The 144,179-nt window shown below is 42.4% G+C and overlaps 1 protein-coding gene across 2 annotated transcripts; it reads right to left on the reverse strand.

The window, feature by feature from the left end:
• Nucleotides 1-9,341: 9,341 nt before the first annotated feature.
• LOC126191513 (cytochrome P450 6k1-like) lies at nt 9,342-69,255 on the reverse strand. Of its 2 annotated transcripts, none has more exons than XM_049932410.1 (8): nt 69,209-69,255; nt 53,663-53,892; nt 49,022-49,260; nt 42,073-42,335; nt 36,279-36,466; nt 30,236-30,457; nt 15,327-15,578; nt 9,342-9,610 (listed from the first exon to the last, which is right to left on the reverse strand). In XM_049932410.1, the coding sequence occupies exons 2-8, from the start codon at nt 53,880-53,882 to the stop codon at nt 9,438-9,440; spliced, it is 1,557 nt and encodes a 518-aa protein (XP_049788367.1). In that variant the 5' UTR covers nt 53,883-53,892; nt 69,209-69,255; the 3' UTR covers nt 9,342-9,437. The 2 variants fall into 2 exon arrangements, with proteins under 2 accessions (XP_049788367.1, XP_049788366.1); XM_049932409.1 differs by lacking the exon at nt 69,209-69,255 and adding an exon at nt 68,725-68,863.
• Nucleotides 69,256-144,179: the final 74,924 nt, after the last annotated feature.

The following is a 144,179-nucleotide window of genomic DNA, read 5'->3' on the forward strand; positions in this document are numbered from 1 at the left end:
AGGAAGATTAATTAAGCGGGAATCCTGGTTTTGCTTTAGATTGTTATCTATTCTGTCTATTTATCGCAAGTGTTGCAAAGTGCTGTTGAACTGGTAACTGCGATACTGGATTCCCTATGCCTTTCATCTCGACTCCCACTAATCTTCTATCACGTCATCAAACAGTTGCCCTCCTGCATAAAGGCCTTCAGCGTGCTCGTTCCACCTATCCGCTTATTCCTCTGCGTTTAAGGGTGGAATTACTCTTGCACTCATAATGCTGACGTATATAAAGTACCCCACCCCCACCCGCTTGGTAATGTTCGTTAAGTGGAAGATGCCTTGATCTTGCTAGGGGGAATGTCCACTTTTATCGTGAAATCTCTTGTTTCTTTCTATACTGTGTTTATTAATTTAAAACAGTGAAAATGGATTATTGCAACAAAAATGACAATTGTTCAAAAACATTTATTTGATTTGTTAAGTAAATTTTTTTGAAGTAACTTAATTTCAAACTAAAATAAACTAGGCCTACTTTTAAATATTTAGAGGTGACTGCTGCTAGTTTTTATTTTCACATATAATATTAAGCTTAATGAAAGAAAGTTTCGTGCTCATGACATGTTTGGCATCAGGTCTGGTGCGGAATTTGTTTTCTGTTGGGGAAAAAATAATAAACCAACGTAGGAACCGTACAAGGGACAGATGAACAGTGTTGTTAACGCGTTTAACAATAATCCTTAAAAACTACTTCAGCACTTTAAAAACTCAATTACTGGTGTACTCTCAGTTAAGTAGCTGCTTCTAAAAGTATATCCTATGTAACAACAATTTACAGTAGCTAAAAAAGGTAATGCAGCTGTTATGGAAATTGTTGATAAGATACAAACAGCTTTGGAAAATATGACTTGGTTTCACTTTCATTATGTAATCATGATATATGACAGTGCAACTACAATGTTTCATAGAAAATGAATGACTTAAAAATAAACTTACGAAAATAACGCAGTAGTTACGAAACAGTGAAACAATTTCATAAAACTTGTTCATTTATACTTGAAGAGAATGTGGTAAGCTATTGCCATCTTGCCAAGCACATTAGCCACTTCTTCCTAATCTTTGAGGAGTCGGTGGAAACGGAAACAAAACTCAGTGAGCCATCTCATACTTTCATTGTCATGACTCGTAACAGAGGTCAGATTTCCATTCGATTCATTAGCGAACTGGGTACACCCTTCCAAAGTGTGGTACACCGATTTCGAATGCCACGTGCATCGCAAATGCGTACACCAGACGAGGAAACTATGCGTCAAAAGGGTAGTGCACAACACAGAGGTGGGTTATCAAGACTTCGCTCTGCTTACGAGTGAGTTGCTGGAAGGAACAAAGTCGCGCCTTTGTAGTTGACTACCTAGTGCATGTCTACATTTACGCTCCACGAGCCACTGTGGGGTGCGTGGCGAACGGTACCTAGCCATTTCCTTTACTGTTACATTTGCAAATAGAGCGAAGGAAAAACGACTGTCCATATGCTTCTGCATGAGCCCAAATTTTTCGTATCTTCATGGTCCTTTCGCTAAATATATGTTAGTGGCAATAGAATCGTTTGGCAGTCAGCATCAAATGCCGATTCTCAAATTATCTCAACAGTGTTCCTTGAAAAGAACGTTGTCTTACTTTTAGGGAGTCCCATTTGAGTTTCCGAAACATGAGTGTTGTTCTTACCTGACGGTAACAGGTTTAGCAGCCCGCTTCTGAACTGCTTCGATGTCTTCCTTCAATCCGATCTAGTGTGGATTCAAAACACAGGTCGCAGTAGCTTCCTGTAAGCGGTCTCTTTTATACACCACACATTCCTAAAATTCACCCAATAAACCGAAGTCGACCATTGGTCTTCCCCACCAAAGTCCTCACGCTGTCGTGCCATTTCATATCGCTTCGAAACGTTATGCCCAGATATTTAAACGACGCGACCGTGTCAGGCAGGACATTACTAATGCTGTATCTGGAATATTATGATTTTATCTTTCCTATTCATCTGCATTAACTTACATTTTTCTACATTTAAAGCGAGCTGCCATTCATCACACCAACTAGAAATTTTGTCTTAGTCACCTTGTATCCTCCTACAGTTACTCAACTTCGACACCATCCAGTACAACCCAGCATCATAAGCAAACAACCACAGATTGCTTCCCATCCTGTCCGCCAGATAATCTCTGCACGTAGAAAATAATAGCGATCCTAACACACTTCACAGGGGCACTCCTGACGAACGCTTACTATCGAGGACAACATAGTGAGTTCTGTTACTTAAGAAGTCTTTCAGCGACTCACATACTATTCCGTATGCTCGTACTTTCGTTTGCAGTCTGCAGTGGGGCGCCGTGTCAAATTTTCGGAAATCTAAAAAATATGGAATCTACCTGTTGCCCCTCATCCACAGTTCACAGTACATCATGTGAGACAAGCGCAAACTGAACTTCGCAAGAGCGGTGGTTTCTAAAGCCGCCCTGATTCGTGGACATAAACTTATCGGATTTAAGGAAATTTATTGTATTCGTACTGACAATATGCTCAAGGATTCTGCAGCAAACCGATGATAAGGATATTGGTCTGTTATTTTGCAGGTCTGTTCTTTTACTCGAGTTGTTTTTCCAGTCGCTTGGGACTTACCGCTGGGCGACAGATTTCAGGTAAATGCAGGCTAAGTAAGGGGCCAATGCCATAGAGTACATTTTGTGAAACCAAACTGGGATTCATCTGGACCTAGAGACGTATTTGTTTTCAACTCCTACAGTTGTTTCTTTACGACAGGGATACTTGTTACTATGAAGTCCGTACGGGAGTCTGTTTGATGGTCAAACGACGAAATATTTGTACGATTCGCGTGCGTGAATGATTTCTTAAATGCAAAATAAAACTTTGGCTTTCGTTTTGCTATCTTAGTTTTGCCACAATAGACTGATCAGTGAGTGACTAGATGGAAGCCTTAGCCCCACTTTCCGATTTTGCATAGGACCAAAATTTTCTTGGAATCTCGACCAGATCTTTTGCTAAGGTATTACGGTGATGGTTGTATCGCTCGCACGTAGATCTTTTCACAGACCTACGAATCTTTACTAACCTTTGCCTTTGTCTTCCTTAACATTTTCGGAATTTCGTTATTAAATCGTGGTCAGTCTTTTCATTTGTTAAACCGCTTCCAGCCACTCCTTTTTCCAATGAAACATCGCATAGTGTCTGAGCTTTGAAGTGAATGAAAATAAGCTTTACATTTGGCTGCTGAGGATATTGTACATAGTTCCTTTGTTGCCTCGAATTTCGTAAGCTCTGGTACCTAGCAGAAAACACCTCCTTTATGTATCCTTTAGGTGCCTGTGATCCAGTTCATGATGGATAGCATGTATGATCTTTAGATGCAAGGGTCTTGTTGACCCAGATACATGGCACCTATGTTCGTGTCAGGACCCCAAGGAAACCCTAAAAATCTAAAACTGGTGCAGATCCACTCTGTGTACTCCATACAACCTGTGGCTACAGCTGGGTTCACGCCCTCGAGTGGTGTCACAGAAGTTGCATGTTGAAACACTGAAATTCGGGTGAGTCATTCCAGTGATGGCACTTTTGCCATGCCATCGAAAGTTACAGTCGTTTTTACATTGTGATGCCAGTAACCCACCTCCATCACCTACTAGCTATAGTTAGGTAAGGTATGGCCATCCTTTTCCTCTCCTCTTGCCCTGGTCCGCAGTTTGATTGGCTGAAGTCGCGTCACGTGACGTTTTCGGCCATGTTGTGCACTCTCGTTGCGCCTGTGGCATAGGAATAGTTAAGTATTTTTGTAAGTTTCGAGTCAAAGCGCTGTGCTTTGGGCTTCACTTTTCGATCTCAGAAGGGAGACAAACTTTTTAAGATCCCTGCTGAAGGCGTAGACGGTTGCCTAAACACTCACGGATAGATCGTGTACAACCAAACAGACACAAAATGATTCTCGTTTCGTAGTTAATATCAAATTTTTGAAGGCTGCTGTAAGCTTTCCTTATTCGTTTACTTGTATTTAGAGTATCACTACAGCAAACAAATAAATTAAAGAATAAAAAATGTACAGATGTAATTGGAGTAGTACAGTCGATTTTTTTTACCACACTAAGCAATTTCAGGTACACCTAGTAGGTCCAGTATTGGCGTCAACCAGTCTTCACAGTTACATACGAAACTTGACGTTCAGGTAGGTGCGCTTTTTTTTGTGAACAGTACGTGTTTTCAAACGTTGTGAAATGTAAAGGTCACGTCCAGTAAACATTATTAGTTATTGGAATCGTAATTGCTGTTTTTATGTCCGGTCATGATCTGACAGTTTGTGTTGCTCTAGAGGCTAGAAACAAGGAACTTAATATCACCTTGTAATGCGTGATATATACATTTTTGTCACTAATTTCATTCCCATTTTCGGATTTAGTATGTGAGTAGCAATATTTTTGGCAGAAAGTTCAGAACCTAAATACGATCATTTATGCATGACATCAATTATACAGTAGTTTAGAATTCACGTGTGGGCCGTTGGATTTTAAGCAAGGACATTGTGAATGCTCCATGCTTGGTGACATACCTGTTTGAAGGATGCTGTTGATTGCAGGTCCATTATCCGTTTGGAATTCAAGTTTTGCACAGCACTTCGCTTCAGTAAAAATTCCTTGACGAAACTACAACAGTATTACAATAAAATACTGTGGTTCTATCTGTGTAATAAATGATAGCTTATGAAAGCAGCGTACTAAAAAACCTTGCAGGAAAAAGGTTTTAATCTAATTTGTTAAATAGCCCTTGCTTGCAGGGGAGCGTGGTTTGTGCACAGGTAAATAGCTTGTTTTAGCCACTTCCTTTTAAACTAAGTCTACGAAAACTGCTCCAGTATTCGGCTGTGTAACCTGCAGATTTGATTTTTCCTTGAAACAGAGAAGTTTTCCGACTCAGTGCTGATTATCTTTTTCTGCAGCTGATGCTGAGGATTCGAGATTACCAGTTTAAAATTGCTTATGACAGCACTAGTTATTTGAGCTAGATAGCGTAGCAGGAACCGCGAAATCTATTTCTTTCGTTGTTAACAAATCACAGCAGCACGAAAACTAAGAATTTAGCCTCATCGCAAAACATACCGTCGGCACATTTTACCTGCTGAGGAATAAAGACATTCACTTCGGAGCTACGAGTGCGTGGTGAAAAGTAAAGCTTCCGAATTTTTTATGTGAAAACTCTTCATGTTTTTTAAATAACGCAAACGTTATTAATATTCTACATCTTTATTCTTGATTTAATAAGCGAAGGGTCAGGTGTTTGTTTTTTGTGTGTGCTGTTCGAGATTTGAATAATAGATTATTGTGAAGGTGGTTCGATGAACCCTCTGCCAGGAACTCAAGTGTGATTTGCGGAGTATCCATGTAGGTATATATATATATATATATATATATATATATATATATATATATAAATTTCAACGGACTGGGAACGTGACGGATGAACGTGCTGGAAAGGTAGGGCGACCGCGTACGGCAACCACAGAGGGCAACGCGCAGCTAGTGCAGCAGGTGATCCAACAGCGGCCTCGGGTTTCCGTTCGCCGTGTTGCAGCTGCGGTCCAAATGACGCCAACGTCCACGTATCGTCTCATGCGCCAGAGTTTACACCTCTATCCATACAAAATTCAAACGCGGCAACCCCTCAGCGCCGCTACCATTGCTGCACGAGAGACATTCGCTAACGATATAGTGCACAGGATTGATGACGGCGATATGCATGTGGGCAGAAGCTTATTTTTACCTGGACGGCTTCGTCAATAAACAGAACTGGCGCATATGGGGAACCGAAAAGCCCCATGTTGCAGTCCCATCGTCCCTGCATCCTCAAAAAGTACTGGTCTGGGCCGCCATTTCTTCCAAAGGAATCATTGGCCCATTTTTCAGATCCGAAACGATTACTGCATCACGCTATCTGGACATTCTTCGTGAATTTGTGGCGGTACAAACTGCCTTAGACAACACTGCGAACACCTCGTGGTTTATGCAAGATGGTGCCCGGCCACATCGCACGGCCGACGTCTTTAATTTTCTGAATGAATATTTCGATGATCGTGTGATTGCTTTGGGCTATCCGAAACATACAGGAGGCGGCGTGGATTGGCCTCCCTATTCGCCAGACATGAACCCCTGTGACTTCTTTCTGTCGGGACACTTGAAAGACCAGGTGTACCGCCAGAATCCAGAAACAATTGAACAGCTGAAGCAGTACATCTCATCTGCATGTGAAGCCATTCCGCCAGACACGTTGTCAAAGGTTTCGGGTAATTTCATTCAGAGACTACGCCATATTATTGCTACGCATGGTGGATATGTGGAAAATATCGTACTATAGAGTTTCCCAGACCGCAGCGCCATCTGTTGTTGAAAATTGTAACTACTGTAATTTCGAAAGTTTGTCTGCCTGAAAATGTATTGTTGTCCCAAGCATATTGCAACAAACGGTGTATTTCTATCGCTGCTCGTTTAGTTTTTATTGCCGTTTCAAATATACCGGTCATTTTTGAAACACCCTGTATATATATATATATATATATATATATATATATATATATATATATATATATCACCCTGCCGACGAATACGTTTCTCCCAGCGAGAGACTAGTTTGATAAAGCCGTCACTGTAGGATGTTGCGAAGCCACAACCTCACCTCTGCATGTACCTCTTCATCACTATCAAAGTGAAGTCCTTGGAGATGTTCTTTAAGTTTTGGAAACAGATGAAGCCGGGTGGGGCCAAGTTGGGGCTGTATTGAGGATGATTGTTGACAGTTAAACAGAAGAGCCCCAAGGAGTCGGACTGTTGCAGATATCGCAGCGCTCGTACGTGCTCTGGCGTTGTTATGGTGAAGTAGAGGGTGCCCCATCTGTGGACGAACTCTTCGAATTCGAATTTCGATCACAGCACGCTGTTTCTTACTCACCGTCATAGTTACATTATACTCTCCAATGTTACACACAAGAATTCGGAGCCCTCTAGCGACAGAGGGTTGCAGATATGTAGAGATGAAAAAGAAAGATGTAGAATGTTAATAACGTTTGCTTCATTTAAAAAGCTTTAAGAGTTTTCCCATAAAAATCGGAGGCATTACTTTCCGGCACATCCTCGTAACACTGTATCTTAGCAGTACATCAGGTACAATGGGACTTCAAAAAGCGCGTTACACATATTATGACAGGCAAAGTAACTTTTATTGAATACTTCACTACACTTCGAAGTGACACAGATGCAGTCACTGTCTCTCAACGTAGTCACCAAGTTTCTGCAAACACCGGTTGGAATTTCCTACCAATTGTTCAACTGCTCGACGCCAGAAGTTTACTCGTTGGTCACGGAGCCATTCGACAATCGCTGCATGAACGTCTTCATCGTTGGAAAATCTCTTTCTCCCCAGTTGGTCACTCAGCTTGCCGAAAAGATGGAATTCACATGGTGCAAGATCTGGACTTCCCAATCAGCGCACTCACGTCTGTGCGGTCTTGGTCAAAAAGTTGGCTCCATTTTGCTACCGCTGGACGCGGCATTTCATTCCGTCCCTATATTGCTAGATTTTCACAGTGCACAAAGATTTTCACATTAGCTAGAGGTCCAACACAGACATAAAGAAATGTTATTCGCTTCAGCCATGGGCCAAATGACAAGATAGAAGTGCTGTTTTGGTGTCACTTGTCACGTCGATACCTTTTTATAGTCGACAGCTGAATGTATTTCACGTTGTGACGCTACGTGGTAATACATGGTACACGCATTCTCAAAAAAAAAAAAAAAAAAAACCATGTTGGTCGCCAGAGGATTGGACACTGTGTCTGTGTGATGACTCGCGAGGATTAGCACTGTTTGACTGCAACTTGGCGCCTGTATTTCAAAACACTATCGTTCTGTTTATATTTTTCTCGGATACCACAACAAACACGCGACAAAATAATTTATTGAGCAGATCAGAATATTCAGGTTGAAGCTGTATGCTTTCCACAGTTGTATGCAGAATAGATCATACTTTCGGCAAAGTTTTTGTCATGATCTTTCTCTTCCGTGCATTAGAAGGTCATTGCGGTACAAGTGAGACAATTTGTGTGTGTTGGATAAAGATTTAATACATCTAACCCATGGCCAAAGATTTCGTGGTTTCATTATATTTCTTGACACTATACTCATTACCATTAAATAACTATATGGGCATGTTATGTTAAAACATTCCAGTAATCGCAACGACAATGTAATAATTCATTTGTTAACAGTGTAACGTGTATTAATAGTTTATCATGAACGAAAATTTCTAACTGTTAGTGACTTACATTATCTAACCGTAAGGTAATTAATGTCTATATGAGGAAAAGTATCTAGGTTCGATAATAACAGAAGATAACTGGACAACAGTGAAAATTCATGGAGGGGTAGCAAGTACAACACGGTGCTATTATTCCTTGCATAATATATTCAAGTCCAGAAATGTTAGTGGGAATATAAAAATCAAAACATATTTCATTATATTTAGATCTATAGGAATGTAAGGATCCAAAGGCTGGTTGATGACTACAAAGGAAGAACGATGGTTTGTGAGGTTGGAAAAGATGTTGAGAAAGTTATTTGGGGCGTTGAGAGAGGAAGAAGGGGGGAGACTAAGGACAAACGGAGATCTACAGACACTTTTCGCCATATGAGGATTGTAGTACCAATCAAGCAAGGAAAAATAATATGAGCTCGTTGTGTACAGAGTACACCATCAGCTCGGAGTATTAAGAAAGTGTTATAAGGAAGCCCGAGGGAAGAAGGAGAAGAAGAAGACACAGGAAAAGGTCACTAGAAGATACGGAAGAGATCTTCAAGAAAATGGAAATCAGGAACTGGAGAAGGAAAGCAATGGACAAAAACCAACGGAATATGGTTACAAAGGAGGCCAAGATTCTTCTAGGACTGTAGTGCAGAATAGCAAGTAAGTAAGTAAGTGTAAAGACGAATAGAATTTACACGTCTTCAAGTGTTGAACATATGGTCTTAAAAATATGGTACATAAATAACTGGCAGCAGTGTTTTATTTTATTCAAATTTAGGTATAATTATAAATAGCCGCAGCTCATATTGTCTGTTCGTTGCATTGTTTCAAAGCATAAGGCAGCTGAATTTCTATATAAATTATCAATATAATACATATTTCTAGTGCCATACAGGCACATTAGGCTGCGAAAGTTATGGCAAGTGGGATCCGTCCATTGATTTATGTAACTTACGGAAGAAATTTCCAGAATTTGTTTGTTGTTAATACGATCAATGTAGAAAGACGCATTGAACCAGATAAATTGTCTTTATTACACATAGTACAATTACGATAATTTTTAAGTATTGTCTTTTCATAAAACATCCAATAATGCGTAACAAGCACTACACTTTGATTCTCTTCCTAAGCCTCAGCTGGATACCGCTTTTCGATTTGAGGATGCCTGATCTGGGTTCGAAGGACAAATGGCGAACGGTCTTCTCGCACGGTTCTACCTTGTAGTTTGAGAGAATGTTTGTAAGGCCGACTTTGGTCTGTAGCAGTCCAAATCGCATACCTGAAACAATAATAAAATATTAATGTAGAAGGATGACTCCTGAAACTTTTTGAAAAGAATCACAGATTGTTTCGAGAAACGGGTCGTCATACAACTTCCTGGCAGAGCAAAGCTGTGTATCGGATCGGGATCTGAACCCAGATCCTTACCATTAATAGGCAATGCTGTTACCCACTGAACTATACAGAAAGTAGGAGAATGGTGCTGGCAGAAGATAAACTATGATGGATAGTCGAGAGTCGTACCTAGATAGCTTATTTAGTAAGAGCATTGCCTATAAATGGCAAGGTTCTGGGTTCGAGTTCCGATCCGACCCACGGCTTTAATCTGCCAGGAAGTTTCAAAACGGAGCACTTTCCGGTGCACATTGAAAGATTAATTCTGGAGTAATCATTGTCTGTGGAGGTTTAATGTCGATCTTCTGTCAAATGGTACTAGCGGAGAGTATCTTGCGTTGTTGATGCCCAATAAAATTCCACAGGAGGACTGAAGGTCGTAGTGCAACAGCCATGGACAGTTTGATTTTAGATCCAACAACTTGCAATGATTTAGCTGTACAACATATGGTCAATGGTTTATCTGACCGTGATGGTCAAATTCTAACAATAAAAGACGCTGACCAGTTAGCCACAGATAACAGGAGGAAAGTATTGCATTCTATCGCACAACTACAAAAAGATTCCATTGTTCTGTTTAGAGAGAAATTACACAAAGAACACTGGTAAAACTCTATAAAACAGACCATGAATGTGAAAAATGTCATTCTTTTTTAAACATGTTCCTCCAAAACTTTGTTTCCCACCAAAAACAAACCAAGCTAAAATTGAACAGAAGTTAGGATAGTGAATGGATAGCTCATGGTTTTAAAGTATCTTGTGCTAGGAAGAAAGAGCTCTACTTAATTCAGAGAACAAGCTACCGTCAAGAACTGAAACTCCATTCTATAAAATCTTCCACGCGGTTATGAAAACAAAAGGAAACATATGAGGCATTTACAAAAAATGAGACACTACACGAATAAATCAAAACTATTTAGAATAATACTGAGCAAGAAACAAACTAAAACAAAGGCCTAAATGGAACTGTCACCCTAGAAAATATCTCTGTCAGAAATAATTGCACTTTCAAGTAACTGGTCACCACATTCAATGAATATTTCCTCACAGTGGTACCAAACCTTGGACCCATTAATAAATAACTAAATACAGGTGCATTAGATTTACTTGTGCACACACTATATGCACCAGCAACAAACATTAGTTTCAAAAACACAAGTCCTAAGGAGATTACTAAATTCCTCAGGCACTAAAATGTAATAATACTTCTGGCAATGTTGATGGTTCTAGAAGAATATTAAAATCTTCTGTTAACTTGGTAGGATTACTGCTAAGCTATCTTTTTAATCAGCTAGTGACCCAGGACATATTTCCTGATAGACTTATATGTCTTATGTAACAACCATCCATAAAACTGAAGATAATCAAACCATCTCCAATCACAGATTGGAGTATCAGTCAGTATTATCAAAAGTGTTTCAGGAAGTGATCTACAGTAGAATATCGATACACTTAGCTGAACAGAATTTGTTAAGGGCTCCACACTTTGATTTGTGTAAAGAAAGAGAAAGGAATATAAGACCTCATAAATGGAAGAACTAAACAAGAAAAGTCATCCTGTTGGTGTATTTTGTAACTTAGCCAATGTCTTTGTGTTACGCCATTAATAGCATCCCTGTGACATCGATAGGTTTACCTTCATAATAAAAAGCAGAGACTCATATTAACAGACTGCGTCACAAGCATGAAGCGTCTCAGAACGTAACATCTAGGGTCTCACAAGGATCAGTACTCCGCCCACTCCTCCTCGGATACTACATAAATGACTTTCCAGTGACTTTAAATCTCTGTTCAAAACTGTACATTGACACACGTATACTAGTTAACAGTCCAAACACAGCGTAACCAGATTCAGCTCAAATGATAGCTGAAAAGACCTACCGATGGTCCACAGATAACAGTGTAAGTTTTAAACTCACAAAGACACATATTATTTGATTTCAAACAAGCAAAAATAACCTACTACCACCAGAAGTAGACACAATGGCCATGCTCTAAATCGAACATCCTGTGCAAAAGTACAGTTGGATGGTAAATTAAAAGGAGTCAACAGATACACTAACCAATAAGCTCAGGTCAGCATGTTTTGACCATAGAAGCGCCTCTCGTTGTACTGAACTACAAACAAGAGTACTGGGTTGTCTTGCACCGTTTCACGCCTTGTTTTCGTGTGGAGTTATCTTCTGCGGTAGTGAATTTCAAGTAAATAAAGTGTTTTTTTTTTTCAGTAGAAAAGAGTCAGTTTCAGTTGATCTGCTACCTACACAATGCGAATGCAGGACACAAAACTAATATTCATGTAGACATTGTCTCCTCGTCTACAGTTCAGTGCAGTGATCTACATTCTGGGACTGATAAGTTCTGTTAGCTCCATGACAAGTAGCAGTATTCATTGTGAAGTTTCGTGCCAAGTTGTAATGTACTGTTATAGAACTAAATATTTAAAGATGTAGGCAATCTATCTTTTTCTAAATGTCCATATAATCAGCAAAATATTAAGCTGTAAATAGGAGGTAAACAGTATCTATTTAATGTAACTCAGGAGGTTGTAACTGCTTTCTTCAAGTAGAGACTTCGTTTTTAATTTGCTTAATTGAATTCAGTACCATAAGCATTAAGCGGCGCGTTGCCTGTTTGCTATTATACAGCATATGGATTAAGCTTCTGTGAGATTCGTGTCTCTTGTTGACATTCAATCGTTCAACATCCCTGAACAGATGCCTGGATAGCCCTGCGTGCCAAACCGCCTTTTCTGGGATGTGGAGGTGCACCAGCCCTGTATAGAATCCGTCCGATGGATTAATGGCGAGGCTTGCTGTATCGGTAAGGCTGGATGTAGTCTTTAGGCGGTTTCCAACATCCGACTAGATGAATACTGGGCTTAAATTATTCGCAAGCATATTGACAACTTTCGCTCAGTTTAACGTGGATAACAATAAATGAAAAAGAACAGACTCATGACTACCAACACGACTATCAAACATTTTATAATGTCTTTCTCGTTACACTTTGTAAGTGATTAAAACAGATGAAATACGGTGATATGACAAAAATCATGGGATACCTCATAACATCGTGTCGGACATCCTTTTGGACAGTAGAGTGACGCATCTCGATGTGGCATGGACTCAACAAGTTGTTGGTTGTCCCTTGCAGAAATATTGAGCCATGCTGCCTCTATAGCCGTCCATAGTTGCGAAAATGTTCCCAGAGCAGGATTTTGTACACAAAATGACCTGTTGATTGTGTCCCACAAATGTTCAATGGGACTCATGTCGGGCGATCTGGATGGTCAAATCATTCGCTCGAACTGTCCAGAATGTTCTTTGAACCAATCTTGAACATTGTGGCCCTGTGACATGTTCGGGAAAATAAGTCCATGAATGGCTGCAAATAGTCTCCAAGTAGTAGCCGAACGTAACCATTTCCAGTCAATGATCGGTTCCGTTGCACCAGAGGATCACAGCCCACACGATTATAGAGCCACCATCAGCTTGCACATTGCCTCGGTGACACCTTGGGTCCATGGCTCCATGGGATCTGTGCCGTACTCGAACCCTACCATCAGCTCTTATCAACTGGAATCGGTACTCATATGACCAGGCCACGGTTTTCCAGTTGGCTATGGTCCAACCGGTATGGTATGGCCCAGAAGTGCTGCGGACGATGTCGTGCTGTTTGCACACTCGCGTCGGTCGTCTCCTGCCATTAGCCACTGACGCCAAATATCGCAGCACTGTGCTAACGGATACGTTCGTCGTACGTCCCACATTGATTTATGCAATTACTTCACGCAGTGTTGCTTGTCTGTTAGCACTGACAACTCTACGCAAAGGCCGCTGGTCTCGGTCCTTAAGTGAAGGCCATCAGCCATCGCGTTGTCTGTAGTGAGAGATAATGCCTGAAATTAGGTGTTCTCCGTATACTCTTGACATTGTGGATCTCAGAATATTGAAATACATAACAGTTCCTGAAATCGAATGTCCCATGCCTCTAGCTCCAACTATCATTCCGCGTTCAAACTCCCGTTGTGCAGCCATAATGACCCGGGACACTTTTTCACGTGAATCAACTGACTACAGAACTCCGCCAATGCACTGCCCTTTTATACGTTGTGTACGTGATACTACCCCTACCTGTATATAATGTGCCTATCGCTATCCCATGACTTTCGTTTCCTCAGTGCAGATTACTGAAACGGTATGAGATTCAATTTTCAGAGGAAATAATAATAATTGCAGTCAGAGGTAACCCATTATAGAAATGCTGTATTCAGTTTTTAAGGTATCGAAACGGTTGTAATGAAAGTTTGAGTGATTACGCAGAGCGTTGATTCAAGGCAATGGAAAGCACCATGTGGTTAATACATCATCAGACCTGATATGGACAAATATAATGAATACGAGAAAGGCAGTTGCTCTAAATACATACACTTTTAGCTCTGTCCGTGACTGCGATGTCTTCATAAGTGACATCGGCATGGTGAAGTGATGAAGAAAAGGTGATAAAATTTATCATAGAGTAAGATACAAAGGGCATGTACAGCAAAAACGGAATGGGGAGACCAGAATAATATCTAAAAAGAAAAAAAGAAACATTTTTGAATAAGAAGAGGGAATAATTTTACTGTAGAATGGGAATGGAAAGGCTGGCCGCTGTGGCCGAGCGGTTCTAGGCGCTTCAGTCCGGAACCACGCGGCTGCTACTGTCGCAGGTTCGAATCCTGCCTCAGGCATGGATGTGTGTGATGTTAGTTAGGTTTACGTAGTTGTACGTTTAGGGGACCGATGACCTCAGATGTTAAGTCCCATAGTGCTCAGAGCCATTTGAACCATTTTGCAAATTGAAAGCCTATGATTTATTCGGACTTGCGTCGAAAGAAATCTGGCTTGGGAGGAAATTATCAAATCTGCTGTAGCACCGTAAGCACATGCAACTAGGATCTTTGTTGTAATCTCGAGAAAAAACTAAATAGAAAATTGCATATGAAGGTAATAACGTCTTGAGAGCGCTTCGTCAGTGTTCCAAATACAAATTACCGGTTACATAAAACAGAAGAATGAGCACATCATTAAGTAAAACCTCAAATTAACCATTGACTACGAACTGGACCTGCATAAGAGGTGGTCGAGACTATCTCAGACAGACTATTCTGGGTCTGTAAAAATAGCCAGAGACCATCTTGACCTATTCGGAGATGGATCTGATATGCGAGTTCTGCAGCTACTGTATAGAAAGCTGGTATAGTGAATACAGTAGTCGCACCCACTCCTATTTCCTAGTGTATACCGTTTTTACTTTGCACCTACATTCACTGAAACTCCTCTAATCAGCAGGTTTGGCGCTCTTGAACGCACTCCCGTCCATTGATCCTTGGATATTTGCTCTACTACAGGCCAAGTGAACGCAAAAAGGGAACGAAAACGCCTAACGTTGGTCCCGTCGATGCAAGACGCTATTCTCCCTCTCGCACATACTCCGACGCAAGCGACAAGCGAACCACTTGGGTGACGCGTATCCCGGGTTTGTGGGTGGTGTTAATGAGATGGTATCAGCGCACTATAGTCAAGCTACAGATCGCATTCTGTTACAAGACTGACCTATGCAGCTGCGTGGCCCCTCTCCGAACGGCAGGTAGACGTAGGAGTGCCTCTGGGACTTCTGCTCTTCAGAGAACCTCTCTGGGTCGAAGCGCTCGGGGTCTGGGTAAAACTCTGGGTCGTGGTGCAATCCGTACACAGGTATCATAATAGAGGTTCCTTCGTCCAGGACTACGTCGCTGTCAGGAATCTTGTACTCAGCATTACATTCTCTGTTCAGTATCGGGACTGGCGGATATTTCCTCAGAGTCTCTGGAACAGAAACAACAGAGTAAATTAGCTTGCTGTTAATTATAAGCCATTGTTATAAGTATTATTGACACGAAGAAACAAAGTTCTGCATCTTACATCCCTGGACTGCTGAGACAGGATGCCGCTCATTGACCAAATTATCTAGGATTTGTCAACCTTCCATTAACTACCGCTTATAACATAGTAACGATATTGTTATGACGCTAGAGGATTAGATTAGATTAGATTAGTACTTGTTCCATAGATCATGAATACGACACTTCGTAATGATGTGGTACGTGTCAGGTTAATAAAAGGTGTCTATACAAGATATTACATGACACTTAGTTTGTTTTTTTTTTCTTTTTTTGGGGGGGGGGGGTTGGGGAAATTACCCACTAACTATGTCCAAAAATTCATCTAATGAGTAGAAGGAGTTGCCATTAAGAAATTCTTTTAATTTCCTTTTAAATGCTATATGGCCACCTGTCACACTTTTGATGCTATTAGGTAAGTGACCAAAGACTTTTGTGGCAGCATAATTTACCCCCTTCTGAGCCAAAGTTATATTTAACCTTGAGTAGTGAAGATCATCTTTTCTCCTAGTGTTGTAGCCATCTACACTGCTATTACTTCTGAATTCGTTCGGATTGTTAATAACAAATTTCATAAGTGAATATATATATATATATATATATATATATATATATATATATATATATTGAGGCTACAGTGAAGATTCTTAAGTGTCTGCAGGATGATCTTGGATGAGCTCCAGCAATTATTTTGATTACACGCTTTTGTGCAATGAACACTCTTTTACTCAGTGATGAGTTACCCCAGAATATGATGCCATACGAAAGCAGAGAATGAAAATAGGCGTGGTAAGCTAATTTACTGAGATGTATATCCCCAAAATTTGCAATGACCCTAACAGCATAAGTAGCTGAGCTGAAACGTTTCAGCAGATCCTCAGTGTGTCTTTTCCAGTTCAACCCCTCATCAATGCATACAACTAGAAGTTTTGAATATTCTAACTTAGCTACCGATTTATGATCGAAGTCTATATTTATTCATGGTATCATTCCATTTACTGTGTGGAACTGTATGTACTGTGTTCTGTCAAAGTTTAATGCGAGCCCATTTGCAGAGAACCACTTAATGATTTTCTGAAAAACATCGTTTAGAATTTCACCAGTTAATTCTTGTCTGTTGGGTGTGATAGCTATACTTGCATCATCGGCAGGTCTGAAAAGGGATGTCTAGCACTCTGTCATCATCATATTATAGTTCCTGGGTCCTTCTAAATGACAGGAGTACGGGTACATGCAGATAGAAGTCTCCGCTCAGCTGTATGGGGTATTTCAGGAGGAATAGTTAACTTTTTAGGCGATGGTAGCGCAGACTAATTCGAGTAAACCATTCAGTAAAACATATTTTCAGTTTTTACTGATTACAGAGATAAATCAGTTAGTATTTAAATCAAACAAATATTTACAGAATATGTTAAGCAAAGGTAAATCATTAAGTTGAAAGTTGATTTTGTTAAATTCCACCACCAGCTTTATTATACAGGATGTACCAGAATGAATATTAGGATATAAAAGGACAGAACGTGGGAAAAAATGATAAGTTTATTGAAACACAAATTGAAAACAAAGAAAAATAATTGCCATTGCACATCATATACAGTGTGAAGAAAAAATGCCGAACTTGGAGGTCGACATGCGATTCTTCATCCAGTTTCAAGACAAAAGTTTATCTAACAAATCCGGATTGGGTGCACATGTATGAAAGCAAGCAGCTGGCAATAGTGTAACACGGTGCAGCGCATCGGAATATACAGAGCAACGTGTAGCACCTCACACTGTCATACCAGCCGTCGCAGCTCACTGAGCAGACTGCTGGGACATCACACCCATATCCACATGGAATCCTCGTCTGGTTCCTTTTTTGGTGTTTAGACGACCGTTCCCTAGTTCTCGTCGTTCATAAGCAGGACATCATTTTGTCATAAGACAATAGACCATCATACAACAATGGGATCTATCAAACTGCACGTTTTTGTCTACTAACCAAGCAGTCCACAATTATAACTGGTCAAGTTCATGTAGGATGGTAGGGCGGCTTCCCTGTGCAGCACACAAACAATGACTACGTCGATATGCTTTTGGTGCAGGGTGCATCCGAAAAACAAGTTAGTGCTTTTGCTCGTGCGTATCCTGTAGGTACTTTCAAAGAAATCCGGTAAGAATGTTTTTCGTCTCCTGTAGCATTGCCTTCGGCAAACTGCATCCACAAGTAATCGGTAGAGGTCGCCCAAGGGCAGAAACAGAGGACGCGATTTTTGAAACCGTTCACCAGTCACTTCGGCGAAGTATCCGTGGCATTGCAAGGTAGTTCCAGATATCTCAAAGACTGGCTGTTGAAGTGTTGCACTATGAAAAACTACAACCGTATCTTATACATTAAACGCAACACCAGTGGCCAGAAGACCGTATTTGACGAGTACAGTTTTGTGAAATGCTTTTACACCAAATGGAAGATAACGAACATTTAATAAATATCGTGATATGGACTGACGAATCTAGCTTCACTCGTGTAGATATTTTAAACCTCCTCAACAGCCATTATTTGTCGAACAGAAGCCATATGTCACCCATGAACGTGACTAAGGCAGCCGGCCAGTGTGGCCGAGCGGTTCTAGGCGCTACAGTGTGGAACAGCGCTGCCGCTACGGTCGCAGGTTCGAATCCTGCTTCGGGCATGGATGTGTGTGATGTCCTTAGGTTAGTTAGGTTTAAGTAGTTCTAAGTTCTAGGGGACTGATGACCTCAGCAGTTAAGTCCCATAGTGCTCAGAGCCATTTGAACCATTTTTGACTAAGGCATGATTTAGTGTAAACGTGTGAGTTCGAAATCATGGGAGGAGTGCTTTTGGGCCCTTACCTATTACCAGACAAGTTGAATGCACCCCTGTATCGCACGTTTCTTTGCAATACTTTGTCTGACGCATTAGAAAACGTTCCACATGGTGTTCGGCGACAGCTATGGTGTCAGCATGATAGTGCACCACCACACATTGGAATGAATTGTTCCCAGCGGAATGGATTGGTCGGGAGGCCCAATGTTCTGGCGCCCACATTCCCCGGACCTTAAACCACTAGATTTTTATTTGTGGAGACACTTGAAAGAACAAGTTTATAGTACTCCACTCATGGATATATACGACCTAATAGCGTGAATGCTGCTTCAACAGTGGTGGATAGAGGTGTGTTGCATAGGATCCACCAAAGTGTGATCCAGTAAGTGGTGAAGTGTTTGTAAATGCAACGTCGTCAGTTTGAACAACTTCTCTAAAGTGAACACTCCTTGTACGTGCTGTGAAGAGTCTGGAAGTCAAATGAACAGAATAGAATTATTGTGCGTAGAATAATGTGCAATATAGTGTAGCTTAACTATTGATTTTTTGTACCTCATTAGATACAGACGATGTTACTGTATCCATTATTACTTTTTATTGGATTTATTTGTGTATGGACGAAACAGAGTGGTCGTTTACGTCTGCACGACATTCATGTCATGTCTTAATGTTTCAGTAAAGATAACAGTAACGGATGGCTCTGAGCACTATGGGACTTAACACCTCTGGTCATCAGTCCCCTAGAACTTAGAACTACTTAAACCTAACTAACCTAAGGACAGCACACAACACCCAGCCATCACGAGGCAGAGAAAATCCCTGACCCCGCCGGGAATCGAACCCGGGAACCCGGGCGTGGGAAGCGAGAACGCTACCGCACGACCACGAGATGCGGGCACAGTAACGGAAACAAATACACAAGATACGGTGTAGTGAAGTTGTTCATTGGATGCAATTGTTTGCTTTAACTGAAACTGTTTGGCGCGAACGCGACTCGAACATCGGCGAGTTTGTGTGTCCGTTTCCTGCGCATTTCCTTGTCTCACTGAGCTAATAGCACATTTCCGCCATAGTGCAGAGTTCATGTTCCTGTTCATGGTCATGTTGCACGCTATTACAGCATTGCCAGAGTCTCGTTTTTTCAATCGTATTTCTATTAAACCTATTGGTGGGACTAGTTTTTGCTAGATACAGCTTTGTCTTGAACAAGGATGACATATCGCATGCCAACCGCCAAGTGCGGCATTATTTCTTCACTTTGTATGCCCTATACGTGGTTTTCAATATAACGCAATATACCGGGTGATCAAAAAGTCAGTGTAAATTTGAAAACTGAATAAATCACGGAATAATGAAGATAGAGAGGTACAAATTGACACACATGCTTGGAATGACATGGGGTTTTATTAGAACAAAAAAAAATACAAAAGTTCAAAAAATGTCCGACAGATGGCGCTTCATCTGATCAGAATAGCAATAATTAGCATAACAACGTAAGACAAAGCAAAGCTGATGTTCTTTACAGGAAATGCTCAATATGTCCACCATCATTACTCAACAATAGCTGTAGTCGAGGAATAATGTTATGAACAGCACTGTAAAGCATGTCCGGAGTTATGGTGAGGCTTTGGCGTCGGATGTTGCCTTTCAGCATCCCTAGAGATGTCGGTCGATCACGATGCACTTGCGACTTCAGGTAACCCCAAAGCCAATAATCGCACCGACTGAGGTCTGGGGACCTGGGAGGCCAAGCATGACGAAAGTGGCGTCTGAGCACAGGATCATCCCCAAACGACGCGCGCAAGAGATCTTTCACGCGTCTAGCAATAGGGGGTGGAGCGCCATCCTGCATAAACATCGTACGTTCCAGCAGGTGTTTATCATCCAGGCTGGGGATGATGCGATTCTGTAACATATCGGCGTACCTCTCACCCGTCACGGTAGCAGTTACAAAACCAGAATCACGCATTTTCTCGAAGAAAAAAGGCCCGATAACGGTAGATGTGGTAAATCCAACCCATACCGTGACTTTCTCGTCGTGCAATGGAGTTTCCACGACAGTTCTAGGATTTTCGGTAGCCCAAATCCTGCAGTTGTGGGCGTTGACAGACCTTCTGAGCGTAAAATGAGCTTCGTCGGTCCACAACACGTTACTCAACCAATAGTCATCTTCCGCCATCTTTTGAAACGCCCACACCGCAAATGCCCTCCGCTTCACTAAATCGCCAGGTAACAGTTCATGATGCCGATGGATTTTGTACGGATAACATCGGAGGGTACGCCTAAGTGCCAACCAAACAGTAGTGTATGGAATGCCGGTGCGACGTGCAACTGCACGAGCGCTGACTTCCCCGTGCATAGACGAACCCGCTACAGTCTCCATTTCTTCCTGAGCTGTCTCAGCAGCATTACGCCTTGTGCTCTGTCGGCCACTACGGGATCTATCGTCTAAACAACCCGTGGCTTCGAACTTCGAAATCATTCTCGCCACAGCTGCATTTGTCAACGGACCTTTACCCGTTCGAATCCCCTTCCTATGGCGATAGGATCGTAACGCTGAACCAGCACATTCCCCATTCTGATAATACAGCTTCACCAAAAGCGCCTTTTCAGGTAACGTCAACATGCTGTGACTGCTGGCGCATCTGATACTCTCTCTCATTACAGCTCCTTTTATACACGATTGTGATGCGCAGTCACTGACGTTTTGCTGTCCAGCGCCATCTGTCGGACATTTTGTGAACTTGGGTTTTTTTGGTTCTAATAAAACCCCATGTCATTCCAAGCATGTGTGTCAATTTTTACCTCTCTGTCTATGTTATTCCGTGGTTTATTAAGTTTTCAAATTTATACTGACTTTTTGATCGCCCGGTAGATGGTCGCCATTCCATTCCGTGCATTCTTCGAGACGGTGAACGAAACTTTCCGTCACACATTTCAGCATATTCAGTGGGATCTCCTCCAGAGCTGTAAGTACACTATTCTTGAGTTCTGCCATAGTACGAGGAAGTGTAGCGTACATTTGACTCTTCAAGTATCCCCAGAAAAAGAAGTCAGGTGCAGTCAAATCGCGTCAGCTTGCTAGCCAATGATTGTTTCAAAATGTGGAAACCAGTCGACCAGGAAAATTACTCCACAAGATATTCATGGACTGGCGGGACGTATGAACTGTTGCCGCATCCTAATCGAACCATATGTCGTTGTCCTATCTTGGACGGAGGAAGTCTAACATTTGGACAAAGCGATTGCTTGTAACCTTTACTGCACGTTCGCAGTGCAGTGGTGTATCATGTAACAGACGAGGATTAGCTTTTTTATGTGGCGTCCAGTATCTGTAATTCTGTTTATTTACACCACGGTCTACAGGAAAATGGCATCATCGAATACCATTACGTTGTGTCGCATCTACGGTTCGGCTGCTGAAAGTGCCCGGGAGCGCAAGGCGAAGGTTCATCAGACAACTTCGTATTGTTCGTTTAGTTTCTATATGAAATGCAGTTTGTGTGGGCGGAAGTGCAGGTTATCACGGAAGATGAGCTGCTGGGAATTATGTGACGTCATTAGCACCAAGGCGAGTCTGACGGCAGAATGGTGAGGATTTCGGATGAGTGCGGGACGCGCTTCGTCCGCACGCACCACGGTCCACTGTGTTCTTCCTCGCCTTGGACTTTTCTTCTTTGCGCAGTATGTAGTAGTCCTGAATTATTGCATTTAAACTCGAAATGGCGACGAAAGAGTCACTGAACTGTAAGGGAAGCCTCGTTATTTTCGAAATACGCTTCGGGGGCAAGTGCTCAACACTCTGAACTTCAAAAGCCCATATATACAGATGGCCGTCCTTCCTCAATGTAGCGCCTGCATACTTATTTTGTGCAAGCGCAACAGCGACCCCGTACTGCGTGACTCAGATTCTACTATTCACTCTGCTGCACTCTGTACCTTCTAAGTCCCTTGACAACACCACGTGTAGCTGAAGTCGTCTTAGGGCTGCTTTATACTGACGTCACTGTTCATTATCTGAACAATCGATTAGCCTCATATGGTAACCGAAGAAAACATCACAAGCCACGTTCGCTAAAAAAGCATTTTTAAATTTTTTTACGACCGGTTTCGATAAAGCTGTAATGTTTTCATCGGATCGGCAAGATGATGAACAACGTTTGACAGGAAAATATTTTACAATCATGATTTTACCACCTGATAAACTTGCGTGCTGCATAATCTGTGGAAATATAACATACATTATGCTTCTGAATTTTTACATGTCCTTCAGTGTTACAAGTCGCTTCACGTTGCGTATGGTCACCCCACTAACATGAAGAACACATCAGATCGGCATGTCAAATGTAAAAGTATTACGTAGAAACATAGACATAACTATATTGCGCCGATTGCAAGTGGTCAAGCTCATTTCGAGTGAGCAACTGACAGAAATGGTGTAATCACAACGACCTCCATGTGCATCCACGAGGTGGTTCTGTGGCGGTTGGCTGGATTATCATCTTGTATATAGCATAAAACAAAGATACATAATTCCATAAATTCGGTAATATATTACTAAGGACTATTTTTATTTACATTATTACACGGTCCAAGTCAGAGAAATATAGGAATATTTACATCTAATTAATTCATGTACCTTTGATAATTCTGTAGGGTAAAATATGTATGACATACGTTAGGGAGCAAGAATTAGACTCGTAACATGCTAAAGGTAGATAAAAATTTAGAAAGATATTCTTCAGGCAGGGTGTCCATTCTGCTGTACTCTTCGTGGTGTTCTCCATAGTTAAGTTTAGAATTTTTCATCATAAAGGCTAGACATTACATTTTTTATTTTATAAAAAACAGTGCTATACTCTATTATAAACAGATCACCGTTGAAAGTATAAAGGCAGCCTTACGTTATTTTAACGATGGAAACACAATGTTCATTTATGTCGCGTACGCCATCCTGTCAACTGTTATCCTTCCTCTAGCAGATCAAATGAGGACAGAATACCACTGTCGAAAACGGTCATAAAAAAATGCTTTTTTAGCTATCTTGGCTTGTGTAGTTTTCTTCGGTTACCATCACTGGAGATCGTCCTTAGACTGACTTTGTCAGGAATACTTAATTCGTCTCTTGTATTTATTTTTTTCTGTAGACTTCGACTTTCAGCCATTCCTACATATAAAAATTTGAAATGCCCCTGCTGGCACAAGAAGCGCGATCGTTTAAGCCGGTCCGTCTATCGTGCAATGTTAAGTGTAGATTATGTGTCGCCTGATTATTAGAACTGCAGAGGCCCCGTCATACTGGAAAATACTCCGTTCCTTGTAGCTAAACGACCCTGTGTGGTGTCGCTGTGCTATCCGAAGCAGTACAACAGAACCCCTCATTACGTGCTGTAAGCGGTTTCAAGATCTCAGCAGACAGAAGCGGGATAGTCTCGCAAAAGCTAAAATGCGCAAGGCTGAAGCTAGAATTCTGGGCTGATAAGAACACGGCTGGAAACCAAGGAGGTTCTGGAGGTGCTTCAAGCGAATAACTATGTTTGATATTACAAATTTTAATATGCCAAACATTGATTACATTATTTAAATGGTTCAAACGGCTCTGAGCACTATGGGACTTATCTTCTAAGGTCACCAGAACTACTTAAACCTAACTAACCTAAGGACATCACACACATCCATGCCCGAGGCAGAATTCGAACCAGCGATCGTAGCGGTCGCATGGTTCCGGACTGAAGCACCTAGAACCGCTCGGCCACAGCGGCCGGCAGTACCTGGATTCCATGAATTCGTTTTCGCAATGTTTCCCTCTAATACTTGACTACAATCCACTTCTGTGGGTAGGATCAGTTTTATGCGAGATGATGCTGCTCCGCACATTGCACAGTCAGTGAAGCGGCTCCTGCAGAGGCATCTCAGAACTGCTAGAATTATCAGCCGCCATTTCCCTACAGCCTGGCTGTCCAGCTAACTTGATATAGTCTGTGTGACTTCTGGCTATGGGGTTATCTGAAAGATGTTGTGTACAGTACTCCAGTTACGAACGTAGATGAAATGGAAGCACGCGTTGTGCAACGCATTGTGAACGTGACCCCTGAGACACTCCGATCAGTTGTGGAATATGCTGTTTCCCGTTTCCATCTTGCAGAGAACGGTGGACAGCATGCTGAACGTATCTTGCGCCAGTCTCACGACAGTTACAAACCGTCGTCATTTTGCTTTTTATGTGCTTTTTGGTTCCAGGACAATTAAAAAGCGTTGCCGTTTTGGTTTTTATCGGAGTTTTGGCTTCAGGAGAATTAAAACCAATTTTCCCCTCTGATGTGGTACGACCTTGCTGTGGTGGACGCGCTTACCTAACAGTGCCGCAACTGTTGACTGCCGAACTTGTGCAGTGATGCACACTGAACACTGCGAATGGTGTGTTGTGTAACTCAAACCATATCTGTCGTATTGTAGTTAATCTGACATTTGTAGCCTAGCCCATTTACAATAAGACTCCTACAGCGCCATCTGTTGGTAAAACTTTAATTATTTTTGTTGTACGACATTTCCCCCTGTGTCAATAATATGCTGTTCAAATGTGAGATCATTCTGAGCAATGGTTCCCTTTCTACAGCATTTTGAAACTCGAACTGGACACCCTTTCAAAGGGGAAAGGCCGTTACTTCTCCTGGGTAAGTGATACAGGAATGTGGCGTTGTTCAGGTACTATTGCACCAGGAATCGTCGGTAATTCGAGTCAGTGTACTGTTCGACAACACTGCCCAAAGAGCCACCCCCAGTTGATTCAGTTTGAACCAGCGGATATTAAATTACACGCGTTGGTGTTCTAGCTCTCAAACAGGTGGCACTATTAATCAGCAAGACACATTAGTTACTCTGCTTAGTTTGTACAATGCACATACTTAATTGGTAACGTTCTTTTGTTTGGAACGAAAATTTAATTTTTCACTGTGGTGAGTAGTTTTAAGGTTCTTACAAATCGTTTTATTTGTTATGATTACGTCTAGCTGTCACCCAACGATATAGATAGTGTCACGTGACTGTTCACTGCCCGGTCTTGTTGTGGCTGTACATGCTCGTGACCACCTCTGTACTATAGCAGAAGGAAAATACAGCTTCTCGTAGCCCTATTAGACGGCCTCGTTCAAGCTCAGTGAGGTGCTGATAATGCCTTAACTGCTTTCTTGACCAAAGTGAACTCACCACGTTCACTCTCAAAGATAACTAACGCCCACGACCGTTAGATGATTCAAATGGCTCTGAGCTCTATGGGACTTAACTTCTGAGGTCATCAGTCCCCTAGAACTTAGAACTACTTAAACATAACTAACCTAAGGGCATCACACATATCCATGCCCGAGGCAGGATTCGAACCTGCGACCGTAGCGGTCGCGCGGTTCCAGACTGTAGCGCCTAGAACCGCTCGGCCACGCCACTTCGGCAGGCATGACCGTTAGAGTATGTATCTAAAACAAACGTGATTTGCATCCTAATAGCGGTGGTACTAGCGCCGCTCTTACGCTGTTCTTGTTGTTGTTGTGGTCTTCAGTCCTGAGACTGGTTTGATGCAGCTCTCCATGCTACTCTATCCTGTGCAAGCTTCTTCATCTCCCAGTACCTACTGCAGCCTACATCCTTCTGAATCTGCTTAGTGTATTCATCTCTTCGTCTCCCTCTACGATTTTTACCGTCCACTCTGCCCTCCAGTACCAAATTGATGATCCCTTGATGCCTCAGAACATGTCCTACCAACCGACCCCTTCTTCTAGTCAAGTTGTGCCACAAACTCCTCTTCTCCCCAGTTCTATTCAATACCTCCTCATTAGTTATGTGATCTACCCATCTAATCTTCAGCATTCTTCTGTAGCACCACATTTCGAAAGCTTCTATTCTTGTCTAAACTATTTATCGTCCATGTTTCACTTCCATACATGGCTACACTCTATACAAATACTTTGAGAAACGACTTCCTGACACTTAAATCAATATTCGATGTTAACAAATTTCTCTTCTTCAGAAACGCTTTCCTCGCCATTGCCTCTCTATTTCGACCATCATCAGTTATTTTGCTCCCCAAATAGCAAAACTCATTTACTACTTTAAGTGTCTCATTTCCTAGTCTAATTCCCTCAGCATCACCCGATTTAATTCGACTACATTCCATCATCCTCGTTTTGCTTTTGTTGATGTTCATCTTATACCCTCCTTTCAAGACACTGTCCATTCCGTTCAACTGCTCTTCCAACTCCTTTGCTGTCTCTGACAGTATTACAATGTCATCGGCGAATCTCAAAGTTTTTATTTCTTCTCCATGGATTTTAATACCTACTCCGAACTTTTCTTTTGTTTCCTTTACTGCTTGCTCAATATACAGATTGAATAACATCGGGGAGAGGCTACAACCCTGTCTCACTCGCTTCCCAACCACTACTTCCCTTTCATGTCCCTCGACTCTTATAACTGCCATCTGGTTTCTGTACAAATTGTAAATAGCCTTTCGCTCCCTGTATTTTACCCCTGCCACCTTCAGAATTTGAAAAAGTATTCCAGTCAACATTGTCAAAAGCTTTCTCTAAGTCTCCAAATGCTAGAAACGTAGGTTTGCCTTTCCTTAATCTTTCTTCCAAGATAACTCGTAGGGTCAGTATTGCTTCACGTGTTCCAACATTTCTACGGAATCCAAACTGATCTTCCCCAAGGTCAGTTTCTACCAGTTTTTCCATTCGTCTGTAAAGAATTCGCGTTAGTATTTTGCAGCTGTGACTTATTAAACTGATAGTTCGGTAATTTTCACATCTGTCAACACCTGCTTTCTTTGGGATTGGAATTACTATATTCTTCTTGAAGTCTGAGGGAATTTCCCCTGTCTCATACATCTTGCTCACCAGATGGTAGAGTTTTCTCAAGGCTGGCACTCCGAAGACTGTCAGTAGTACTAATGGAATGTTATCTATTCCCGGGGCCTTGTTTCGACTTAGGTCTTTCTGTGTCCTGTCAAACTCTTTCATTTCCATAATATTGTCCTCAAGTACATCGCCCTTGTATAGACCCTCTATATACTCCTTCCGCCTTTCTCCTTTCTCTTCTTTGCTTAGAACTGGATTTCCATCTGAGCTCTTGATATTCATACAAGTGGCACTCTTTTCTCCAAAGGTCTCTTTAATTTTCCTGTAGGCAGTATCTATCTTACCCCTCGTGAGATAAGCCTCTATATCCTTACATTTGTCCTCTAGCCATCCCTGCTTAGCCATTTTGCACTTCCTGTCGATCTCATTTTTGAGACGTTTGTATTCCTTTTTGCCTGCTTCATTAACTGCATTTTTATATTTTCCCCTTTCACCAATTAAATTCAGTATCTCTTCTATTACCCAAGCATTTCTACTAGCCCTCGTTTTTTTACCTACTTGATCCTCTGCTCTCTTCACTACTTCATCCCTCAGAGCTACACATTCTTCTTCTACTGTACTTCTTTCCCCCATTCCTGTCAATTGTTCCCTTATGCTCTCCCTGAAACTCTGTACAACCTCTGGTTTAGTCAGTTTATCCAGGTCGCATCTTCTTAAATTCCCACCTTTTTGCAGTTTCTTCAGTTTTACTGTACAGTTCATAACCAATACATTGTGGTCAGAGTCCACATCTGCCCCTGGAAATGTCTTACAATTTGCCGGCTGGTGTGGCCGTGCGGTTCTAAGCGCTTCAGTTTGGAACCGCGTGTCCGCTACGGTCGCAGGTTCGAATCCTGCCTCGGGCATGGATGTGTGTGATGTTCTTAGGTTAGTTAGGTTTAAGTAGTTCTAAGTTCTAGGGGACTGATGATCTCAGAAGTTAAATCCCATAGTGCTCAGAGCCATTTTTTTGTCTTACAATTTAAAACCTGGTTCCTAAATCTCTGTCTTACCATTATATAATCTATCTTATACCTTCTAGTATCTCCAGGATTTCATCTATTTCTTCATCATCTGCAGAGCTAGTTGGCATAAAAACTTGTACTACTGTAGTAGGCGTGGGCTTCGTGTCTATCTTGACCACTATAATGCGTTCACTATGCTGTTTGTAGTAGCTTATCCGCACTCCTATTTTTTTTTTATTCATTATTAAACCTACCCCTGCATTACCCCTATTTGACTTTGTATTTATAACCCTGTATTCACCTGACCAAAAGTCTTGTTCCTCCTGCCACCGAACTTCACTAATTCCCACTATATCAAACTTTAACCTATCCATTTCCCTTTTTAAATTTTCAAACCTACCTGCCCGATTAAGGGATCTGACATTCCACGCTCCGATCCGTAGAACGCCAGTTTTCTTTCTCTTGATAACGACGTCCTCCTGAGTAGTCCCCGCCCGGAGATCCGAATGGGGGACTATTTTACCTCCGGAATATTTTACCCAAGAGGACGCCATCATCATTTAATCATACAGTAAAGCTGCATGCCCTCGGGAAAAATTACGGCTGTAGTTTCCCGTTGCTTTCAGCCGTTTGCAGTACCACAACAGCTTGGCCGTTTTGGTTAGTGTTACAGGGCCAGATCAGTCAATCATCCAGACCGTTGCCCCTGCAACTACTGAAAAGGCTGCTGCCCCTCTTGAAGAACCACACGTTTGTCTGGCCTCTCAACAGATACCCCTCCGTTGTGGTTGCACCTACCGTACGGCTATCTGTATCGTTGAGGCACGAAAGCCTCCCCACCAACGGCAAGGTCCATGGTTCATGGGGGGAGGGCTCTTACTCTACTGGTGCGAAATTTGAATACACATCATCTTTCAGATGTAGAAATTTATATCGCACGATTTTTTTCCCATCAGTGTACTTATAAGGGAAATACACCCAATAAAGTATGATAATAAAGTATGATTAATGACATTAAAATATACATACAACATGTCACATAGCCTACTTCATAAAATTTGTTATATAGTTCGTTAGCCGGCCGCAGTAGCTGTTCTAGGCGCTTCAGTCTGGAACCGCGCGACCGCTACGGTCGCAGGTTCGAATTCTGCCTCGGGCATGACTGTGTGTGATTTCCTTAGGGTAGTTAGGTTTAAATAGTTCTAAGTTCTAGGGGGCTGATGACCTCAGCTGTTAAGTCCCATAGTGCTCAGAGCCATTTGAACCTTAGTTCGTTAGAGGGCAGACAGCGTGATCGCAGGAAAACGATTTTTATTTACTCAGTTATGACATCAGTAGCCTCTAAAATAACAATTATACAAGAGTACATAATTACAGCTACCCTGAACGTAAGCAACGAGAGTGATCAGTGTTTCGTATTCTTTTATTTTCAACCAGCATAATAGCTTCATATTCGTACTAGTTAGCTTTCAATGAATTCTATTGCTTGTGCTTATTCAATCTGTTCCCGTCTGATGAAAGCATTTAGCTCATACACAACTTCTTTCTCAATTCCCCATTTCGACATTTGAATGCTTCGGTAATTTTCGATCAATCATTAGCGGTATGGATTTTTTGGATCCCCTAAGCATTTGTGATATCTGTATTCTTCTACCACCAACATCACATTACATCAGCATGGCCACTGACTGCCCACGCCCACGAAATTCCGCGGAACAAACTACAAACTAATTAGAGCGTTGATTTCGTAACTATTAGTTCACGATGATCGTGCCTGAAGTATGAAAATAATACGCAGCGCTACTTTTCTACCCAACAGAAAAAACGGGCATTTTACGCAGCTGTGCAGCTTATTTAACTTGTGACGAAGTTTTGAGAGAACATATTACACACTCATACATACCTGCGACTACTTTGTCGAGATAGGGCATACTGCTTATAGAATCATAGGTGATTTGTCCTTCGTGCTGCTTGAGGACTGAATCAATCTCCTCCTGCAGACGCGCTTGGATGTCTGGGTGGTGAGCCAGCTCGTGAAGGGCGAAGCTCATGGTGGTTGACGAGGTCTCGAAACCCGCGGCGAAAAACACGAACGCCTGGGCTGCGACTTCGTCGATCGATAACTCTGAAAGAGATCGGCAATTTTTACATTTCTCTCCCTATTTATAAACGTTTGCAGAACCAAACTACGAATGTAGTATTCTTGCTCTGTTCGAAGAAGTGGGATCATAAGCTGCTAAACTGTTCAGGCCGGAAAGTAAATACTGTTTGATACGTTTTACATTTCCATGTCCAGTATATCTATATTTAATGTTCTCCACTTCAATCGTAATCGAATTAGAATCCATAAGGCTTGACGTTCGGGCATATAATCCAGGAATCGAAATCATCATACCTGTTGATAGTTCGCTGAGCTGCATCATGTCCACATGGTTTACTTGAAGCTGTGCTATGCGTCGATTCCCTATTTACCACCTGAAGAAAAAGCCTTGTGCCTTTGAAACTAACTGCGATTAAAGAGGTAAGTAATAGACACAGTTGTTAGGACACAGAAATATAAATGGGGATAAGTTCTATCTTTTCCCGCTGTGAAAAGAAGTGATTTTATGTGCAGTATCGGAGTGTGTTCCATCATAGAAGATCGACGAATGCAAGAATTGTTATCTAATAATGACTTATGCTTTTAAAAATTGTGCATGTACAAGCATCACGACTTTAGTCTGATTAATCTTCTTCGGTATTTTTCCTCGACCAGCAGTGCCTACTGGGTTTCGGATCAACTGCTGCCGCAATTCGCTTCTGCGAGTCTATAGAGGAATCCTGCCATTGGCTGTTTGTCGACACACGTGGTAAACTGTCATGTCTGAACTATACAAACACGAGTCTTGTACTGTAATACATTTCTCGACAATTGCGGAAAGCTGTAAAAGCTATGTATTTGCTATAACAGTGAACACCGCTGTTACCAGTATTCGTGTGTTTTCTAGTGTTACTTTCTTTTCCGGGTAATATTCGAACATTTGAATGTTCCCACCACAATAAGATGATATATCTCATATGAAAATACTACTGACTTTATAAAATTGCAAGAAAGAAATAAAATAAGGGTCTGAAACCTTGTCGACATATTCGTTACAAGTCGAACACGGCTAATCTGGTCTCGGGTGGGGAAGGATATAAGAGCTAACAACAGTTGCCTCTGCCATACTGGCTCTCAAAGACGTGACATATTTCTCTAACAATAAATTGAAAAATCTTATATATTATTTCTCAAGGCGACATCCCTTATTCTCAAAAATGGCCCTGAGCACTATGGGACTTAACATCTGTGGTCATCAGTCCCCCAGAACTTAGAGCTACTTATACCTAACTAACCTAAGGACATCACACACATCCATGCCCGAAGCAGGATTCGAACCTGCGACCGTAGCGGTCACGCGGTTCCAGACTGAAGCGCCTAGAACCGCACGGCCACACCGGCCGGCCCTTATTCTCAACACATACCAATCGTACTAGGATTAATTAGGTATAGTTGAACTTTTTTAACCGGCTTCTGACATTGCATATCGATTTAGCACCAAAACTTATTTTTTGTGAAAAATTGTAAAATGAAAGAGATTTTCAAGTAACATAGGCTTCATGTCTATTTTACGAAGCTAACGTATTAATCACAAGTAAGAGACTCCTTTTTTCATATTATCTTATTCCAAATACCTTTTTTATTTTAAAGTACTTATTAATTGGATAATTTGTATAGAGCATTGTCATAGATAATAACCGTGACCACTGCGGTAGTCCATCATCTCTGCTCGTCGTATAAGTTATTCTAACCGAATATACTTTTCGAAACGACAAACACATTTGTAATTGTCGCCTAGATTGTGATTTATCTATTGTTACTAGCGCACGACGTTCTTACAAAAAGTACTAAGTGAAATTAAAATCTCTAAAACAGTTAAGGTTATTGTGGCCTTGATGATATGCAAGGTAAGAAGCGAACATCGTGCTCTAACCCATACATTCCTATTTATGTACTTTTTGTATTTTATGTTCTAATTTCCCATTAAACTTCTTTTAAAGAACAAGTAAATGGTAAAACTTACGGTCGGTACTTAGAAATTATAAGCACTGACAGCAGAAAAATATTTTCGTGAGTAGTAAATTAAATTTCTTTTTTTTTAATTTTGTGTTTGTATTTGCTCATGAATTATTAACTTTGTCAACGCAGTGCGCTGTAAATACTTCTGTCGTAAACAACAAATGACAAGTTTATGATGCCAAGGAAAAGTGTTGTGGATTGGCAAGAGAGCCAACCCTGTATGAGAGGAAGCCGAAAGGCACGCGTTTTAGCTCACGCAGGCTGGCGTGAGGTCTGGAACAGGTCAAGGAAATTAGACTAGCAAAAAAGGACGCAGCTGTGGAATACTTAACTTTAATCCATAAATGGTGAACATCGCTCTTGACGGTACATGTTTTACAGCATCAATAGTAACTGGTAATGGCGCCTTGCTAGGTCGTAGCAAATGACGTAGCTGACGGCTATGCTAACTATCGTCTCGGCAAATGAGAGCGTATTTTGTCAGTGGACCATCGCTAGCAACGTCGGTTGTACAACTGGGGCGAGTGCTAGGAAGTCTCTCCCTAGACCTGCCGTGTGGCGGCGCTCGGTCTGCAATCACTGATAGTGGCGACACGCGGGTCCGACGTATACTAACGGACCGCGGCCGATTTAAAGGCTACCACCTAGCAAGTGTGGTGTCTGGCGGTGACACCACAAAAAGAACAGCAGAAGCTGTCAGAGGCGTCTCTTCAAAGGGGTGGGTGCAGGTCAAACGCCTCCTCGGAGAGAAAGGCGGCATTCCTGCAACTACCCTTATCCCAATAAGTACACGTGTTCCAAATATTGTCCTTATTTAAAAGTGCGAAAGTTTCGCACAGGTCCCTGGTTTACGATGGACACGCAGTTTGCACATTGACGATGTATGTCCCAAGTACGATTGCGAGTTCTGTTTCATTTATAGTGACGGATGTAATGTATCTGGGTGACATAAGGACAAGTTTAGTAGTCCTATTCCTATTTGCGCAATTACCAAGTATGTTGTACACTGATCTCGTAATGTAGGAAGAAGCTCCTGATAGCAAGATTTAATGTTGTTAGAGAAATACTCCGTCGCAGACTGGCTTAGCCGCACGAAAAAGATTTGTTAACGCAATGTACGTATTGACTGTGTATCCGAAGTGTTAATGTATCAAACAGACCTTTCTGACAGATACATTTGTATGGCCGGTCGCGCTGCCTGCTGGTATCACCGTACTTGCGAGGAGTAATCATTAAGCTTTAATTGTCACATCGAAAAAATAAAATTACATAATTAGTTTCTTTTGTTTTCTTGCTGTTAGATGTCTGCAATCATGGAACACAATGAAATGTCCCGCCACGGTACCGAAGATTGCCGCTTGAGGAGCCGTAACACATCGACGCAGCACATAGATGTAGTGGAATATCGTGCCGTAATGTGTTTTCTGCACTTAGATGGGGAGAACGCCGCAACAATCCATGCTACTTCGTGGTAGTGCACGGAAGCAACAAATCGTCATATGACACTGTGGTTAAATGGCACAGTCGCTTCCACTGTGGTCAAAGTCTGAATGACCACGAAGGAAGCGGTTGATCGTCTCTCTACCAAGAACCGTGAAATGCGAGACAAGTATAAGCTCTCGTGTTCGAAGGCCGGCATATCACAGCAGTGTCGATAGTGGTAAAAGTGTAAATTAGTCACGGTTCAGTTTTCATCTTCTTGTACAACATGCAACATTTTGAACACGCAAAGATCGCATGCAAATATCACTGTCTGTTGGGTTCCGTGACTGCTCACACATATAAAAAATGACGCTGAACCGAAGTATCAGCAGAAATATAGCATTGCAGACACGAACTATGTCTGCTTTGTCGGACAGTTTGCTGTTTGATCAGAAAGTTTCAATGTGGATGCACAAACAATGTCCGAACTCCTACGGAAATAAGAAATCTGCGAGTAGGGGGTTAATGGACGGGGGTCGTTGCGGTGTGCCGAGTGGGAAACTGGGAATTTGGGTCAGACGGAAAGCATGTACGGATGGTCGAAGCAGTTACGGCAACCGTTCGAGAAAAGCAGAGCATCCAGGTTCGAGCTCTTGTGCGGCACAAATTTCCAAATCTCGCCACTGCATTTGAACTACCCAATACCAGTTGAACCACCTTTACTATTTGCTAAAGCTAGACTACTAAACATACAATACAGAAAAAAATCGAAGTATTCAATTAACGTATCACAGATTCACAGAAGTTTCCATTCACATCAGAAACATTTAGATTATGGTCATAGAGATTATTGGTGATACAATTCACTCTGGGAGTATTCACCATAGGGGAGGAGGGGGGGGGGAGGAGTATAGCGAAGATTTTGTCAGAGTAGCAAGTTAACCATTCTTTTAAGAAGATAACCTCTAATTGCCAATTGTAAGCCGAGTCTGAGTTAAACAAATAGTTAGATTCAAAGCAAACATTTTCAAAATCTCAGAAACAGACTTTACCAAATTCCAGTAAAAACAGAAAAGCTGTGAACAGACAGAGCTCTCGCCAGATGTAAAGGAGGCAGCGTTAGTAGTGTGGAGACCCAGGGAACTGTGCTCTCTAAGTGTACAGGGTGCAAAGCTCGCCTATCTGTTTCTCACCCCATTTCCTTTCCGTTCCTTTCTCCCGATTTGTTCGCGTACGAAAATGTATCAGCTGTACCACAGCTGTACCACCTAACCTCCATGGACGAGTACTACGTGTATCGCTCTAGCCCCAATACAAAGTAGTAAAGCAAGCAGTGGAAACATTGAGATTCACCTCTGCGGTAACTGAATAATCCTCAGGCAATATTGTGCTGACTGTGTTTTGGGACTCTCATGGTGTGCTGCTAACAGATTATGTTCACAATAGGCAAACGGGCACAGAAGCGCAGTACCGAAATGTCCTGACTAGGTAAGGGCACCCATACTCGGGGCCCCAACCCGCCCTCTCCCTATCTCTCGGGTAAACGTGTAGTCGCGTGTTTTACTTTCACTAAAATGATTTAAAAGACGGTAGTACGCAGGTTTTTAACAGGTTCGTAACTAGAACTGTTTTATTGCTAATTACAAGTCTCCACTCGTCTTCCAAAATATTAAAAATTCCCCATACCCCCAAGTCCAGCCTTCACCCCCACCCTACAAACTACGTCATGGGCATTCATGAGATCAGGTTATGGGAGGCTACGAAGGCGAAGCATTGCAGAATGTTATCCAAGGGGCTGTTTTTTCTTGTAACGTCGCACCTCGTTCTGCATAGGAGACAGATACACATGATACCTTTTTGTGGTGTGAAAATTTGCCTTTATATATCTCTTCAGTGAAAGGCCTTGCCGCAGTGGTAACACCGCTTCTCGTCAGATCACCGCAGTTAAGCTTTGTCGGGCTTGGCTTGCAGTTCATGTCTACCGAGCGTTGTTGGCAAGCGGGGTGCAGTCAGCCCTTGTGAGGCCAATTGAGGAGTTGCTTGACTGAGAAATAGCGGCTCGCGTCACGAAAACTGACAACGGCCGGGAGAACGGTGTGCTGACCACATGTCCCTTCATATCCGCAACCAGTGACACGTATCGACTGAGGATGACACGGCGGTCGGTCGGTACCGATGTGCCTTTTGAGGCCTGTTCTGATATAGTATTTATGTCTTCTTTTCCCATGTGCTTTGCACTGAGTAGTTACGAAAGCAGAATCGAGAGACGCGCTGTATGAGAGTGAATGTAAACACTGGACAAATTTCGCAGGTGAATGTGAAAGTAGAGCTCCTACGTCAAGCAGATGCCCCTATTTTTGTTTACATTGTGGTACGTAAAGCAAAGAGGTGTTAAACAAATGAAGAACCTGAGGACGTCACTTACTCCAGGCATCTGCTTCTGTCTCCTTATGTTCTCCGCCCTTGTGGTTGTCGACGCTTCCCTCGTTCTTGAGCTGGATCATCAGCTGCATGAAGTCGTTCCTCGTTATGTTGTTCTCCTCCCTGTACTTCACTGTCTCCCTCACCATGCCGCGGAAGTACTCCGAGATGACTGATATATTACTTTGTATCCTGCGAGAAAAGGAACAAATTGTAATTAATGATTTGCTCGTCGTATTATACAGCTACTATAATCTACCTTGCTAATGTGTTCATGAGATCAACACATATCAACAGCAATGATCTAACATACATTGGTTTCACTGTTGAGATGTGGTGTGTGTGTGTGTGTGTGAGGGAGAGAGAGAGAGAGAGAGCGAAAGGGTAGCGGGAAGGAGATATTTGTTTCCGCGTGGCGGCAGAGAGTGGAGAAACGCCTTTCATGTTACCAAGCCTTAAAAACTATTACTGCAGGCAGCAATGAACGAAACTGCGTCGCCAGGGGACAGTCACCTCGCTGTCTGGGGAGAGCATTTCCCGTCCACCACGAGAAAATGTCCCAAAAAATGCTACCTCTCACTGGTTGTAGGTGGTTAGTACAGTGGGAAGCGCAGGTTGGTTGAAATCAGGGAAGCCTTGCAACGTGAGGGACATTATAGTCCTAACACTAGACCCTTTTAGTTCTACATCTACATGATTACTCTGCAATTCACATTTAAGTGCTTGGCAGAGGGTTCATCGAACCACAATCATACTATGTCTCTACCATTCCACTCCCAAACAGCGCTCGGGAAAAGCCAACACCTAAACCTTTCTGTTCGAGCTCTGGATTCTCTTATTTTATTTTGATGATCATTCCTAGTTATGTAGGTTGGGCTCAACAAAATATTTTCGCATTCGGAAGAGAAAGTTGGTGACTGAAATTTCGTAAACAGATCTCGCCGCGACGAAAAACGTCTTTGCTTTGATGACTTCCACCCCAACTCGCGTATCATATCTGCCACACTCTCTCCCCTATTACGTGATAATACAAAACGAGCTGCCCTTTTTTGCACCCTTTCGATGTCCTCCGTCAATCCCACCTGGTAAGGATCCCACACCGCGCAGCAATATTCTAACAGAGGACGAAAGAGTGTAGTGTAACCTGTCTCTTTAGTGGACTTGTTGCATCTTCTAAGTGTCCTGCCAATGAAATGCAACCTTTGGCTCGCCTTCTCCCAATATTATCTGTATGGTCTTTCCAACTGAAGTTGTTCGTAATTTTAACACCCAGGTACTTAGTTGAATTGACAGCCTGGAGAATTGTACTATTTATCGAGTAATCGAATTCCAACGGACTTCTTTTGGAACTCATGTGGATCACCTCACACTTTTCGTTATTTAGCGTCAACTGCCACCTGCCACACCATACAGCCATCTTTTCTAAATCGCTTTGCAACTGATACTGATCTTCGGATGACCTTACTAGACGGTAAATTACAGCATCATCTGCGAACAACCTAAGAGAACTGCTCAGATTGTCACCCAGGTCATTTATATAAATCAGGAACAGCAGAGGTACCAGGACGCTTCCCTGGGGAACACCTGATATCACTTCAGTTTTACTCAATGATTTGCCGTCTATTACTACGAACTGTGACCTTCCTGACAGGAAATCACGAATCCAGTCGCACAACTGAGACGATACCTCATAGGCCCGCAGCTTGATTAGAAGTCGCTTGTGAGGAACGGTGTCAAAAGCTTTCCGAAAATCTAGAAATACGGAATCAACTTGAGATCCCCTGTCGATAGCGGCCACTACTTCGTACGAATAAAGAGCTAGCTGTGTTGCACAAGAACGATGTTTTCTGAAACCATGCTGATTACGTATCAATAGATCGTTCCCTTCGAGGTGATCCATAATGTTTGAATGCAGTATATGCTCCAAAACCCTACTGCAAACCGACGTGAATGATATAGGTCTGTAGTTCGATGGATTAGTCCTACTACCCTTCTTAAACACTGGTGCGACCTGCGCAATTTTCCAATCTGTAGGTACAGATCTATCGGTGAGCGAGCGGTTGTATATGATTGCTAAGTTTTAGCAATGTAAACGAAATGTAAATACTACTCCACGCTATTTCTAAACGTCTTCGCAGATTATAGCTGTGTGTCACACCAGCACTCGAACCCGGAACCTTTAATTTTGCAGGCATCGCTCTTTCTGACTGAGCTACCCAGACACGACTCAGGACCCGCCCTCTGGGTTCCACTTACGGCAGTGCTCTCCTACTTTCGAAACTTCACAGACTCTCTCCTGCGCAACTTGCTGGACCGGCACTCTCGGAGGTGACGTTCCAGGTTCGGGTACCAGTCAAGCACATAGATTCAGTCTACCGAGAAGTTCTGAAGTCACATTATCCAGGAACTCCGATCAAACACCGAGAAAACCGCAGTGTGATGCTGGACGGCTGACGATTACAGGTGTTCGAAATAGCCGAGCTATTGGCATACTAATACTTTTGGCAGGGTGAGATGTGACGTGACAAGTGCTACCAAGTGGCGGGCAGAGGAGGGCGACGGTGTGGTGGCTTTGACAGGGTTGGCGAGTGGCGCCATGCTCGACTGCCGCACTGTGTCGTGATTGCAAGTTTCGCTGTGCTGGCCCCGAGGACAAAACTCAAAGAGGGACTTTCGGTATCACGATCTCGATTAGTTGCCAGCGCACTTGGAACGGTGCAAGTATATCAAGGTCTTCATCATCTCGTTTTCTTAGTGCGTGATTTAAAGTTTCTCACACTGTTTTTGTTTCGTGATAAACAGAAACCTGTTTCACTGCATTGTAATCTGACTGTGACTTCTTGTGTGTTTTGTTTTGTAAATATGTTGCTTGTTTTCTGCTTGATTTATGCTCGTGTCCATAGTACTGGAAGAAGTAAATGATTCCACAATTGTGTTTGTTTCATATAAAACAGAAGTTTCTTTCGTCAGATGGTGTACTGTGGACTTATGTTTATTTACGATACAGTAGCTCCTGTGTTATTCAGCAATGTTTCTTCGGACATACTTTTATGTTAAAAGGAAAAGGCACTTCGGTGATTACCACCGTTATGAAATACATGGAATTTGTTTAGAGCTGCGAATGTGGATAACCATCAGATGTACGTATAATGGACAGTGAAAATTTGTGCCGAAATGGGACTCGAACCCGTGTTACCTGCTTATGTCGAAGGTGCGCCTTACCATTGGGCTATCGGACCACGTTCCAAGTATAAAGCCAAACCAACATATGTTATCAACCACGTGTCTACAACTCCACCCGTACATCCATTATGTATTTTCCCATACAGGAGAGATAGTTAAATTGAAAGTCGCTTGCCTGGTGTCGGCAGACGAATATGACATTCCAGTGCCCGTGTTGTTCAAAAGTACGATGCCATGTTCCTTCGCACATGCAAGCCGATTTTACTTTATCAGATATTAATCATTGAAGTCCTTCTTTGGCATTACAGTAGCGGGAGAAGCTTATGGGTCATTAGAGCTCCAATACAATTCCCGCTGTAGGCAACCCCAGAATGCCTGACAGCACAGTCAGCACTCACATGTCGTGCACATACGCTGATGAAATTGGAGTATGTTACACCGTCAACATCTTGGTCGAATGCTGCCAAACCGAGACTCCAGTATTTCCATGCCTGCAGGATAAGTTGATTAAAATGTCATCCTTATGGGGTCATATTTCAGTACTATCCGCACAGAAGAAAACAGTTCCTAGAGATTAAGATTAGTGGAGCACATGATGGTCATTAAGTTGGTCCAGTGTTGCTAGAACGTTACAGAGGGACATCGAAACATAGCACACCCACAAGACCAGCATATAATGTAACTGCCAATGTTGAGTAATATTAGAGGATATAATACACTATACTGATGGTGTTTACAATACAAATGGATGTTTCATATTCGTAATTTATTTTTAATCTCTATTTTGTCTTTTACATTGGGTATCTTTCAATTTTAATTATTTCTCTGTAATTTTTCTTTCCGTTGTACTCATGATTCAGTATATCGACAAATTAATAATACCAATCAATAATAAGCACTTGTAAGGTAATATATTGTTAACATCACTTAATTTCCCTAAAAACAGACCTTTCTGTAAAAGTCATATTTACCAAAAGGCTTAACTCACTAATTAATATGCAAATTCTTGTGGATGAATGTTAAAGGCCTTAGTGAGTAACAAAAATGTTAAATGGAGAGAAGCACTCGACTTGCAGGATGTTTTGAAAGGCGGCAGGCGAATCTACGCTATCGCCCTCACGACAGTCACTTTAACCAGTAAACCTTCTACCTGACTACGTGCCCCATGCGTCTTCTAAACTGATTTTGCCCTTTAACTTTGTAAGTTGTTCATAGCCTGCATTAAAGGTTATCACAGTTATCAGAATCTAAATGAACTTGCATGCTGAAATAGTATTAATGAAATGGTGGCACTGTCATTATTTTTGTCAACTGTTAATGGATGATTAATATATCAACACGGGACTGATCTTCCATAAAAGTTATGACACAAGTGTGAGTGACTGTAGGAAGATACAAGACGACTTAGACAAAATTTCCTGTTGGTGCGATGAATTGAAGCTAGCCCTAAAGGAAGAAAAATGTAAGTTAATGCGGATGAGTAGGAAGAACAAACCTGTACTGTTCGGATACAGTACTACTGGTGTCATGCTTGATACAGCCAAGTCGTTTAAATATCTAGGCATAACGTTGCGAATCAATATGAGGATCAATATGAGGTGGAATGAGCATGTGAAAACAGTGGAGGAGAAGACGAACAGTAGACTTCAATTTATTGGGAGAATTTTAGGAAAGAGTGGTTCACGTGTAAAAGAGACCACATAAAGGTTGCTGGTGCGACCTATTCTTCAGTACTGCTCGAATGTTTGGAATCCGCACCACGTTGGTTTGAAGGAAGATATTTAAGCAATTCAGAGATGGGCTGCAAGAATTGTTACCAGTGTTCGAACAACATGTAACTGTTACGGAGGTGCTTTGGGAACTCAAATGGGAATCTCTGTAGGGAACGCGACGTTCTTCTCAAGAAAGACTGTAGAAAAAATTTAGAGAACCCTTATTTGAATCTGACTGCTGAACGATTCCACTGCCGCCAGCATACATCGCGCATACGGACCACGAAAATGAGATACGGGAGTTTAGGATTCATACGGAGGCGTACAAGCAGACGTTTCTCCTTCGCTCTATTTGCGAGTGGAGCTCTAAAACTCTTGGAATCGTGGTGAAAGGAGCTATTGCACGTGACAAGAGGGCTGGTTTGGTCATTTTGGCTTGGTAGATCCCAAGTACGTTGTAAGAATGGTAAACCCTTTTGTCATATCCTTCATTACCAGAGTGTTGTTCACATCGTTGATGGGCTGCCTGGTCCCCCTGACTCATCACTCATAATGCAAGCGTGAGAGTCTATGGGAAAACACACTTCACATCACCCTCCTCCCAGCTAACTTCATGGTTTTGGGTATCGCAGGGGACAACATTCAGAGAGTGTCTGCTTCCCTCTCACAACAAATACCACAATGTTCATCCCTGTGGTCACACCTCACACCATTGCTAATGGTGGACATCAGTTACGAGTTGAATAAAAATTTAATCATTTAATATTCGTTATGTGATGTACATTTCCATACCGTTTGACAAATACCGGACTGGTGTTTCGTGGTGTAACACTTCCCATTTACATCAGTGCATAACGACCGAATCTGGTACAGGATACGAAAAGTGGCAGTTTTGGAGCTTACCTTAGTAGCGTCAAAAGTCTGGGACTTATAGAGCTGATAAGTGTGTTCAGGGTGTTCAGCGGACCCTGCGAGAAGATGCGCCGCCCCCACTGACGGAACTCGTTCTCCGGATCCCGCTGGGAGTCGACCTGGATGCCGAAAGCGACGGACGCGACGACGTCCGTGGTGTAGCGGGCGCTCAGCTCCCGCATCTCGATCACCTCCCCCCGCGTCGCCGGCTCCTCCAGAACCTTCACCATCTCGCGGCCGCAGTCTGCCATCGTCTACAAGGACACAGGAACGTTTCGTTACTGACAGCAAGTTTTGTGGTCGTGGCCGTAGCTGTCCGCAGATATTTCTCCCAAATTCAAAACTTACCATACCTCACATACGTGAATCGATCAGTTCGAAGACGTACTGTACGTCAAGAATTAAATTTACAAGATGTGCATGAAACGTTCTGTATTCTTAACTACTGATGATTATCAGCTCAACATATTGTTGAAGGTAGATTACATTGTACTTGGATGGTAAGCATATTTAATTATGATCGATTTATAGGTGTTTTGACTGATGAAAGTGAAGTTTTAAATAATGGAATAGTTTGTTTTGTATTGGTGAAGGTTGATAAGAATAATTGTGGTAACGCTTATGATGTTTTTGGCTGAATTAAATGGTGTATTATTCAAGGAAGATGAAGATTTAAGTGGTGAAATTAACCTTGGAGAGGTTTCATTGCTGAGGTTATTACTTTGGAGGAAGGAAAGAGTGTATTTGATATTGAAAACGATGGTAAAACTATGGATTTTGATGAGGATTTAAATTCAGCTGATAATTTAGAGATAAATCAGAAGAATTTAGAAACTGATGATGGGGAATATAATGATTTAGAAGATAATTTTAGCACAGAATGATACATCAAGGAAGAAAGTAAATATTGTATTAATGATTAGAGAGGGTGCGGAAAAATAGAGAAGACATTAGTGCTTCACTTGTGGGCACAGGAAACAGAGGTCCTGAAGGGAAAAAAGATGAGATGAAAGTGAAGGAAAGGTTTAATGTGTTTTCTAACGGAGATCATGTTATTGAGGGTTTGTCTATAGTTGCAATGTGTATCATAAATTTGGAGGAGAAAGGAAGGGACATCGAAAATGATCTTTTAAGGGAGAAGTGTTTAGAGAGGGAAGAAATAATCAATATTCAATCTATAATAAATATCAATGTGGGTAACGAAAAAATAAATGTGCTCCTCGATTCTGATAGTAATGTGTTGGCCATTTCGTAATATTCTGTAAATGAAAATACACTACTGGTCATTAAAATTGCTATATCAAGAAGAAATGCAGATGATAAACGGGTATTCATTGGACAAGTATATTATACTAGAACTGACTTGTGATTACATTTTCATGCAATTTAGGTGCATAGATCCTGAGAAATCAGTGCCCAGAACAACAACCTCTGACCGTAATAACGGCCTTGATACGCCTGGGCATTGAGTCAAACAGAGCTTGGGTGGCGTGTACAGCTACAGCTGCCCATGCAGCTTCAACACGATACCACAGTTCATCAAGAGTAGTGGCTGGCGTATTGTAACGAGCCAGTTGCTCGGCCACCATCGACCAGACGTTTTCAATTGGTGAGAGACCTGGAGAATGTGCTGGCCAGGGCAGCAGTCGAACACTTTCTGTATCGAGAAAGGCCCGTACAGGACCTGCAACATGCGGTCGTGCATTATCCTGCTGAAATGTAGGGCTTCGCAGGGATCGAATGAAGGGTAGAGCCACGGGTCGTAACACATCTGAAATGTAACGTCCACTGTTCAAGGTGCCGTCAATGCGAACAAGAGGTGACTGAGATGTTTAATCAATGGCACCCCATACCACCACGCCAGGTGATATGCCAGTATGGCGATGACGATTACACGCTTTCAACGTGCGTTCACCGCGAAATCGCCAAACACAATTGCGTCCATCACGATGCTGTATACAGAACCTGGATTCATCCGAAAAAATGACGCTTTGCCATTCGTGCACCCAGGTTCGTCGCTGAGTACACCATCGCAGGCTCTCCCGTCTGTGATGCAGCGTCAAAGGTAACCGCAGCCATGGTCTCCGGGCTGATAGTCCATGCTGCTGCAAACGTCGTCGAACTGTTCGTGCAGATGGTTGTTGTTTTGCAAGCAGTTGACTCAGGGATCGAGACGTGGCTGCACGATCCGTTACAGCCATGCGGATAAGATGTCTGTCATCTCGACTGCTTGTGATACGAGGCTGTTGGGATCCAGCACGGCGTTCCGTATTACCCTTGTGAACCCACCGATTCCATATTCTGCTAATAGTCATTGGATCTCGACCAACGCGAGCAGCAATGTCGCGATACGATAAACCGCAATCGCGATAGGCTTATAATCCGACCTTTATCAAAGTCGGAAACGTGATGGTACGCAATTCTCCTCCTTACACTAGGCAGCACAACAACGTTTCACCAGGCAACGCCGGTCAACTGCTGTTTGTGTATGAGAAATCGGTTGGAAACTTTCCTCATGTCAGCGCGTTGTAGGTGGCGTCACCGGCGCCAGCCTTGTGTGAATTCTCTGAAAAGCTAATCATGTGCATATCACAGCATCTTCTTCCTGTCGGTTAAATTTCGCGTCTGTCATCCTCGTGGTCTAGCAATTTTAATGGCCAGTAGTGTAAGAACAGGAAATTAGTGATTTTTCTGGTCACTAATGTTGAGAACAAAACTGTAACCGGTGGACTGAGCAAACCTATAAAATATGAAATATATTTAGATTTTACGTGTAGTGCATGTTGTTTTAGTATGAAGATTTTTATGGCTAACAGGTTAGTTAAAGATGACGCACTGGGAACAATTTTTTGGTGCAAGTACAAAACTTTTCTGAATTGTGTACAGAAATATCTTGAATTTGAATTAAAAAGTAAAAGACTAAAAGTTGAATCTAAAAATCTTTTAACTGGAGACTAGCGAACTGAACATACAGAAATCAATGAAGATTGGAATAACTATTCTATGAATAATCAAATAAAATAAATAACTGGGTCGTTTCAAAATATTTCTAACTTGAAAAAAGACAAATTCTGTGATCTGTAGAGATGGTATGAGGACATTTTCTCAGACAAAAAAAAAATGTTCAAATGTGTGTGAAATCTTATGGGACTTAACTGCCAAGACCATCATCCCCTAATCTTACACACTACTTAACCTAAATTATCCTAAGGACAAACACACACACCCATGCCCGAGGGAGGACTCGAACCTCCGCCGGGACCAGCCGCACGGTCCGTGACTTTCTCAGACAAGTCTGGTAAATTTTGAATATTTTATTAAGGTGAGATTACATAAGCCTATCACAGCAAAGCCGTATGTAATTGCTATTGTTGGTTGAGTGCCTGTGTGAAACAGATTAAAGCAAATGGGATACTGTGGAACAATGTAGGAGTTGTTATTGTAAAACAGTTCCAATAGTTAAAAAGAAAGATTATTCAGTTAGAATAGTATTAGACGCTTTCTAAATTGGATGTCATTGTAAGAGAGCTCCATCAACCAGGTAACTTGGAAGAACTCTTATAGAATTTTAGGAATGTAAAACCGATATCGAGTGTGGATTGGGTCTCTGACTTTTGGAAAATTATGTTGGCTGAAGAGAACAGTTGACGCAGAGATTTTTCATTTGAAAGGTGAATTTACCGTTTCAAAGTTGTGCCGTTCGGATTAATGTTATCAGCTGCGGTTTTTATGAGAGTGCTAAGCCACATATTTCGAGATCGACTGATGAGAAAACTTGGAGTCTATGTGGACGATATTTTAATAGCTACGGAATCTGGGTGTTAGCATTGTGAGGTTTTGGAAGAAGAGCTCTTAGTCTTAAACAGGGGAGGAATGACTTTAAAACTTGATAAATGTGAATTTGTTAGAGCATAAATTCAGTTTTTAGGTCATAAGCAGTGAGAAAATTAAAGCAATTTCGGAGTACAAGATCCCATCTACGAAGACGCAATTAAAGTCATATCTAAAGTTGTGTAGTTTCTACTGAAAATTTCTGAGTGACGGGGGAATGAATAGACCTATGTAAGCTTCTGAAAAAGAACTCGATGTGGATATGGAGGATAAGTCTGACAGAGAATACCTAGTCATGAAGGACAGTCTAAGTTTAAGATGTACTACCCCAACATGTTGTTACCGTTCTGTTAGCTTTGAACAGTTCAGATTATGTCATCGGATGTGAGGTATTCCAGAAAAAGTAGATGGAAGAAAGATAGAACACAGAAGTGTGGCTTTCGCCAGCTGTGTGTTAAATAAATACCAGTGCGTTTCTAGGATCTCTGGCTTAATAAAGTTCTGAATGTTTCTAGAGGGTTGCAAGGTGACTGTACTGTTCGTCCATAATATATTTAGTTTCCTGATGGATTGTAGGTTGGTAAACGAACGTCTTGTGCGTTGGGCGATGTCTTTGGTGCAATTTAGTTATACCAGCCGGTCTGGAGGGTGAACATTAATAAAACCGACTAACTACAGGGACGGGTTTCTGACTGAAGTGGAGGAAAAAGCGTCCTAAGAACACGTGTCCAGAAATACGTTGTTGCCACAGTAGATGGCCCTGACGAATGACAGTTTCTCTGACCAGGTTCCAAGTTTTACCCGTATGTTGGAGGTGATAGGGATAGTAGCGGTTGATGATGATGTTTGGTTTGTGGGGCGCTCAACTGCGCGGTTATCAGCGCCCGTACAAATTCCCAACCTTTGCTCAGTCCAGACTCTCCACTTTCGTGAATGGTGATGAAATTATGAGGACAACACAAACCCCCAGACATTTCGAGGCAGGTGAATATCACTGAACCCGCCGGGAATCGAACCCGGGACCCCGTGCTCGGGAAGCGAGAACGCGACCACGAGACCACGAGCTGTGGACATATATATAGTAGCGGTTGTCATACTGGATACACATAGTCGTACTTTGGCTTACACCATTTTGGCGGGCCACTGGCCTGAAACTTGTACAAAGGTTCGTCTGAATGTTCTGTAGAACTCGGTCCTCCAAATCTGATGTACGCGCAGTCTGCCGTCTCGGTATACGTTCGCCTGTCTGAAAGGACCCATGATCACGCAAAGAGCCAAAAAGGGCTTGAAACGTTGTGCACTGTGGTTGGTGTCTGTGAAGATGCTTGTTTTGATGCATACATGCTCCTCTCGACCGTTTCCATCTGCCTGGCCGTACTCAAACACCATCTCGACTAGTTCCCGATATGAAGATCAGATGATGCTGATTACAGTGCGCTGAGTGATTCACACAGCCAGCAACACGCAAGGAACACACGACACGTGGTCAGAAGAACTGTCATTCGTCAGCGCCATCTAGTGTGGCAACGATGCATTTCTGGACACATGTTCATAGGACCTTTTTTCCTCGATTTACAGTCACGAATCTGCCCTTGCAGTTTGTCGGTTTTATTAATGTTGACCCTGTATAAAAGGCAATGAGAACTTCACCGCAGATGCACCGGTGCATTCACCAGCTGGGGAAGATGTCGATGATGAAGAAGAAGCAAGCGAAGAGTTTCAAGTCCTGTAAATAAAAGGGGTAGTTGGGGAAAGAGAGATTCGTGCAATCTGTAACGAAACGCGATGAATACAAAATGATGACCGAGATCTGAAATCTATTAAAACAAGTTTTGGTATTAAGCGATTCGAAAAGATACCTCACTATTATAAAATTCGTAGCCGACCGGGGTGGCCGAGCGGTTCTAGGCGCTACAGTCTGGAGCCGCGCGACCGCTACGGTCGCAGGTTCGAATCCCACATCGAGCATGGATGTATGTGATATCCTTAGGTTAGTTAGATTTAAGTAGTTCTAAGTTCTAGGGGACTGATGACCTTAGAAGTTAAGTCCCATAGTCCCCTTAGGTTAGTTAGATTTAAGTAGTTCTAAGTTCTAGGGGACTGATGACCTTAGAAGTTAAGTCCCATAGTGCTCAGAGCCATGTTTTTAATGAAATTCGTAAGGGTGTCCTGCTTCGTAGCAAGGATGAGAAAACGGAACTGTGGAGATTGTAGTCCTCAGGAAAGTATGTTGAGCACCTGATAGATTATGTGTATTTAAGTTACGGGCATTACGGGGCACAAAAACGTATAGAGATAATAGGTGATTACGTGCACATGAGCAATTTAGCCAGACAGGTGTGCGCACAGTTGGCCGCTGGTGACTAATGCCAGTGGGCGAAACAGTGCACTATCCTACATTAGAGAGAAATGCAAAGTATCATCCCTAGAAAAGTTGGGGACTTACTAGCTATGGACAATTCCGGGCTGCTCCCAGCCGTTTGTGGTGGCGTGAAATATATAATATATGTAGTAGTGGGTGTATTTTCTAAATTTATTAAATTATATCTGATATTGGAAGCAAATATCAAAACTTTGATCACCAAGCTCCAGAAGGATTTCTCTACTAAAATAATAAAAACAGAGAGGTAGTTGTTTGGCAATTTATCGCAGTTTACTTCTAATGTGTGGAATGGTTTTGTGATCACTCTAGGCATCAGACACATTAAAATATCAATATCTCATCCACCAGGCAACACGTGTGAATGCTATACGCGGGAAATCGGCCACCTGTGTAGGATATATGCAAATGGAAGGAATGTATAGCCTAATTTAATAACGCTACTTAAATAACGCTAAAAGTAATGCAATAGAGTATTCGCCTTTTGAAGTAGTGACTGAAAGCAGACCAGCGTTCTTGCTTACAAAAGTTGTGGAATTTCCACTACGCAGTTCACTATCGGCAGCTGAGAGAGAGAGAGAGAGAGGTGGGGGGGAGGGGGGGGGAGGGGGGGGGAGTAAAGGCTCATGAGGAGAAGACGGCAGAAAAAAACAGCATTCTGGGCGATATAAGGTAATTAAATGTGAAGTTGGGGAGTGTGTTTTGGTGAAGGCTAGGCAGCCGACTCACCTGGAACATCATCTTCATTTTCCCAGATGTAAACGTCGGCGTCAGCTTGACGCGTAACCTCCGCCACTTGTTCCCACGCAACACTAAAAGATGTTGAGACAGAGGTTCTTTTTGGTTTACTGGTACCGCTCTGTCTTGGAAAGTCCAGAAGTCCTTAACGAGAAGGCTGCGGATCAAATCTGGGTCCACTACCACCAAGGTCGGTCGCTTGAAGAAGTATATACCGCCGAAACGATTGCCTGAAAGAATATAGAAGTTTTAAATACCAGACACGAATATACTGCGTCTAAAATGGATCTCCGTTCAATTTATTAACACATACGTACTCTAAAAATCACGGTGAAGTTCATGGGAGGAAACTATTTACAAATGCGCTACCACGAACAAAAAATGTAGTAACTTTCACTGTATATAATCCACTAGCTCCTGTGCCGTGGTTTGCAGCTATGGGAACGTTCACTGTTTTTCCTGTGGTCGTTTATTAACGATCCGTTTCTCTGCCCTCATGAAAGTCATTGACTGGTAACTCAATATCGGTAATTTTGAGGCACTTACGAAGACTTATCATGTGTTTGTTTACCGAGCTTCATAAATTTCATTAAAATATGATTCCTTTACTTATTTACTCGGCATCATTAAGGCCCTAGTCCTATCATTTAGTCTACATGAGTGTAAATGTTACTTGCATGTTGCGAGGGCATGGAATGGGGAGGGGATGTTTTGCCAACAACAGTCACACATCAAGAACAGATCACGTTCCACATTTATCTCTTAAACAAGACAAGACACCTGACATCCCTGCGCCAATCAGAATCTCGCTTCCCACGCCCGGGTTCCCGGGTTCGATTCCCGGCGGGGTCAGGGATTTTCTCTGCCTCGTGATGGCTGGGTGTTGTGTGGTGTCCTTAGGTTAGTTAGGTTTAAGTAGTTCTAAGTTCTAGGGGAATGATGACCATAGATGTTCAGTCCCATAGTGCTCAGAGCCATTTGAGCCATTTTTGAGCCAATCAGAAAACAAAGAACAGGAGAAATATTTCTTTTCGCCCTTTATTAGAATATAACATACGTTTTTCTAGGCCATTAGTCTTTAGACTGGTCTGATGTTGCCTTTCGCCAGTTTCTAGCTTCTGCTAATATTTTGAGATCTACATAACTACCACATGCAACATTCTCTACAATCAGTTTTACATATTTAGCCTAATATCCCCCTCCCCCCTCTGCATCTTCCAGTGCCAGGTGACCTCCTCCTGGGTGACGTAGTAGACGTGGCTGCAATCCGTCCCTTCGTCTGGTAAGGTTTTTCCATTCGTAACCTACTCTATGTTTGTTCACATTCATCGACAGAACCAAATTTCAAATACTTCCAGTTTCTTCTTATCCAGTTGCCAATGCTCCACACTTCACTTTCAGATAATGCTGTACTCCAGAACTTTCAGGTCCTACCGAAAGTCCGATCGTTCTCCAACCACTTATCTGACTTCAGTTATAGGTTTAACATGTAATCGAAATCACGATACGACTCGTAATTTTTAAAACTAGCAAACATTGTCATTCCATGGCTCAGCACTTGTTTTAAATTAATCATTCTATAGAGGACCAGGTCAGTGGCCGCTACAGTAGTCATAGTTTTTTTGGGGGGGAGGGGGGGGGGTTTAGGGCTCAAAACATCTAAGATCATAAGCGCCCAGTATAGAACCATAGAATGCTGGGACCTCGAGGGTAAAAAACCGTTGCGAGGTCCAATACAGTACGGAAGAAAAAAATCTAAAAAGTCAAGACGTTACGGAAGAGTATCTAAAAGGCGTCGACAAGACACCGGAGTCACCAGGTAGAAATCAAATCTCTTTTATCATATTACTGCTTTTAAAAAAACTTGAAACGCGAGCCACAGCTCGCACGTCATCCGCTAAAATGTCCGGCAAAGCGGGCGGCAGCCCGACCCTGAGACGTAAGTGGCTAAAATAGGGGCAGAGGATCAGAAGATGCTTGACTATTAATGGCTGGCTACAGAAAGGACAGCTAGGTGCAGGGTCGCCACTCAACAAGTGACGGCGACTAAAGCGGCAGTGCCCTATTCGCAACCGAGCTAATATTACTTCCTCACGGCGAGACGACCCGGAGGAAGTCGACCTGGCTGTTGGGAGAGGTTTGACTTCTCTGAGTATGTTGCTATGAAGGGAGCACTATTGGTCATGTCAAAGTGACGTGATAAAGAAACGTACATCTCGTATTGGCGGTCAAGAATGTCATTTAAAAAAAGGTGAAAGGTTGGATGGCCTGGCATGGAAAAAAGCCGACACGCATACCTACTGAATAGGATGTCGCGCCGGTATGACAGTAGTAGTTCTCCGGCTTCTGCGTAGAGACTCTCAAATGGGCTAGTTCGGAAGGCACCAGTGGCGAGACGGATCCCCAAATGGTGGATTGTATTTAGATGGCGTAAGATAGACGGCCTTGCAGAGGAATAGACAATACGTCCATAGTCCAACTTGGAGCGGACAAGAGATCGATAGAGGTGGAGCAGGATAGTACAGTCACCTCCCCACAGTCGTGATAGTAGTGTGATGTGGAATGTGGTGGTGGTCTTTAATGAAACATTACTGCCAGTTTACACATTTATTAACACCAAGTGCAGAGTCGTCCTCCCCACACTGCTGGCAGCCAGGCGAGCTGGCGAAGCACTTTTCAGTCCTGTAATTGCTGATGCAGGTGTGTCCAGCAGTATCGATGTGGCGGCAGTGGCTCTCATAGCAGTTGCTACGTCACAAACGTTAGTCGATGCCTTAGTGCTGAAAATACAGTTAGGGATGCCCAGTGGCCAACAGCTCTGCTAACCGATTTCCAGGGCGTTCTGATGGACATCGGATACATTATCCAGGAAAGCTGCCCACCAGCTCTGCATGAAATGGTCAGTCCTGAAGAATTAAGTCACATCCTCTCTGCAGCAATTACTGCACTCCCCCAGAATGGTATTGGTTGATCAGAACGCCAGGAGCCCCTCAGTGAGGCCTGCAGGGACCTGGTGTTGGAAGGCACCAAAGTCCTCCCATCAGAAAAGGTGAGGATGAGGCAGCAGCAGCTCTCAGCAGAAGAGAGACCATCAGATCTAACTGGCGGTGGAATCGTAGGTTGTAGTCGTTATGGTAGACTCTGGATGGAGTGTTACCAGTTCCATCTTAGAATTGGTTTGCTGCAACACTAAGAATCTAGCTGTACGAATCAGGCTATGCCAAAAGCAGTATCATTCGGCAAGGCTAACTAAACGTCCCCCAGGCTTCTGAGCTTCTTAGCACTCAATAACACACTGCAGTGTCACAACTCTTCCTTTTAGGCCTTCAGTCTACTTATTTCTGCAGCATCAATGTGCTGTAACGACGTTATTGAGTCTGACTTAGGCGTTGTTGATTCGTTGCGTATGGACACCAGGATGACGTTATGCCCTCTTCCGTGTGAGGTCATTCTACTGCACAGGCATCTTGGTCGTCCAGCTCAGGTGGGATGACAACTGATTCGGTGGTGTGCCCGTACTACATGCAATATTGGCTGTTCTTGCAGGGTAACATTGTGATGTAGGCATTGGGCACTCATCGGACTTCTCCTCTGGATGTGGAGCTGTCGTTGGAAAACTTTAACCCGCCTGGAAAATTATTCGGGGATGTTACAATTCAGTTATCAGTCATCTGGATAATCTAGAGAGAGTGGCACAAATTCTGGCTCCTACTCCAGAAACTGCTATTTTATGACATCGAAGAATTTTAGATACTGGATGACTGACTCAATACTTGAACAACATCAAGTCACGATGATAAAGGTAAAAAGGCAAAATCATGGTTATTGAATAGAAAAAGGAGGAATGCAAAGGAGTTGAAAATGTGGAACATTAAAGAAAAACTGGATGAAAACAAAAAGAAATAGAATGAATATCTACAAAGAATGGATCCAAAGAGACTACCAGATACCGAGAAAAAGATGAGAACTATAACAGGCTACAATTGGTATACTATGGAAACTTCAGAAGAAGGAGAAGAAGAAGAAGGTAAAAGATTAACCCTGTTCTCATTTCATACTTTGGTGAAGAATCATTCTTCAGGTAACCCTCTTCTGTGTTTAAGAGATTGTATGTGTTCATATTAAGCAATGACTGCTGCATCGTCACATTCAAGCACACACGGAGTACACAACTGTACGCGTAGTAAAAGAAATGAAGTCGCAAGATAAACTCAAACCTACAGCTTTGAGTATGTGTTTCTGAGTCGCTGTTGTACTAATTGGATCTGATGATGGTTGTAAGGCCATATACGGCTGTAAGCACAGTGAGTTGAAGCAAAAGTCATTTCTCGTACATACGCCGTACATACGCCCCAACCCCCACTTTGTATGTAATCCAGTGGACTGGTTGTCAGACTTTTCTGAGGGAAGAGTTGTAATATTGTAGGAACAAGCATATTTATCCCGATGGACTTTATGGTAAAAGAGATAAAAAATAAATTTTTATTACTGCCAAAAACAAATTTTCCAGGAAAGAAAAATGACGAACACCTATTCTGAGGACAAAATTCACCGAAACGAAATATGACACTACCTTTGCGAGTCGTCTTCGAGATAATAATGGATTTAAGTAATGTCTGCATTTCATCTTACCTTTCAGTTGCCGGTATGCCTCAGCCATGTCCAGCGGCATAGACTGCATGCCCACAAAACTCTTGTAGATATTGCCAAAAGGGAACTGCGGTTCCAAGTAAGGCGCCCCCTTCTTCTGCCAGTACTTGTACGATTGGGAGAACCACAGGTATAATGACGCCACTACCAGTGACAGGGCTACCAACAGCTCAGTGAGCCAAGATTCTGCGTAGAAAGCCATGTTGAATACTCTGAAACAGAACCAGAAATGGGTAAATTGAGTCCCATGAAGTGAGTCTGTCGTCTTCATGCTTCCTTCCACTCTCTTGTCCTTATTTCTATTCACCCCATCCAGTCTTTTCCTGTCATGAAAAATAAATAACCCCTCTCCCCATCAGAAATACAACACGTAGTTTCGTTATTATTATCCCATCTTGTATACGATGTTTACAGCCTGAAGCCCATGACGAATGGCACAGCAGGAACACAGGCATAGTAGGTACGCAAGGGAACTGACTTCTTGTTCATAGGCACCTCTGTTATGCGTAAAGGAAGTTTTTATCGTAGCTGAAAAAGACATATCATCGACATCTTTTATGAGGTCAAGTAGTACGTGATTTTTTCGCTTGCACCTGAATCTGAATTACGTATCTAGACTCGCGGCAAAATAAACTCACCGGAGAAAATCTATCGCCACCTTAAAAGAGCAAGCTGGTTGCTTTGGACACCAGGTGATCATACAATGAGGTGGCAAAAATAATTGAATACCTCCTAGTATCGTGTCGGACCTCATTTTGCCTGGCATAGTGCAACAACTCGACGTCGCATGAACTCAACAAGTCGCGGACGTCCCTGCAAAAATATTGAGCCATGCTGCCTCTATAGTCGCCCATCACTGCGAAAGTGTTGCAAGAGCAGGATTTTGTGCACGACTTGACCTCTAGATTATGTCCCATGAGTGTTCGATGTTATTTATGTCGGGAAATCTGGGTGACCAAATCATTCGCTTGAACTATCTAGAATTTTCTTCAGATGAGTAATAAACAACTGTCGTCCGCTGACATGGAGCATTGTTATGCATAAAAATTCCATCGTTGTTGTTCTTGAGTAGCTGCAAATGGTCTTCAGGTAGACACACATGGCCATTTCCAATCAATGACCGGTTGAGTTGGACCAGAGGACCAAATTCATTCCACATAAACACAGCCCACATGTTACGAAGCCACCACTAGCTTGCACGGTGCTCTGTTGACAACTTGGATCCATGGCTTCGTGGGGTTTGCACCGCACTTGGTCCCTACCAGCGGTTCATCTAGCCAGCCCATGGTTTTTTCGTCGTCTAGGGTCCATCCGATTTGGTCAAGAGCCCAGGAAAGTCGCTGCAGGCGATGTCGTGCTGTTAATAAAGGCACTCGTAACAGTCACATGCTGCCATAGCCCTTTAACGAGCACATTTCGCGTCACTGTCCTAACGGATACGTTCCCCGCAGGTTCCGCGTTGATTTCTGCTGTTGTTTCACGCAGAGTTGTTTTTATGTTACGACTGACAACTCTATTCAAACGCCGCTGCTCTCGGTCGTGAATTTTGAAGGTCGCCGAGCACTCTGCTGTCCCTGATGGGTGGTAATGCTTGATATTTAGTATTCTCGGCACACTCTTGACACTGTGGATCTCTGAATATTGAATTCCGTAACTGTTTTCGAAATGGAATGTCCAACGAATCTAGTTCCAGCTACCATTACCGTTCAGGGTCTGTTAATTTTCGCCGGCCAGTGTGGCCGAGCGGTTCTAGGCGCTTCAGTCTGGAACCGCGCGACCGCTACGGCCGCAGGTTCGAATCCTGCCTCGGGCATGGATGTGTTGTAGTGGGACGAAATTGAAGCGTCACCCACACCCATCCACCAGTGTCAGCCCAGTTTGCAGGTGAATATAAGTTTAATTTAGTTTTTGTTTATGTATTTTTGTAATATTTTGTAATGGTTGTGAATTGCCTAAAGTTTTGTATTTTTTTTTATGTTTCATGTACGGAGAGGGCGGCGCAACGAACGCAGACAGCATCTTCGCTGCCGCGACCAGAGAGAAAATTGCTGGCCACTATACGTCGCGGGTCGACAGCCAAAGAGCAACAGAAGATGCTGGAACCGAGTTGTTGCGTCGTGCTTCTAAAAACTGATAAATGAAAATATGTAATTTTTTTGTACAACAATGATATCATAGGAAGTTTAATCTTATTGAAAATGTTAGTTTTGTCTCTTCAAGGCTCAGGTTCACGTCTATATGTAGGAAGATAATAAACTGGTGGATGCTATTAAAGTTGAAATACGTGTTCTGAGGATTTATTTATGAAGAATTATGTGAATGAATTAATAATATATTTGACGAGATTATTGAATTTTGACAGTATTCATCGTGACTTTGAATCTCAAAGTTTATTTAATGTGGTTCTAATATCGATTAAATCAAGATAAAGTGTATCAATATAATTTCTTAGGAGAAACAAACGACGTAAAAAATTGAAAAAGTGACGTAATTCTGTGCATACGACTCAAATGATGTTTTACAGTTTCGTTCAAGAACCATTCTGAGATAATTTAAAAGGAATATAAATAATTTTGAAGTGGGTTGTAACTGACGTAGGTGACGAAGTCTGCACATGGTCATATATCAAAAGAAAACCATTTATAAAAACTTACGTCGTTACACTACAGTGTGTGATGTCCTTAGGTTAGTTAGGTTTAAGTAGTTCTAAGTTCTAGGGGACTGATGAACTCAGATGTTAAGTCCCATAGTGCTCAGAGCCATTTGAACCATTTGGCCCGCTGTTTAACCATGTCCTAATCTCACAGAAAATGTGTGGGACTGTTTGAAATAGTGGCTGAAACTCAGCAATTAACCATCCCTCGATTTGGTAGCTTTACGGGTTTTAACTTCAATTGGTTCAAATGGCTCTAAGCACTATGGGACTTAACATCTGAGGTCATCAGTGCTCTAAACTTAGAACTACTTAAACCTAACTAAGGACATCACACACATCCATGCCCGAGGCAGGATTCGAACCTGCGTCCGTAGCAGCAGCGCGGTTCCGGACTGAAGCGCCTAGAACCGCACGGCCACAGCGGCCGGCGGGTTTTAACTATGAATCCGTTTCTTTAGCTCAAGTAAAGTGTGGCCTCTCCCGGGTGCTTACTTCAAGGATCGTACGAATGGCTCTTGATGTCCAGTGGACGACCGCGTTGACATCATCAGGTGTGCTGAACAACTGAACGCCTTGGGGCACGTATGCGGCAAACATACTGCTGTCATGGGACAGCGATATGCACATATAAAGATGGCATTAGTATCGCATACGCAAGATAAGAAAGGGCACTGCATTGGCGGAGCCGCGACCTTGTACTCAGGTGCTTCAAGTGAAAAGGCTACTGGCGTAACTGTAGCCGCACGTAGGGACTTAACAGACTCTGAATCCGAAACAGCAGATGGAGCTAGAGGCACGGGACATTCGATTTCGGAGATTGTCAGGTAATTCAATGTTCCAAGGTTCACATTGTCAAGAGTACGCCCAGAATACCAAATGTCAGGCATTACCTCTCACCAGGTGAGTCAATCCTCAATAGTGGTTTATGCAACACTGGCTCGTAGCTTTGGAGCCGGTGGCGGTGACAGCCTGTTGTATCTCGGCGTGAATCGCTCGCACTCGCAAGGTCGCTAGCACGGCCGTGGGAAGTACTACTTGTGTCAGTTCCAGCGACAGCATATTCAAGCCCCTAAGATTCTAAATAAACGATAGTAAATATTATTCACTTTTCATAAAACTTAATACGTAGCCTTTTGTTATTAAAAAGAAGCTGGTTGCAAAATCTCAGCTTTCTGGCTTGGCTATTTTCAAAATTACAGAAAATTACCTAAAATACCAAAAACCGACACTTAGGAAATTAAATTCAGTTAGGAACTATAATAGTTTATCTTTTGGTATTATTTGAAAACATAAACAGAACTATCAGTGTGCAGAATTAATTAACTGAGATTTTCATATTAAAATTTTAATTTTCATTTTCGTAATATAAAATTCAGACAACATTATTAATTGTGTCTTATGTCGTTGTAGGAGTAAATTAGAGTGAGTGAGAGTGTGTATGTGGGACATACGTTAAATTTCAAGATTAATTTTATGTAATGCATTACGCAATCATAGCATGGGAAAGAATTCGGGAGGACGACGGTTCAATCCCGTCTCCAGCCATCCTGATTTAGGTTTTCCGTGATTTCCCTAAATCGTTTCAGGCAAATGCCAGGACGGTTCCTTTGAAAGGGCACGGCCGATTTCCTTCCCAGTCCTTCCCTAACCCGAGCTTGCGCTCCGTCTCTAATGACCTCGTTGTCGACGGGACGTTAAACACTAACCACCACCACCATGGGAAAGAAAGATATTTGTACCCACATTGCTGATGACGTATGTCGAAGCGTACTTGTTTTTGTAAGAAGGCAGCAGGATTAGTTATTTGTAGAGTAATGTTTTCGTAAAGTTATCTCAAGATTAATTTTCGTTTAGTTTCAGTTAATAAACATTATAGTAATAATTTGCTTGTCAAAGTGACGCCAATGAATCAGATGTAGTGATTGGCTCAGAACAGTTTAGGCCCGAATATGATCTTGAAATACCGATCTCATTGGCTGTTCATTTGATCAACCAATAGGAGTGAAGTCTTTCCCGCGCTCTATCAAGTAGTATATGCGCTGTGAGCAATAGCATTGAGTGAGTCATGGACTAGCTTTGGAGACGCGAAGGTCGTGTTAAATGTGTCCGTCTGTAAAGTTGTAAGATGAAGAAATGTTCGGTCCTTCCCGTTCAGATGGATTTGTAATGGTAGCTTTTGTTGCTACGAACATTTTATCAAAGTTTGAGAGTCGTGGGGTATTTTGTTCGGGAGATATACACGTGTGGCTGGTTGGACTTAGAAAATTTCGAGTGGCAATGTTCTGTGTTCTGCTGCAGAATATATTTGGCGAGCAATCTTTGTGAAAGAAATCCACTGAATGACTTACGTAAGAAATCAACGTTACGTGTAGAAAGTGACTGTATATTCGCGTAATTATTCTCGGAATGGACTTAGGAGAATTCTGGCTGCTTTACGTGTGACGTAAACTGGGAACTTACAATAGCAGTTTTGCATACTAAATATGGGCTGATGACACATGTTTAAGCAAAGAAAATAAAAGATACTTTTATTAGATTTCCGAACTTTCGATGAAGATCAGGACTCCGTTTTCCACCCGAAGATATATTATGAATATTTACAGGAACAATCATAACGAGATTTACGCGGCCTCAGCAATTGTAGATATTAGGTGCTGTTTTCATCAGCGCTGTTTTTTCATCACCTTGTAAGTATCTACGTTGCAAAGTGAAGGGACACTGAGCAGACGCCGATCTGAGGTAGGTGAATATCGATTTGCAACTTGCTTCAGTGACAGTGAAACTCAGAGACAGTTCCGTCGCACACGGACAAGGTAATGGTTGGCGGCCTTAGCTTAACTACCGAAAGCAGCAGCTTTTGCGTAGGGTTGTCAGTGCTAACATAAAAACAACACTGCACGAAACAACAACAGAAAGCAATGTGGGACGTACGACGAATGTATCCGTTAGGACAATGGGGCGAAAATTGGCGTTAATGGGCTATGACAGCAGATGCCTTTGCTAACAGCGCATCACCTGCAGCGCGTCTACTCGGCTCGTGACCACATTGCATGGACGCCAGACCATTGGAAAACCGTGGGCTGGTCAGATGAGTCCCTATGGAAAAGAGCTGATAGTAGCGTCCGAGTGTGGTGCAATAATAACAACACGGTGCTGTATTGCGTTCCAGAGGTGGACAGACACGCTATTATGCAGTTGGCCACACTATTTTGACGCTTCACTATATCTCTGCCACAAACACTAGGACTCGCTGCTGAGCCCTTGTTTCACGCCCGGGAACGCACACTGGAAACGTATTCGCTCGCGCTTCGCCTGTCCCCGAAATCAGTTCGCTGTGGCTACAGGTTGTGCTCTTGCGCTTCTTGATCAAACAAACTGCGGTTTCCCTCACCTTATTAAGATTGTAACAGCAGTCATTGACGATCAGCTGTTGTATTAGCCGTATGTCAATGAGAGAAGCTGAAGACCTCAAACTAGCCTGCCGTGTACCATAATTCAGCGAAACCTATAGGGCAAGGAGGTCCTAAGTAGCTGACGGTCTGTACATCGACCCCAACAGTGGGGAGTCGGTGGAAAATACGAATTTGTTCAGTAGTGTTTAGCTGCTAGCAGCTGCTGTTAATAATAATGATACGCTACATTTGTGAGAGAGTAGAATAAAATGAACTATTCACCACAAAAGCGTGACAAAAAATTACCCCTTTCAAAACGCGTTAGTAATACATCTGGCACATACCTCCACAAACAAAAGTCTGGTGGGTTTGGGTCCGGAGAGCTTGGAGGCCAAGGAATTGATCCACATTTACCTATTCAGCCGTCACGGAATCTGTTGTTTAGAGGCCTACTAACATTAACACTGAAATGATGACGATTTCTTTTGTGCATGAAGTTCACGTTTTGTTGTCGCACTCGTAAAGGCACGTGTTCTAGCAGAAGTGGTAGAATATTCTCGAAGAAACAGTGGTAAGTTTGTCCGTTGAGCACGGGTGGAAGAACATGAGGCCTTGACAGTCACCAAAAATGCCAGCCCAAACGGTGACAGGAAATCTTTGCTGATGATGTGAGTGCACAGTTTTGTGAGGATTCTCGACTGTTCATACGTGCTGACTGTGGAAACGCACGTTCTGATGACGTTGAAACGAAGCCTAATCCGTGAACAGTGCATTTCCACCAAAGTGAAGGTTGACACATTGTATGATGAACCATTCGCAAAAGTGTGCTATACGAAGCTATCACTCGACGCGGTGGCTAATGGGAGCTACTGTGAAGGCATTTCTCGTTTATAGTCGCCCCTATCAGCCACCACGCCGAGAGCGTGAATATTACTCGTACAGGAAAATCAGCCGCTGATTGTGCCTACACACGCTACACGTTTTCATGTAGCAGTCTCCGGACAGACATGTGGTCAACATTATTTGTTTCAGTTCACTGTCTTACGCTGACACTAGGATTGTCGTCAATTGCTCCAAGAAGTTCTTCTCCATTTGAGGTGTCCTCGTCCTTCTAGACCTCTCCCAGTCGCGAGCCGTAGTATTAAACGTCCCATGCTCCCTAGGATTCCATTAAATGTATTCAAACGTCCACCTGCTGGAGCACCATCTTTCTGGAAATCTCTCCAGATGAAAAAGTTGATCTGCACGGTCATAGCCATGTGCTAAGCCGTACAGCAAATGGGCATATACCAACCCCGCGTATGAGTACACTTCTCTTGGACTGTTTTGGAAACCAGGTCCGTGATGAACACTAAACATTTGATACTATGTGCTTGTACAGTCGGTGATGAATACTAAACAGCTGATGCAACGTGATTGATGCTAGCAGAACAGTCAGGTTAGTCGAATGCCAACGCAAGAGACAAAGTCTCATATCAACAATACCTTCGGTCGGCGGATAACCAAGAGGATTTTTTGAAAATTTTTCGTAAGAAAACGTTCCATGTAACGCTGGTACGTTTTGTTTCTGTGTGTTTCCCAGGATTAACGCGACTGTGAAGAGAAATAGAAAATGAGCTATAACATGGCAATAAAGCATTTCGGAACCGATGTTTCTTTAAAGCTTGGCCACACCTTTCACTACATCCTGTATTGGAGGCAAAGCTCGACTTGGTTGTTTTAGTCGTGTGTGTCGCTGATGACCTTTGCTTCTCTCGTCGGCTATTCTATAATAGTCTCTCCACGTAAGACATGCCACATTCGCACGCAATGAAGTAAACACATGGCTTTCGGGGACTTAGATCGTCTTCAACATTGAAAAGAACATCGTTACCTTTCTTGGCGGGAGGGGAATACTCTCCGGGACAGGGTAATTAAGGATCTGTCGAAATAAAGATGTCGAAAAATCTAAGAAACAAAGACGGAGATTAAAATGAAACAAGGCTTTGGATCCGGCATTTGGTCTAATAAGATCTCACCGGCCATTACATCCAACAGAGCAGGAAAACGCTAAGAGAATGTGCGTTTCACGGGATGTCAGTACGCACTAAAATAGGGCGTCACACGTTGTAGTGGACGTCGAATATGCAACAAATAGCGGCGCGAGACCAACAGTTCAGAGTCTGGTTGGAGTGCAGGCAGCGAGTACACGCAACAACAAAACTCGCAGCATCTGAAGAAGTAAACTGGAGCGGTCTTTTAAACATTGCGCGAGAATGAAAATTAAAACTTAGCACAATATCCAGAATTGCACCGGTAATCAGTCACTCCGAGAAAACATGAGAGAGAAACTCTCTGAGGAGTTCCAATTCCACCACCATATGCTCCTACTGTCTTCTCCTGGCTCTTGGCGACAGTGGGATACTTGCGTTTTGCTTCTTTAATTCCCAGTTCCGACTGTCTTCTGAGAACTGATTCATTTGGATCGCTGTTTCTTTTACTTAACATTAGAATTATTAATGTTTTATATTAATACTAGAACGAGTGCAAAATTCGAAATATATGCTGTGACATTACATGCGAATATGTTAACGATACGGTACAGAGAAGACACTAGCAAAATTCTGAAATGTACGTGAATGAATAAATATGTGCTTGAGAATCAATACAAAGGAAGAGACACTTTTACAATTTTATAAGACCGTGGCTGTTTCTGATTTTTCGTATGGGAGTGAATGATGGGTAACATACTCCGACGAAAAAAAATCGCAACACCGAACAGTAATAGATGTAGAGTAATGAAATTTCGGGAATACATTTACTTAGGTAACATATTTAAGCAAATAAGATTGCAAGATCTCAGGTTAATGTAAGAGCGAGATAAGCCCTTGCAAATGTGAAATACTGTTACAATAATAACCGGTGTAACCGCCAGCATGTTGAATGCGAGCATGCAAACGTTCATGCATTGTGTTGTACAGGTACCGGACGGCAGTTTGTGGGCTAGAGTTCCATGCTTGTTGCACTTGGTCGGTCAGTACAGGGACGGTTAATGCTGGTTGCTGATGACTCTAGAGTTGTGGTCCGATGATATCCTATATGTCCCCGATTGGAGACTGGTCGTGGCGACATGTCGACACTCTATAAAGCAAGCTAGGTTACAACAGCGGCATGTGGTCGAGCGTTATCCTGTTGGAAAGCGCTCACTGAAATACTGTTCACGAATGGCAGCACGACGAGTCGAATTACCAGATTCACGTATAAATTTGCCCTCAGGATGCGTGAGATAACAATGTTGATGCTCCCGCTGTTGTACGAAATGGCACCGCAGACCATAATTCCACGCTAGACAAACTGGACCTCCGGTGCATCTAGCACCCAGGCAGGTTTGTTGTAGGCTCTCGACCGTCTTCCTTCCAGCCAGTATACGGCCATCACTGGCACCAAGGCAGAACCAGCTTTCATCATAAAACACAAAAGACCTCCATTTTTCCCTCCAATGACCTCTCGCTTGACGCCAATGAAGCTGCAAATGGCGGTTGTTTGGGGTTAGTAGAAAGCACGCTACAGGGATTCTGGCTCGGAGCTGTCCTTGAAGTAACAGTTCGTTGCGTCACTGTGGTCGCAAGTGCTGCTCGAATTGCTCCTACAGATGCAGTACGATGCACCGGTGCCATAGGTCGAACATGATAGTCTTCGGTCTCAGTGGTGTCACATTGCAGGCTTTCATGAGTGAAAATGAACTGGTGACGGTGAGGCGGCCCTCAACTATGTACCCTCAGACTCAGAGTTGAAATATTAAAAGTTTTGGCTGGTTTCGTTGTCTAGGGTACGTTGGATACGTAGTTGCTGCATTACCAGCCAAATACTGCTTAGTCTACAGTATACAATATTAATACACACATGGAAAGAATGGTCAAAGGTTCCTATCACTCGGCAATTGCGAATGTAACGTAGAAATTTATAAATGAAAGACTGCAATTAAATAAAATCTGCATGTACTATCTTAACGACTTTAAATGATGAGTACGATAGTAGAAGTACTTTTGAGAATGTGGTATATTTATGCAATAAAAGTTATTGGTGTCGATCGTCCAGCAGTTAAATAAAATATAAGTTGAATGACAGGGGAACAATAGATTCCTACTGCACGTAATTAATTATGAACAACAGTATAGCTACCGAGGGATTCACTTCTAAACGCATCTCTCCCGCGACTCTGAGTCCACTGTCCAGCACCTCCCGTGTCCTGTGCTGTACTGTTCTCCCTCTTCCATCGAGTCTGCCCATTCACGAGCGCTGTGATTGGCTAGAGCGCTTCCGCCATGCCTTCAAGCCAATGCACACTCACAAACATAAAACACTTTCGAAATACTGGAATTTCATTTAAATAACTTGAAATTAAATAAATATTCCTACGGCTGGGCCATAAACACGCTCTAACACACATTATTAAATACGTAAACAAATTAAATAAACATACAGGGCTGTTACAAATGATTGAAGCGATTTCATAAATTCACTGTAGCTCCATTCATTGACATATGGTCACAACACACTACAGATACGTAGAAAAACTCATAAAGTTTTGTTCGGGTGAAGCCGCACTTCAGGTTTCTGCCGTCAGAGCGCTCGAGAGCGCAGTGAGACAAAATGGCGACAGGAGCCGAGAAAGCGTATGTCGCGCTTGAAATGCACTCACATCAGTCAGTCATAACAGTGCAACGACACTTCAGGACGAAGTTCAACGAAGATCCACCAACTGCTAACTCCATTCGGCGATGGTATGCGCAGTTTAAAGCTTCTGGATGCCTCTGTAAGGGGAAATCAACGGGTCGGCCTGCAGTGAGCGAAGAAACGGTTGAACGCGTGCGGGCAAGTTTCACGCGTAGCCCGCGGAAAATTGTCTCATGCCACAACTGGAGACCGACAGCGCCGACTTCATCTTTCAACAGGATGGTGCTCCACCGCACTTCCATCATGATGTTCGGCATTTCTTAAACAGGAGATTGGAAAACCGATGGATCGGTCGTGGTGGAGATCATGATCAGCAATTCATGTCATGGCCTCCACGCTCTCCCGACTTAACCCCATGCGATTTCTTTCTGTGGGATTGTGTGAAAGATTCAGTGTTTAAACCTCCTCTACCAAGAAACGTGCCAGAACTGCGAGCTCGCATCAACGATGCTTTCGAACTCATTGATGGGGACATGCTGCGCCGAGTGTGGGAGGAACTTGATTATCGGCTTGATGTCTGCCGAATCACTAAAGGGGCACATATCGAACATTTGTGAATGCCTAAAAAAAACTTTTTGAGTTTTTGTATGTGTGTGCAAAGCATTGTGAAAATATCTCAAATAATAAAGTTATTGTAGAGCTGTGAAATCACTTCAATCATTTGTAATAACCCTGTATATCAAAGGAATAGCAAGCAAAAGTAGACCACTAGCCTAATGTCTCTATGCTTTCTAAAACACAGTAAATATTGACCAATTGCTTCATGAATAGTATATATCGGATATAAGCAAAGACATAGACGAATAAATATATTTATAAGCATGCTGCCACCGTTTTTTCGTGTAACTATGAAGTACTTATGACCTGACGCAATCGATAGTAATCGACCACTTAGACCTCCAATAACACATGTACTACTCCAGTTAAATGTCTGTAATTTATATCAATTTAGGTTTACACTAACAGATTTCTAAAGACACGTCGATCGAGAAAATCGGATGAAGCGTTTAGATTTTGGAAATTCGTTGCTGGGTGTTACTTGTAAATTTTACAGTCAGATACTAAACTTTAAACTAATAAAGATATTGAAAATCTGATTACACCTTCAGAATCGTCGTGCAAATAATGGTAATGTACATGTTTCTTTTTGAGGTATCATGATTCATCTGGCTACTATTAATTTCTATACGAACTGTGAAATGTCTGCTATTATGGTTTCACAAAGTCCCCAATCTTTGGCACTCCCAGCATAGACATCTCCTTCATCGACACAAAGCACCGTCCTCGTCACAGCGTCAACATGGATTCCCAGCCACCAGTCACACGATCGGGCTGGACCCCTCTTGTTTTAGCCAACGTCCGGAACCACGTGGTCGGCCCGCCGAGCGGCCCGTGCGACCACTCCAACTCCCAACTTACAATATTTCCAGGGCGCCACAACTCGCCCGTTACCTCACAACTGGAGCCCAGTCTTCTTGCGTCGTTACGTCCTCGTGACCACCTATGCCAGCAATCGTGTATGGTGGCTACATTCCTGCCAAGCCTTTGTGCGATATCGCAGAAGGAATATCCAGCTTCTCGTAGCCCTATTACACGACCAAGATTGCGTCCTTGTCGCCTTAAAGGCATTCTTGACTAACATCAACTCACGACGTCCAATGTCAAAGGTCACTAAAGCTTACGAGTGTTACAGCGTGTATTTAAAGCAGAGCTGATTTGCATCCTGAGAGTCTTATGCGACTGGCTAGAAATTTGAATAGACATCATCTTTCAAATGTAGAAACACGCCTGTCAGCTTTCGTTTATGTCGAACAACTCCTTCTTGGTGTTGTAATATTTTTCCCATCTGTGTATAAAAAGAAGTGAGTAAAATTCAGAAAGCAGGAATAAGACTTCTCAGAGCAGTAAAAGAGTGTAGAAGCTTAGAATTAAGAATAATGTCGGTAGGAATGAATTGAACATCCATAAATTGGGAAATCAAAACAAACAGAACAAAATAGAACTGACACATTTACAGTATGAGTTTCCAAGGAGTACCTCTCAAAGGTATAAGATACAATAAAATGGAGAAGCTAAAGACAAACATGTAATGCTTCAAGTGATGAAGGAAAAGATCCCCCTTACTTGCGTGTGAAGCACATGGACCAGCCATGATTCTACATTACGTCAAAAGTGAATTGCAAACGTTAAGAAAGCAACACGACCCTCACAGAATGAAGAGGTGAATGCGTCTCTGGCTTATTACGACACATCACTCCGTGTGACACTTCCAGCAAATGCTTCGAACTCTAATTCCCATTCGCATGTCAGGAAACTGAGCGCAGTCGCTCCAGAATACGAGTTCTGAAATATGCGCCTGGACGCGTGACGTGACTGACGTTATTTCAAAAAGTTGTATTCTGGGATAGAACACAATGAAGAGAGTGAAATATGAAAAACTCAGAATTGGCAGAACATATAAGTAGTCGCAGTAATAATGTCACCCTTTTAATTAACGAGTAAGTTCTGATTACATTCAGCAAATGACAGTCGTACATTTGTAAAGGCTTATAAAATTCAGAAACTCGGCAACATGTTTGAAACAATGATTAAAAGCATTAAAGATACCTTCTCTAGATGCCATAATTCTGTAAGAAACCAAGAGAGATTTAAAGTTGGGTTGGGGTTCGGTTCTTTGGGAGAAGAGACCAAACAGCGAGGTCATCGCTCTCATTGGATTAGGGAAGGACAGGGAAGAAAGTCGGCCGTGCCCTTCCAAAGGAACCATCCTGGCATTTGCCTGGAGCGGTTTAGGAAAATCACGGAAAACCTAAATCAGGATGGCCAGACGCGGGATTGTACCGTCGTCCTCCCGAATGCGAGTCCAGTGTGCTAACCACTGCGCTACCTCGCTCTACAGTTAGTTGTGTGTGCATTTGTACAGGGTGGGATATGATCTGACTGATCTTCGCTACTTTATAGTGAATCTGTGACAGGGAGAGGAGTGAGATACACATACATGAAATCTACCCATGCAAATAACATGTCTGAGCAATAGCAGCATAACTTGAATTACACAATAATGTTGTTTCCCTTACACCGACATAGGGTTGTGAATAACAATATCCAGCCAGTCGTATACGTGTGGAAAGTCACCCTTATAGGCGGTTAAATACAGGCTGAGTCAGGAGGAAAGCTACATGCTTTTTGGGGTAAGAGTATTAGTAATTCTGAACAAAACAAGTAGTATGAACATATGTCCTGTTCTTAACAGTTCCGAGGAAATTAATGGAAACAGTAGGGAATGGGGCAAATGCAGGAGATGGTAAATTAAGTATTGTGAACTAACGTTTTCGTTAGTTGTGACCGAGCGACGTGGCGCAATGGTTAGCACACTGGTCTCGCATTTGGGAGGACGACGGTTCAAACCCGTGTCCGGCCACACTGATTTAGATTTTCCGTGATTTCCCCAAATCTCTTCAGGCAAATGTCGGCGTGGTACCTCTGAAAGGGCACGGCCGACTCCCTTCCCCATCCTTCCCTAATCCGATGAGAGCGATGACCTTCCTGATTGGTGCCCTCCCCCTAATCCACCAACCAACAGCCGTTAATTGTGTATATTTTCTCACAAAAGATGCTCAATAAGACCACTGTCAACTGCAATGCGTTTTGCAGCTCTTGTAGACTGCTGCTGTGTTGCTGATCTGAGCTCATTCGTACGGTCCTTTACGCTTAGTTTAGCATACTCATGTAAATTACGAGCGAGAAGTTCCTTTGTGTCCACTCTGCGCGCTTCTAGACTTGGCTCTCAAGCTAATCCCACAAACAGTATTCTAATGGGGTAAAATTGGCAAACGTCGGTGTCCAAGAAAAGACTCCACGGCGACCGACACAAAGCCCAGGATACGTTTTAGTGACTTACTGTCACTGGCCGTTCGAACAGGTCAATACCGACAACAATGTCGCTTTGGTTGTATTCGCATGTGTGTGCTGATGAAGAAGGGCATGCGAGCGGTGCAAGTGATTTTCAAACAGGTGTATATCGGATACAGTTAAGAAAAGGGCATGTCTTAATTGGAAGTTTCTTGTTCAGGATCACCAATACTATCGCTCCTTCAACCATGTATCTCTCCCCCTGACTAACCCCGTATAATTTTACAGAACGCTATGTAATGTTTCTAAAGTCAACAAATATCACGTCGTCGTGAGTATAAAAATGAAACAATGAACTGTCTCAAGCGAACACAAGAAGTCTGTGGCAGTAACGCCAGGTAGCTAACCGCTACTACAGCACTCCATACCTTGGTAATACTGGTCACAGACGCCAGCGAGGCAATAGTCAGTCGAAAATACTTAGATCGCAATGAAAATCTAAGAAATTAACACAACCATTACGATTTATTTGCGAAAAGTCTCCCCACGAAAGTTTTAACGCACACTTCTCACATGAGACTGCTTTTGAAAATTCGTTCTTCCCTTTTATGCATGGCACGCACGCCCGCCGTTGACAAACAGAACTGTACTGTAATCAAAACAGATAAACGATTGAGAAATTACCAATAGCGCATGCGCACTGAAGACCAAGGTCAACCGTTGGCAAACCGGTCTCAGGCTGTATGAATTTCTTAGATGGACGCTAACTATGTCAATATTTACTACGGACATGGAGAGGCTGATAAGTGTGGATGGGGGGGGGGGGGAGGTAAGAGGCGAGAACGAGAGGGAGAGGGAGAGCGAGGGAGAGAGAGAGAGAGAGAGAGAGAGAGAGAGCGTTGCTTCACTCACCCGCTCTTTCCTCAGCTGCAACTGGTTGCGTCTCGCCTCGGCATCTGTATATAAGCGGCCGTCTGCTAATCAGCGGAGTAAAGTATCTGCCGGTATTGCGCTGTGGTGGATAATAGCTGTGTCATCTTAAGTCAGCAGGGAAAGCCCGACAGTCCGAGAGAAAGATACACTGTCACAATGACAGAGGCAAAATCGAAGCTGCTACGCATTTATACGGAAAAAAAAGTTAGTGCACATGACGATAAGAACTACAGTGTGAATTTAGACATGTCTTACGCATCACTGAGGCGGGAGATGTGTAAACGATTTCGGTGACATCATTCTCCTTATTGCAAGTGGCTAGTTAGTTTCATGTCCCATGGATCTTTTGTACAATTAATTGTAATGACATAGAAGTAGTCTTTTACGTTCATTTGGAAGCAGACGTTGAAAGAGACGTAGAGATGAGATAGAAACTAACTATAGACAGTGGAGCCAGTGAACAACAGGACGTACCCGGCAAGCGCCTACCACTTGAAGTAAGAACAAGAGGAAGGCATTCATATACAAATTTACGTGCTGATCATTTTTTCAGATGTAAACTAGTAATATCTACGTCTCACGTTTTACATATTACACATATAAAATTTCTTCTACGGTGCAGGAGTTGTCAAGGACAAAGTTTTTTCAGGTAGTTTTCAAACAAAATTTTGCTGTCTATCAGACATTTTATATCACTGGGTAAGTGATAATGATGAATGATATTGCTGGCACTATTCTGTCGCTCCCCCCCTCCCTTTTTAAGTAAAGCCTACCTGAAAATGGTATAATGAATGTTTTTCTTATGGGGTTGTAATGATGTTCATAATCGTTACTTTCAACTGTAATGCCTTATTTACAACAAACTTCATGAGAGAATGCATATACTATGACGCACTAACCAAAATGCCTAATTCTTTACACAGCTGTCAAGTTGATCATGAACGAGCACATTTTATTCTTGCACCACATTTTTGACAAATAGGAACTCTTTTTCTTGAAGATCAGCTACCTCAGAACACTATTCCATGGACTATTACTGAATAAAAATAAGCGAAATATGATAACTTACTGATTTATCTCTCCCAAGGTTTACTATGATTCGAAGAGCAAATGTGGCTGGACTAAGTTGTATTAGGAGTTAAAGAATTTTTTTTTTCAGTGTTACGTTTGTCACAGGTGTCGTATCTTTAGACGTGCAGAACTGAATATGTTGCGTCTCTTTGAATTCGGGAAAGAGACCATTTCCAGAAAACCATTTAGTAATACTTTTAAGAAAATTTTTACCATTTCTTCTGTTGCTGTACGTTTGTTTGGATTGATAAAATACTAGTATCCTCTGCAAAAAAAAGGATAATTCAGCTTGTTCAATCATACAGTGAGTGTTGAATAAAGAGCAACTTTTAAACATTGCAATAAATCAACCATTATCAATAATTATCAACTATTTGTTTTTGACATAGTTTATCCTTTAGATAACACTGAGCTTTGCTGTACAGTGGTGCCGAAATGTTGGCATTAAACACTATGAAATGATAGTGAGATTAATAATGAAGAATGGCAGTAGGAACTATTTCCGCAGGGTTCGCCACGAGGTGTGACGAAAACACAAGGGGCTGTGCCAATGCACGTGCTCCACTGTCCTGTATTAATTTCTTAAGACGGTCTGTTCCATTGCACTATTTCAGTCCAATGTTTTTTCCATGCGTTTGGTGACAATTATTGTGAATATCTTGCAGAATACAGGGGGAGACTGATAGAGCTGTTATTTGTTTCGTTATGTCTGTCTCCTTTCTGACGAAGTAGACGGACTGCAGAAATTTTATAGTTTTGGTGTATTGTTTTCGGACGTTCCTTTTCTATTACTTCTCCCCCTCATCTGACCGTCATATGCTGACGCTTTCTTCTCATCTTGGATAGCTCTATATACACCTCACCTGGCATTGCTTTGCAATATCATTATTTTCGATTCACATCTGGATGAAGCCATGACAACTGAACAAGCAGTCCCCATGTTATCGTCTACGATTTTGCTGAAATTATGTGTGCAAGTTTGCTAAACTATTAAAGGTAGATAAACAAATTCTCGCCCAAAGACTTCAAAACTTTGTGAGTATGAATCTGTTAAGTGAAGGACGACAAAATATCAAGGCAACATTTAAAAATTTGTTTGACATAATGTATTTCATTCTAAGTTGCTTGAAAATTTTATTTACCTACCTTCTTACTATTTTTTATCGATTTATTTACCTTATTAATCATCTTACTCCCACTGGTTTCGATGTAGTAAAAAAGAAATTAGAAAGAAACTGTAGACTGCATTTAGGAATCGAACACAGATCCTCCGCTCTCCAGCCAGTTCCAGTGGTCGCTCGATCAGCTACGTTTTCCTTAAAGGACGTTAACCATAAGAGTACATAGGCGGCAGTCACACAAGTTTGTTGTTGTCCGCCGCTCGTGGTCTCGCGGTAGCGTTCTCGCTTCCCGAGCACGGGGTCCCGGGTTCGATTCCCGGCGGGGTCAGGGATTTTCACCTGCCTCGAGATGACTGGGTGTTTGTGTTGTCCTCATCATTTCATCATCATCCAGGAAAGTGGCGAAATTGGACTGAGCAAAGGTTGGGAAATTGTACGGGCGCTGATAACCACGCAGTTGAGCGCCCCGCAAACCAAACATCATCTTCACACAAGTTTGTTCTCCTGATTTCTCGGAAAATAACCGTTTGTAGACCCCACATATGATCAAGAAAAAATCCTCAATTTTCAGTTACCTACCGATCTCATAAATTCTGAATAAATTTCACGTTATGAACTTTAGGGGTGGTTTCTTCAAAACGGTAGGGGTGGGGTAGAGGAGGGGTGGGTGGAGTAGTGGGCTAAAATATCTTCATTTTAGGAGGTACACAAGTGACCCGCTAAACGTCGGCCCTATGTGATGCCTTCTCCTCCTTGTTAGTAATGAAAAGTCTGCTCTGTAGACTACCATCGCAGAACTGAGTGTGGCGGGAGGGGCGGGCGGGGGGTGGGGGGCAGCAGACGGGTCGACGTAGGAGGGGAGCTTCGTAGGATAGGAAAAAATGACACGAGGTTTTGCCCGTACAAATGCCGCATTTGTCAAAACCTGTTGCTTTAGGATAGTGACAGTGAACAGGATATCAGTTTACTTGATGGAGAACATTAGAATGGGGTAACTAGCTCGCAGACTAAGATCTGGTCGAATTTCACCCAGAAATATATTATCTCCAACAACAGTGAAGAATAGCTCTAACTACGAAGACGATCTTTTCTTGAATTGCTTTTTTGTTGCCGCTTCTTAACACTTTGTGCAAAATTTCTTTCTTCCCTCCAGGATCAAAAACTTCGAAAAAATTCCAGGTATTTACTCCCTGTTTAATACTCGAAGGCCTGTTGTCTCAGCGACGCCATGTGGTTTGATAATGAGTTCTGTGAGCACTTGCTTGTAACCCAGTTTTCCTTGATTTAATGCAAGCTGTTTTACGTTTATAGTTCAGCAACACATTTCAAGTACTTTCTAAAAGGTAGGCAGCTTCAGGTATGCCTTTAGACACTATATAGAAGTATGTTTCCCTATTTGTTGTCACAAGGATCTGCTTACTCCGTGTTAGCACAGAATAACGAAACACTTGTATCCTCCGCACAAATTATGCTTTTTATAAATTCTAACGCAGATCTACTCGTTCTCGTAACGCCTATCAAGCAATTACACAAACTTAATGATAGAAAGTGCAACTAAATAATGGTAGCTCAGCCTCGCAACGTATCCAGTCTCTTTGGTTATTAATGTTGATATGAAATGGAAGGAAACGAGAAGGTAAACTCAACACCAGCATGAACCCCACTCTTGCGTCACCAAGCTTAACTCCTCTTTCGATATCAGTGTCTCCATGTGACCTCTATATCTTACAAATCGCGAAGACGTTTGAATTTTACCTACACGGTAGTGCACATTCCAGTAATTAGAAAATGAACGCCACCCCTACTTCTTCCTTTGTAAGCAAAATGCAGGAAATGTTCATTTTTCCCGCCACTAGCATATAAATGAGTTATGTCACTGGGGAATGCTACTGCTCCTGCGTGTATTAGTATCATTACATGCTCCTTAGAGTGCACAACGAAGCGGGTGCTAAATCAAATGACAAGTCAGTGTGGTTAGACGCGCAACACAGTGCACAGAGAGGAACTACACTGAGTTGACAAAAGCCGTGGGATGCCTCCTAGTATCGTGTCGGACCTTCTCTTTCCTGAACCAGCGTAGCAACTCGACCCGGCGTGGACCCAACAAGTCGTTGGAAGACCCTGCAGAAGTACCGAGTCTCGCCTCTATAGCCGTCTACATTAGAGATGGGGGATCCGCTCTTGAACTAATTCATAGAGTTGAATCTTTCAAAGGAGTGAACAATCAGTGATTCAGAAAAAAAGAACGGTAGCTCCAAACGTTTCCCACGGCAGAGAGAGAGAGAGAGAGAGAGAGAGAGAGAGAGAGAGAGACGGAGCATATCAGCGGGGACTCTGCTGGTCACAGCACAGTGCACGCCACACAACACAGCCAGCGCCGGCCTCTGCCCTGCTTCTACCTTGGCTGCCTGCATTGTGCAGTGCCCCATTGGATTTTGTGTTTCACATATGCCGTGCCGTCTCTGTGCGTCGTCTGCCGAGTGCAGTGTCTGGCGCAGCTTAACTTCGCATCGCACTCTGTCAACAATCGTTTCAGTCGCACGTCCTGCCCTCTGGGCAGTTGATGCGAGCAACAGGACAGAGAGCCACCTAGCGGATAACATAGGAACTAGTTGCAACAACCTGCTCACAAGGGAACGGACGATTTGTCTCGGAGCGGGTGAGTTCACCGCTCCCCCCACCCTCGGAACTCGCCCGCTCAACGCTCACCCCACCGTCTCGACTCTAGCCAGAGCGTTGAACAAAGTGACTCAGGTGTCACTCTGGTCTCTGCGGTCTCAGCTCACGCAGTAATACAGCTCGCGGTTCGACCTGCTCGACTCAGCGCCTCTGCATCGGAGTTCGTCCCTACTGGATATTGTTTTTCGTAGTAATACCGCTATGTATATTACATTATTATGTTATGTATACATCAATTGTTTTTATTTTATTTTTATTTGTTTAAACTGATTTGATTAGGTTCCTGATGACTCCTTTTACTATAGGATTATTATTATGGACACTCGAATTTACGCTTTAATTACGAGCGAACCGATAAACGTATCGCAAAATGTGATACACCAATATTTTCCTTGTTTTATTCTACGTAAGGCTATATGCAGCACTTTCGTTTTACAGTCAAATTTATATTTTTTTTTTTATTCTGGTGCGGATTTTGCGATTTTAGGCGTCTTCGGAAGGAAACGTTCACTTTAAAAATATATGGCTTGCGATGTATTTGTATGAGGTTAATGAAATTTTAATACATTATAGCCAAATATATTGTTAATGTAAATCTCAAGTTACAACATTTTCCGATCACCCAAAAAACCACGATAGTGCAAAATAAATCAATAATCAAAAACTTTGTCATATCGTGGAATATTCAATAAACAATACAAAATTCTTACTCATTATCTGTGTTACTTCAAAATAGGATCAAATAAGATCAAAATACAGGTATAGTACTGGAATAAACCAAGTTTAAAGGGCAATATGCCTTCCATTTATTTTCTATTGTAAATGAGTGGTGAGTCATGAAAAAGAGCTAATTCATTTCAGGGAGTGAACAGTTCTGATCCAATCTCTGAAAAGAAAAGTTTTGCCCATCTCTAGTCTACAGTTGCGAAAGAGTTGCTGGTGCAGCATTTTGTGCACGAACTGACCTCTCAGTTATGTCGAATAAGTGTTCAATGCGATTCATTTTGGACGATCTGGATGGTCAAATCATTCACTCGAATTGTCCAGAATGTTCTTCAAATCAATCGCGGTAACTGTTTCCCAGTGACTTGGGGTATTGTCGTGCATAAAAATCCCATCGTTCTTTTGGGAATAGGAGGTTCATGAATAACCATTTCCAGTCAGTGTTCCATGTAAACACAGCCCACACCATTATGGAGCCACCGTCAGCTTGTGCAGTGCCTTGTTGAAAACTTGGATTCATAGCTCCGTGGAGTCTGCGCCACACACGAATCCTACCGTCAGCTCTTACCAACTGAAACCGGAATTCATCTGACCAGGCCACCCTACAGTTTTCCAGTCTAGGGTCCAATCTATATGGTCACGTGCACAGGAGAGGCACTGCATGCGATGTTGTGCAGTTACCAGAGAGCCTCGTGTCCGTCTTCTGCTGCCGTAGCCCATTTACGCCAAATTTCGCCGCACTGTCCTAACGGAAACGTTCGTCATACGTACCACATTGATTTTTGCGGTTGTTTCTCGCAGTTTTGCTTGTTTGTTAGCACTCACAATTCTACCTAAGCTATATACAAGTCTTTCAAGTTATTCGAGCTTCTTTAGTAATTTTTACTCGAAGCCGTAAGTCCTGCCAGCATTTTCGTGAAGCGTAAAATACTTAAAGCTGGAAAAAAACCTCGGTAACGCTCGAGAGTGGTAATTAGTGGACCTCTTGTTCGATTCTCGTTTCAGTCATTATTGAACTATATTCGTTTTTTTACCATTCAGCGTGAATACCTACATCATTATATATAAAGTTCATCAAATATACGCTAGCTGACACATATAAATTGCAATTTTTATGAGAAATGCGTGTCTTCTTATTACTAATTCCATATTGCACACAAAAATTCAGGTTTCATTGCAAATATAAATTCTTAATTACCGATATTTTATAAAAGATTGTTTATAAAGAGAGTTTAAGTTAAGAATATACATTGAAAATTAAATTTTTCATCTTTATGTGGTTTACGCTTAGTGGAAATGCTCATAGAACATTAACCTTCGTTTAAGAATTTGCATAATCTGGGAATCGACGTCAGGCCTCCAACGCGGCCCCGAGGCATTCTAGCACAGCGCCACGCTGCATGCCGAAAAATTGACCTTATTTTAGGGTATTAAAGGTGCTCGAAAATCTTGAGTCGATTTCCTCGAGAATTTTGGGAGTTGCATACAAATGCTTTGGGGACTGATATTTAAATTCTGAGCTTCACGTTCCATAAATATAAAAAATTACAAAAATCCAATTGCCATGTTTTGTCCTCGAGAGTGATAAGTATCTGCACGTTATTGAAAGATTAAGGAGTTTCGATAGCGTGTTAATGGTGTTATCATTCCGTTTGTTTATTGATAGTTCTCGCCACTGGCTTTCCCTAATCCTCACGACTGAGATGGTAGCTCACAGACTCGAAATAGATAAGCATTTTTTGCTACATCACGAAATCGAAGGTAGAAACTTTCTCCAAAACATTTCGATACAGATGGCATTTGCTCGGATCATTAGCAATTAGGAGTAAGATCATTCCATGAGTTAACACCAGCAGGGGCCGCGCAGCGATGAAGACGCTGGAGTCCTATGCAGGAGAATGGCGGTTCAGATCCCCTTCTAGTAATCAAGACTTCGGTTTTCCGTGATTTTCCCAAGTAATTTAAGGAAAAGTCTCTTGGATGCTTCCTTGGAAAAGGACACTGACAATTCCCTGCACACATCCGAACTTGTGCTCCATCCATAACGATCCATTGGTGTGGTTTCAATGGCACATTGCTACAAAAGACAGCCACAAAAAAATGAAAACATTGTCTTCGGACAGAGACGTTTCCATATAAAATTTCTGGGGCTGTGTTATGCATATCGATGTTGTAAGACAAGGGCACCATTGCACTCACAAGGAACCCCTTGAGTGTGAGATCGCAAAAGGCCAGTGATGTTTACAGCATTCAACGCCCCACACATTGTCTACCATGCAGTCACAATATTCGCTGCTAATGGCAACAGAGGGCGGACTGGAAGTATCCAATCCTACGGAGCGTAGTTGAACTGGGTAGTGCATGAGTAACTGCCAACAGTACTACAGTGCTAGTGGTGCTGATACAAAGCAGAGTAGTGGCAACGATAAACAAAGCAAACACGGCGTTGAATCTACAACAACAGTTGCCGAAGTTGACATTCACCCAAGGAACTTCGCCGAGTGAGGAGGAAGTGGCAGATTAAATATTAGCGTTTCTGCAAGATAACTCAGTGGAATGTGTGGTGTCGCATACGCTTGAAACAGGTGTCGAGCCATGTAGTTCGTCATCCTTGTCGGGCAGGAAGCCATAAGTCCTATTTTCAGTGAAACTTAGTAAAGAACAATCCTTGTCCAAGCAGTTGGTACTAAACATAATTGCGTACAATGAAGATCATCCGCAACATAGTAGAAAAATAGTTGTGAACAGATTTCTAATGAGTTCCGCAGCAATATCATCGTGTACTGCATAAGAAAAACTACGGATATTAAAGGGAGGACAAGGCGCACATATTGCAAAAACTGGTGTTTGCACGTGTCAAGGATGCTCAATACAATTTACAGGATGTGTGTGATAGTGAGCTACTACGTTATGCACATCAAACTGCGCGTGCCAGAGATTACAATGATTTCATGAGAAGCAGTGGATGGCTGCATAATTTCAAACAGTGCTACAGAATTGGAAGACGTAAGATAACAAAATTTCAAAGAAAGCGCCAACTTGACGATACACGGCAAACTTCAGAATCGGCCCGAAAATTTGTAGATGAAATAAACTAACTTATCCACGCGTTCAGTAAGGAATTTGTTTTCAACTCTGACCAATCAGGATTTCAAGAGAAAATGTATATGAAAGGAACCCTCGAAATTAGAGGTACCAAGAGAGTTGTATCAAGATCAACTGACATCAATACCTTAACACATTAGTATACAATTATGCCGACTGTTAATCTGCGTGGTAAATTGACTGGAAAGTTATTTATTGTGTTGCGAGAAATTGAAGGTGCTCTGCTCTCTACTGTTCTCTGTCGTGGGCGTGATCTTGCAAGGTCAGTAGCGAATATTTACGTCACAGCAAGCAACAGTGGAAAAATGAGCGTAAGAGAACTACAAGTATGGTATGAGCACTTCTTTCGACCAATAACTGGTCAAGGTAACTTACTTTTACTTGATTACAGCTCTGCGTATAAAAATCATACACCTTAAGAGCAAACTACCCCCTCCTCAAAAGTGTGTGATATTGCAGTTCATACAACCCAGAGCCCCTATACAAATTCAGCCTCTGGATGTCTGTTTTTTTTTCGTACCTAGAAAACATATTATCCACTGTCTGCAGCCGGCCGCGGTGGTCTAGCGGCTCTAGGCGCTCAGTCCGGAACCGCGCGACTGCTACGGTCGCAGGTTCGAATCCTGCCCCGGGCATGGATGTGTGTGATGTCCTTAGGTTAGTTAGGTTTAAGTAGTTCTAAGTTCTAGGGGACTGATGACCACAGATGTTAAGTCCCATAGTGCTCAGAGCCATTTGAACCACTGTCTGCAACTACTCCATGAAAGGTAACCAGTACAGGATAAGCTCTATGACAGACTGTTTCGCATTCTGTTGCATGCGATCACATTCCACCTGTTCTCATCACACCATTACACCAATATGAATCTGTATGCATTCTTTAACAGTAGATTCCTACCTGAACGTCCTGCACAGATTGTAACTCACAGGGAGTTCACTTCGATCTCGATAGTGCGAATCTTTATGATCACTGTGGCGCACCATTTTTCATTCGATGCTCATGGTGTAAGTTAATTGTTTGTTTTGAACATTTCTTGAATGTCGACGATGCCCATTTTGTGAAGTTTAACAGTTACATTCCATAGAAGGTTGATATCTGCACCTCTCGGACACTCGTTTTCTGTCGCCCTCCTGAAGCACATAGTTAGTCATTAGCTCCTAACATTTTTCGTGTAGAATGGGTAGCTCTGAGGGATGAAGTAGTGAAGGCAGCAGAGGATCAAGTAGGTAAAAAGACGAGGGCTAATAGAAATCCTTGGGTAACAGAAGAAATATTGAATTTAATTGATGAAAGGAGAAAATACAAAAATGCAGTAAATGAAGCAGGCAAAAAGGAATACAAACGTCTCAAAAATGATATCGACAGGAAGTGCAAAATGGCTAAGCAGGGATGGCTAGAGGACAAATGTAAGGATGTAGAGGCTTGTCTCACTAGGAGTAAGATAGATACTGCCTACAGGAAAATTAAAGAGACCTTTGGAGAGAAGAGAACCACTTGTATGAATATCAAGAGCTCAGATGGCAACCCAGTTCTAAGCAAAGAAGGGAAAGCAGAAAGGTGGAAGGAGTATATAGAGGGTTTATACAAGGGCGATGTATTTGAGGACAATATTATGGAAATGGAAGAGGATGTAGATGAAGACGAAATGGAAGATACGATACTGCGTGAAGAGTTTGACAGAGCACTGAAAGAGCTGAGTCGAAACAAGGCCCCGGGAGTAGACAACGTTCCATTTGAACTACTGATGGCCTCGGGAGAGCCAGTCATGACAAAACTCTACCATCTGGTGAGCACGATGTATGAGACAGGCGAAATACCCTCAGACTTCAAGAAGAATATAATAATTCCAATCCCAAAGAAAGCAGGTGTTGACAGATGTGAAAATTACCGAACTATCAGTTTAATAAGTCACAGCTGCAAAATACTAACGCGAATTCTTTACAGACGAATGGAAAAACTGGTAGAAGCCGACCTCGGGGAAGATCAGTTTGGATTCCGTAGAAATGTTGGAACACGTGAGGCAATACTGACCTTACGACTTATCGTGGAAGAAAGATTAAGAAAAGGCAAACCTACATTTCTAGCATTTGTAGACTTAGAGAAAGCTTTTGACAATGTTAACTGGAATACTCTCTTTCAAATTCTAAAAGTGGCAGGGGTAAAATACAGGGAGCGAAAGGCTATTTACAGTTTGTACAGAAACCAGATGGCAGTTATAAGAGTCGAGGGGCATGAAAGGGAAGCAGTGGTTGGGAAAGGAGTAAGACAGGGTTGTAGCCTCTCCCCGATGTTATTCAATCTGTATATTGAGCAAGCAGTAAAGGAAACAAAAGAAAAATTCGGAGTAGGTATTAAAATTCATGGAGAAGAAGTAAAAACTTTGAGGTTCGCCGATGACATTGTAATTCTGTCAGAGACAGCAAAGGACTTGGAAGAGCAGTTGAACGGAATGGACAGTGTCTTGAAAGGAGGATATAAGATGAACATCAACAAAAGCAAAACGAGGATAATGGAATGTAGTCAAATTAAGTCGGGTGATGCTGAGGGAATTAGATTAGGAAATGAGACACTTAAAGTAGTAAAGGAGTTTTGCTATTTAGGGAGTAAAATAACCGATGATGGTCGAAGTAGAGAGGATATAAAATGTAGACTGGCAATGGCAAGGAAAGCGTTTCTGAAGAAGAGAAATTTGTTAACATCGAGTATAGATTTAAGTGTCAGGAAGTCGTTTCTGAAAGTATTTGTATGGAGTGTAGCCATGTATGGAAGTGAAACATGGACGATAACTAGTTTGGACAAGAAGAGAATAGAAGCTTTCGAAATGTGGTGCTACAGAAGAATGCTGAAGATTAGATGGGTAGATCACGTAACTAATGAGGAGGTATTGAACAGGATTGGGGAGAAGAGAAGTTTGTGGCACAACTTGACTAGAAGAAGGGATCGTTTGGTAGGACATGTTTTGAGGCATCAAGGTATCACAAATTTAGCATTGGAGGGCAGTGTGGAGGGTAAAAATCGTAGAGGGAGACCAAGAGATGAATACACTAAGCAGATTCAGAAGGATGTAGGCTGCAGTAGGTACTGGGAGATGAAGAAGCTTGCACAGGATAGAGTAGCATGGAGAGCTGCATCAAACCAGTCTCAGGACTGAAGACCACAACAACAACAACAATTATTAACACAAAGATTTGAAATGAGCCTTACTAAAGACTGAAATTGCGACATCGCACTCAGAAAATTCTTTGTGAGTTCAACCGTCGCGGACGTCGGCTTGTGCTTCCTGGCGAATTCTGTCGAGTGCCCAGTCGTTAGCCGTCTGCGCCAGCTGCATGCTGAGTTTTTCCCTTGCACGTCTCTATGTGGTTTCGGACTCTCTGCATCCCGTAGGTAGACTGGCATGGCGACTTTGTTTCCTCCTACAGGGCTCAATTCCCTAATTATTGCCCGCATCTCGTGGTCGTGCGGTAGCGTTCTCGCTTCCCACGCCCGGGTTCCCGGGTTCGATTCCCGGCGGGGTCAGGGATTTTCTCTGCCTCGTGATGGCTGGGTGTTGTGTGATGTCCTTAGGTTAGTTAGGTTTAAGTAGTTCTAAGTTCTAGGGGACTGATGACCATAGATGTTAAGTCCCATAGTGCTCAGAGCCATTTGAACCCTAATTATTATCGAGCCACCGTCGGTTCGTGATGTATCCGCATTGGCAGTGTAGTGTGGCGGTGTCGTCACACTTGTGCAGATACTAAAGTGGCGTAGAAGACCCTACTTTTTGTTTCCTTTTACCTAGCATTAATTTTGGACCACCACAGGTCCAACATTTCTACGGTACTGGCAGGAACAGTTGCACCTACAGAAGGAGGACCAGCAGCAGCAGGAGCAGATACAAGCACTGCTGAACTAGAATGCTGATTTGCTTCGCGCCCTTTCCCCACCGGCGGTAGGCAGGCGCCCGTAGTGCATGAGTTTACGGAAATGTTGGAGAATTACCTGCGTCGTTTCTTCCTGCTATGTCAGGTAAGGCGTATTGTCGATCCTGCTGACAAGGCTGCCTTATTCTTATACAGCATCACCCTGCACTGAGTCTGAAAAACTCCCCTTAGACGAGATATTTTGGTTGCTGACGTAGTATTTGTGGCACCAAATCAAACCGTGCGGAGTGGCCGCGTGGTCTAGGGCGCCTTGTAAAGGATTGCGAGGCGCCTCCTGCCGGAGGTTCCAGTCCTCCCACAGGGATGGGTTTGTGTGTTGTTCTTAGCAAAGTTGGTTTAGGTAGTGTGACTGTCTAGGAACCGATGACGTCAGCAGTTTGGTCCCTTAGGAATACACAGACATCTCAACACCGAATCAATGTGGTGGCAGCACGGCTGCAGTTTAACAAACACCACAAGCGTCCTGGGCATTTGGATGTAGTCTTAATCGCCGATTTTCAGGACCTCTTGAGCAAGATTTTTTTTGAGAGTTCCAGATGTGCTACCCCTTACTAATATTCGCCAATTCGGGACGTAATTGTCCCGTATTGTCAGCCCCTGATCCCTAGTTTTAGACTCAAGCGTTGTCTTCTTGCGACCCTTTCTTAGCCGACGTTGTCCAGATTGCGGAATCGTATGGATCGACGGCCATGGTGAGGGACGTTCTCTCTGATAATTGACAGGTGGCTCAATTAGGTTGTAAGTAGGCTGTTTAGATTTTTATATTGGTAATGCCACGTAGCGCTCTGTATGAAAATCACTGGCTGTGCTGTGTGCAGTCTGTGGCTAGTTTGCATTGTTGTCTGCCATTGTAGTGTTGGGCAGCGGCAGCTGGATGTGAACAGCGCGTAGCGTTGCGCAGTTGGAGGTGAGCCGCCAGCAGTGGTGGATGTGGGGAGAGAGATGGTGGAGTTTTGAAATTTGTCATGAACTGCTATATATATTACGACTATTAAAGTAAATACATTGTTTGTTCTCTATTAATATCTTTCATTTGCTAACTATCCCTATCAGTAGTTAGTGCCTTCCATAGTTTGAATCTTTTATTTAGCTGGCAGTAGTGGTGCTCGCTGTATTGCAGTAGTTCGAGTAATGAAGATTTTTGTGAGGTAAGTGATTTCTGAAAGGTGTAGTTTAATGTTACTCAGGGCCATTCTTTTGCAGGGATCTTTGATAGTCAGATTGCGTTGCGCTAAAAATATTGTGTGTCACTTTAGTGAATGTTTGAGTACGTTCAGTTTTGCTCAGCTGTTTGAAAAGCAAATAGTGTAAGAGGTTTATCAGCACAGTCGTGTATAATTGTTCTAAGGGGACGTTTCATATGTCGACCCTTAGCCTAGGATACCTCACTGGAATCTTCTGATTTTTTCTTGTAGTTTGTGTATTTAGTGTAGCATTTGTTTATTGCTAGCGCGTAATTATAGAGAGAATTTCCTTGGTAGTTGTGGTTTTTCATTGTTGCACAGTAAAACAGTTGTGGCATGCATGTAGATTTGCGCCAAGTATTTCGCAGCTGCAATTAACTAGATATTATTTTCAGTGCTATGTTAATGTGTTCTCTTATTTTTGCTCTTCAAATTGTGTTTTTCTGTGTTATCGTGTGAAATATTGTCACAATAATGGCGTGTGAAAAACGTAACACTAGGCTCCAAAGTAAACTGAGAAATAATAGTGACGACGAGCGTAGCTTATCAGCACCACTGTGTAGTGAATTAACAGACATTCCAAGTAGTAATTTGGTAATTGTGCATAGGGAAATGGAGCGGGCTGCAAATAATGGTGTAGACAGTGAAACAGGTTGTGAACAGGGAAGCATTATCGATCGATCGGTCGGCAACAGCTCGCCTCAGGAATCCGAAATGACAGGACACAATTTTACAAATACTGTAGATTCAGGTTTTGCGTCCTCACCGTTTTCTCAAATAAGTCAAGACACATTTTCAGCTTGTCAAAATGTGAATGTTGCCGGTGCAAATGCACTGCCGAAAAGCGTAGAGGAACAGATTCCAGACACTAATGCATTGTTATTACAACTAATGCAACAAATGGAACAAAATCAGAGACAAACACAGCAAAAGCTTCAAAAGTTAGACACAATGGAACAAAATCAGAGACAAACACAGCAACAGTTAGACACAATGGAACAAAATCTTCAAAATTTAGACACAATGGAACAAAATCTTCAAAAGTTAGACACAATGGAACAACACCAGAGACAAACACAGCAACAGTTAGACGCAATGGAACCAAATCTTCAAAAGTTAGACACCACGCTTGAACAAACATGTGAAGATTTAACTACTGAGTTACATAACATTGAATCGAAATGTCAAAAAGTCTGTAATGACGTAAAAACACAAATTTGTGAGCATTTCCAACCTATTTTTTCGCGTCATGAAAATGCATTACAGAATCACGAAGCAGCCATAAAAGAACTGCAAACTATTGTTCATGAAAATCATGAGACCTTGCAAGCTAAAATGGACTCAGTTGCATCTACCGATTCGGTTACGCAACTTGCAAAAACTCAGGAAAACTTAAAGGACACAGTAGATACTCTGAAAATTGGTTAAGAAAGACACATGGAGGAAATTAGTTCATTATCAGAGAAAGTAGCTGAAATTTCGGAACAGGTCACTAACTTATCTACGAAGGTAGATGATAATCTGAATGACACAAAACCAGCAGTCTTTAATGACACAGAAGAGTGCGAACAAATTAGGAAACTGAAACAAAATCTGAATCAAATTAATACGCAACACCAAAGAGAAATCCGGGAAGTACAAGATCAGCTGACACAGGTAATACAAGAATTACGTATTTCAGAGGACACTCGCGCTCCAATACGGGAAGAGGGACATAGAAATACGGAACAGCCACAAAATAATAACACAGGGCATTTCGGAAGTTATGAAAGAAATTGGCAATGTGCACCGAATTTTGGGATGGAACCGCCGACACGACGTAACAATGACCGACATGCTACTCGCCGACACGATGATTTTGACTATAAGCTGTTCATTACTACACGTAAATTCAAAATGTTTAAGAATTCTGCCAACGACATTCATCCACAAGCGTGGCTCCATCAATTCTCTCATTTTTTCCCTCCCAACTGGTCATTGGAGCACAGGTTAGAATTTATGTGTGGCTACTTAGAGAATGAACCATCTGTAAGAATGCGATCGGTCATTCACGATTGTCACAATGAAGGAGAATTTTACCATGCGTTCCTCTCAGCATATTGGTCACAAGCTACACAAGACCGAGTAAAACATAGCATCATGATGATGAAACACTTTGAACAATCTGAATTTTCCAGTCTTGTCAAATATTTTGAAGACTTGTTGCACAAGAATCAGTACCTGTCAAACACATACAGCCCCTCAGAACTCATCCGCATTTGCTTAATCAAATTACCTGAACATTTACGGCATATTATTTTGGCAGGACGTTGCAAAGACGACATTGAAGCTTTTCAGGGACTCTTACAAGAATTAGAAATTGACACAGACAGTCGCGGGATGCGAAAACAGGAAAACAATCACTACAGGTCACATCCGTCACAATTCCGTGACGACAGAAACAATAAATGGCCACGACAAGCCTATTCTTACAACGTAAATCGTGACCAAAACAGACACCACCCGTATGACAACCACTGGCAGAGTAATAGTTACAGAGAAAGATCGCATTTCCGTAGTAATGAATATGACAGAGACAATCATAGAAACAGACAATTTGGCAACCAGAACTATTATTATCACGGGAGACAGAATAACTTCAGACGCAACGGTCCAGCGCGCAGTTACGATTCAGGGAGAAATTCTCCACCACGTGACCAACAAGAAAGAAACTATGGAATCTACCAACATGACGACAGACGATATGATCATAACGACAGACCTGAACTGCATCAGAACTGGCGGGATTCTCGTCACGGTGAATTTGTAGAAGTTAGGTCTCCTAATCCCAGTAACGACGCGCATCAACAAAGAAACAGACAATGACTCACATCGCAGGCAGCCACTTGCGCCCGCTGGCTCAGGGAAAAATAACATTGACGCTAACCTTGAGCAAAATTCCAGTATTCTTTACGGACGAATACTGCATGATAATTGCATTCAAGTTGAAACTTGCGTACTGGAAGAGTAAAGGTTTACACCACATTTCACATGGAAAACCATTTATTGACAGATAATCTGGTTTTTAACTTAGTCTTTGCAATTTTCACTTCACGCTACTTGTACAATTTGTCACACTGAGAAACTGTTAACATGCAACAATGTTTTGAAGTTCAATATCCACTCAAGAACCAAGAGAACTTATTTAAACAGAAATTACGACTGCGAACAGACGACACAGTGTTATTGTGTGTGTACATTCTTGCTTGTTAGTTGCACGATTATGTAACAACTATAAGGCTCACATATTTAGAACATTTACCAGTACTGCTAATGGGATTCTATTGCAACATTTTGTTTACTTGAAAATACATTCCTGATTTAAAGTACTTTCTGAGAGATACCAGATGACACAGTGGTTAGTTTATGTGACAGCTACACGATTATATCACGACGTTACTAATGTGTGACACAATTTACATTGTTGCTTTTGCAGGGTATCTGTTTTATATCTGCACGGTTTTTCTGAATTCTTCTGGAAAGCAAAACATGTTTTAGTAGTAGCTTTTGTGGTATAGCTACAAGGAGACAGCCTTTTCTGTAGCACAACAATACGTTACAGCACAGTACTTTCTTCATCACGGCAATAAGCGTAATAAGTAAGATATCTATACGCAAAGCATTTCACTTTTGTTTATCATGAGGTAAGTACATTGACTTATGCAGAACTTAGCTTTTGGAGGACGATAACTACGACACTTCCACAGAGATTATCTTACAGCAAGACGCACATCTAGCGCTACAGGACACGTATTTGAGTGATTAATTTTGTACTTAAAACATTTATTTTTAAAGATTTTTGAATTACAAAGAAAGTTTTCCGTGATACATTTCATTCCATTGCTGTAATCTGTAACACCTGAGGGTATAATTACAATAATCCTCAGGGGAGTACACGCCTACTTTGTGTACCATGTGTTTTGCAAGCACAAGGAGCCCTAGCTAATATGGTATTTGCTTATACAACTTTACACATCAGTACCATATTTCTCTAACACAAGTTACACAGCTATCTGCTCATTTAACTGAGAGAGACAAACTTTTTTATTACGTCAGTGACAGATGTTTACGTGATTACACCGTTGGATAACTTCACACTTACGAAATTGTATTTTGTCTGTACTTTGTAAACTGTTCATATTTTTTTGGACCCATTGTGATATTATGAGGGCTTTGAATGATATATTTGGTATGGGATCACGATTTTTAAAGTATGTTTGAGGCAGATGACACTTTTGACATGAGCAGAGAATTTTTTTAGGTTTTGAAATTATTGGAGGAAGCTACGACGATTTTGAGAATTGACTGAGATGTTATGATATTTTTATGACGATGATGTGTATTATGCCATAAGATTTTGCTTCTACACATTTGCAACGCAAATTCTTGACCTGTGAAATATTTTTATATGAGACTGTCACTGTAGTGGAAACTGCTGTCGTAAATATTTCCGTAAGAAAGTTGAGTGACCACCTGCACGTAATGCGTTTTGGGCGCCCAGCTGAGAGGTAGTCGTCTGACAAAAGAAAGCCATTAGGTGAAAAAAAAAGGGAGGCCATTATCCTCGCCATTGACATTCCTTTAGAGAAAACATTGCAAATGCGACACCCTCATTACTTGGAAGGATACTTACATCTGCACACCTGATTATGACAAGCGTCTTTCTACGAGAGTTGAGAGAATTTCTACTAACTTATGAAATGTCACATGACTACTGAATAATATTTTTATGTTTTGGTTTGCGTAATTGCTTATTTCATTTAATATCTGGTTTCCAGCTGTGTTGCAGCGTTCGTTTTATAAAATAAACTTCGATGCATTTGCTAATGTGAACACTTTCTGTCAACAGATCGATTAAATAATTATTTTATGACCCACATTCTTCGATAAAGGAGCTCTTGGAATGGAAAGAAAAATAAGAAGGGACTAATAACAGTAACTGCATACATAATTTTCTTTTCAACTACTTGGTAATATTTTTCGTAGAATAAGTTGTGGTGCACCACTTTAATTACATAGAGATTAAGATGTGAATATACATTTCCCTTATCTGCATTGTTGTTTTTACTGTAATATTTTTTTTTGCTTGAGCTATGTCATGTTTAGATATAAGTTACTGCTGCTGTTTGCCAGGCATAGTGCTACTGAATTTTAATTTGTCTTACTCTTCTAAGCTAGTTTTACTACGGATTTATTTTCCTTGTTTGCTGCACAGTGCCTTATATTAGTTGTAATATTGCAATTGCTTTGCCAATTTGAATTTTTTGTCCTTGTGGTTTGTGTTAATTTGTTATGTGCTGCTGCATTGCCTCGTCCCTTAGTTTAGCATCTGAGCTCAGTAGATTTAAGTTAGCTTAAGAGGGGTAGACCATATAAGAAACTAACTATGATGACTTGGAAGAAATGTATTGAGAAGCTATATGAAAATGGTTTGGGCAAAAAAAAAAAAAAAGGATACTGTACAGTGGAGAAAAACTACGTATTTTTGACAGAGGATGTGAACAGAATACAGAAAGCAGGCTTAGATAGGACTTTTGGGAATAATGATGAACGAAGGGAGATTTCCATGCAAAATACTGCAGTAAAACAAACCCTGTTCTTTCCTTTTGTGTTATCCCACTATGTGTTTGTGTACCCTTGTGTATTTGTTTTCTTCCTGTCTGTGTGTAGTTTCATAGAATTTTTTCTTCTTTTAATATTAAGCTACATTCACTATGACGAGGAATACTGTTATCCTCAAATATAATTGGCATTAACAATATGTTATTTACCTTGTAAATATGCTTTGAAATTATTTATTCTCTTTTGTTTTAATGCTCATGTGTGAAGTTGATGTTTCAATAATTATTCTGATCTTTATGTATTTACTTATGTCATAATTCCTGTAACACTGATGTATATGTTTATTTCTATTCTGTTGTAAAGCCTGTACTACAAATGTTATCTGTATTGTTATGTTCTTTAATGATGTATTTTGTACCTTTGTACAGTTTTGCTCAGCTGTTTGAAAAGCAAATAGTGTAAGAGGTTTATCAGCACAGTAATTCAGAAAATGTTCTAAGGGGACGTTTCAAGGTATGCGTTGTACACAGCCCAAGGTGCCCCACGGGGTACCTCAATTGACCTCGCCTCCCGCCGAGTTGCCGTGTGTTGGTACCGGTGAGGATCCCCATGCAGTGGCGTCGCAGCATTTCCAGTCTTTACCCTCAACGAACCCAGCAAGTTTGTGTCGCTCGCAGTGTCGTAATTCCCGACAGCGGCGTTTTTCGGGTCCGTGGCGTCGTTCTCCTTCCGCTCGTTGGCCGAGCCAGCGGTCCAGCCCCGATAGTCATTTGTTGCTTATTCGCCAAGATTGACCATATGTGAAGGCAATGTGTGGTTTACGTCATCGGGTAGGCCATTTGGCAACTGTTGGCGACAGACGGTGGACTGTGAGTCGGTCGTCGGACACACCTGTGTTTTCACTGGACTCTGGAGCTGTCTCCGACTCCTCACCGTTTCGCCCTGGTGTATTTTGCTGATGCTGGTAATGGACGGGCGACCGGTCGAATTTCAAGTGTGCACGGCAGTGGCGATCACCCTCATTAATTTGAATATGAACAGGATATTGGGGTGCCCAGAGCTGCAACAGCCAGTGCGTAAGGCTGTCTTATAGTGAAAGTGCATTCCTCCATGTGGCAAATTCTCCATCGTTGCACTGTATAAAAATGTGTCACCGCAACTTATACCATTAGGGGTCAATTCACTGTTGGCGCAAAATATTTTTGGTAGAGACCCTTTTTCTCTTTTTGGTTTCCGGGTCATTCACGAAGTGCATTTAGAGTCTGAGTCCGTTCTTTTTCAAGATCTGAACTCCTCATTGTTGCATTACAGCCCGCTCCTTGAGAATACCTTGGGCCGGGAAGAAAATTTCGAGATAAATGTTTCTCTTAAGCCGTCAGCAGTACCTAAATTTTTTCACCCTTGCTCCATTCCATTTACCATGTGTGACAGCGTATAGGTTGAGTTACAACGTTGACAGGGTCAAGGAATCATTTCTTCTATTTTGTCGAGTAACTGGACCACCATTCGGTAGTTATTACGAAGTCCAGCGTCGCCATGCGCCTTTGAGAGCGATTTTAGACTGATAGTCAATGTATAGCGTATTTGTATCCAACTCCATGACAGGTGTTGTTGTTGGCATGTTTCCAGGGGCCAGCATTATTCCTACATCGACTTGCACAATGCCTACCTTCATACGTCTAGTTGCCATTGGACACGATTTCTCGGTCGTCACTGGTGCTCAACCAAGCGTTTTGTCTTTACCACTTTAATCGCTTGCCTTTTGAAATCTCCTCTGCACCTGGTATTAATAAGCTGTATCCAAAGTAACTGATTCAGGAAATTCACTATTGCATCAATTGTGTTGATGACATCTGGGTAATGGGCATTGAGACCTTCAGTCAGTTTTCCAACGTCCTCTGGAGAGTGGCCTTCGCTGCAAGCGCGAAAAGTGTAGTTTTTCCTCCTCAAATGTTCTTTGTTTGGGTCATGCGCTTAGTAAAGATAGTCTCTCCTCTACAGACGACAACATCAAAGTTATCATCAACCTGCCAGCAGCTCTGAAGAACCTGAATGAACTCTAGTCTTTTTTGGGCAAGATCTTTATTACGCCCAGTTCATTCCCCAGGCTGTGGACGTACTCCAGCTTCTTAACCAGCTTTGCTAGAAGGGCTTTAAGTTTGTCTGGTCTGCAGATTGTCAATGGGCTTTTCAGCCTCTCAAGCAGTATTTTCGATTTACTCCCTGTCTGGCATTTTTTCACACTGGTTAAATCTTTAACCCTGGCCTGTGATGCATCCCATTATGGCATTGGTGTCCTCCTGTCCCGTGGATGGTGCCACACATCCCATCAGTTACGCATTAAAGACGATTTCTGCTGCACAGCACAATTATTCGCAGGTGGAACAGAAAGCTCTAGAAATTATTTTCAGAGTTAAAAACTTTCATGTTTCCCTGTATGGGGCGAGCATCGTAAGGGACGAGGATCCTCCTCATCACTGACCACAAGCTGATGGTATCCTCTCCGATGTATTGGCTCTCATTTCAAGCTGCCAGATAGGATTGCCCGCCAATTGCGGACGTGAAACCTCTTTAACAGTAACTATTGCTATGAAATTTGTTACCACTCCACCACCCAGCATGCAGTAGTTGTTGGCAGTTAAAGCATTGTCTAATTTCCCATAAGTAGCCAAGCTGTCTTCCACACCATTGACTACAACTGTTTGTGCGTTTTTTTCCCCCGCTGGTGAATCCCCCAGTAACCTTGTGTCTGATAACGACAGGCAATTTGTGTCTTGGGAGTTTGAAAACTTTTATATTCACAATGGTATCCAGCAGCTGACTACCACCCCAATTCACCCAGCTTCTAACTCGGAGGTGAAGCGCTTCATGCAAACGTTCAAGGTCTATCTTTCCCAGTGACAATACATTTTCGAGTTTTCTGGCCACATACCACAGGGTGCTGGTCAGCAAGTGCAGTCTGATGGAACGATTTCATGGGTGTTAGCTGTTCGTTCTCCTGGACTTCTTGCAGCTGTTGCGGTGGATATCAGTGGGGAGGAGCTAATCAATCATGCAAATCAATTGTGGCCACACCCTCTTGGCACATCACTGCCACAGCCTTCTTGTCAGCAGAGTGGCAGGGTTGATCACAGTAGCATTCCAGGGGCAGACTCTCACTGGCAGCAGTGCGCCTCCCCATTACCATCCCCACCTGCAGCCTTGGGCTCAGTGAACCTCATTTGTGCACCTGTCGCTGTGAAGCCCATGGATTTCGATCTACCCTCCTCCCCTTCTACCTCCTGCCCCCTTCACAGATGGAGGTTGCCTGATCTCCACTACTGGTGGTGGATGCGACATTGCCACAATCTCCATGCCCTTCTGCCTTTCCGACAGATCTAGCAGTACTGACGTTGCCTCCTTCAGTGGTCGATCGGTCAGTTGCTGGGTTCTCCATAGCCCTCTCTGGTTCCACACTGGAGTTTGTGGCCTAAACCTGGCCATTACCAGTATTATGTGGCCTTTTCAGAGGGAGGAATTTAATGTTTCCACCAGCGGACATCGCAATGGAAGCAGGTAAACTGGTGTGGGTAGTAGATCGACTCACACGGTGAGTTCACTTCCCCTCACAGAAGTATGTTCCCTGGTTATTATTGAACCACTGCTGGCTGGTGAAGTACCTGCGCCAACAGTCTAGTGTCGGAGCATTGTCATGCCTGTGCACATACTAAAAGTACATTCCTAGATCTCTCACTTAACACCAGTTCTTGAAACTTAGTAGGCTATCACAGTTTGGTTTATACCTATCTTCAAGCATCTGATATTTCAGGTTTTTCAGTATCTCCCGGATGCTCTCCCATCGAACGATTAACCCTGCAACCAATCATGCTGCCCTTTTTCTACAAGCTCAGTAGCCCTTATTAATGCTATTTTGTACGGTACTGCACACTTGAGCAAGGTTCGAGATCATATACTGCTGTGAGTAGTTTCCTATACAGAGTGATTACAATTTCCCAGCATTATATCAATTAACCTAATTATTTATGTTTTTAAGACCAACGGCCTAGCTGCAGTGGTAACACTGGTTCCCATACCATGAAGCACTGTCAGGCTTTGCTAGCACTTGGATGTGTGACTGTCTGGTCTGCTGAGTTCTGTTGGCATGCGGACTGCAATCAGCACTTGTGAGGCAAATTGAGCTTGAGAAGTAGAGGCTCCAGTCACGAAAACTGACAATGACCAGGAGAGCAGTGTGCTGACCACACGGCCCTTAGTATCCACATCCAGTGTTGCCTATAGGCTGAAGATGACACACCACTCAGTTAGTAACATTGGCTCTTCTGAGACCTGTTTGTACATAGTTTAGTATTTTTTTTACCATTTTAATCTACGGCTTATATTATGTCACCATTCCATTTTGCCTCCACACAAATTGTTACATCCAGTTATTTGTCTGAGTTGACTGTTTCCTTATGACTCGTAGACGTTGTATCACAGGATATTCTGCGATTTGTGAAGTGCATCGTTTTAAATTTCTGAATAATTAAAGCAAGTTGCCGGTCTTTGCATTACTCTGAAAGCTTAACAAAATACAAATAGATATTTCTGCAGCAGTATTTGCACAGTACTTCATTATAAATAACTGCATCACTCCCAGTGTGAGGTTACTATTCATATCATCTGCCAGGTCACTAATATACAACATCTATAAAAAGGATACTAAGAACTTTCTAAGGAGCATGCCTGCAGTTACTTCTGCATCTCATCTCGCTACTATGAAGCATGATGATCGTTCTTGTGATTATTCATGAGTGGTAGCAGAGAGATATGTCGACCGTGGTGCAGCCATAGACAACACCAGGCACAGGAGTGATACTGCATTATATATTCAGATGATAAGGATGGAAGCTGAAGCAATGAATTAAAATTTGTGTCACAGCTGGGACTTGAACTGTGTCTCCTGCTTATTAGAAAGATGTGCTGATTATTACACTACCTCAACAATGTGGCTCCCACACCTACTAATGGTTAGCACATCTGCCAAGCAAGTGGGAGACCTCGGTTGAAGTCCCACTTGTGGCACAAATTTTAATTCATTGCTTCATCTTCTATCCTTATCGAAGATATAGTTGAGACTTACATGCCTCACCACCTACACCTGAGGTATATGCAGAATTTCTCCATGTTGTACAAAACTGGGGTACTAGTCCAATGCTAGAGAGCCTCAGCATACTGGCGATTTAAGAAGGGGAAGATGGGCTGAAGGTGTGAATTAAAGTTTCTGTTAAGGAGGACATTGGATTGGGTAGAACATGCAGCTGTGGTAACCAGAGTGCTACGGTGGTGTATTGGTTAGCGCATTTGCTAATAAGGAGATATGGGCTCAAATACTAACCACAATACAAATTTTAAGTCATTGCTTCAGCTTCTATCCTTATGGAACAAAAAGTTGAGACTCGTATGTCTGCAGAAAATTGTAATCCCTTCAGACCAGTATTCACACAAGTTCCATGTCTGCACACAGCACCACAATGGATGCCGCCATGTCTGGTGGCACTGAGAAGGCCTAACCTTGTCAGACAACATTCGTCATTATCATATGTGGCCAGTACCTGTTGACAGGGTACAGGTGACCTTGGGAACACAACATGATCGCGTCAGGTTCGCCAGTAATTTTGGTAGTAGGCATTACAGATTCAGTGTGTTATGATCAGTAGCTGGGCGATATCTTCTGCAACATAATGCATAAACACGTGTTGCCATTGTTGTCATGACCTGCCTCAATACAGACAGTGTTCGACAGTTGCACTGATCAGCTTGTGTTTAAACCGCACACCCACTGGATTATATCTCACACTGGGTTACTGAAAAACTGGCACGACACCAGGCTCTGGCCACTAACTTAGCTAAAGTCTGGGTCATACACTGATGGAAAACAAGATCACAACACCAAAAAATAATTAATGTAGAATAATGAGCTCTTGGGAATGCATTTGTCTACGTAACATGTTCAAGTGATTAACAATGCAAGATCGCAGGTTAATGTAAACACGAGATAAGCCATTGCAAATGTGAAATTCTAGTAAATTAATAACTGTTGTAACCGCCAGAATGTTGAATGCAAGCATGCAAAAGTACATGTATTGTATCATACAGGAGCCGTATGTCAGTTTGTGGGATAGAGTTCCATACCTGTTGCAGTTGGTCAGTCAATACGGAGATGGTGAATGATGTGTGTGGATAACACTGGAGTTGTCATCTGATGATTTCCCATATGTGGTCCATGGAAGATAGATATGGTGATCGACCAGTCCAAGACAACATGCTGACACTCTGTAGAGCATGTTGGGGTACAACATCGCGATGTGGAGGAACGTTATCATGTTGGAAAACGCCCTCTGAATACTTTTAATGAATGGCAGTACGACAGATGCAGTAGTGTAGAAATTTGCAGTCGGTGTGCATCGGATAACCCTGAAAGTGCTCCTGCTGTCATACGAAATCGCACCCCAGACTGTAAATCCAGGTGTAGGTCCAACGTATTTAGCATGCAGACAAGTTGGCTGCAGGCACTCAACTGGCCTCCTAACAAGCACAAGGCCATCACTGTCATCGAGTCTTTCATCAGAAAGCACACATCTACCCTGCTCTCCAATGAGCTGTCACTTCACACCACTGAAGTGCAGCAAAATGCGGTGGTTTCGGGTCAGTGGAATACGAGCTACAGGGTTTCTGGCTCGGAGCTGTCCTTGACGTACCAAATTTGTAACAGTTCGTTGCGTCACTGTAGTGCCAACTGCTACTCAGATTGTTGCTGCAAATTCAGAAGAATGCGCCAGAGCCATATACTGACCACGATGGTCTTCCCTCACGGCAGTGGCACGTGGTGGATCGGAGACTAGTCTTCTTGCGACCTTACATTCTCGTGACCACCACTATCAGCATTCATGTACGGTTGCTACATTCCTACCAACTCTTTTTGCAGTACAGCAGAAGAAACATCCAATTCCGCGTAGTAATATTACACAACATCGTTTTAACCCACTGACGTGTTGATAATGGCGCCTATGTCACATTAAGGGCATTCTTGACTAACATCAACTTACTGCATCCAATGTCAAAGGGAATTAACGCTCATGAACGTTAAAATATATATTTATGGCAAACCTGATTTTTAATCTTCATAGTAATTCTACTAGTGCCAGTCTTATGCGACTGGCTTGAAATTTGAATAGACATCTTTCAGATGTAGAAACACGTCTACCAACTTTCGTTTATGCCGCACAACACTTAATGGTGTTGAAATATTTTTGTCTGTCAGTCTAGTTGAAGCAGCAGGGAATTTCCCTTTACTATGTATAATGCTACACGACATCTATGCCTCGTACATCGACGTTTCTTTTCTGGTTCTGTAAAGAAAAGGAAATATTCCAACTTAACGCATTTAATATTCTAAATATATGTTTTGGAATTTAACGTTACTAAAGTGGGAAATTTCAGAAGACGTATCAGTTGTTTATCGTCTTGTTATGGCTGTGATATGCAGTTCGTTGAGAATAGCATATTACATCTTTATCTTCTTGCCTTAACCGCGAGATAACAGGGGTCTGGGAAAAATTAATGAATCACCTGTTATCTCTCGATACACGTTAGATCAACTGTATTGTGCATGCCTAATGAAGTAGTTGAGTCTGTGGTGAAAGACTTAAATATGCACTCGAGTGTGTAAACATTTTTTTAAGAAAAAGGTTTATGTGTACATGCTTCAAAGAAAAAAACTGTCCCATATTCTTACAGTGTATTTACTGAGGTGACCGTTTTGTGTACCCAATTACACCCAATAGCATCACGTCAGATGCTGGACCTGTTAGGCGTTGAAAAATGCAATCTGTAACGCCACTCTCCTCAGAACCTCCATATACAAATACGTCCATCGTAACGTGGTAGCCGGCCGCGGTGGTCTAGCGGTTCTAGGCGCGCAGTCCGGAACCGCGCCACTGCTACGGTCGCAGGTTCGAATCCTGCCTCGGGCATGGATGTGTGTGGTGTCCTTAGGTTAGTTCGGTTTAAGTAGTTCTAAGTTCTAGGGGACTGATGACCACAGATGTTAAGTCCCATAGTGCTCAGAGCCATTTGAACCATTTGTAACGTGGTACATAGAATAGGTATTCATGTGAAAAGACGACTTGGAGCCACTGCTGTATGCAGTGTTGTGTTAGGCTGTACACTGTCATCTGTGCTGCTCGAGATGTCGTCACACTGTCCAAATGTATATCTGTCCTGCTATAAACAGTCCCACTTTCTGACTCGAGGTATGTGACGAGATCGTACGATCCTGTCGGTCGAGCAAATAATGTCTGTCCTCTCGAGAACTAGTCGCACGGGGTTATTGAGATAACATTGAGTATGGCCCCACTGAACAGATCGGTTCCATAATCCGCATAAAAGTAATCGGAACCTGGCCAACACAAGCAGCAAATTACAGGGCAATAGTCTGAAGTGTTCATACACCATGAGCCTGTCTGTCGAATTCTGATACATACTGGTGGACATTTTTCTTCTTACACAGGGCATACCACGACCTTCTCGTAAACAACATTCAAACGATACTTCTGGATGAGAAACCCGCTGTGTCAGCTTTTTTTATACACTGAGATGAAAAAAGTCATGGGATACCTCTTAATATCGTGCTGGACCTCCTTTTTCGCACCGGAGAGCAGCAGTTCGACGCACCGTGTACTCAAAGAATTGTTGGAAGTCACCCGCAGAGGTATTGAGCCATATTATCTATATAGACGTTCATAAAGGCGAGAGTGTTGCCGATGCAGGATTTGGTGCACGAACTGAATCTCTCGACTATGTCCCATAAATGTTCGATGGGATTCATGTCGGACTATGTGGGTGGACAAATTATTTGCTCAAATCGTTCAGAATGTTCTTCAAACCGATCCCGAACAGCCGTGGCTCGGTGATATGGTACATTGTCATTCACAAACATTCCATTGTTGTTGCTGCAAGCAGCCGATCATAACTATTTCCAGTCAATGAGCCACGTAAACGCAGCAGATAGCATTATGGAGCCACCACTAGCTTATACAGTGACTTGTTGACAACTAGGATCCGTAGCTCCGCAGTGTGTATGCCACACACGAACCCTACCGTCAACTCTTGCCAACTGAAGTTGGGAGTCATCTAACCAGACTATGGTTTTCCAGTGGTGTAGGGCCCAACCGATATGGTCACGAGCCCAGGAGACGCGCTGCAGGCGATGTCGTGGTAGAAAGCACTCGCGTCGGTCGGCTGTTGCGGTAGCCCATTAACGATAGATTTCGCCACACTGTCCTAACGGGTACGTTCGTCGTACGTTCCACATTGATTTCTGTGGTTATTTCATGCAGTGTTGCTTGTCTGGCAACTCTACGCAAACGCCGCTGCTCTGGGTCGTTATTGAAGGCCGTCTGCCACTGCGTGTCCGTGATGAGAGGTAATGCCTGAAATTTGGTATTCTCGGCTCATTCTTGACACTGTGGATCTCGCTATATTGAATTCCCTAACGATTTTCGAAATGGAATGTCCCATGCGTCTAGCTCCAACTACCATTCTTCGTTCAAAGTCTGTCAATTTGCGTCGCGCAGCCATAATGGAATCGCACACCTTTTCATGTGAATCACCTGAGTACAAATGACTGCTCCATCAATGCACTGCCCTTTTATACCTTGTGTACGCGATACCGCCGGCCTCTGTATATGCGCATGTCGCTAACCCATGACTTTTGTCATGTCAGTGTACAGTATGCTAACTTACCCAAGTCTGATTGATTGCACAAAATTGTTAAGGCTTTCGTGGCCACTTGTTGACAAACTGCCTATTGGCTTCTGTCTCGGGTTCTTCGGCCGACGTTCATCTAATGATTTTTCTGACGTTTCGCCAGCACGAGTGGCTGGCATTGTCAAAGCTTCACCCTCCATTGCCGGTGGTGAACTGGAGGCGAGCTCGCGGCCGCAGGCTATATGTACCTGGCGCGCCAACGTCCGAGGGCTTCTCCCCGGTCATTTCCGGTGCGTTTCTCCTCTTGCTACCTGCGACGGTCGTTCGCTGCAGTACGGGAAGCCAGGATCCGTTTACCTTAAGGCTTTCCTCTTTCTTGTTGAAACTGTTCGCGTGTTTTTGGATTTCTACAGCTTCTCTGAACAAGCGCGTGTGATAGTGCTTCTCTACAGACAGAACTTCCGTGTCGGCGAATTTTATTACGTGGTCGGTCTCATTCAGTGCGTGCTCTGCCACGGCCGATTTCTCCACCTGCCCCAACCTGCAATGTCGCTTATGCTCTTTGATCCTGATGTTAATGGATCGTCCAGTAATTCCGACATAAACTTTTCCGCATATGCATGGTATACGGTATATTCCCGACATTGCAAGTGGGTCTCTTTTCTCCTTCGCCGATCTAAGACACTCTTTGATCTTCCTTGTCGGTTTGAAAATCGTCTTTACGCCGTGTTTGCGCAATATACGGCCGATTCTGTCCGTCACTCTGGGAACGTATGGCAGAAAGGCCGTCAAACCACCACCCGAGCCAGAAAAGAGGCATGATTAGTACGCTCGTAACGAGAGCAGGACGAATATGTGAGCCTCAACACCTCAAACGAGAAATGCAACACCTGGAAACTGTTCTGAGGAGCAATGGGTACTCCACAAATTACATTAGAAGTGTAACAGAGCCAAACACTCGGCGAAGTAAGGAACCAGAAAAAGAAATGTCGGGTACGGCCTTTCTGCCATACATTCCCAGAGTGACGGACAGAATCGGCCGTAAATTGCGCAAACACGGCGTAAAGACGATTTTCAAACCGACAAGGAAGATCAAAGAGTGTCTTAGATCGGCGAAGGAGAAAAGAGACCCACTTGCAATGTCGGGAATATACCGTATACCTTGCACATGCGGAAAAGTTTATGTCGGAATGACTCGACGATCCATTAACACCAGGATCAAAGAGCATAAGCGACATTGCAGGTTGGGGCAGGTGGAGAAATCGGCCGTGGCAGAGCACGCACTGAATGAGACCGACCACGTAATAAAATTCGCCGACACGGAAGTTCTGTCTGTAGAGAAGCACTATCACATGCGCTTGTTCAGAGAAGCTGTAGAAATCCAAAAACACGCGAACAGTTTCAACAAGAAAGAGGAAAGCCTTAAGGTAAACGGATCCTGGCTTCCCGTACTGCAGCGAACGACCGTCGCAGGTAGCAAGAGGAGAAACGCACCGGAAATGACCGGGGAGAAGCCCTCGGACGTTGGCGCGCCAGGTACATATAGCCTGCGGCCGCGAGCTCGCCTCCTACACCGAGTCGGGACGCCGTCGAGGGGAGAGCTGCTACCAGAGCTCAGCCGCCACTCCGCGCCGAGACCAGCGGAGCACCGCGCAGCGCCCACAGTCAACGGGCAGCGGTCGTAGCGTGCGGACCTCGTCCAGCGCGCTCTCCCCACCACACAGCAGCGCGGCGCCGAACAGCGCAGCGCTCTCAATCGGCTGGCAGCAGCCGTAGTGTGTGAAGCTACTGCGCTGCGCGACCCCCACCATCTGGAGGAGCGTCGCACGTGGCGCAGCGCCTTCATTCACAGCTTAACGACCGTGGCGCTAAAGTGCGACACGTGTCTACACCGACGACAGACGGTGGCAGACCGGCACCTAAAACCTCTACAACCTACTAGAACATCGATGACGCGCGGGGTGTAGCAAAATCGTCGTATCTTAAAAAGCAATGTTGTGTTCACACCCAGGTTGCAGCCTCACGACTGGTCTCGCTCTGTCGTAACTCAACGACGAGCAGCCACCGCCGAGTCACTCACTCGACACCTAAATCACTGAGTTCTGTCTCAGCCGCAGCACTGTGTCGCAACTCCCGTTACAACAACTAGGGCAATTACCGTGCCAGGGCCCGGTGGCTTGCCCCCTCGAACTAAACAGATCCGAGGCGGCCAGCACCCGTCTCCCGCGCACGCGGAATAAGTGTAGGAGACCCTCTCTCCCGTGGAGATCCTCGATCCCTCACGGATCACAGGAGGTGCTAACGAAGCGGGAGAAGGTCCAACCCACTCTAGTGCGACCACTCCCCCAGTCTGTCCTTCCCGCTCCCACCCCTGAGATGGCGAAATACCAATCTCGTCAGCTCAAGGACAAAGGCGATCCCCCAGACACTAACATGGACCCTTCAACCAGCGCAACACCAGCAACCCCAACCAACCCTACTCCTTCCACATCCTCAAAATCCCAAAGACTATCCCTCACCCTACAGCTTGACCCTGCACTTCAGTTTGACTCCACCCAAGAAAGCCAACCACCAGAAGAAGAAGGTTGGCAAACAGTTCAACGTAGGAAAAAGTTCACTAGAAGGCATACCTCACTGGAAGACATATCCCTCACTCCCTCCTCCCCCCCCATCAACGACTCCATGCAGGGAGATCCCAGACTCCGACGTAACAGCCTCCCCATTCCCCCCATCCCCTCTCCTATAGCTCTCCGGCCCTACCACCTCCTCAACACATCATCCCCCACCCACTCCCCAATCCAAGAACCCGTAAAACCCTCTGCTCCCTCCATATATTTCCTAAAGAACCTCCCAGACAATTCCACAAACAAAACCCTATCCCTCACTCTCAGAGAACACCTCCCCTCGTTCCGTAATTTCAATGGCTCCCTCAATGTCTTCAGAGATGGCAAGACGGCCAAGTTAACATCATACAAAGATATGGACCCCAACCAACTACAACAGGAGCTCAGGAAACTCCTGAACTATAGGGTGACAGTGGAGAGGAAAACCTTTAGGGAAACCGCGACCCCCACTCACCAACCTAAACCTCCTACAGTCAGCGTTGTGATCAAGGATGTCGGCTTCGACATTCTTCCTGAAGATGTCAAAGCCGAACTCCAACGCCAGGGAATCCCAATCCTAAACGCATGGAGAATTAAGTCCAGAAAGACAGGCAACTATGGCCCCATGATTCGAGTAATCTCGAATAATCAGAGGGACATTGACTTCATGCTTGAACATGGAGTCCACATCTTCTTGTCCCACCACAGAGTAGAACCCTCCAACCCACCCAGCCCCCTACCCATACAATGCCAAAGATGCCAACAGTTCAACCACAGAACAGAACAATGCACCTCACCACACAAATGTAGCCGCTGTGGCAGGGATCACCCCCTCTCATCCTGTGAACTAGACCCTTCCGTCACCCCCACCTGCGCCAACTGCGGTGGCCCACACTCCTCCCGCTCCTTCCGATGCAAAAACCGCCCCCAACAAGCAGTAAACGACCACCTCCAAGCCCCCCTCCACCTCGTTGACACCCCCGCTACCCAAGGTCCTCACCTTCTCATCGAGGATTTCCTTAAATCCGTCACTTTCACACTTGCTTCCCTCTTCCAAGACCGGCGACAAGAGATAATTTCTACTCTCCGACAGGTGGCCCAAAAATTCTTCCTCAAAGACCTGAAATACAATCAAGCAGGCAATAACGTCACAACTACAATAGTCAAAGTACCATACTCGCAAGCACTGAGAAGTTAAGCACACATGCCTACACCCTCATCCCCCCCCCCCCCCTTAGCCAATTCATGGCAGTACACCCCAACAGAAAACCCACCAATCTCATGTTTGTCAACATAGAAGGCATCCACAGCCGCAAAGCCCTTCTCAACGACTGCCTCTGCAGAAACGACATAGACATCCTTGGACTAGCAGAGACCTGGACCAAACCTACTGACAATATGAGACTCAACCGCAACTACGACCACTACGCCAAACACCGACCTGACGGCAGAGGCGGCGTTGCTATATACACCAAGACAACCCTGGCCACCCAAGAGGTCCCACTCCCACCTCAATATCAACATCTAGAGGCAGTTATGATAGCCATACCCCGCCCCAGACGCAGAAGCCTCATCATAGCCTGCCTATACAACCCACCAAACACTCCACTTCCTAGATCCTTCCTCCGCTACCTAACTACCTTCAAAGAATACTTCCTCCTTACTGACCTGAACGCAAGACATGAACTACTAGGAGACACCAAACACAATCAAAATGGAACCGACCTACTTGACTTCCTCACCACCGAGAACGCAACAAGACTTCCCATCAATACCTTCACCTTCATAGGACACAACGGCTGCTCCCTCCCCGATCACATCCTATACAGCCCCTCCCTCTCTGATACCATCACCCAGTATTCGGTAGGTGACACCCTTACCAGCCCCCACCTACCCATCCTCTTCAACACCACTGCCATCAATCCCCCTCCCCCAGCTCCCACTTCCCGAACGATAAAACTCTATAGCAAAGCTGACTGGGCAAAATACAAAGAGACCATTAACAACAACCTACTAGCCCCACTAACCATTACCGACACCGATGACCTTAACCACGTCAACGACAGAATAATAGACACCATCAAGACAGCCATCGACGCAGCCATCCCCACCAAAACCATCGCCTCCTTCAAACCGCACCTTCCCCCCGAAATACTCAGACTGATCCAAGAAAAAAGAAAACTCTACCGCGAAATCAACAAAGACAGAAACCCCGACCTTAAAACAATCTGGAACAGGCTAAACAACGAAATTAAGCGACTCACCTCTGAACACCGACAAAAACAATGGGACGAAACCTGCTCCAAACTTGACTACAGACAAGGACGCAAATTTTGGAACAAATTCAAGACACTCACGGGACAAAACACTGACAGGACATACAAACTAAACGTAGACGACTCCCCCACCACCGACCCCACCCAAATAGCAGAAGCCTTCAAAACCATGCTAGAAGACATCCACAAATTCCCACAGGACCCCCTATTTATCGAACCATTCCACCATACAGTCACCACAGAACTCCCCCTGCTACTCGTCTCCCCCACCGCCCCCTCAGAAGAAGAAATTAAACTGCAGACTGTAATTACCGAGAGAGAAATTAAAAAGGCCATCTTCTTAGGCAGAAACTCAGCCCCTGGCGAGAACGGGATACAGCGTCTACACCTCCGCAACTGCCCCCTCAACACCATCATCCCCCTCCTTTCCCTCCTTTTCAACTTCTGCCTCTCCCACAACACCATCCCCACAGCGTGGAATTCCGCCAAAGTCGTCATGATCCCCAAACCAGGCAAACCCAAATCAGACCCCAAATCCTATCGCCCCATATCCCTCCTCGACGTCCTCCGCAAGACCTTCGAAAGAATAATTACAGACAGACTCATACACTTTACTGACAAACTCCAACTCATCCCTCACCTCCAGTCCGGCTTCCGAAAACTCCACTCCACCAATGATCCCCTTCTCCGACTCACTTCAGACATTACAAGACACCAGAACCTTGGACAGTGCTCGCTCGCTGTATTTCTGGACATCGAGCGGGCGTTCGACAAAATCTGGCATGACGGACTTCTATACAAGCTGCTTAAGACAGGCTTCCCACCGCAGACAGTACGACTAATCAAAACTCTATTAAACGGTAGACGCTGCCAAATCCATATCAACCAAACCACCTCATCCCCTTTCCGCCCCGAAGCAGGAGTAGCGCAGGGTGGGATTATCTCCCCGCTGCTCTACTCCCTGTACACCATTGACATCCCCACCCCGACAAGAACCACTGAACAACTCCAATTATACGCAGACGACACGGCATACTGGAACTCAGGACGCTCGATAAACACCATCAACAACCAGACAGCGACCTACCTGACAAAACTCGAAGACTGGATGCGACAATGGCGCATCAAACCCAACCCCACCAAAACCCAACTCATCCTATTCAAACATCGCAACATCCACAAAAAGACAAACCAAAATCCCGACCACATCTCCCTCACGCTGTGGGGCACCCAGCTCCTCCCCTCTTCCAACGCAAAATACCTAGGCGTCCACCTCGACAAGTACCTCAACCTGAACAACCACATCAAAGAAACCCTGAATAAAGTCCGCCAACGACAACACCTCATACGACGGGTACAAGGCAAATTTACAGGCTGCAATGACAAGACAGCTGTGAACACTTACAAAACCTTCGTCCGCCCACTATTTGAATACGCGGCAGCGCCTCTCGCCTGCATCTCCAAGACCCAAGCAGAAAGAATCTTCCGCACCGAAAGACGAATACTTCGCAGCATCCTACGACTCCCTCCCTCCACCCCCAGACAAGAGGTCTTTGAGGAAGCAAAAGTCATCCCCGTTCAAACAAGATTAGCCATCCTGAGAGCCCGCTATGGGAAAACCACCCTCACCTCCCGACCTGACCTACACTCAATATACACACACAGACCCAGACACAGAAACAAACCCAAACACAAATACACCTACCCACCAAGAACTATCATAAACAACACCCTCCATACTTTCCCTGACACTATACACCAACACGAACACGCAAGACAATTACACATACAGAACAATGACACTCCTACCCCCCCCCCCACCTCCAAGCATTGAACCCCGACCGCCCGCCACCATAAACCCTACCTAATCGAAAGCAACAAAACGGCACATAAACCCGCCTCCACTGTCGCCCTTACTTTTGTACTTTTGTATTTTTGTTTTTAATCTCAATTCTAGTTTTAGCACCATTTCTAACTCTATATCCACTTCCACTGCTTGAAAAATTATAAAAATTTGTAATTAGTCTTTAAGATAACAAAACAATTGTATATTGCCAAACACTATTATAGGAAAACTGTATTTAGTATGTAAGCTAGCAATAAGTACCAAATAAATAAAGAACAGAAAAATGTAATACCTCATCTCTGGCCCCAATAGAGCAACAAGCTCTCCAGCGGCCCATCCGTCTCCCTTAAGGAGCGGAAATGAATATTTAAAAAAAAAAAAAAAAAAAAAAAAAAGCTCGCCTCCAGTTCACCACCGGCAATGGAGGGTGAAGCTTTGACAATGCCAGCCACTCGTGCTGGCGTAACGTCAGAAAAATCATTAGATGAACGTCGGCCGAAGAACCCGAGACAGAAGCCAATAGGCAGTTTGTCTGATTGATTGGTTGATTTGGGGGAAGGTACCAAACAGCAGGGTCATCGGTCCCATCGGATTGGGGAAGGATGAGGAAGGAAGTAGGCCGTGCCCTTTCGAAGGAACCATCCCGGCATTTGTGTGAAGCGATTTGAGGAAATCACGGGAAAGCTAAATCAGGATGGCCGGACGCGGGTTTGAACCGTCGTCCTCCCGAATGCGAATCCAGTGTGCTAACCACTGCGCCATCTCGCTCGATTTATCTAAGTCTGCTGGCACAATACATGGGGAACTAGCCCACAGACTCACATCTATAAGCGTACGGTGATAGGATTAACTCATAATGTCATCGCAATTTTCATCGGCAGCAAGCAAACGGGAAGAAAGATTATGGTTAAATTTCATTTTAGTCACAAGAATATTCTAAAACAGAAATCCCTCCTAATGTTCATAGTAGCAGTTCTTACAACTAGATTCTGATACAAGTGATTTCCTCTCTCTATCCACAAGATGTTGCTGGCCTTAACCTACAGTTTTTCTCCCACTAAGCCGGACCATACTTAACATTTTTGTTACCTCAGAGAACATGTTCAACCAGTTGCAAACAAACTGCTGTAAAGAAGTGTAGCACCATACTCGTGAGTTGCATAGGAAATCACCATGTACCTATGTAATGGGGATAAAAGCATACTCGCAATCTTAGTGCAGGCTAGTGGAGCGCACTGTACCTCCATTCGTGAATGGGTCATTGTGGCTCATGTACACTAATCAGCTTTTCTATGCTCTTGAACTGTCATTTTAACCTTAGTCCGTGAATGCATTAGCAGTTTACGGCTAGAGGAGTTGTCGGCCCATATGGATACCCACTGCATTGTCGCATACTACAACAGTGTTGTTCGATACGCAGCCGGTATTGTGAGATACAAAACATTGAAGATGTGTCACTCAGTGGTTGTCTGCGGTCAATAACACAGAACAGCACACACTAGGAGTTCTGTATCGACACAGACGGTATTCAGTATGCAAGGGGACGAAAACTCGATACAAATGATGTAGCAAGAAACAGAGTCCAGCTCATACAATAGCAGCTGGGTTGATGATGGGGCCGTGACTAGGCGCCGTCTGTGTAGTTTTATGTATGATTGTGCCTCCGAGTGTATGTGGGCTGTGGGCAGGTTTGACATAAAAGAACAAAAAGTAAGAAATCCATTCTTACACGTTGAATATTAATAACCACACCTTCTTCGCTTTCATTACCGTGTTGTAGAAGTTGTACAAATAAGTGTCGTAAATCATTTTTGTGACACTACTATTAGTTTATCAATAATGCTCTTGAATTGTTGTCGATCCGCGAACATCCTGCGCTGTTACGTTGATATCCCAAAAATCTATAAATCAGTCTGTCGTGATTCAAAAAGCCGTAATAATTATGTTGATAAAAATTGGACAAGATATATGCTTTTTTTTCCTTTCCTTCCAACTGGCGCACCCAGTAACATTTTCATACTTAACTTGTGTTACCATACTCAAGTGCACTCTTCAGTTAATGCGTTTTCATAAAAAAGATGCTCATTGTGACTTTTATCGTAACATATCAATTTCTCTCTTGTTCAGGCACGTGTTTATTAGTAATCTGAGGTAGCGCGCGTTAGGGAACAACAGCGGGTTCGATAAACCTGCTCAGAACAACTGCTATCAGAGTGTTTGTGACGACATCCGATATCTCGAGAGAGTGGCAAGATATTTAGATAACAGAAGTGATGTAGTATTTATTTTTGGCGTATTCCATAAGACTGTAATAACCCAACGATAAACAAAGCGGGAATTCTTGTAAGACTTGCAAGATAACACTTAAGTGCTGATAAGCCGTAGAGAGGAGATGACTTGCTTAAACTGATATTTTTCATTTTCACGGAAGTAGACGTTAAACACACGCCTGAAACATGTTTGAATTTCTGAATTTCTGATACCGTTTGGTGAATAAGAAAAATAAATTTATGCGTAGTGAAAATCGATCACAATCCATACAATAAACAAGACCAGCTTCTAGGAGTGTTTCGATGTAAGTTATCCCAGAAAGAAATCGTAAAATCTACTAACTACAGAAAGCAAATTGTTTCCGCTGTGGACTGAGTGTCGCTGTACAGTTTCTAACATCGCTATGACATCGAAGTAGATTTGAATTACTCACTTGACGTATAATTAACACAGAAAAGTGATTTTTTGTAGCACATCACCACATACGATCCACGGAGCCACCAAATGTTAGACATAAAACTTTTGTACTTAGGTTTGTCAGCGAGACATAGTGGTCCTGGATCTTTCGTAAAATAAAATTAATCTGATACGTTCGTTTTCTGTTTATGCACTAAGCGAAAATACACGACGTCTTCGCCGTTTAAGTCGTAAGTAACAAAAAGCAAACCCCCAGCCGATAATTTACTAAGAACGTTAAAACTGGTGACACTGTACTTTGGTTTTTACCAAGTAGGTTCACATGATGATGCGGCTTAAAGCCGCGAAACCAGTCGTGGTTTAATAAATAACAACTTTACCAGCTGTGAGCGGAATTCTTCCTTACATCATGCCTTTCAACAGCTACGACTGCCCGGAATATAAAATAGTTTGTCACAAAGAGCGTTTTCCTGGCGTCTGTGACGGACAGATTTGTATTTTATCAGTAATTCCTCTATTACATTTATTTGTTACGGCATCAGTCAAAATTGATTTTATTACATTGCGACAATTTAATAACGTAGTTATTGAAATAAATTGTTTAACATTTTCGTTAAAAATAGCTCTTTGGTTCAATGTGGAATGCAAGAAATTCAGTCATGTGAAAAATTTCGAATGCTAAGAATGTTGACGTCGCAATCCCTGCCCTCCTTATTATTAACATTATTGCACTTATCTGTACCACCATTATCCTTATCAGTGACATCATCGAGTCAATCCCTTTTTCCGCTTCCAATCCCTCTTTCCAACAAATCACAGTTAGTATTAAAAATGAAAGGGTCAATAAGAAAATCCAAGATGATAAAATGAGCTGAATTGTGTTTTGTGCCCCAACACTCTCCCTCATTCCAACTAGCCACAGCAAAGTATTAAAATGAGGCATCCAGTCGTAATATAGTTTCATTAAATAAATTTAAAAAACTGAAGATGGGGGAACTACCCCAAGTTGCACTAGAGGAGAAATTTAAAACCCTCTTCCCCACTTCAGTTAATGACAGCGAACTATTAAAAGGACGCAGCAAGTCAGAAAGTAGTTTCAATAAATAAATAAAATACGGAAATGAATAAAATAAATTAAAAAAACAACCAGCCTAGTAGTGCTTTGCATTCCAATGTGCCCTCTGCTTACTCTCCAGCCAATGAGAGTATAATATGAAAAGGAGGCATAAATATGGCGCCAAGCTGTATTCTATCTTTGATATTTGTGTACACTTATATGGGGGTTGGAACTTAAATACTGGCAACTATTTATTCACAACCTATACAAAAGAGCTAGATGTTTGAGCCTGTTACTGTCCTTGAAAGAAGTCACCAGCGTTGACTAGAACACGTTTCCAACGATGTGGACAGTGTAGTATACCGTTAGCAGAGCCTTTTCTGTTGATGGCGCGAATGGAGCGGTCTACTGGCTGTCGAATCTCTGGAACAGTTCTGAAGCGAATGCAACGAACTGGTTCCTTCATCTTCGGAATCAAATCAAAGTCACAAGCACTTAAGTCCGGGGACCATGGTGGACGCTACAGTACTTCCCAGTGACATCGACTCGGCAGAACAGCGACAGCTTGCACTGTAGGCGCCCGCGCATTGTCGTACAAAATGATGGCTTGGTTGTGCAGGAAGTGTCGCCGCTTCTTTCGCAAAGCTGGTCGCAGGCGATGCTACAAAAATGAACAGTAATACTGTGCATTGACGGTCTGCCGTGGAAGAACGTAATGTGTTAGGATAACACCAACACAGTCGTATACGAGAATCACCATAACTTTAGACCGCTCCATTCGCACCATCAACCGAACAGGCTCTGCTAACGGTATACTACACCTTCCACATCGTTGGCAACGGGTTCTACACAACGCTGGTGACTTCTTTGAAGGACAGTAACAGATGCAAACATGTAAATCTTTAGTAACGGTTGTGAATAAATAGTTGTCACTATTTAAGTTCCAACCCTCGTACATTTCTCGAGTAATATTAAAATGATACGAAAAACTGTAAAGTTACTCGAAGATACACTCAGACAGAAACACAATGCACAATGGAGGAATCATCTGACTGGGAAAGAAATCGGTAGATCTCATGTGCATGTACAGACAAACAAATGATTATAGTTTCACAAAAATTGGGTGGTTTATTCAAGAGAGAAATTCAGAAATTGAGCAAATTTATAACATGTTGGTCCATATCTGGTCCTCATGCAAACAGTTATTCGGCTTAGCATTGATTGACAATGTTGTTGAATGTCGTCCTTAGATATACCTTGCCCAGTTATATCTAGTCGGCGCGTTAAACCGTAAAAATCTGGAGCTGATGGGATGGCCCTGTGCATGTTGTTCTTGTTGTGGTCTTCAGTCCTGAGACTGGTTTGATGCAGCTCTCCATGCTACCCTATCTCCCAGTACTTACTGCAACTTACATCCTTCTGAATCTGCTTAGTGTATTCATCTCTTGTCTCCCTCTACGATTTTTACCCTCCACGCTGCCCTCCAATGCTAAATTTGTGATCCCTTGATGCCTCAGAACATGTCCTACTAACCGGTCCCTTCTTTTTGTCAAGTTGTGCCACAAACTTCTCTTCTCCCCAATTCTATTCAATACTTCCTCATTAGTTATGTGATCTACCCATCTAATCTTCAGCATTCTTCTGTAGCACCACATTTCGAAAGCTTCTATTCTTTTCTTGTCCAAACTATTTACCGTCCATGTTTCACTTCCATACATTGCTACACTCCATACAAATACTTTCAGAAATCACTTCCTGACACTTAAATCTATACTCGATGTTAACAAATTTCTCTTCTTCAGAAACGCTTTCCTTGCCATTGCCAGTCTACATTTTATATTTTCTCCACTTCGACTATCATCAGTTATTTTGCGCCCCAAATAGCAAAACTCCTTTACTACTTTAAGTGTCTAATTTCCTAATCTAATTCCCTCAGCATCACCTGATTTAATTCGACTACATTCCATTATCCTCGTTTTGCTTTTGTTGATGTTCATCTTATACCCTCCTTTCAAGACACTGTCCATTCCGTTCAACTGCTCTTCCAAGTCCTTTGCTGTCTCTGATAGAATTACAATGTCATCAGCGAACCTCAAAGTTTTTATTTCTTCTCCATGGATTTTAATACCTACTCCGAATTTTTCTTTTGGTTCCTTTACCACTTGCTCAATATACAGATTGAATAACATCGGGGAGATGCTACATCTCTGTCTCACTCCTTTCCCAACCACTGCTTCCCTTTCATGCCCCTCGACTCTTATAACTGCCATCTGGTTTCTGTACAAATTGTAAATAGCCTTTCGCTCCCCGTATTTAACCCCTACCACCTTTAGAATTTGAAAGAGAGTATTCCAGTAAAATTGTCAAAAGCTTTCTCTAAGTCTACAAATGCTAGAAACGTAGGTTTGCTTTTCCTTACTTTGTTTTCTAAGATACGTCGTAAGGTCAGTATTGCCTCACGTGTTCCAATATTTCTACGGAATCCAAACTGATCTTCCCCGAGGTCGGTTTCTACCAGTTTTTCCATTCGTCTGTAAAGAATTCGTGTTAGTATCTTGCAGCTGTGACTTATTAAACTGATAGTTCGGTAATTTTCACATCTGTCAACACCTGCTTTCTTTGGGATTGGAATTATTATATTCTTCTTGAAGTCTGAGGATATTTCGCCTGTCTCATACATCTTGCTCACCATATGGTAGAGTTTTGTCAGGACTGGCTCTCCCAAGGCCGTCAGTAGTTCTAATGGAATGTTGTCTACTCCCCGGGCCTTGTTTCGACTCAGGTCTTTCAGTGCTCTGTCAAACTCTTCACGCAGTATCGTATCTCCCATTTCATCTTCATCTACATCCTCTTCCATTTCCATAATATTGTCCCCAAGTACATCGCCCTTGTACAGACCCTCTATATACTCCTTCCACCTTTCTGCTTTCCCTTCTTTGCTTAGAACTGGGTTTCCATCTGAGCTCTTGATATTCATACAAGTGGTTCTCTTTTCTCAAAAGGTGTCTTTAAATTTCCTGTAGGCAGTATCTATCTTACCCCTAGTGAGATAAGCCTCTACATCCTTACATTTGTCCTCTATCCATTCCTGCTTAGCCATTTTGCACTTCCTGTCGATCTCATTTTTGAGACGTTTGTATTCCTTTTTGCCTGCTTCATTTACAGCATTTTTATATTTCCTCCTTTCATCAGTTAAATTCAATATTTCTTCTGTTACCCAAGGATTTCTACTAGCCCTCGCCTTTTTACCTACTTGATCCCCTGCTGCCTTCACTACTTCATCCCTCAGAGCTACCCATTCTTCTTCTACTGTACTTCTCTCCCCCCTTCCTGTCAATTGTTCCCTTATGCTCTCCCTGAAACTCTGTACCACCTCTGGTTTAGTCAGTTTATCCAGGTCCCATCTCCTTAAATTCCCACCTTTTTGCAGTTTCTTCAGTTTTAATCTACAGTTCATAACCAATAGATTGTGGTCAGAGTCCACATCTGCCCCCTGGAAATGTCTTACAATTTAAAACCTGTCTTACCATTATATGATGATATTGATGTTTGGTTTGTGGGGCGCTCAACTGCGTGGTTATCAGCGCCCGTACAATTACCCAATCTTTGCTCAGTCCAATTTCGCCACTTTCCTGGATGATGATGAAATGATGAGGACAACACAAACACCCAGTCATCTCGAGGCAGGTGAAAATCCATGACCCCGCTTACCATTATATAATCTATCTGATACCTTTTAGTATCTCCAGGATTCTTCCATGTATACAACCTTCTTTCATGATTCTTGAACCAAGTGTTAGCTATGATTAAGTTATGCTCTGTGCAAAACTCTACCAGGCGGCTTCCTCTTTCATTTCTTAGCCTCAATCCATATTCACCTTGCATGGGGGCTTAATTAAATTTTATTATGCAAATAATTTTAATTTTTAGTCGCTGTCTGTCCGGTTACGCAGTCTCGTAACCGGTTGGCTCTGACTAGTATTAGTACGCAATCTGACTGCATAGAATAACAACAAAGAATGAAAGAAAACTTCCGTTAACACAATTAATTAATTAAGTCCCCAGCAACTATAAAACCTACGAAACAACAAAACACAAGTGTAACTGTTCTGTGTGTAGAAGTGTGATTCAACGTACACATCTGGCACGGTTCTACCTCAATAAGACAAGGTATTTTAAGCACCATTTACACTGAAGTAATTAAAAAAACATCATCATAATCTTCATCATTATCATTTGAGACTGATTATGCCTTTCAGCGTTCAGTCTGGAGCATAGCCCCCCTTATACAGTTCCTCCATGATCCCCTATTCAGTGCTAACATTGGTGCCTCTTCTGATGTTAAACCGATTACTTCAAAATCATTCTTAACCGAATCCAGGTACCTTCTCCTCGGTCAGCCCCGACTCCTCCTACCCTCTACTGCTGAATCCATGAGTCTCTTGGGTAACCTTGCTTCTCCCATGCGTGTAACATGACCCTACCATCTAAGCCTGTTCGCCCTGACTGCTACATCTATAGAGTTCATTCCCAGTTTTTCTTTGATTTCCTCATTGTGGACACCCTTCTGCCATTGTTCCCATCTACTAGTGCCTGCAATCATCCTAGCTACTTTCATATCCGTAACCTGAATCCACCCAGCTTTCGCTCCCATACAACAAAGTTGGTCGAAAGATTGAACGGTGCACAGATAACTTAGTCTTGGTACTGACTTCCTTCTTGCAGAAGAGAGTAGATCGTAGCTGAGCGCTCACTGCATTAGCTTTGCTACACCTCGCTTCCAGTTCTTTCACTATGTTGCCATCCTGTGAGAATATGCATCCTAAGTACTTGAAACCGTCCACCTGTTCTAACTTTGTTCCTCCTATTTGGCACTCAATCCGTTTATATTTCTTTCCCACTGACATTACTTTCGTGTTGGAGATGCTAATCTTCATACCATAGTCCTTACATTTCTGATCTAGCTCTGAAATATTACTTTGCAAACTTTCAATCGAATCTGCCATCACAACTAAGTCATCCGCATATGCAAGACTGCTTATTTTGTGTTCACATATCTTAATCTCACCCAGCCAGTCTATTGTTTTCAACATATGATCCATAAATAATATGAACAACAGTGGAGACAGGTTGCAGCCTTGTCTTACCCCTGAAACTACTCTGAACCATGAACTCAATTTACCGTCAACTCTAACTGCTGCCTGACTATCCATGTAAAGACCTTTAATTGCTTGCAAAAGTTTGCCTCCTATTCCATAATCTTGTAGAACAGACAATAACTTCCTCCTAGGAACCCGGTCATATGCCTTTTCCAGATCTATAAAGCATAGATACATTTCCCTCTTCCACTCATAACACTTCTCCATTATTTGCCGTAAGCTAAAGATCTGGTTCTGACAACCTCAAAGAGGCCTAAACCCACACTGATTTTCATCCAATTGGTCCTCAACTAATACTCGCACTTTCCTTTCAACAATACCTGAGGAGATTTTACCCACAACGCTGATTAAAGAGATACCTCTGTAGTTGTTACAATCTTTTCTGTTTCCATGTTTAAAGATTGGTGCGATTACTGCTTTTGACCAGTCGGATGGAACCTGTCCCGACTCCCAGGCCGTTTCAATTATCCTGTGTAGCCATTTAAGACCTGACATTCCACTGTATTCGATGAGTTCCGACTTAATTTCATCCACCCCAGCCGCTTTATTGCACTGCAATCTATTGACCATTTTTTCCACTTCCTCAAATGTGATCCTATTTCCATCATCATTCCTATCCCATTCTACCTCGAAATCTGAAACATTACAGATCGCATTTTCACCTACATTGAGCAACTCTTCAAAATATTCCCTTCATCTGCCCAATGAATCCTCAGGATTCACCAGCAATTTTCCTGACCTGTCCGAAATACTTGTCATTTCCTTCTTACCTCCCTTTCGAAGACTGCTAATTACACTCCGGAATGGTTTTCCAGCAGCTTGACCCATAGTCTCCAACCTGTTTCCAAAGTCTTCCCACGATTTCTTCTTGGATGCTGCAATTATCTGTTTGGCCTTGTTTCTTTCTTCAACATAACTTTCTCTGTCTACCTGGGTTCTGGTATGTAGCCATTTTTGATACGCTTTCTTTTTCCTTTTACAGGCTGCCTTGACTGTGCCATTCCACCAAGCTGTTTGCTTCATCCTACCTTTACACACTACTGTTCCAAGACATTCTTTAGCCACTTCTAGTACTGTGTCCCTGTACCTTGTCCATTCCTTTTCCAATGACTGTAATTGACTACATTCAACTAACTGGTACCTTTCTGAGATCGCTGTTATGTACTTGTGCCTGATTTCCTTATCCTGAAGTTTCTCCACTCTTATCCTCCTACATATGGACCTGACCTCCTGCACTTTCAGCCTCACAATCCCAATTTCACTGCAGATTAAATAATGATCAGTGTCATCAAAGAATCCCCTGAATACACGTGTGTCCCTCACAGCCTTCCTGAATTCCTGATCTGTTATTATATAGTCAATGACAGATCTGGTTCCCCTGCCTTCCCAAGTATACCGGTGAATGTTCTTATGTTTAAAAAAGGAGTTTGTGATTACTAAGCCCATACTGGCACAGAAATCCAAGAGTTGTTTCCCGTTCTTGTTGGCCTCCATATCCTCTCCAAATTTACCCATAACCTTTTCATACCCTTCTGTTCGATTTCCAATCCTGGCGTTAAAATCACCCATGAGCAGAACACTGTCCTTGTCCTTCACTCTAACAACTACATCACTGAGTGCCTCATAAAAGCTATCCATCTTATCTTGATCTGTCCCTTCACAATGCGAATATACTGACACAATCCTAATTTTCTTGCTAGACACTGTCAAATCTATCCACATCAGTCGTTCGTTTACATACCTTATTGCAACTACGCTGGGTTCCATTTATTTCCTGATGTAAAGCCGTACACCCCATTGTGCTATTCCTGCTTTGACTCCTGACAGGTAGACCTTGTATTCTCCCACTTCCTCTTCTTTCTCACCCCTTACCCGAATGTCACTAACAGCTAAAACGTCCAGCCCCATCTTACTTGCAGCCTCTGCCAGCTCTACCTTCTTCCCAGAGTAGCCCCCATTGATATTAATAGCTCCCCATCTCATTACCATTTGTTTGCCAAGTCGTATCTTAGGAGTCCCTGGTTTGTCAGTTAGAGGTGGGACTCCGACACCTCCAAAGGTCCGAGGCATTTTGCTCTGATTGTTGCCAGCATCATATTTAAAGTACCAGGGAAGCAGGTTGCTAGCCTTACTTGCTCCGAATCCCATTGGGTTTTACCCCTAAAGGCTGAGGGACTAACCAGTGGATTTGGTAGTCTTTGCCGTATGAGCACATAGGTGACCACGACTCGGAATATGTCCGAGATGCCCAGCCTTATTCCAAAGTAACTGGTATCCCGACTGTCGGGACCACTTACTAGGCCACTCATACGTTGCCCGTGGTTCATGAACTAGGACATGACTACAGGAACCCACACCATGAACCACTAAAAAAACAGAAATACTATAATTGCACATAGAAACCAGAATTACACTCTAATACATGAACACAAGCCAGATGCTTTGTTGACTGAACCTGTGACCAAGAGACATTGTTAGTTAGGACATTCGAAATAAAAAAAATTTCTTTACCTTCATATATATTGACGAAACATACACTCTGATCATTACAACATCCCCAATCGAACAGCATCGGCTGTCTAGCCCATCAGAACAACTGCATACAACATGCTCACAACTAGTCACGGCTACATCAGAACTCCTACTACCCACTTCTCAATAAGCGCTCTCCACGACGACTTCTCGACAAGCACTGCCAGTGGAGGCGGCTGAATAATACTCTTTGGCGCAACCTCTGGCGCTGTGACTTAGTGTAGCCACCTTTCATATGCCCCTCCTCCACAGGCTAGAATTTGATGGTATTTTTGCCAGCATTGGTGGTGAAAATACCACCAAATTCGTCCAAAAAATACAGACAAAAATTAAAAAGTAGTATTAATAAGTAAATATCACATAACTAAATAAATTTTGGCTTTGCACTGACCCTTCAATAACCTAATATATAAAATACAGTAAGGAATAAAAATGCTTGCATACATATGATTTTACATAATAGTTTACACAAGTGTCATGTGGTTAAACAATTCAATCAATAGTGTCAGCAATGACGAATAGGTGCAGGTAAGAGTCTCATAACATCTCATAAACAGTAAACATACAAATATTCACATAAAATCCTTTCAATAGTTCAATAAACAAGTAGAACTCCTCAGAGCAGTTGACAGTTCCAACAGTAGCACCCAGCAATGATCAACAGATGCAAATAGCAATCTCATAACATTTCATCAGCAGTATTTAAACAGCTTCAACAGTGGCACCCAAAAATGGCGAGCAGGCGCAGACACCAACAAGTGACATTATCTCAGTAGAAGCAGTCCATTAGTGGCACCCAGTAATGTTGAACAGGTGCAGGTAACAGTCCATAATATTCACTATCACTAATTAGACAGTTCATCAGAGTTTATCAGCAGGAATTAAACATTTCCAAGTGGCACCCAGCAATGTTGAATAGGTGCAAGCACGAACAACAGTTTGAAGGCACACACAATTGCTTTTACAAAATTATTATCAGTGCTCTTACACTAAACATACAAATTATAATAAACACACAAATGATATCAGATAATTGTCGTATTAAATATTACAAATACACAAATATCAGTAAACCTATAATATTTATGGGTGTCAGTGCAAGCCACAACAAACAAGTAAAATAATATTTAGGAGATAGGTCGGTACCAATTATTTGGGATTAGGAAAGGAAAACACACAAAACACACTCACCCATCTTTCATCCTCATTAAGTACTACTGTGTAATTGAATAGTCTTAACTGTGTAAATGCAATTCTGTCCAAAATTTTATGTTCAACTTGTGTATCAAGTAGTAGTGGCAGCAATGTATAACAGTCAATAATAGTTAAGCAACGTCGTAGTCATCATGTCAAGACCAATGTTTGCCAAGCCAAATCAAAATGTACGGTTGCTGAACAACTGTCAGTGTGCCAAGATATGCAATTACTTCCTCTCTCCAACTATATATATATATATATATATATATATATATATATATATATATATACTGCTATATATATATATATATATATATATATATATATATATATATATATATATATATATATATATACTGCTTATTGATTTAACAATGTGTGTGTGTGTAGACAATCTTCCTTCCACTTGAGTGTTCTAGTCTGCTATCTTCATCCTTCTTGTTCCATATCGACCAACAAACAAACAAAAAAATGTTCCTCACTTACTTCACCTCTTATCCACCAAAACTCCAATAATCATTATCATCACATAATCTTAATACTTCAATAATACCTCTTATGTCGATACATATAAACATTATCATCAATATCATTTACCTTACCTCTTGTCCACCAAAACTCCAATAATCATCAACTTCACACAATCTCAATACCTCAAAAATACCTCTTCAATACGTCGATACATATAACCTTATTACCAATATCATTTCACTTCCATAACAACTCTTTCCTTTAGTCAGTCTCCTTGAACAAGTACAGATAAAATCCTACTGCAAACTTCAATTCAACATCCCATACAATCCGAAGACACAATGTCCACACACAACCTCTGTGTAATCCACTTGACCCAAATCTTCTACTCATTATGAATTATAAATTACATTTTGGTTACCTTGTCCATCATTAAATAAAAGAAATGCATACATGACCTCTAACAGCCTTTAGTTTGAATAACTTTCAGTAAGTAAGTACGAGTACAGAGTGTGAATGATCGTAATATTTCACAGTGTGTACACCACTTCAAGAATCATGGCAAAACAGAAGCAAACATGTGGAGTATTTCTTGTGTCAAGTGTCACTTGCTATTTCAATTGCTCACGAAGAATGCAGTGTAATAACTGTCAATGGTCTAAACCTAGTGTTGGTATGTCATATCGTTAGCTTCCTTCCTATTAGCATAAATTTATACAGCTTCCATAAAACCTCCAGCTCATGTGACTTCAATCAATGAAGTTTCTTGTGCCAACGTCGTTCGTAGAATTATAGCAGTTCATTTTCTTATCTTAAAAATATAAGGCACTGAGCGTAAGCAAAACATGCAATAGCGAGTAAATATACTAGTAGAGAACAGAATGTTAACAAGTGGATGTAGCACAATCCCTATAACGAGGCTTTGCCAAGCGAACAATTTATAATTAATACCATAGTGTGACCCAAACTCCATGTTCGTACACTGTACATCAGCATTTCTATATACCAAATTAAAGAGTAGTTATGGCAACAAAACAGAAATGTGTAAATATGCAATCCATACGCAAAGCAGCAAATATATATCTTACACAATAAACAGGTCATTAGCATCATATCAGCATAAGCAAATAAATGTTCATATGTAATCTTAATAAGTAAACATGAGGGCGCAAGCAGACAAATCACAAAGTATAACTTAAATAAATAACCATATCAGTACAATTAATCAGGTGACAGCCGGCCGGAGTGGCCGAGCGGTTAAAGGCGCTGCAGTCTGGAACCGCACGACCGCTACGGTCGCAGGTTCGAATCCTGCCTCAGGCATGGATGTGTGTGATGTCCTTAGGTTAGTTAGGTTTAAGTAGTTCTAAGTTCTAGGGGACTTATGACCACAGCAGTTGAGTCCCATAGTGCTCAGAGCCATTAATCAGGTGACAATTATAATTTAAATAAATAGGCACAGCAGGTGCATAGTAAAAAAAATGTGACATCAGTGAAAAAGCAGAGCAGCCAAGCCATGCATAATATACATAATTAACAACCCTGTTCATTAATCAATCATTGTCAAAATCAGTTAACACAAAGTATAAATCACGTAATCGCGAGCAGCAAATTACGTCTAAAGTACGTACCAAAGTGGAAATATGTTTCCTGAAAAATAAACTCAATTAATAGTTACCTTTTTATTTTATTATTTTCTTCTTCGAAATTACATTCTTCCTGAAATTTTCTCGATAGCAAGTCCTCTTAACGTCGGTCACACATAGAATTTACCTGAAGTTCTTAAATACACTCCTGGAAATTGAAATAAGAACACTGTGAATTTATTGTCCCAGGAAGGGGAAACTTTATTGACACATTCCTGGGGTCAGATACATCACATGATCACACTGACAGAACCACAGGCACATAGACACAGGCAACAGAGCATGCACAATGTCGGCACTAGTACAGTGTATATCCACCTTTCGCAGCAATGCAGGCTGCTATTCTCCCATGGAGACGATCGTAGAGATGCTGGATGTAGTCCTGTGGAACGGCTTGCCATGCCATTTCCACCTGGCGCCTCAGTTGGACCAGCGTTCGTGCTGGACGTGCAGACCGCGTGAGACGACGCTTCATCCAGTCCCAAACATGCTCAATGGGGGACAGATCCGGAGATCTTGCTGGCCAGGGTAGTTGACTTACACCTTCTAGAGCACGTTGGGTGGCACGGGACACATGCGGACGTGCATTGTCCTGTTGGAACAGCAAGTTCCCTTGCCGGTCTAGGAATGGTAGAACGATGGGTTCGATGACGGTTTGGATGTACCGTGCACTATTCAGTGTCCCCTCGACGATCACCAGTGGTGTACGGCCAGTGTAGGAGATCGCTCCCCACACCATGATGCCGGGTGTTGGCCCTGTGTGCCTCGGTCGTATGCAGTCCTGATTGTGGCGCTCACCTGCACGGCGCCAAACACGCATACGACCATCATTGGCACCAAGGCAGAAGCTACTCTCATCGCTGAAGACGACACGTCTCCATTCGTCCCTCCATTCACGCCTGTCGCGACACCACTGGAGGCGGGCTGCACGGTGTTGGGGCGTGAGCGGAAGACGGCCTAACGGTGTGCGGGACCGTAGCCCAGCTTCATGGAGACGGTTGCGAATGGTCCTCGCCGATACCCCAGGAGCAACAGTGTCCCTAATTTGCTGGGAAGTGGCGGTGCAGTCCCCTACGGCACTGCGTAGGATCCTACGGTCTTGGCGTGCATCCGTGCGTCGCTGCAGTCCGGTCCCAGGTCGACGGGCACGTGCACCTTCCGCCGACCACTGGCGACAACATCGATGTACTGTGGAGACCTCATGCCCCACGTGTTGAGCAATTCGGCGGTATGTCCACCCGGCCTCCCGCATGCCCACTATACGCCCTCGCTCAAAGTCCGTCAACTGCACATACGGTTCACGTCCACGCTGTCGCGGCATGCTACCAGTGTTAAAGACTGCGATGGAGCTCCGTATGCCACGGCAAACTGGCTGACACTGACGGCGGCGGTGCACAAATGCTGCGCAGCTAGCGCCATTCGACGGCCAACACCACGGTTCCTGGTGTGTCCGCTGTGCCGTGCGTGTGATCATTGCTTGTACAGCCCTCTCGCAGTGTCCGGAGCAAGTATGGTGGGTCTGACACACCGGTGTCAATGTGTTCTTTTTTCCATTTCCAGGAGTGTATTTTATACAACCGTATCCTGAAAAATACTGAACGTTAATAACATGATTTATCAAGTCACTATAGCTTTATACTGAATTTATTCGAAGAAATTAGACTGTGTATTTGTTTACGGCTGTCAGTGCATTCGCACTGAGCGCTCGATCAGCTGTAGGTACGCGTGACGTAGGAAATAATTGTTTGCGGTCAACGACTGCCTTGTGCGGCGCACAGACTTGATTGTTGCTTTGAGTATGTGCCGCCGCCGAAACATGCCGCGGTATCCTTGTACTCTCCGTGTGTTTACGTGTAACTGTTAGTTTCTCAAAAGTATGTCATTCCACAAAAATTTTAACGTTCGATATATGATGAATTCCCTTAGAGCGCCGAGATTTAAGAGTTTCTACTTCGACAGTGTTATCATGAATAATTTTGCGAGCTCTATATGGACCGTTATAAAGCAGAAAAAATTTGCGACACAAGCCTTTTCCTTTGTGAGACAAACGATGAGACTTAATTAACACCTTTTGACCAACTGACAAGGTTTTTAAACGACCAGGACGTTTAGTTGATTTCTCTCTTCTAGCAGCCGCAGACGCAATATTTTGTAGAGCCAGGTTGACAACTTCAGAATGCCGCAGTTTCCGTGTAGGCGGGAAAGGAACGATTTCAGAAATGCGATTTGTCGGTGCTTTGTTTTTTAATATCAGTATAGGTGGTAAAGAAGTTGAGTCGTTAGGAAGTTCATTCAGAATGTTTTGAAAAGTATGAAGATACTGATCCCAATTTCTGTGATTCTGATGACAATAAAGACGACACAATTTATTGATTTCCTTCATCCATCTCTCTGAAGCGTTAGATTGAGGGTGAAAAAGTGAAATGAAAATTGGTTTAATTTTACGACGCTGTAGAGTACGAAGCCAAATTTTAGAACGAAACTGTGATCCATTATCTGATATAACCTTATCAACATGACCCGCTTCTTTAAGAAAATGTTTGATGAAAGCATTAGATACTGAACGAGCTGTTGCTTTGCGTAAAGGTGTAAAACACACATATTTTGATGTCAATTCCACTGCTACCAAAATGTACGCAAAACCATTAGTAGAACGAACCACTGGACTGAACAAATTGACTGCAGCCATGTCCTTTAATTTCGCTGGAATGATAGGAAACAACGGTGCTCTGTGAGAAATAGTTGGCGGCTTAGCCTTTTGACATAATTTGCATTTGGCAAGAACAGATCGAATACGTTTTTCCATATTACTGAAGTAACAATTTTCTCGTAATTTATGAAAGCCTTTTCTGGGACCAAAGTGTGCATAACTGAAATGTGTATACCAAATCAATTTATTAACCCACTCATCAGGAATGCAAACTAACCAAACAGACTGCCTATTGGCTTCTGTCTCGGGTTCTTCGGCCAACGTTCATCTAATGATTTTTCTGACGTTTCGCCAGCACGAGTGGCTGGCATTGTCAAAGTTTCACCCTCCATTGCCGGTGGTGAACTGCAGTTTAATAATACACTCCTGGAAATTGAAATAAGAACACCGTGAATTCATTGTCCCAGGAAGGGGAAACTTTATTGACACATTCCTGGGGTCAGATACATCACATGATCACACTGACAGAACCACAGGCACATAGACACAGCCAACAGAGCATGCACAATGTCGGCACTAGTACAGTGTATATCCACCTTTCGCAGCAATGCAGGCTGCTATTCTTCCATGGAGACGATCGTAGAGATGCTGGATGTAGTCCTGTGGAACGGCTTGCCATGCCATTTCCACCTGGCGCCTCAGTTGGACCAGCGTTCGTGCTGGACGTGCAGACCGCGTGAGACGACGCTTCATCCAGTCCCAAACATGCTCAATGGGGGACAGATCCGGAGATCTTGCTGGCCAGGGTAGTTGACTTACACCTTCTAGAGCACGTTGGGTGGCACGGGATACATGCGGACGTGCATTGTCCTGTTGGAACAGCAAGTTCCCTTGCCGGTCTAGGAATGGTAGAACGATGGGTTCGATGACAGTTTGGATGTACCGTGCACTATTCAGTGTCCCCTCGACGATCACCAGTGGTGTACGGCCAGTGTAGGAGATCGCTCCCCACACCATGATGCCGGGTGTTGGCCCTGTGTGCCTCGGTCGTATGCAGTCCTGATTGTGGCGCTCACCTGCACGGCGCCAAACACGCATACGACCATCATTGGCACCAAGGCAGAAGTGACTCTCATCGCTGAAGACGTCTCCATTCGTCCCTCCATTCACGCCTGTCGCGACACCACTGGAGGCGGGCTGCACGGTGTTGGGGCGTGAGCGGAAGACGGCCTAACGGTGTGCGGGACCGTAGCCCAGCTTCATGGAGACGGTTGCGAATGGTCCTCGCCGATACCCCAGGAGCAACAGTGTCCCTAATTTGCTGGGAAGTGGCGGTGCGGTCCCCTACGGCCTGCGTAGGATCCTACGGTCTTGGCGTGCATCCGTGCGTCGCTGCGGTCCGGTCCCAGGTCGACGGGCACGTGCACCTTCCGCCGACCACTGGCGACAACATCGATGTACTGTGGAGACCTCACGCCCCACGTGTTGAGCAATTCGGCGGTACGTCCACCCGGCCTCCCGCATGCCCACTATACGCCCTCGCTCAAAGTCCGTCAACTGCACATACGGTTCACGTCCACGCTGTCGCGGCATGCTACCAGTGTTAAAGACTGCGATGGAGCTCCGTATGCCACGGCAAACTGGCTGACACTGACGGCGGCGGTGCACAAATGCTGCGCAGCTAGCGCCATTCGACGGCCAACACCGCAGTTCCTGGTGTGTCCGCTGTGCCGTGCGTGTGATCATTGCTTGTACAGCCCTCTCGCAGTGTCCGGAGCAAGTATGGTGGGTCTGACACACCGGTGTCAATGTGTTCTTTTTTCCATTTCCAGGAGTGTATTTGAAGAACCCTGTATGTAAACAATACTGAAATCAAATTCCTGTAGATACAGCGCCCATCGTGAAAATCTTCCATGAGATGATTTTGTTGACATAAGAAATTCCAGAGCTCGATGATCTGTGTAAACCTTAGTATGTCTGCCATACAAAAACATGCGAAATTTTGTGAAAGCCCAAACAACAGCCAAGGTTTCAAGTTCGGTAACTGAATAATTCTTTTCTGATTTAGAGAGAACACGACTGCCAAATGCAATAGTTTTCTGTACTACAACGCCGTTTTCTTCTATCTCTTGAAATAAATGTGCACCTAGGCCTTTGTATGATGAGTCCGTCGCCAAACAAAAATCTTTAGATAAATCCGGATGTGGAAGAAGTGGAGCAGCAACTAAAGCATCACGAAGTTGTTCAAATTCTGATTGAGCTTCCTCATCCCAACACCAATTAGAATTCTTTCCAGATAGTTCACACAAACGAGATGTGGCCGAATTATCCAATCTAACAAAGCGTCTAAGAAAATTACAGACGCCAAGGAAACTACGAACATCACGTTTTGTAGTAGGAACAGCATAATTACGAATAGTGTCTAGTTTCTCTTGATCAGGAAGAATACCTTCTGTAGAAATAATATGACCAAGAAATTTCACCTGAGAACGACCAAATTCAGATTTTTTCAAGTTCACTGTAATGCCAACTCTTGCAAAAATACGTAATAATGAATCCAAACTTTTGTTATGCTCACACCAAGAACGTTTAGCAATAAGAATATCGTCAACATATGAAATAATATTGTCACGAAGATAAACAGGTAAAATTTTGTTTAAACTACGAATGAATGCTGCTGAAGATACAGTAAGTCCAAACGGTAATTTCCGAAATTGCTTTTGGGTAAAATAGTCATATCCGGTTATTCTTTACTGACTCTCTAGGTAGATTGATAGTTGAAGAGTTGTTTTGATAGATACAAAGAATAGTAAAAGAGTAGGCAGCAGTGCAGAAAACTAAAAGGGAAATAGCACTACTACAGCTCGGGGACCTGTGCACGCTACGGCACATATTCACTTAGTGCAGCGAATCCCCTGAGGACTTTAACAGCCACACATAAATTCCAGTTTATGACTTAGTGACCAATCTGGTGGAAGTGCGTACATAAATTGATCTAACCATAAACATGGATGTATGTCATTCTTAGAATTGCGAAAGATCTTAATTTTCCGAACAGTTAAAAAGTGTTTATAGTCAAAGTTTTCGCCTCGTGGCGACAAAGACCTACCGCGTCTGTCCCATTCCCAATGTCGATTATTGTCAAGTTCGCGCGCCTGGCGCTCTCTTCTTGCATCTCGTAAATGAAATAAATTATTTTCTTCAAAACCCGCTGCTATCTGTGATTCTAAATTTCTTCTGCTGTCTTTTCCTACGATTTCGCCTTCAATTTGTTTGACTTGCTTTCGTAATGCCTCAAAATCCCTTCTAACGCGTTCATTAAATTTTCCCTGATTTTCAACATGCTTATTTATGTTTCTTTCCGATCTTTCCGATAAGTCACCTATTTGTTCTTTCTGTTTATTTACGTCTTCCGTAAGTGTCGCGACTCGAGTTTCAGCATTGACGCATTTAGTAGTTAAATGTTCATACTGTTGTGTTACGTTATTTATTCTGTCATTTGGTACGGATTCCTCGATTCTTTCAAGTATTTCTTCCTTATCGTGTGCACGTTGTAAATTTAACTCTGAAAATTTTTGTACTATCGCGCGATCTCTAACTTCCTGTTCTCTATCCTGTTCCTTTTGTCTGATTTCTATTGAAATTAATCTATTATTGTGAGCATTCAAAATCGGTTGTACTTCTTCTCTAATTTCTTTCTTTAATTCATCTTTCATGTTTTTGAAACATGTCCCTATCCGTGAGTCTAACTGTGTTTCCATTGTTCCCATATCAGTTTCTAACCCTGTTGCCAAAGTTCCCATCTGTTTTTAATTCAGATCCTAACTGCGATCCCAGTGAGTCTAACCGTGTTTCCATTGTTCCCATATCTGTTTTAATTGTTCCTATATCAGTTTCTAACCGTGTTGCCAAAGTTCCCATCTCTGTTTTTAATTCAGATCCTAACTGCGATCCCAGTGAGTCTAACCGTGTTTCCATTGTTCCCATATCTGTTTTTAATTCAGATCGTAACTGTGATCCCACTGTTTTTAATTCAGATCCCAAATTAAATATTGCACTCATCAACTGCTCCATATTAACTGGTTCGAAATTCTTTTCACCCCTAACATTTCCCCCAAAACTAACTTCCTTCGAAATAGCCGTAAAGTTATCTGTGTTCAATACTATTCCAGAATCTTCTGTCGTTAATCTCGAATTCTGAAAATTTTTTGGTTGTGAAAAATTTTGAACTGGTTCTGGACTACTTTCCCGACTCACTAAATTGCTTTCTACTTCATTATTCATCATACTATTCTCTTGTGTTCGCGAGTTCGCCATGTTAGCAATTTCGTCATTCTCACTATTCATCATTTTTGCCTTTTTCATAGATCGCGTAATCATTTACAAAACATACAAAACTCGTCACTATACGAAAATTACACACAATGACACTTTATCTCCAACAATACCATTCACACGAAATACTTCCCGACAAGCACGGTTAACGAACAATTGAAATCTTCATAATTGCACAAAATTGTCAAACCCGTATACAAGACAACAAAAATTAAATTCTGCAAAAATACCATTAGAAGAAAGACAATACAACTACAAATGTTCAATTACCAAATCTACACATGCAATATAGACTACAATTACTAAACTACGAATTACTACAACAATACTACTGTCTGCTAGTTTTACTATCAAAAGAATTCCAAGGGACGATCCGAAGCAGCGGTCGCCATGTGCATGGGGGCTTAATTATATAAAATGCAAATATTTTTAGTTTTAGTAGCTGTATGTGCGGCTACGAAGTCTCGTAACCGGTTGGCCCTGACTAGTATTAGTACGCAATCTGACTGCATAGAATAACAACAAAGAATGAAAGAAAACTTCCGTTAACACAATTAATTAATTAAGTCCCCAGCAACTATAAAACCTACGAAACAACAAAACCCAAGTGTAACTGTTCTGTGTGTGGAAGTGTGATTCAATGTACACATCTGGCACGGTTCTACCTCAATAAGACAAGGTATTTTAAGCACCATTTACACTGAAGTAATTAAAAAAAAAACAGAAATACTATAATTGCACATAGAAACCAGAATTACACTCTAATACATGAACACAAGCCAGATGCTTTGTTGACTGAACCTGTGACCAAGAGACATTGTTAGTTAGGAAATTTGAAATAAAAAAAATTTCTTTACCTTCATATATATTGACGAAACATGCACTCTGATCATTACAACATCCGCAATCGAACAGCATCGGCTGTCTAGCCCATCAGAACAACTGCATACAACATGCTCACAACTAGTCACGGCTACATCAGAACTCCTAGTGCCCACTTCTCAATAAGCACTCTCCACGACGACTTCTCTACAAGCACTGCCAGTGGAGGCGGCTGAATAATACTCTTTGGCGCAATCTCTCGCGCTGTGACTCAGTGTAGTTACCTTTCAACCTACTATGTTTCCTTCTCTCCCTTTTCCTACAATCGAATTCCAGTCACCCATGACTATTAAATTTTCGTCTTCGTTCACTACTTGAATAATTTCTTTTATCTCATCATACATTTCATCAATTTCTTCATCATCTGCAGAGCTAGTTGGCATATAAACTTGTACTACTGTAGTAGGCGTGGGCTTTATCTCTATCTTGGCCACAATAATGCTTTCACTATGCTGTTTGTAGTAGCTTACCCGCACTCCTATTTTTTTATTCCTTATTAAACCTACTCCTGTATTACCCCTATTTGATTTTGTATTTATAACCCTGCATTCCCCTGACCAGAAGTCTTGTTCCTCCTGCCACCGAACTTCACTAATTCCCACTACATCTAACTTTAACCTATCAATTTCCCTTTTAAAATTTTCTAACCTACCTGCCCAATTAAGGGATCTGACATTCCACGCTTCGATCCGTAGAACACCAGTTTTCTTTTTCCTGATAATGACGTCCACTTGAGTAGTCCCTGCCCGGAGATCAAAATGGGGGACTATTTTACCTCCGGAATATTTTACCAAGAGGACGCCATCATCATTTAACCATTCAGTAAAACTGTATGCCCTCGGGAAAAATTACGGCTGTAGTTTCCCCTTGCTTTCAGCCGTTCGCAGTACCAGCACAGCAAGGCCGTTTTGGTTAGTGTTACAAGGCCAGATCAGTCAATCATCGAGACTGTTGCCCCTGCAACTACTGAAAAGGCCGCTGCCCCTCTTCAGGAACCACACGTTTGTCTGGCCTCTCAACAGATACCCCTCCGTTTTGGTTGCACCTACAGTACGGCCATCTGTATCGCTGAGGCACGCAAGCCTCCCCACCAACGGCAAGTGCCATAGTTCATGATGGGGGGGGGGGGGGGGGGGGAAGGCTGTGCATAATGCTCCAAATGTTCTCAATTCCGGAGAGATTCGACAACCTTGCTGGCCAGGTTAGTGTTTAATAAGCACGAAGACAAGCTGTGAAAACTCTCGCCGTGTGGGGGCGTGCTTTATCGTGCTGAAATGTGAACCCAATTGATGGGCAATTGATTGAATCCCAGTGTGTTTTCCTCGATCTGCGAGCTGAGATGGAAGAGTTGGGAGCAGCTGCGTCACTAGACAAGGGGAGAGAACTTCATCGCCATACCGCTGAGCTGCAAGCATGCTGCGAATGACAGCCAATGGGGTTCCTGATATGGAAAAAATGGCAGCCCAGACCATCAGTCCTGGTTGTTGGATCGTGTGGTGGGTGACACGCATATCCAGACACGTCTTCGGCCTGGAATTTCATTGACTGAAGTGGAATTGTCTTCAGTGTTGAATCTCGCTTTAAACTGAACCTGGATGACCAGTGAAGGCGTGTTGGAGACGCCCCAGACAGCAGTGAGATACCAACATGACTGTCGCCCGACTTATGGGCTGACAACCACGACTAACGGTCTGCGGTGCCATCTCTTTTCGAAGCAGAAAGCCTTTTGGTTGTCATCCGCGCCACCCTATGTCGAAGAAAGTTTTTCACGATGACGACGACGAACAATTAGTGGAGTATGTGAGCACATACTCTATACTGTATGATCATAAGCATACAGATTTCAGAAATGTGATGGCAAAGGATAAGGTGTGGAAGAAGATAGGAGAAGCAATGAAAAAAGATGGTAAGTGTTTTGCATATAGACATTCATTTATTTATGTTTTTTCCCTACTGTGACAAATTGTACAATATGGAGGCTACAACAATGCTTCCATTCTTTCTGTCACCAAACGATTACATCAATAGTCGTTACGAGTAGTAACAGTAATTTATTTCCTTTATTTGAGCCTTAGTTCTTTTCCAGGTTGTAATCATTGATTTGTAGGTTCACAGAAGTAGAAGCCCCGTGTTCGGGGCAGGGGAATAATGTTCAGTGGTAAACTCACGTCATGGTCAAGTTCATAAAAATCTCTTCCTCTTTTTTCTAAGTAGTCGTCCCTGAGGAGATTGTGTAGACAGCAACAAGCTGTAACGAGTTTATCACATGTGTTAGGTTGAAGATTCAGATTTGTGTAGAACACTCGAAATATCTGCCACAAAAGTCCTAAAGCGTTTTCAGAAACGCGGCGCGCTCGTGACAGTTTATAGTTGAAGGTCGCTTTTGCTGGGCAGACGAGCAAGTGTAAGTCTTGAGAATATGCTTTCACATGCGGAATGCCTCGTCGCCTACTATAACAAATGGCATCTTGATGTCAGTTAATGGAAGCTTTTCATCTGCTGGAAACCGTCTCCTTTCATGATCATTTTCCCCATTGCCGACTTATTAAATATGCCACTGTCTCCATCCTTCCCATATGAACCTACGTCTATCGCAACGAATTTACAGTTCGCATCAACCAATGCCAAAAGTACTATGGAGAAGTACCCTTTGTAATTCCAGAAAAGGGAACCACTTTTTACAGGACACCGTGTCCTTATATATTTCCCATCAATCACAGCACAGCAGTTAGGGAAACCCCAAAGAGTGTAAAATTCTTTCGCGCCTTCCCTGAAAGATTCTCGAGATGGAGGAGGCAGGAAGATAGGTGCCAAGTGTTGGCACATAGATTCTACTGTTTCACGAACTATGATGCTCACGTAGCTTGGTGATATCCGGAAACCATATCCAAGGGACACGAAACACTCCCCTGTAGCTAGAAACCTGTAACACAAACCATAATTATTATTAATACATGAAACATAAATAATACGTCTTGTCCTAATTACACAGCTAAACAAATATCGTTCCGTTTTAGGTAACCAGTGTAAGAAGAGATGGAAAGACATCAGAGATAACTACTGGAAAACTGTTCGAAAAGGACAACTGCAAACAGGTTCTGCAGCACCAAGTTCAACAACAACATGGGCGTTGTTCAACAGACTAGACTTTTTGAGAGATGTAGAAAGGGAGCGGTCGTCTTTTTATAGTGTCCAAAGGAGCCAACAAGTGTTGAAGGACTGCTATCTGATGAAGACGGACAAAACGCCAATGAAACAGGGCCTGACACTCTACAAGCCACTGCTTCCTTGTCCTCTAGTGACGCAGCTGCTGCCAACTCTTCCATTTCAGCTCGCAGATCGAGGAAAACACACTGGGATTCAATCAACCGAAGGGGCCAACAACGATTGGAATTGCTGCAGCGCTTGGCTAATAATCGGGAGCCGGAAGATGATGTGGGGCTGTTCATGAGAAGCACGCAGCGTCCATTAGGAAACTACCACGTCGCCTCATTAATAAAGCGAAAATTGACATTTTAAGCTCTGTTACGGGACTTGACAGTTTTTCAGAATCACCTCTTGTGCCACTACCAGTCATCATCAGTCCTTCCGGCTTGTCCTCCCTTTCATCCCCTTTTGAGCGAACTTCATCGGTTGGAGACGATACGTACACTTTCACCCCATTAATAAACGTCGAACCACAAGCAGGTGGTATTACTTTTGAAAATAATTACTAATCATAATGTAAACACAGTGTAAAGGTAATGTAAAAATAAACAACAAACTGTACAGGCCCTGAGTCGTTTCCAAATAAACCTATTATTTTAATAGAAATTTATGTTATTTCATACAGATACGAAATTATCCATTTTAAACCATTGTTGATGAATACGTATGTTTTTCTACAGCTACTTACTGTAAAGTCACTGCCATTTTTTCGTCGGCTTCTATTGGAGTTTGCACTGCACTGGCAGCTGTTCCTGCTATTATGTTCTTTCACCAGACTTAAAACAAAATCGAACTGAGTCTAAAGAAATGTCTGTACCTGTCTTCATCGTTTCGCAAGTGACCGGTTACTAAGTTAGCATAAATTCCTTCACTTTTCCGTGTTTGGAAAATGCTGTGGGGAGAAGATCTTGTAAGCATTGCAATAATTTCCTCTTCTTCTTCCTCGTCCACCAAAAACCTAGAACGGTGTTAGCATCCACGTTGCGAACTCGCGTGCGTGTTCCTTTCACAGAGGTAACTCACTGAGTTCAAAAATGGTTCAAATGGCTCTGAGCACTATGGGACTTAACTTCTGAGGTCATCAGTCCCCTAGAACTTAAAACTACTTAAACCTAACTAACCTAACGATATCACACACATCCATGCCCGAGGCAGGATTCGAACCTGCGACCGTAGCGGTCACGCGGCTGTAGCGCCTAGAACCGCACGGCCACTCCGGCCGGCAACTCACTGAGGGGCGTGGCCGCTGCGGTCAGCAGTCTCAACGAAATACGCAGCCAGTGCCGGTCGGCAGTTACGGCTGGCAGTTACTGCCCGCCGCTACGGCGGACAGTCGCAGCGAAATAGTACCTTTACAGCACAGCGGTTATGTCAACGATATACCACGCTCCGTTTTGTTGCCCTTCGTGGCAAGCCATTCTGGGTTTACATTTCAGCAAACTATTGTCCGCCCCCACGGCGAGAGCTTCTACTTCTTGTGTTGCTGCCGGCTAGATCACTGGATCTCATCCAAATTGAGAAATTTTAAAAGCATTATGAACTGGTCCCACGGAGCAAATCGGGATTTTGACGACCTAACGCGTCAATTACACAGAATTTGGGGCGATATCCCTCAAGAGAACAACGAACGACTCTATCAATCAATGCCAAGCCGAAAATTGACGTGCTCAGTTTGTGAAAACCTTCCTCTTAAATAAATCACTCAGTTTTCCAGTAATTATAATTATTTGTTTGCCGGCACATGTACACCACATCCATCGATTTCCGTCTCGCTCGGATAATTCAATCCTTATGTTTTTTAGTCTTTTTTGTCTAGAGTGTAGTAGGTACACATACATATCTCTGGCGAAATATTAAAAGATGTGTAAAAAGGCATAAGTCGCATTATTTCCGTGATATTTTCGTAAACCTGAGTGAAAACACACACATGCGCACGTATTGTCAAATATCTTTTTATTACTGACTGCAGAAAGATCGTTTATGGCTCACCAGTCGCATCTGTGAATTTCATTGGAAGCTATAGATCACTTACTGTGGAATATAAAACGTTTTATCCATAAACAGTTAAAAAGCAAAGTTTGCTTACACCAAGTATTTAACGAAGTAGTAATACATAGTTGTCGCACATGAACTCAAAACTCTAAGTCCGTCCTAACAGGCTTTGGAAGGCCCAAGAGTACTGAGCATGTCATCCAGGGCCTATGGGTGTCACTGGATGCGGATATGGAGGGGCATGTGGTCGGCGTACCACTGTCCCGGCCATTGAAGCTTTCGTGACCAGAGCCACTACTTCTCTGCCAAGAAGCTCCTCTGTTGCCCTTACAAGGCCAAAGTGCACCTCACTTGCCAATAGCACTCAGCAGACCAAGATAGTCACGCATATAAGTGTTAACCAAGCCCGACAGCGCTTAACTTCAGTGATCAGATGAGAACAGATGTTACCACTGTGGTCAGGCCACTGGCTGTTGAACAGGAGTTATACAGGGTGTACATAAAGTCCGGAAACACTTTCAGGTATTTATTGCACAAGAACTAAACATTGTACAGATGTCATACATATTGCATTTTGAAGAGAAACCCTGTAAAACTTTTTACAAGCATTCGATATGCGAACCCTGAGTGACCGAGCAGATGTCAATATGGTAATCGAATTCTTGCCATGCCCGTCCCAGCATGATGCTGTCGAGTGTGGCTCCAATTTGAATGGTTTCATAGCTTCTGTCACAGGACTTCTGTCATTGGAGCCATTTCGAGTTCACAGGATGCACGACACACCGATTTCTTTGGACTCCTTATGAGTGTCTCTCGTATGCGCTCCACATTCACTTCACTCATATTCGGACGTCCGCTTCTCTTTTCCAGGCACAAGCAACCCGAAGTAATGAATTTGTTGTGCCAGTGGTAAATGGCCTTCCTCGTTGGTGCCTTCTTACCGTACTTGGTTGTAAACATCCGTTGAACAGCTGTAACACAGAAAGCTCGCTCCGCACCTAAACTCGCCATCTTTACGACTAGCGCTGACTATCGGCAAATTACCAAACTACGCTGTGGTGGTATACACAAAAAAAGCTTTCAGAGTTTCTCTTCAAAATGACATATGTATGATATCTGTACAATGTTTGGTTCTTGTGCAATAAATAATTGAAAGTGTTCCCGGACTTTATGGACACCCTGTGCTTTAAATAATATTCCACAAATCTTCTAAAACGTGAAAAAGAATCAACTGCAGAGTTATGCCCCATGTTGGCTGTCTTCACCAACAGATGACTGTACTAGTAAACGTTCAAACTACCATACCCATTCCATAGTGTAAGCCACAACGGAAACACAGATTAATTATTATCAAATGTCACAATATTTTAAAATATCCGCTAAAATACATCAACAACGCAAAACGTACAATGCTTAGGGGTTTTCATTGAGTATCACAATGTTTCTGTCAAAATTTACAATGTTGTTTTACACATGTATTCGTCAAGTTGTGCACTTTCAAATTAAGTGCTTCAATGCTATTTTCATGTCCCAAAAAATAACAGACTGTTGGCATTCCCAGTTGGACCTAAAACAGCAAAATTCACTTGACCAGGCTTATAACTGCACAAAATACATTTATCTGAACTAGACTTACTAGGCAAGCACACAGAGGCATTGCTGTGAACTCTCAAATTGTTTCAATGCTATTTCCACGCCGAAACACATGTGGTTTAAGAAAATTAATATACAATAACTGAAGTTAAGCCTAAAAGATTGAAATTAACCTGACCAGGATAAAATACTAGGTAAACACACAAGCAAGTAGGAGTTCTGAATGTAACTATTTAGGAATGCTGGTGGTGTAACAGCACATTTTTCTCTACAGTTTAGGACATGGATGAAGATCATGTGTCAGTAAAAAAACATATTCAAACGCAATTATTACGCGTGACTCGATCAAGTCGAAGTCCAATGGGAAATCTAGTCCTGTAAAACGTTTACCGAATCTGAAGTGAGGTTCTCTAAGGCGTTTAGTCTATACTTTCTGTGATCTACAGCAACATGTAATAAAAATACCAACACACTCACACACAACACAGCCACCCTCAATTTTAGGAAGGAAGATAGGAAGAAATTTTTTCTGTCACCTATACTGCGACTCGATTTTAGGAAAGAAGGAAGGATATGTTTTATTACAGTATTTCTCTTAAATTAGGAAATAGTGCGCATATAGTATTAGGAACGGAAAGTTGGTTAAAACCGGAAGTGAACAGTAACGAAATCCTAGACTCAGAATGGAATATATACCGCAAGGATAGGATAAACGCCAATGGTGGAGGAGTATTTATAGCAGTAAAGAATTCAATAATATCCAGTGAAGTTATTAGCGAATGCGAATGTGAAATAATCTGGGTTAAGCTAAGTATCAAAGGTGGGTCAGATATGATAGTCGGATGCTTCTATAGACCACCTGCATCAGCAACCGTAGTAGTTGAGCGCCTCAGAGAGAACCTGCAGAACGTCGTGAAGAAGTTTCGTGATCATACTATTGTAATAGGGGGAGACTTCAATCTACCAGGTATAGAATGGGATAGTCACACAATCAGAACTGGAGCCAGGGACAGAGACTCTTGTGACATTATCCTGACTGCCTTGTCCGAGAATTACTTCGAGCAGATAGTTAGAGAACCAACTCGTGAAGCTAACGTTTTAGACCTCATAGCAACAAATAGACCGGAACTTTTCGACTCCGTGAATGTAGAAGAGGGTATCAGTGATCATAAGTCAGTGGTTGCATCAATGACTACAAGTGTAATAAGAAATGCCAAGAAAGGAAGGAAAATATATTTGCTTAACAAGAGTGATAGGGCACAAATCGCAGAATATCTGAGTGACCACCATCAAACGTTCATTTCTGAGGAAGAGGATGTGGAACAAAAATGGAAAAAATTCAGAAACATCGTCCAGTACGCCTTAGATAAGTTCGTACCGACTAAGGTCCAAAGCGAGGGGAAAGATCCACCGTGGTATAACAATCATGTACGAAAGGTACTACGGAAACAAAGAAAGCTTCATCATAGGTTTAAGAGTAGTCGAATCATAGCTGATAAGGAAAAGCTGAACGAAGCGAAAAAGAGCGTAAAGAGAGCAATGAGAGAAGCATTCAACGAATTCGAACACAAAACATTGGCAAACAATCTAAACAAGAACCCTAAAAAGTTTTGGTCATATGTAAAATCGGTAAGCGGATCTAAATCCCCTATTCAGTCACTCGTTGACCACGATGGCACCGAAACAGAGGACGACCGAAGAAAGGCAGAAATACTGAATTCAGTGTTCCGAAACTGTTTCACTGCGGAAAATCGTAACACGGTCCCTGACTTCAGCCGTCGCACGGACGCCAAAATGGAAAATATTGAAATAAACGATATCGGAATTGAAAAACAACTGCTATCACTTAGTAGCGGAAAAGCATCCGGACCAGACGAGATACCCTTAAGATTCTACAGTGATTATGCTAAAGAACTTGCCCCCTTTCTATCAGCAATTTATCGTAGATCGCTGGAAGAACGTAAAGTACCTAGCGACTGGAAGAAAGCGCAGGTCGTTCCCATTTTCAAGAAGGGTCATAAATCAGATGCGAATAATTATAGGCCTATTTCGCTTACGTCAATCTGTTGTAGAATAATGGAACATGTTTTGTGTTCTCGTATTATGACGTTCTTAGATAATACAAATCTCCTTCATCATAACCAACATGGATTCCGCAAACAGAGATCATGTGAAACTCAGCTCGCCCTATTTGCCCAAGAAATTCACAGTGCCGTAGACACTGGCGAGCAGATTGATGCCGTATTCCTGGACTTCAGGAAGGCATTTGATACGGTTCCGCACTTACGTTTAATGAAAAAAATACGAGCTTACGGAATATCGGACCAGGTTTGTGATTGGATTCAGGATTTCCTAGAAGAAAGAACACAACATGTCATTCTTAACGGTTCAAAATCTGCAGATGTAGAGGTAATTTCGGGAGTACCGCAAGGAAGCGTGATAGGACCTTTATTGTTTACAATATACATAAATGACTTAGTTGACAACATCGGTAGCTCCGTGAGGCTATTTGCAGATGACACGGTTGTCTACAAGAAAGTAGCAACATCAGAAGACTCGTACGTACTCCAGGAAGACCTGCAGAGGATTAATGCATGGTGCGACAGCTGGCAGCTTTCCCTAAACGTAGATAAATGTAATATAATGCGCATACATAGGGGCAGAAATCCATTCCAGTACGATTATGCCATAGGTGGTAAATCATTGGAAGCGGTAACGACCATAAAATACTTAGGAGTTACTATCCGGAGCGATCTGAAGTGGAATGATCACATAAAACAAATAGTGGGAAAAGCAGGCGCCAGGTTGAGATTCATAGGAAGAATTCTAAGAAAATGTGACTCATCGACGAAAGAAGTAGCTTACAAAACGCTTGTTCGTCCGATTCTTGAGTATTGCTCATCAGTATGGGACCCTTACCAGGTTGGATTAATAGAAGAGATAGACATGATCCAGCGAAAAGCAGCGCGATTCGTCATGGGGACATTTAGTCAGCGCGAGAGCGTTACGGAGATGCTGAACAAGCTCCAGTGGCGGACACTTCAAGAAAGGCGTTACGCAATACGGAGAGGTTTATTATCGAAATTACGAGAGAGCACATTCCGGGAAGAGATGGGCAACATATTACTACCGCCCACATATATCTCGCGTAATGATCACAACGAAAAGATCCGAGAAATTAGAGCAAATACGGAGACTTACAAGCAGTCGTTCTTCCCACGCACAATTCGTGAATGGAACAGGGAAGGGGGGATCAGATAGTGGTACAATAAGTACCCTCCGCCACACACCGTAAGGTGGCTCGCGGAGTATAGATGTAGATGTAGATGTAGATGTTACAGGCCGACTGCTTTGTATACACACACACACACACACACACACACACACACACACACACACAAGTTGCATATCGTAACATATAATTACATACCTCTACGAAAATTCGAGCGAAATAAAATTGTATTATTTCTCAAAATATGTAAGAAATTGTATACTTCAGAAGCACACTGCACATTCAAATTAATATTTCCACATCTAATTTGTCTGTATTAAGTATTTAAATACAAGCACCTTGTATGTTTATCGTGATATGCAAATATAAATACAGATCTCTACGAAAATTCGAGCAAAAGTAAAATTGTATTATTTCTCGAAACAGCTAAGATTTACCACACTTCGCAAGCACAATCAGACTTCAAATAAAATATTCTCAGGTCTAAATTGGCTGTATTACTTATTAAAAGCATGCAGTTTGCGTACTGGTAAAATGATAAAAACTAATAGGTGAAGCAAGACTAGGTAACGATGGTGATTTGATAGCTGTACCACACTTGCTAGCACTATGGACTTTTAAATTACATATTTCTGCATCTCAGATGTCTGTATTGGTTATTAAAATACAAGCAGCTCAGGTATTAACACCCTATAAATAACAGGTTAGTACATGACAGTGATTTGAAATTTATACCACACATTAAATTCATCTAAATACATATAAACTGCACATGACCATCAGTACAGATGTAACTTATAGCTTAAAGTGGATCGAGAATTAGAAAAGTAGACAATGTATTGAGCCATATTTTCACTATTTAATCTTCATGATCTTTTCAATTTGCTGTGTTTCATAAAGGCACATAATATTATGTTACTATGTATGTACTTGACAACTTATATTTTACTCGACACGAGTGACTGAATGTATTATTTAATAAGATTTTAGAACAATGTAATATGATGTTGGTTATATGCTCAATAGTTTTGCTTTTAATAGGCCTATGAAATCAGAACAAGATTTTGGTTATACTTAATTAAGACATCTCCAGTACAACATAATTTTATATTTTTGTTTTTACAACAATATTTTTTGTACTTATTTTGTATTGTATTTTAAAATGTATATAAAAACTATATATAATTACAATTCTTCTTGATTAGTAGCTTACCTTTCCGTTCATTGTATACATCTCTGTGGTGCTATTATGTTGTATTTCACTTTATGCATAGGCTGTGTTTGGCCATATGATCTTTGGACTAGCTTTGAGACCTCTTCGATCTCACTGTAAGGTAGACTATCAGTAGTTTACTTGTAGTTGTTTGAGTCAGTATTATAATTGTGTTTTCTTACATTTTTCAAGACATCAGTAATTTTTATTCATGTTCGAATGCGTAAATGTCATGTGACTTTGCCTTTGTAAAAGATATTTTTCTTAAATTTTAAAATTTCCAATTACGATTTCCTGTGAAAATTGTATTTCGAAGTCCATCATCTTCTTGTTTCTCTTTTACAGGAGTAAGTATGCACCCTGTAATCTAATGAGTCCACCACACCTTTTGTCTCGTTAGGGTACTATGTTCTGTTGGGCTTAGATGCATCTTCACTAATTACATTTGATGTGTGATGCATTTTACAAAGTAGCACAACGCTTTTACTCTTTTGACAGTAGAACATGATCACGAGTGAAACCAAATTCTGTAGTATATTCCTTCCAGCTTTTCTTTGCCAAAACGTTTCTAGGTACAAATGTTTTATTTTGTCGAAATGTTCCTAAGAGTGACACCCACGTTGTAGCAGGAAATCTGCGAGGTCCATTGCTGTGAAGAAATTAACCATTGTCATATTTTGGCAACTATTGAAATAGTCAGATGCAAGATGAGTCACATTGAGATCACACTTTTACCTCTTTCGTTTCCTGCTTTGCAGACATGGAAACCCTTTCAGTGGATGGATATTTTTAGAAATTTTTTTATTTCATACTCATCAGATTTTGAACTTATATATTGCCTAAATACACACAGTCCACAGAATTGAGCTAACTATTCACTGACCATCAAATTTTCGTTTGATATACAATATTTTCCAAGATCATGGTTTATTTACCAATTGCTGATTTACCCTGACCAAATTAGGACCTTAAGGCTCTCTCTTCATGTGACCAGGAACAACACATACCAAAGATACTACAAAACCTTCCCAATAGTAATAATAATAACAGTAATAATAATAATAATAATAATAATAATAATAATAATAATAATAATAATAATAATAGAAGAGACATTTCAGCTGACATATATAGAATACAAAGACACAAATACAGACATTAGACCATTCTTGCATAGACCACCAAATAACCCACAAGTCGAAACAACAATAAAAACTATCAACACAATCATACACAACAAAATAAATGAAAACACAACTATGGAAGAGTTACAACTACTGGTTTATATAGGAGCACTCACTACACTAAATATACACACTAGGCAGAGATCAGAACAAACCAACACACAGAAGAAACGCACAAAACCAGCATGGCAACACAGGTTACAGATCAGAATAGAAAAACTGAGAAAAGACATCGGACAGCTAACACAATTTATAAGAAATGAAATATCAGACAAAAAACGAAAAAGGTTAGGTAAAATCGCACAACAAGAAGCAATAGAGCAATTAGATGAAAAAAAGCAGAAATTGCAAGCATTGGCCAAACGACTTAGAAGATACAAAAAAAGTGAAAATAGAAGGAAACAAGACCAAACATTCATCACAAACCAAAAGAGATTTTACCTAACAATGGATAACACACACATTAAAATAGACAATCCACCAAACATAACAGACATGGAACACTTCTGGAGCAGCATATGGTCAAACCCGGTACAACATAACAGACATGCACGGTGGATACAAGCAGAAACAGACACATACAAGATGATACCACGAATGCCTGAAGTGAAAATTTTGCAACATGAAGTCACCCGAGCAATTAATTCTACACACAATTGGAAAGCCCCTGGAAATGATAAAATAGCAAATTACTGGCTAAAGAAGTTCACCTCAACACATTCACATCTAACTAAATTATTTAACAGTTACATTGCAGACCCATACACATTCTCTGATACACTTGCACATGGAATAACCTATCTGAAACCTAAAGATCAAGCAGACACAGCAAACCCAGCTAAATATCGCCCCATAACATGCCTACCAACAATCTACAAAATATTAACTTCAGTCATCACACAGAAATTAATGACACATACAACACAGAACAAAATTATAAATGAAGAACAAAAAGGCTGCTGCAAAGGAGCATGAGGATGTAAAGAACAACTGATAATAGATACAGAGGTGACATATCAAGCTAAAACTAAACAAAGGTCCCTACACTACGCATACATTGATTACCAAATAGCCTTTGATATTGTACCCCACTCATGGTTACTACAGATTTTGGAAATATACAAAGTAGATCCTAAATTGATACAGTTTCTAAACACAGTAATGAAAAACTGGAAAACCACACTTAATATCCAAACAAATTCAGATAACATCACATCACAGCCAATACAGATTAAGCGTGGAATATACCAAGGAGACTCATTAAGTCCTTTCTGGTTCTGTCTTGCTCTGAACCCACTATCCAACATGCTAAATAATACAAATTATGGATACAATATTACTGGAACATACCAACACAAAATCACACATTTGCTATACATGGATGATCTAAAACTACTGGCAGCAACAAATCAACAACTCAACCAATTACTAAAGATAACAGAAGTATTCAGCAATGATATAAATATGGCTTTTGGAACAGACAAATGTAAGAAAAATACCATAGTCAAGGGAAAACACACTAAACAAGAAGATTACATATTGGACAACCACAGCGACTGCATAGAAGCGATGGAAAAAACAGATGCCTATAAATACCTAGGATACAGACAAAAAATAGGAATAGATAATACAAATATTAAAGAAGAACTAAAAGAAAAATATAGACAAAGACTAACAAAAATACTGAAAACAGAATTGACAGCAAGAAACAAGACAAAAGCTATAAATACTTATGCTATACCAGTATTGACCTACTCATTTGGAGTAGTGAAATGGAGTGACACAGACCTAGAAGCACTCAATACACTTACACGATCACAATGCCACAAATATAGAATACATCACATACATTCAGCAACAGAAAGATTCACATTAAGCAGAAAGGAAGGTGGAAGGGGATTTATAGATATAAAAAACCTACATTATGGACAGGTAGACAATTTAAGAAAATTCTTTCTAGAACGACCAGAAACTAGCAAAATAAACAAAGCAATCACTCATATAAATACATCAGCTACACCATTGCAATTTCATAACCACTTCTACAACCCTTTAGATCACATAACATCAACAGATACAAAGAAAGTAAATTGGAAAAAGAAAACACTACACGGCAAGCACCCGTATCATCTAACACAGCCACACATAGATCAAGACGCATCCAACACATGGCTAAGAAACGGCAATATATACAGTGAGACGGAAGGATTCATGATTGCAATACAGGATCAAACAATAAACACCAGATATTACAGCAAGCATATTATAAAAGATCCCAATACCACAACAGATAAATGCAGACTTTGCAAACAACAAATAGAAACAGTAGATCACATCTCAAGCGGATGTACAATACTAGCAAATACAGAATACCCCAGAAGACACGACAATGTAGCAAAAATAATACATCAACAACTTGCCATAAAACATAAACTAATAAAACAACACGTTCCCACATACAAGTACACACCACAAAATGTACTGGAGAATGATGAATACAAATTATACTGGAACAGAACCATTATAACAGATAAAACAACACCACATAACAAACCTGACATCATACTCACCAATAAAAAGAAGAAATTAACACAACTAATTGAAATATCCATACCCAACACAACAAATATACAGAAGAAAACAGGAGAAAAAATTGAAAAATACATCCAACTGGCTGAGGAAGTCAAGGACATGTGGCATCAGGATAAAGTCGACATTATCCCAATTATACTATCAACTACAGGAGTCATACCTCACAATATTCACCAGTACATCAATGCAATACAGCTACATCCAAACATATATATACAACTACAAAAGTCTGTAATTATTGATACATGTTCAATTACCCGAAAGTTCCTAAATGCAATATAACATATACCATACAGTTACAAGGATGTCACGCTTGACCGAGGTCCGCGTCATGTTCCATTTTTAACCAGACTTAAGTCTGAGAAAAAAAAGTCAATAATAATAATAATACCCTGGAGGCCAGGGAAAAGAATAGGCCTCCGGTATATTCTGCCAGTCGTAAAAGGCGACGAAAAGAACAAACCACTAATAGGACTAACCCCCCTTTTAGTGTGATTAGTTGGTTCAGGACAGAACTAATGAAGCCTCGGACAAGCGCTGTCATGGTCGGGGACGACGCTTGAACCCTATGCCCGTCCACAATGGTAACGATGCTGCTAGCCACACGGCAAATGATTGAAATCCAAATAGAGGTGTTTTGCAGGATATGCTTCCTGCAACCACTCTAGAAGGAAAACAAAGACAGAGGATGAGATGGTCAGATGAAGTTAACCGACACCTCATGTTCTGTTATTACGAAGCAAAAAACTTAGGAACCAACACAACTGGAAACAGATCACAAGTATAAACAACATTTATTACCAGATACCCAGAATTAAAATTTTTAACAGAACAACGACTAGCTGATCAGATTCATGTAATAATAAAAAATAACAGGATACCCCAGACAGAATTAGAAAACATCAAACAACAAGTACAACAAACACTGGAACAAAATAATATGCAATCAGAAGAAGAAAATACAGTAATGGACTTAAACATCCCAGAGTAAATAAACAAAGAACAACACACATCAATTAAACAATCAGAGGAAAACGAAATCTTAAGACAGCCACCAGAACAAGCACAAATCGAACATGAAGTGACACAAATGTTAGATATAGAAGAAAAATTTCAGTTGACATATATAGAATACAAAGACACAAATACAGACATTAGACCATTCTTGCATAGACCGCCAAATAACCCACAAGTCGAAACAACAATAAAAACTATCAACACAATCATACACAACAAAATAAATGAAAATACAACTATGGAAGAGTTACAACTACTGGTTTATGCAGGAACACTCACTACACTATATATATACATTAGGCAGAGATCAAAACCAACCAATACACAGAAGAAACCCACAAAACCAAGATAGAAAAACTGAGAAAAGACTTCGGACAGCTAACACAATTTATAAGAAATGAAATAGACAAAAAACGAAAAAGG

This window comes from Schistocerca cancellata, chromosome 6 (genome assembly GCF_023864275.1).
Source record: "Schistocerca cancellata isolate TAMUIC-IGC-003103 chromosome 6, iqSchCanc2.1, whole genome shotgun sequence".
Taxonomy (NCBI): Eukaryota; Metazoa; Arthropoda; class Insecta; order Orthoptera; family Acrididae; genus Schistocerca; species Schistocerca cancellata.

Bases quoted from the DNA above. Each gene is read 5' to 3' on its own strand.
- LOC126191513 (XM_049932410.1), bottom strand. From the start codon at position 53,882: ATGGCTTTCTACGCAGAATCTTGGCTCACTGAGCTGTTGGTAGCCCTG. The intron at 42,336-49,021 runs GTGAGTCGGCTG...GTGTCCTTGTAG, and splicing joins AAATGAAGATGATGTTCCAG to ACGATGGCAGACTGCGGCCG. The intron at 36,467-42,072 runs GTAAGCTCCAAA...CTTTTCTCGCAG, and splicing joins AGACTTTTGACGCTACTAAG to GATACAAAGTAATATATCAG.